Source organism: Passer montanus, unplaced genomic scaffold (genome assembly GCF_014805655.1).
Source record: "Passer montanus isolate IOZ18808 unplaced genomic scaffold, ASM1480565v1 scaffold29, whole genome shotgun sequence".
In the NCBI taxonomy this organism is placed as follows: Eukaryota; Metazoa; Chordata; class Aves; order Passeriformes; family Passeridae; genus Passer; species Passer montanus.
Window position 1 is genome coordinate 5,928,590 of NW_024367596.1, and position 144,179 is coordinate 6,072,768.

A 144,179-nucleotide genomic window follows, 5' to 3' on the forward strand; every position below is an offset into this window, starting at 1 on the left:
TTGTTCAATAAAAAAGAACATCTGACCTTCATGCTGCTAGATCCTTCACTCCCAGCACGGGATGAGCAGGCAGGGCAGTAGGATCCCCTGGAGAACAGCAGGCAGCGGAGGGGTCAGAGGGACACAGCTCCAGGTGTTGCAGAGGGAAGCTTAGAGGGAGCATCCAGGTTCCTCTCCCATTCCTGCAGAGAGCCAGGTAACTCCAGCCAGGGATTGCTCTAATCTCAGCCTCTGGCTCTTCCTCTATTTCTAATAAACCTGTCCCCAAGGACAAGGATATGAACAATTCCCTGGAGAGTCAAGTGTCTTTTAGCCCTGCTTGTTTCTCTTGTGAAAACTCCATCACCAGTGGTGTCACGCCAGGATGGTGCTGGACCACTACAGACTTGGGGGGCCACTGCTCATCTCCCTTGCCCTGGGGAGCAAATACTCAGGAAAATTCAAGATATGGGCACAAAACTGAGCCCTGTCAAAGCCTCTCATGAAAAAAAGGGAAGAATCCCACGCCAGGACACCCTCTATCCTAGGACAGCTCTCTAGTGGTGCCCTTTCTGATCTGCCACGTGCCAGGAGGGCAGCCCAGCCTTTGGCTTTTGCATGTGCCAGTGTAGCCTAGAGTTCAAGGACCTGTTGGGTTGCAATTTCCCATGGAAACAGCTCTATCTGGCTGAAACCTCCAACAAAAGACTTGCAGAGAAATATATTTTATTCAAAGGAGTGTCTTGAGTTTTGTAACTGCCCTGACTTTGGTGGAAGAAGTCTCCTCTCTGAGCTGATGGTGATTTATCTGCTCTATTAAGTCCAGTGACAAAGCCCCGGTGCTTTCAATGGGACCAGAAATTAGACTGTCTGTGAAAAGGCAGGAATGGAGGTTTCACCTCAGTTGCTCTGATTTAAATGCAGGGAAGCTCTTGTGGCTCCTTTTGTGTTATCTCAGCTCTAAAGGAACAGAATGAGGAGCAGAGCTGTGCCATAATTGCCTAGGCTGAAACCAGCAAGCAGCTCAAGGAAAAATATTTTATCATGGAATCCCCAAATATATTTGGGAAACTACTGATTAATTTCCCAAAAGTAACTTAATTTCTTTTTATTTAATTCTAACAAAACCAACAAATAGAAACAATAAAAAAATAACCCACCACCCCCCAACCTTCAAAAAACAAAACAACCAAACAAAATCCTTTGCCACTTCTCACATTAAGAATATACTTACCTGGACATCTTTTTTTCCTCACATTTCCCTCAAGGTACAATTTACCCAACAATAAATACCTACATTTTATCCCCTCTATTTAACAAATAATATTCTATGGTAATTTCACAATCAACAATGCCTCGTGCTAGGAATTCCATTATTAAATCTGATTGAATATGATTAAATATGGCTCATGCTTTCCAAAATGGGTTGCATGATGGATTTAAATGAACTCATTAGTGGCTAATGCAGCAAAGCACTTTCTAAATGCTAATGTTTGGCTGCCTTTGGCTTGTTAATTAATTTGAAGATTGTGTAATTATGAGAGCTTTCGATTAGCATACGTCTCTTCTTTTTATTCCCAAACGACAGTTGTTTGTGTGTAACGATTGGAAATTCAATTATATTTATAATAAAAAGAGGACATCAAACTGCCCAAACAAGCACACTCTGCAGGGGACAGCATCTTTTCCTTTAAAGTCTCCTTTATTACTGTTATTTTCAAAAAGAACATGGGCTCAGCAGCTTTCTCTCAGCACAGAGAAGGGAGAGCACAGTACACGGCCCTGCCAGATAATTACACACCCCTGAAGAGCTGAGCAGGATGTGTGAGGGATGAATATGGCTTGGGAAGAAGCAGGAGCAGAGCCTGGCTCGTTTCCTCTCTCTCTTCCCTCCCCCTCTTCCCTCATTCCTTTTTTCAAATTTATTTGTTTTGTACTTTGCTTTGAAAGGCCAACAACCCTGAAATGAGGCCTGAACAGCCCAGCCAGAGGAGGAGCTGGTCTGTGTGTGCCAGGACAGGCACAGCCCTGGGCTCCTGGTGGATGAGCAGAGCCACAGATTCCAAGGATTCTGCACCAGCTGGAAAACCTGTTCAACTCTGCTGGTATTTTGGGCAGTGAACACATTGGCAGCTCCACTTTAAATAACACCACAAATGGACATAAAGCAGAAATAGCCTCTTAGGCAGATACTGGGCACAAGGATGGGGCTATAAATGTAACAGAAACAGAACTGAGCCAAGTGCTGCAGTCAAGGCTTGTGTCTGTAACAGAGCCATGGGTTAAAGGAGCTGTGGACTCATGAGTCCTACAGGGATAACCCATGTCCAGGACTCCTGGAGCTGTAAGGCCCCTGGGTGGCAGATGAAAAAAAGAGCTGAACCTCCTGGAGACATTTTGAATGACTAAAACATGAAATCAACTCCCTCAAGCATTTCTCCCATGCTTTTCAAAGGCACATCTGACTTCTCCAACAAGTCCCAGGAAACTTGTTTGTCATCAATAGATTTTGCTTCTGCTAAGTATGGGGTTCTCTGCTGTAGTTATCCAGGGCCACCCACAGCTGGATGGAGGAGTGTCACAAGTGTAAAAGCCAGGAAAACAAACCTTGGGATTCATTAGTATGCACAACACAGCCTGAAAGGAGCACTTCTCTGCCAGCAGCTGCAAGAGCAGCAAGGCATTAACATATGGAATAATTAAGCCAAATAAGTAACTACTGCATTTTCTAGTGAAACAGAACAACTTCATTTCCTCATCAACTTTTGTCTCAAAAACATCCAGTGTGCATCACTTAGATAAATCACCTGAGGACTTGTGGTTTTTAAATTGCTATTAACCATGGATGCTCATCCTGTCCCTTCTCTATGGATATATATTATTAAAAAATGAGCAACTAGGCATAATTTAACAGTTAACATCAGAACCTCAACACCCTCACCACATCTTCCTTCAGGGGGAAAAGGCAAGGAATGACTGTGAAGCAAGACCTGTTGGCTGGGCTGAACCACTGCTGCTTCCAAAACCAGAGCCCCTGATCCATTCAGCTGCCAGGGAGCCATGGGATGGGTGTCAGTGAGGACCTGCACTGAAATGCCACCTCCTAAGGCAGCTGGGAAAGGAAATCACTGACTCAGCAGCTGAGTTAAACCAGCAGAAGATGCAGGAATGGAAACAGGCCAGGGAATAATAGGGCTGGTGAAGGGTGCAGGGAGAGGCAACTGACAGGAAAATCAACAGAGCTGCCACCAGTCTCTGGAGGGGAAGGCAGGGAGTGAGGAGGAAAGAACCAGACTCCCAAGCAGCTCCTGCCACCTGCAAAGTGTCTTGGGCTGATGAAAAATAAATGAAACAAAACATTGGCACTGGGAAAAGGTGTAGCACAGTTTAACAGGACAGCACCAAAAATGACAGAAAAGCAGTGGATTTTCATGCAAAACTGCAACCCCTGCCTGAGGTTACACCAAATATAATCAATGTTTAAAGCCAAAGTGACAGAGACAAGGGTTGGGTGTTTTTGTACTGAGTTTCCCAGGCATTTGGCTGCTGAATTTCAGTCAGCAACCCTAGAAATATCTGTAATTCCAAGAGGGAAAAAGCCTTCCACCCTCCTGGGATATGACATTTATGGGTGAGAAAGGCAAAATATAGCATTGCTCATATCCCCCCTCTCTGTTGCTGTTAATGACATTAAATCCTGCACTGATGCTGATGGCCACAGACTGTGCCTCAGGGAGCCAGCACTCCTGCAGGACAAACTGATGCAAGGAAACAACAGGAAGGCCTGGAAGTGCGAAGCAGCCAGCTCCAACATCCAGCTGTGCTTGTGGAAGTTTCTCTGTCCTGCACAGCTGACTCTCCCTGAAATCCTAACCTTCCCCTGCATCCCTCACACACCCACACAGACACCTGCACCTGCTGTAATTCCCTTTGCAAGAGCACTCCATGCATCCTTCAGCTGGAAGGATCATGTTCCCAATGCATCAGCTCTTTTATCTGCCTTTTAATCTCCTTGACTGTGCCTCAGGGAGCCAGCACGGGGAGAGCCATCACTCCTGCAGGACAAACTGATGCAAGGAAACAACAGGAAGGCCTGGAAGTGCGAAGCAGCCAGCTCCAACATCCAGCTGTGCTTGTGGAAGTTTCTCTGTCCTGCACAGCTGACTCTCCCTGAAATCCTAACCTTCCCCTGCATCCCCCACACACCCACACAGACACCTGCACCTGCTGTAATTCCCTTTGCAAGAGCACTCCATGCATCCTTCAGCTGGAAGGATCATGTTCCCAATGCATCAGCTCTTTTATCTGCCTTTGAATCTCCTTTTCTCCACCCTTGAGGCATGCTCCATCCTCCCTTCTGCAGACAGGGAAGGCCTGCACACCATCATTTACTCAGCGGACGTGAATCTGACAGTCTAATCTTAACTTCTTAACAGCTGTGTTTATTTACTTAAGTAGTAAATTGTTTCCTCTAAAGCACAGAGGGTTTGGTTTGAACAGGCACACATCTCTGCAGTTGGGGGAGGTTTGGTACTTGCACATGCTTTCTCTTGAAACTACACATTTTTCTATCACTGAAGGATCTGAATTACAGGCAATCTTGGATCTGAGCTTTGTTCTAATGACTCCTCTGCTGCTGCTTTGTATCGAGGGGAAGGCAGGCTGGAAGTGCAGCAAATTGGCTTGCAGGAAATGGGAAATAATAACACTACTTAAGCTCTGAATCTGCCTGGCTACACTTGCTCCCATTCCAAGGCACTTCTGCACTACCCATTTGCAGTTCAGTTCAGTTCAGATCACACGAGCAATCCAGCAGCACTTTGCCCTTTGCCTGTCTCCACACTTACCCACACAGGATAGCTCTGAACAAGCAGCATCACTGGGGGTCAGAAGAGCTGCCAGGATACTTTAACCAGTCACTCACCCACACCCTGACACTTAAATCCAGCCCTATTAGTCCAGACCAAGCTGGATTTGTGTTTCTGGAAACAACCCTCAATACAAGGTGGGTCCTGCTGGTGAGCAGCTCCTGAGCTCTGCTGGAGCTCCTGCTCACATCAGCCTGTGACTGCTTGGGAACCTGTACAAAGCACTTACAGCTCCTGCCCTGACACTGAGACAAGGAAACAAACCCAAAGTCTCACAGCTTACCGTCAACCAAGCACTGCTGCAGCCATCCCAGCTGGAATTGCAAGTGTTGGAAAAGAGAGGAGAGGCAGGAATCTAATGGGAAAATAGCACATCCTTCCTGCTCAGCAGCAGTGGTAATTTCTTAATGTTAATGAACATGTACCATGATATGTGATCCCGTGCTAATGAAATCTCCTCTTCTGGCATTCACTTCTCCTGGGGGATATGGAAGCAGCTGGAAATACAGCACACACCTACCCTATCACCACTGGGACTGCTGGATCCTTAAAACTCCTCTCTCAAAGAGGGCTGTAAAAGGAGATGCATTTTCTCCACACTCCCCATGGCAGCAGCAGCTGAGCAATGGCCTCTACTTAGCCTGCAGGTGTCTGGGGTTTTCCAGTTCTAAAACATGGTGAGTGTTTAAAGCTTTTTATTCACAATAGATTTGGATGTTGTTGAATCCTTATGACTTTTGTCTATTTAAAAGAAGTTCTCTTTAAGACAGTGGTCAGAAACCAGGAATATGTGGGTCTCCATGAGACAGAAGCAGCCCTGTCAGAAATACATTTTTATCTTATTAAAAAGCATTTACTGCCTGAAAGCATGTTTAATGTAGAGCAGTTAATTTTTTTCTCTCTTCTTTGTAACTATTACCAGCGTCTTAATGTATCACTGGAGCATTTCATGAATTCACTTTTCTGTTTTGTTTCAGTGCAGGCCCTGTTCCCCAGAGGCCCTTCTCCACTCTCACTGTTTCTGGAACATTTCTGTCTGCTTTGGGAGCAGGATCCCAGGTGGAAGCCATGGGGCAGATACAACCTTAGCCTGGTCCTCTGTCCTGTTTTGGGGGAAATTTTGAGTTTAATTCCTAGCTTTGCCATAGACCTGCTGGGCAGCCTTGGACAAAAACCTGTCACTAGCTGAAAACCACAAAGGGGGAACAACACAAAGGTTGCAGAAGGGAAAAAAGCTGTTTATGTAAAACTTCCAAAAACCAGGGGGGTCATTGCTGGGACATCAGCCAAGCAAAATTTATAAATTCCTAGAAATTACTGAGCTACTTCTCAGAGTTATTATAGCAGAACTGCAAAACCAGAGATCATATTTTGTTTTCAGTTTTTCCCTGCCTTGTTTCAGAAACCATATTTCTTATAAACAAGAGTCTTATTTCAGTATTCATTAGATTGTCTGTCAAGGAGAGCAGCTGGTGTTGATGAATTGATTAAGACACTCAGGATGGTTCAGCTTAAGAAAAGACACAACAGATTTCAAAGACATAGAAGGCTGCTGTGAACAATAAACAGTTTTCTTCTCCCCCCACATTCAGGGTGGACAAAAGGCTATGCTTTTAATTGCACAGAAGATTCAGGTTAGAGAGGAAAGTGTTTTACCATTAAGGTTATTGCAGAAAGTTTGGAGAGCAGCCTGGCAGGACCAGGCACGTGCAGCTCCCTGACTGCCAAGGCTCCTTCCACACCTACAACCTCAGACATTTCTCCTCACCTTCCTCATCACTTGGTGACTCCCATTATTTTCAAACAGAAACTCCAAAAGCAAAAGCATTCCCCTTTATTCTGCTCATTTACAAGTCCTCATGGAGAAAGTAGAATAAAATAAAATGGCTGAAGAGCTGGACAGAACTCCTGGAATTCCTATATCCACGTAAAAAGTGATCCAGCTGCAAATGCAAAGAAAGTCACAATGTGCTGGTTTTAAACTAACAGAGCACTATGGGAACAGATTTCTCATCCTTATTGTTTCTTATTGTCCAATTCAGAGGCACAATTTACCTGCAACTAGAAAAGCATTTGATGGAAACACTGAGTTGATTTATCCACCCAGCCAAGCAAGCAGTAATCAGCCAGGAGATAAATAAATAAATGGGTCAACAAGTATTTTGCTTTTAAATGCTCAGGGTAAGAAATCATATACCTAAAGCCCCAAATTGGAGATCAATCACTGTCCAGGCAGCAGCACCAAACTATATCTTTATACAGCTGACATTTCCAAGAATTATTGGAGAATTTCCTGCTTGAACAACACACAGGGCAAAGTTATAATTTGTTCCCTATGAAAACTATATTGAATGATTTTCCCATAGAATTAGCTGCAGGAACTGGATAGAAAAAAAATAGAATAAAATAATAGAATATTTAATTCAGCACACACAGCAAGTTTCACCAATCTGAGCATGAGATGGTAAACAGAATTGCAACTACACAAACTCCTACTTCTGTGTCTTGGGAATTGGCTCCTGGCTTCAAATTACTCAGTGCTAGAAAGCAGTTTGTTCCCATCCACCTAATCAGCACCTGACTTTTCTGCAGTGTTCAAGCAAACTGAAGACAGATGGGCTGTAGCAACAGAAAGGGAAAGGACTGCAAAACTTTCAAGTAACTATTTAAGAAGTAAACTAAGTGCAATTCTTCACTATTGTCCTGTGGTGGGAATTTGCTGCTTTAAAAACAAATCACTTATGAGAAATTAAGGAATATATGTTAAAATTACTGTGGCTCCCAAGTAATATGAATATATGGTTACTGTGTCATTAAAAAAAAAAAGGTCTCTTCTCATATTTATAAATCAGAGAGCTCCAGTGCAGCCCAATTGCAACAGCCAGCAGACAGTGCTCCAAGTGACTTCTGGAACTGTAAATGATGCAGCAGCACAATTCCCTGAGCAAGACAGAGGCTGTGGGGACCCAGTGCAGCTTTGGAGAGCCCCCAGCCATGTCCACAGGACACAACCCCCACCTGTGCCCCTCTGCCTGGCATTTATTAAAGGCAGGCCCCAAACCTTCAGATATTCTTGTCAGCAGAAAACATTTGAAGCAAGGACAAAGGTAAAACTAAAATTAAATTAAACTAAATGGAGCCTGCAGATTCCATGGTTTCCACCAAGGTTGAGACAACACACAAAGAGCAAAAGGTGCCTCAGGCTTGTAGTTTGAGCACTTCAGCACAGTGGCACAGGAAACTTGATCTTTAATAGATGGGGTTTTGATAAGTCAGAATAAAAAGTCCTTCATCCACCAACATCTCTTTTCAGAAGTGCTGCCCTAGGTCTGCTCGCACCGAAGTAATTGGGAATTTCCCAACAGCATCACTGTGAGCTGGGCCCTTTGATTCTCTAATTGGCAAGGCAGAACACTCAGTCTGAGCTGTCGCCAGTCCAGTGAAGTCTTGAAAATGTTCAAGAACATGTAACTCACAAAGCTCAAAATACAGCGTTCTCAAGGTTAAAATCAGGGCACTCAGCATCTAGAACAAGTCAGAAAAACTCTGTGGAAAAAAAAGACAATAGTCTGCAGAAAGTACTCTACCTCTGTCGAGATGTCTTGACATTTTTTTGAAGCCAAAATCTTGACTTAGAAACTGAAGAATTAATCTGGAAGCAGAACCTTTTCATATGACATCTGTTAAGAAAACCTGTCTTTATTAATCCTTCAACCAAGCACCAATTTTCAGTTAGTCAGATAACCATGAAAGCCCCTGCACTGCAGAACTCCTGGGTCAGCTTTCCTTAAGGACAAAATACTAACTGGGGCATCATCACTCTCTACAGAATCATCAATAAATTCCTCCCAAATTATTATTCCATTACAGCTGCCCTGTGCTGACATCAGCAAACCAAAGATATTGCTTTAACTTCCATTAAATCATTTCCCTGTGAGGTAGGGAACACGGATTTTATGAATACCTGAGACCACAAGCTCCTACAGAGTTGTGAGAATCAGGCTCTAACTTCCAAAGGGAAGATTTGGGAAGCAGTAGAATAAAGCACTTACCTGGAATGCTGTCTCCTCTTCACAGGATGGATCTGAACATTCACTACCACGTGAGAGCATCATGTACATAACACAACACTGCTCTGTGGTTCCTGCATTTGCACTAATGAAATATCAGCTCACAGTCTGTCTCAGAACTATGAAACTGCTCCAACATTGCTGCCTCAAAAACCAGGTGATGCAGAAATCCTGCAGGGCACTCAGACTCCAGGTGATGGGAAGGCAAGACTGGTTTTACACTTGTAAAACAGAGTCCTCCTCTGTTTTCAATTCATTACAGGCAATCTTCAACAGCAAGTTTCAAAACATTAGAATCAATTTTGATAGCATTACTGAGAAAGCTACTACTTTTGGATCTAGAGCAAATCAGCAATCTACAAGAAAAAGCAGCAATTTCACCATAAAGTGGTGACACATTGAAAAGAAACTGTCCAGGTTCCCTCACCTGGATTACGACATGACCCACAATTCCAAAGGAATTAAATCATTATATGCATGATGGATGTATGCTATTTCACACGTGAATCTGAATGGTTTCACACATCTGAAATACAGAACCATGTCTGAAATACAGTAACACAACATTGCTCTGCACAGCCAAACTGAGTCGCTCTGTGCCACCAGATCTCCCCAACGTGAGATTCCATCACCAGGGAGGAGCTGCTGCCACGCCTCCAGAATCTTCCACACAGCTGGGCTGCAGCTGCAAGCACCACTGGACTCTGCTTCTGTTCCACAGGTGTACGGGTGAGGGGAAGATGGAGCAAGTAAAACACAAAATAAATCATATCCCCTAAAAGGAACAGCAGGACAGGGTGGCAGGGAGGGTGTCACTATCACAGGATCTACTGTGTGCTCACACAGATCCTGCAGCCACACACTGCATTAGCTCCTGCTGCTGTTTGCACCTTGTCTTATGTGAAAATGTACCAAACCAAACAGTAAAAATAGTATTTCAGTCTGTCACTTCCCCAGCCTAATGATCTGCAAATCTTCCATCCCAAGCATCTAAAATTATTGGTATATAACATTCAGCCAAGGTAATATCAAAATATATTTTATTCTGGACCTCTTTCAGATCTGATTCAAATTACAGTTGTCAAAGCAATACAATGCAAAGGGAAACTGCAACAGAAAATGTGCCTAGAAGGGATATAAGGGCCTTGGGGACAAATCATTGTGATGTAGAACCAAAATACATCATAAAGTGTAATTAACATGGTCCAGGACAGTATAGAACATCTATATCAGTCTTCTTTAGACAATAATCATGAAAACTGAACAATAAAAGTCCTTTAAACAAGTACAAAAAACTGTCATGGGCTGGTTTACACTTTTACAACAGTTGTAGTTTAACTGGATAACTGAAGAAATGATGCAGACATTTTAATCCAGTGCTATAGGTAGGCTCACAGAATTAGACCCAAAGGATTTGTAACTCCAAATGAAACCATTACAACTACAATGTCAATGTCAGGAGAGAGAGAAAATTACTTCTGTATTCTAGAATTACTGTTCTGCACACTGCAGTCTGTTGAGGACAAGATTGCAAAGTACACTGGACTAGCAACAACATGCAGACTGTTTTCTTGTATTTACCCACAAATGTCAAAAAACATTATGAAGTAAAAATGAATGATTATTTAAAAATAAAAAAAAACAAAACAAAAACAAAAACATGCCTCAAGTTATTGTCAAGCTTCAAACTTAAAGGCAGAGAAAGCGAATTATGTACTCAAAACTACTGATCTGAAGCACTATTAACACTAAATCTGCAATCCACTCGAAATGGCAGATTTTCCTGGTTCGTCTGCCTCCCACCAGCCTGACAGTGAAGACAGTCACACTTTCACAGCTCGTGGTATTTCAGAGCTTTCTCTAGAGGGAGAAGTGAGGACTGCTCCATGTCTCTCTCCCTACGGAAAATGTCAGGGATCTTGATGGAGATTTACTGCTGTCTCCCGAAGCCGCATTTGCTGCTAACATGCCACAATGTTGCTTCTGCTTTCTTCAGGCGTCTGGAGAGGGTGGAAGTGATCCCACCGGGGAATGGCTCTGCAGGGCTTTGGGAAGGGAGGAGCTATCCTGCTCTTCAGCCAAAAAGGAACTGGGCTAAATCCAGCAGGCCCTGCCCTGGCAAAACCCCACGGCCAGGGGGGACACGGCTGATTTTATCCGCACCGGGGTTCGGCACGGCGCCGCCAGTGCTCGCCCTGGCAAGGGTGCAGTGACAGAGAGTGGGATTTCTGGGGAAGTAAAGACTGCAAAAATCAGGTCCTGAGGCTCCCCTCTTTGCTGAACACGCAACCTTGTATTTACAGGCTGAACCCCCCAATCTGCAGTGGCAATGAAGCTCCTTTAGTGAATTAAAGGTGTCAGCTGCTGAGGTCGCTCTGTGCCACCACTGCTCTCCCTAAACACAAAGGACATTCCCCATCAGACGCCCCAGCATGAGGTAAGCAGTGTAAGGAAAAAGGAGTGCTTTTTAAAATGAACATCAATTAAAATTGGTAGAAATCTTTGGCCTTTCTCTCAAGATGCATTAAAGTGTCACGAAATCAAGAAACATGCTTCGAAATGCCATGTCGTTCTGACTCTGGTAACTACTACCTCCCCTCCACCCAACCCAGAAAAAGAGGCACTTTTAGTGTTTCATATAAGATTTCCAATCATCTAGTAGACATGCTAAATAACCCTGCACAATGGTAGTCCCAGAATAAACTCAGTTTATCAACATTACAAAGAGTCTAAAAAAGCTTTTATGAAGACCTAGATATTCTCTTAACTACACTAAAAAGTCCACTGGTTGGGAATCTTTACATCAATTTAAAAATGCAGAAAAAGGTGAAGTAAAAATAGAAAAAGACGAACTCTACAGAAACCTGGATCTGGTCATGCAAAAATGACAAACGGGATTCTGAGATGGATGCACAGAAAGACAGCGAACTCAAGAGCAGTTCATTTCTTACCCCATCATTAATTCTGAGCCCAGCTTTTCCCCTTCCTTTTATCCTCTGTTTGGATATTTGCCTGTTACCGTGTTGAGCTGATAAAAACAGGAATGACTCCATCCGTGAGACTGAGCACGCACAAAGTCAGGGCCTTGCTGCCATTTGGCTTCCCCTTTGAAAGGAGCGATTTGGACAGTCTACCCCAGCCTGGAACACGAGGCCTTTGTGCTATAAAAACAGCAATTAACGTCACTGTTCTGTGGTGTTTTTGTCTGGTTTTTGGTTGACAGGGTGGCAGAACCCGGCGTGCGGCGGCTCCGGGCGCGCAGGAGCAGGAGCAGCACTGTGGCATGCGAGGCAGGGCAGCTACGGCTGGAGCTCGGCTTGGGGACACTGGCCTGGGACACCGGCCTGGCCCCGTGGCAGTGGGACACCTCAGCTTGGGGACACTGGCCTAGGACACCGGCCTGGCCCCGTGGCACTGCTGGCCCTGGCCGGGGCTCTGCGCGCGGCGCTCGAGCCCACAGAGCCGGCGTTCCTGACAGCCCTGCCCTGGACACGCTGGAGCCCTGGTGTTCTCTATTTCTGAGTGTGTGATGCTATGCTGAAGCGACTAGAATTGCAACCAAAACAGCTGATGATTGAGAAAGAGGGAAATGGCAATACCCTAAAACGTGGCTGTGTGATTTTTGCAGCTATGTCACAGAATTCCACCACAATTCGGTTTAGATTGGCTGAAAGAATCATCCAATGACTTTTATGAAAATGAATAAACTGTCCATATTAAAATACAAAAGTACTATCAAGAATCACTTCTGACTTTCAGATTTAAATTCAGTGCAATTGACAAATGCATTGCTAAACGAAAAATGCAGCTTAAACATACTCAAAACATTTGTGTCTATTCCTGGGAGCACAGTTTAAAATTATTGCACAGATTTTTTTTTATTTTTATTTTTTTTTCATTAAATGACAGAGGTCAGCCACAGTCATGGACCTCCAGCAATAAAAGCAATATTTCAAGTGCCAGACACTCAATATATTAGGTTTCCTACATATTGTAACTCACAGGGTAATTGCTCTAAACATTTGCAATATGTTCCAAAACCCTAAAAATAGCTGGCACAGAACCACCACAGATAACTGTCTTTATGGATATGACTTGGTGTTGGTTTTAAACACTGTGTATGATAGCAGTATAATCCTGGGGTGTATATAAACCATGTATTATTGTTGACTTGTCTTAACCACTGGCAAATTGCTACCCTACCTTAGCCAAACTCAGACTTGCTTCAAGTCATGTTTATTTCATGGAAATAGCAGAAATTGATGCCCAAAGAACGATGGTTAAAATGTCAAAGCTGCATTATCTCAATTAAATGAATTTATACTTAACTTGGAGCGGGGAAAAAACCCCAAATGAATAAAAAAATAGGTTAGAGACTAACAATCATAAGTCACAAAATTAATTGTGATTGAAATAGTGTTATAAAACCGATAACTTTGCAAAGCTCTGTAATATAAACCATTCCTTAAGTAAAATGTCTGTGACATAAATTTGACAACCTCTCTTTTTATAAATTTACACTCTTGGAATCTTATGCAAGACATGATGCAACCTTTTCAACTACACATACGCATAAACACAACCTCATGCTATCATTTACAAATAAAATCACTATTAGTATACTTTTAATCACATGAGCAGAAAAAGGTTTGCCATATACATCTGTCATTGTAAGAAAAATACTTGATATTGTAAACAGAGTAAAAGACACTATATAGTAGTGATTATTAAAAAAATAGCAGCTTACATCTACCCTATATTTGGAAAAAAATGTAGTCACAAGATACAATAAACTGCAGGACTGGAGCAGCAGGGGAATTAGTGCAAGTATTCATCTTTTAAATAAGCTGAATCACTGCTATTAAAATAAACTTGAAGCAAGTCCTCTGTTTAAGATTTTTTTTTTTTAAATCTAAGGTAGTAAACATTTTGCCTCTTAATGGCAGTGTTATCAAATATATGCCAAAGATTTTATTTTAATAAAGAAAAATTACATGAAATACTTTTAATACTGGAGTTTGGTTACAATTTTACATCTAAGCTCCTACAAATAATGATGGGCAACTCTCAAAGAAGCTGTGGCATGAACCCTTGTCCAGAAAGATCTTAACCTCTTCAACGAAATCCCCCAGCTATACTTTGCTCCTTTTCACTATAGTGCACAATTTAACCATACTTTAGCTATGGTCTTAAAGCAACAGAAGATGCATTTTTCCTCTTTATTTTTTTCTCCTTTTTTTTTTTTGCACCCCTGTTTGTTTTATTTTTTTCCTGTGTTTTTGTGCCCTTCTGTTCTTAAGTTTGGCAGAATTATGTCCCAAATAAGAAATTACTGCATTTCAGCCATGTCACAAGAAAATCAAACATAGCATTATACCCATTTCCATCCTGCTTTGTAGATGAGAAGGACGTGGTATATCACGCTGCAAAGAAGGATTTTTTTCTTTTCTTCTCTCTCCCTAATCCCTTTTCCACCCTCCCTCTGTTCACAAAATTGTGCTCTGGGAGCCACAAAATGTACCAAACATTATCAGGTTCAAACTACCTCTTCAAAGAATGCATCAAAACATGTTTCAAAGAAACACCTTTTTTTTTTTTTCAAGGTGAAAAAATATAAACAAGAAACTAAATCACTCCCTTACTTCATGCATCCGTAAACTTAACCAAAACAAAACAGAAAACCCAATGTTTAAAAGCAAAGGAAAAAAAAAAACTACTGCTGCAGATTTCTGTAAGTCCATTTTCTCTGTACACACAAACTGCTCAACTACTGAGAAGGAAAACAAAAATACCCCACAAATCCACGTGAGAATGGATTTCATGGGGGAAGGGGTAATGAAGGCTGCCATTAGTATCTTCTGATTTTGGTATGTATATGGGTCTGCTCTTGTGTATGGTATATTTCTCTCTCTCTCGCTCTCTTCTGTTTTTCATATCCAAAAACCTTTAAATGTTATTTTGGGGCACAGCAGATTCCAGCACTTGGTGAACAGGATTCACAAGCTGTGACAAAACTCTGTCATCCTCTTCAGGGTGTAATTTTTTTTTTCTTTCTCCTCTTTTTTTTTTTTCTCCTTTTTTTATATACAGTATATGTATATATTTCTTTTACATTTGGCTGTAGTGGACTGGCCATGGTTCGATTGGGACTATAGCAGTACATGGGTCAGGGACAGTCATTTTGGCTATGTACACATTCATAGTCGGTCCATGGCTTCCAACTAAGAGCGCTATTTCCGGAGGTCTAGTACACAAACCTGCAAAGAGAGAGACACACATGCAGCAGCTGCACAGCACCACGTGCTCCCACAGCTCTGGGGAAGTGTCAGAGCAAACCTGCCACGTGGGCTGTGTTAGCTTAAACTTGTATCTGTTAACAATGAGTAAATAATATCAAAATGACCAGGCGAGCCCTTTGTGAACTAAGGGCACTGCTGCCTCCAGAATTACTATCAGAGCAGCAACAACATCTTATGTAAGCTGTTTGCCTGTTATTTAATACTGTGAGGCTGAGCACTGCCTCTATAAATATAAATTTCATTTTATATTTTTACCAACTAGATTCAAGTACATGGACAAGTACTAAAATAGATCAGAAAAAACAGTTAACGGTGTACAAATTCCAGTTTTAGTCTTCCCAAAATCTCCACTAAGTAGTGCTGCTGGGTCTGTCAGATATAGAAATCTATTAGTAAAATATAACCACACACAAGATAACACCAGGTGCAAGCACATTTAAAACAGAGTGGAGGAGAAGGGCTTTTGCTAGCAAACAATATGGAACACATTAAATCCAACATTTTTTAAAATATCAGAAACTAAATGAAAACAAATCTATTCCAACTACAATCAGCCTCTTGGGCCAAATTAATTGGAGGACTGGAAAGGTTACACAGCATGTATAAAAAAGGATAATATAGGGAGAGTTATAATCAATTTCTGCTCAGGATATGCCTTGGGCTTTTGTCCTTTTATGATATTGCCTATACTTACAAGACTGAAATGATATAAAGACCAATCAAAATTAATTCTCTAAAATTTTGGGCTTCTTAAAATCCAGAACTTCCTATTTTGTGATTTGAACTCTAACAAAACAACCTTACTCAGCAAGGAGCACTCAGGAGGGAATTGCTTTGGCACCTGTGTTAAGATGCCACCTGAGACTCTGCACTACTGAGCTGCCAGGATGGCTTTTTGCTGACGTTTGTTAAAGGAAGCTACAGCACTTCAAAACACAATTCCCTTATCAGCCTTATTTTACTTTAATTTTGCTTTTCCTTAGGCTTTCCTCTTCTTTCCTTGCAAGCAAAAGCCCCAGGACTGTGCTCCTTGTGGAGCCCCTGCACATTCCCATCCCACTGCAGCTCTCTGCAGGGCAGTGTCAGAGCAGCCAGGAGCTGATGCTCCAACACCCTGCAGTGAAATGACAGTGGGAGCATTCATGATTAGTTAAACATGATTTTATTCCCTGCTTCTCCTAGGCAAAGTAAGCAGACTGATATTTATATATAGCTGCTGACATTTTTAGGAACTTTTTAATTACAAGCATTTAGAAAGCTGCACTTTGTTTTGCTGTTGAATGCAATGCAGAAGGTATTTCATTCCTGTCATGCACTATAATAATATCACCTACACAGAGCATCTTCCCTCGAAAAGGGCAGAGAAAGAAAACCAAATTTGTTTCCAAACCAGCCACACTGAACACACTGACACAGTAGGCCCCAGAAGGAACAGAAAATATAAATTTGAGATCTCTCCACCTTCTGAGGTTCTTGGATTGGAATAAAGATATTCTCCTTAAAATACCACAGCAGGCTTACAGCTGAAAACTACAGCTGAGCTGGCTGTATTCAATCTTCAGCTAGAGAAGGAAATTTTGTCTCCATTGTTGGTTAAAAGATTTCCAGATGATGTTTGTTATTGGAACATCAACCAAGTCAAGCAACACTTACTGAACCATCTGAAGCACTTGCTCCAACTTTGTCTCCTGCTGCATTCCAGCAAACCTCAAAAATCCCTCCTGTTCCCCGATAACTGTGAACTAGGGCACCTGTCTAAAAAAGGGACAAGGCAAGTAATTAACACAACAAAATCAAAGTGAGCAAGCACAATTTGTACATGTAAAATTTCCTCACTATTTTTAAATGCTAAAATTCTCAGAGGAAAGTGGTCCAGAAGAGAACTGTGGACAGGCTCAGCACCTTGTTAAGGAATGGGACACAACCATTGCATCTGAGCTCCTGTGTTTGATGGGCAAAACTGAGGATGGTCACAACTTCCAATTACTTCCAATTACTAAAATGAGCCTTTCAGAAATTAATACCCAATCCCCAGTACCCAGAGATTGCATCATGCCTGACAACAAGGTCTTCAGACTTTCAAACATAACAAGCCCTTTTTTTCTGCCAGAAATACAAAACAAGTAATAGTGTCCTTTGTGAGAAAGTTTCATAAGAAATACTTTGTCATCATTATCTTCCCTCACTTTACATTCTCTTGTTTCTCAGTGAAATTCAATGAAACAGCCAATCAGATTAGTATGTCTACACCCAGTCATTTTTCACAAAAGTCCCTGTTTTATCAGGAATTTAAAGTTCAGAGTTAACAAAGGCTATTTTTGGATGAAATATGTTCTTGGAGAAACTTTTTTCAATGTGGAGTTTTGTTGGTGAGTTTTTGGTTGGGTCTTTTTGGTTTGTTTTTTGTCCTTTTGGGGTTTTTTTTTGCTAAGACAATGCAAAGACAAGTAATACCTCACCACAGGCAACCATTCAAAGAGAGAAATTAAATGTTAAAAGAAATAATTTCAGAACAAAGAGAAAACCAGTGTGTTAGGAATGACAAAGCTCTTTGTGGCTGAAGTATGATGGATAAACAAAGGTTGGAAGGATGGAAAAGACCAAAACACAAATTTCTCACCACAGACAAGAGCAATACCTGTGTATTCCAGATGTGTACACATTTATCAAAGGAGCCACTGGCCAGGTACCTGCCATCAGGACTGAAAGCTACACTGTACACAGGTTCTTGATGTTTTGTCAGAGTATGAATACAAATTCCTCTGTCTACATCCCATAACCTAACAGTAGAATCAAAGGATGCACTGTCAAGGAAAAAAACCAAAAAAACAGATTAATTACATCTCAATTCAACACATTTTTGTTGCTAATATAAATAGAATATGCTAAAGTATCTTACATGCTTCAAAACACTCTGTGAACTTACATTTATAGAAAGTGAGGTAAAAATAATGTTTAGCGAGCATTTAAAAGCAGGATTAAATGGTACCTTGCTAACATAAGATTGGCATTTGGATTATTTGTTCCTGGTCCTGTAGGACTCCATTTGATAGTATAAATTTCTTTGTTGTGTGCTTGTAAATCATGGACACAACTGTCTTGTTTCATACTCCAGATCTATGATAGAAAGGGAGGAAAACACAAATAAGTTAACACAATATTGTACTAAAATACATTTTATATGTTTTTTCTGTATCATTTCCAAACTGACTGTTATCTTTTAGGCCACTCAAAACATTTGCTATGATTGTTACGTTTCTAGAGTAATTATGCCAAGTTTTATTCCAGGACCTTTCATTCTCTGTGTTCTAAGTCCCCAGAGAGGTGAATTAATAATAAAGGTGCTGTCTGTAGAAATCAAACTGCCTGAGTGAACTGCAAACCCCTTGAAAAGTGCAGAGATGAGAGCAGATGCTGAAATGAGAAGAGCAGTACGTAAATGTTCATGTCTGAGTTGATAAAATATCACGGTCCTATTTTTAAATGAACTTCTTGCTACACAGACTGAGTGAAATAAAGGGATAGTAGAGACATTTTCTGTTTTCATACAAATCCAGAGACATAAATACCACTATGGCATTTTCCTGATGTATTAGTACTTGCATTACCAGATTTCAGTGTTCAGTACTTCACAGAGTTCATTAGAGGACTCCAACTCCTGTATGATCATGCTCAACAAACAAAATAACTTTATTCTATTAAGAGTTTACATGGCTTCTACAGAAGGGATTTGGGAAGGCTTTTATATGGCAGAAATTTTAAAGGGTAGATAACCACCTGAATGCTATTTTTAATAATATCTGTCTCAGTAATGCTTTTAGTTCACTTTTTGTTGGAAAAAGCTACCAGGAGCATGTTTAAGCCCACCCATGTTAAGCTGCAATTGAGGTGCATGTGTAAACAAATGGTGCTTTTCAGAACTGCTGCTTTGCTGAAGAGGAAATTGATTTTCAATGTGCAGACAGAATTGAAATTGTATTTCCAGTTTAATTGATGGGATCAAAATCTAGTTTCTCTTCCCAAAACTAGCACAGATGAAAGAGTCTGTATCAGCCGCCCTAGAGAACGTTAAGTTGTAGATAGGAACTGGCCAAGTAAATAAATCACTAGGCACCTTCCCTGTGCTTCCAAACCTGGTATTTATTCCTCCTGCCATTGAAAAGTAAGTGATCCACAAGTGATGTGCAGACTTAGCCTCCAGCACACGGCTTTTGAACTAATCCTGAACAAAACAGTAACATTCTTTCCAGCCTGGGCTCCATTTGAAACAGCCACCAAGAAGTTAATTGCCTGAATCCCACAAATGCTGACACATTCCCAGTTGTCACCTCTACTCATGGAGAGGTAGCAGCAACAGCAGCTCAAGCTCCAGACTGGAATTCATCACCCTGGAGTTTTAGCTGTTTAAGCATTAAATACCTGGCTTAAGCTGGCTATTTTGACTCCATGCACTGCCAGTGGAGAACAACTGATGCTCTCAGGGGTTTCCTCATCACACTTGACTTAAGACACTTAGGAAAGGATAACTTGCTCTTCAGCAGTGCTAGACAGTGCTGACTGGAGATGTCTAGACATCCAGCTTTAGACTGGAGGCTTAATGCTTAAGTGTTTGTATTTAGATAAGGTGATTTCCCTTGCCAGAGCCTGACCGTGTGCCAGCAGGAGGGATATGTGGCTACTCATTCAGCCATTCCCTGATTAAACAGCAGTGAGCTGCATGGAATTAACTGTCCCAAGGGTTACTAGCAGGACAGTGCTGTCAATGTAAAAAATGTATCCTGAAACTCTACCAAGCACAGTCCAGAAGGTCCCAGCGAACATAAAGCATCTGGACCATGGAAGCAGCACAGGCCTGTCAGGCATGAACAACCTCATTTCTGCTGGTGGCAGGTTTGTAGGATCTCTAGAGTGCCCTGAAGTCACATGTGTAAGCTGCAGTGTCCTCTGCACTCACAAGTTTGCCCCTGTTCTAAAAGAAAGCACATAGCTGAGAATCACTTGGAGGACAAGTGTAGGTGTGATTGAAAACTGCAGAATGACTCCTGATGAACTGGAAAAATCCAGGACAGCACATGGCCTCTGAAGAAACAACATGCCAAAGATTTTGACTAGAAAGAAAGGGAAAGCAGAAGAAAGCCAGGAAAGGAGCAAGTCACCCATTCTTGAATGTGCTACCTGACATGCATTCCAAATTTTTTCTTTTAACCAAAAGCAACCATCAAGTGTGACAGCTTAATGATTAATGACCTGATTCTGTGAACAGCTAAAAGCACCTAATAAATCATGCTCCAAGTCTCAGGCTGGCAGCCTGTAACAAGTCCTCTGGACCAAAGCTTGGCCCTGATTAACACGGATTTCTAGGATTGCCTAACCTTGTTATATTAAAAAAGAATGAATATAGGACAACACAGCAAGTACAGTGATAGTGCTGGAATGTCCAGGCTAATGGAGTGTATTCCAGAGTCTACAAAGATAAGGGCCAGCCCCAGAACTCCCATTACCTTTAGAGTCATGTCATCAGAGCAGGAAGCCAGCAGATTACCAGTTGGATCCCATTTGATTGCATTTACTTCATTCTAAAAGTGAACAAAGAGAGTAAGTTGGAGTCTTCCCTTCCATTACAAAATGATAGCTTACAAAAGATAAAGCTGGACAGCAGTCATGAGTATTTGCCAGGATTTTAACACTTAATTTTTATTCATACATAACAACTCAATAACAACTAACAGCTTTTTACTATCCATTTATCACATTTCCCATGCTATCTTGTACACCACCTGGTGAGGTCTTGAAGTTACCATGCTTCTTCTCCTAAAGCTCACTCCTGCATCCTATTTTTATTCATAGCTTTGCCTTCAATAACAACAGCTTTTCACTATCCATTTATCACACTTCCCATGCTTTCTTGTACACCACCTGGTAAGGTCTTGAAGTTACCATGCTTCTTCTCCTAAAGCTCACTCCTGCATCCTGGCACTGGTAAAACAAGCTGCACGTGGGGGTGAAAATTGCTCTGAACACAAAGATTGTAATTACCATAAGTCCTTAACCACAACTACCTATGTGTGCATCTACTGCCTGTAGCCAATTACACAACTGCTGGGTATTGGTAAGTTTACTGAGCCCCCAATTTCTTGCTAATAAAAATATCTCGGAGCAACCCCCTTTTTGCAGTACTTACTGTGTGACCCTGGAAGGTTTTGATGGGCCTATCTTGTCCTAGTTTACAAACGTGAATACACATGTCTGTACTGCAAGAGGCAAATGTGTTGTTACTCTGCCAATCAACATCTAATGCTGGTGCTAAAAGAAAAAGAAAGGTATTTAAAGCTATAGTACACACTCTGCAAGAATTTGATATACAAATTTAGCATGCAGCACCTTGGAACAAAAGCCAACAGGAAGCAACCATTAACTTTACAGCAGTTCTGAAGATAAATACTATAAACAGCAAGAAATACAGCTCAAACAAGTCTTACACAAAATGGAACAAATTTAATATAAGTCATCATAATATGGAACATATTAGAAATCATATTTACACAGAAGACAGTGCAGCAGGACATCAAGCTGTAGTTAAGTCATCTATAAACAAATCTCAGGATTTGTCAGGAACAGGTTCCCACAACTTCACACATCATCATGCATGAGCTCATCTCCACCAGCAGCTCCTGCTCACGGATGGGTGAGGATTTATTTCCTTTCTTAATTCCAGCATTGCAAGGTGTGGTAACTTGAGTTTGATCATGGGCAACATGTTCCATTTGATCAAGCCAGCTATTTATGGCAGATAGCACAGAGAAAAGTGCTTGGGTAAATGCTGAGTTGATGTTTCTGACTGCTGTCATGGCTCTGGAAATGCAGCACCAGTGGAATAAGGAGTGGGAACAAGACATGTTTCTTAAAGGCCCTTCAATGACACGTCTGCCATCCTCTCCATTCTGTCTTCCAGCTGATTCTGGCAGGATTGCTCAGCATGCAGCCCACAAAGTAATTTGTCTGACCTCCTGCACTCCCACCCCAGCTGGCCAGTGAAAAGCTTTCAGCTGGTGTGTGGTCAAACAACCCAGGGACAGGAGAACAATGGGATACAGGGTGGGATCTCTGCAGCAGCAGGATAAGAAATGCAGTGCTTAGCTGATCAACACTTATCCCTGTGGCCTGCCCACATGATTTGTCTGCCAGCATACTACAGAAAGTCAGGAATACATGGATTATTTATCTCCTATGACTTTGTTGGAACTGCAATAGAACTGTGAGTTATAAAATCAGAACAAATCCATCTTTGTTTACATTCTCAATGTTCCAATACGGGACTGTAAGTAACCAAAGACTACCTGTAAGATTTTACAATTATGCAAATAAGCACCACAAAGATCAGATTTTTAAAATTTATTTACAATTTTGTCTTTTCAGGTGACAAATCTGAATGATGAAATCAAGACTTACCAGAATGAAAAGGAAACTGCTGCTTGGCTTCGCCAGTGTGGGCATCCCAAATAATTGTGGTCTGTGTTAAACAGATAAGTTAACAATAAACTAACTTGTACAAATTGCTGATTTCCCCACAACTACCACCACTCACAAGTATGAGAATACCTACCCTGTTCACCATCACCCAAACCTGCTCTTGATTATACATTTCTAGAGTCTGATCCAGTACTAAAAGAAATAGTAGTAGATGTACAGAAAACAGTAGAAAATTTAAGGTTGCATTAGAAAGATGTTTAGCCACAACATTTTGGGGTCTGGAGAGAAGAAGGAATTTGTGGGTTTATAACAGTTTTATCCCCTTAGTCCTATTTATATTCTCATAATCTACTCCACACACCTATTTTAATTTCAAATGCTTGTATATTCAAATTGTAGTATCAGCTACTCACTTGTTCCTAAGGAGATGTTATTAACAGTTAGTCACATACTGAAAAATTTAAGGGTGTAATTTCATTCTATGTTGTTCTCTGCCAATACTTTCATAACCTTCTGGTTAAAGAAACCTTACATGACAAAATCAGTATCTCATCATCAGTATATTATATGCTAATATCCCTGCCCTACCTCAATGACCAGTGAAAATTTTGACGCCAAATTCAATGGAAGCATGAACTGACCACACAAAATAATTATGGAAAAGGAGCCAAAGGTTGGGTCCTTCTCTCTGCTAAAGCAGAGTATTTTCTAAAGCATAATCTCAGTTTGTCTGAGAAGTTTTATTGACTGAAATAAGGTTTCTATTTCTTCCTTAATTATTTTCCTGCAAATGAAATCTGTACCTCCACAAATATTTAAAAACTGGCATAACCATCACAGATGCCAAAAGAGTAAACACATACTTTCCATGCTTTGAAACATTAAATTTTCCTTCCTTTGTGCCAGCACAAGCATTTATAAAGCTGGCTAATAAAGCAAACCAAGTAAATGCATGCAGGGAAAAAAAACCCAAACAAATAAAGGAGAAAATTTACTACTTTACAGTGACACTGCCAGTTTTAAGTGGTTGTACTGAGGTTGCAACTTGCCACTCTAAGAGAGAACCTGTGCTGACTTCTGCACCTTGAATCAGTTACAGAGGAAAAAATCAACTCTCCTTACTCTTGCTATAGTCTATTTGATTCTCTGAATTCACTTTAAGTACATTTCCCTTCACTCTGTGCCCTTCCTACCACTCATACATAAAACCTCTCACACTAACAGCAGCTCTGAGCTGAAAGACCTTGTAAACCTGACTTTGTTTAGAGATGTGAAATAAAACCCAGATAAACAATAAGCTCTGTGGCATTACACAACTGGCACCTCCCCAGTCACATATATCAACTTCCCTTATGTTCCAGCTCTAATCTTTACAATCATTCTCAGCTTTGACTGATATCAACTCAGCCTCGACCTACCCCTCTAGCAGATTTCTTTTTCCTAAGGCTTTGCTTGAAGTGCTTCACTGAATTTAGATGGTTTAGTTTTACAAAGGTTTAATGTTTCTGGTTTCAATACACTTACTTCCAACTCAGACTAAGCTAAATGGGAAGAGATTCACAGACATTGAAATCTAGGAAATTAAAATATCTCAAACTACTATAAAACCCAAGGGAAAATAGCTAAGCATAACAATATCTTTGTAAGCACATATTTACATCCCAGGCCTTTAGTTTCATTTACTTACTTTGCACAATTTTGCTATTTTGCTTACAGTTAGATTATAAAGGTGAAGGAAAGAATTTTAATTTTACCAAAGATTATCTCACCTTGTCCACTCCTGCACTTAAAATGAAGTTTCCTTTCTTGTTCCATTTTAACGCAAATATAGGACCTTTATGTTGCCCTAAGGTGCTGGCAAGATTACCTGAAAATTTATATTGATATGAATACATTAAAAAATAAAAAAACTATGCCGTGAGCCACAATATAGGAAAATATATCATAAATTAAAAAGTATTTTGCTTACCATCTTTAGTCCATATCCTTGCAAAGCCATCATAAGACCCAGTTGCTAGAAGTGTACCTTCACTCTGCCAGCAAAAAGGTTATTTATTTATTTATTAATTACTGCTTAACTCAATGCACAAAGCAAATTTGAGGTAGGATAGATGTGAATAGGATTTATGATATTTTATTGACTGAAAGTTATTAGAAAGAAGTTCCTGAAGTATAACAGAAGTTACAACGCTGATCAAAACAGAAATATTTCAAGTACTGCCACAGAGGCCAGCGCTGCTGTCACCTAGGATGTGACCACGAGGTGCTGCAGGCAGGCCTTTCCCGGGAGCACTGCCAGGGGCACTTACGTTCCAGTCCAGCGAGGTGACGTCCTTGTTGCTGGGCACGTCCTGCCCCCCTTCCCGGATGCAGTGCCGCAGCACCAGCTGCGTGGAGCCGCTCGTGCTGTTCTCGCTCAGGTTCCAGATCCGCGCGGTCGAATCGCCAGACCTGCGGACACCCGAGGGGACAGAAATCCTGCAGCTCACACACGGCCAGCCCGCTCATTCCATGTGCAAAGGCACATGGATCAGCACGATGGCAGTCTGCAGTGTTGTATAACGTGCAATATACCATATACCAATAATATACAATATGGTAATAATATATGACATTATAACACATGGTATGTCAAAGAATAGATAATATGCATTATACTTATATATAGTTACACAAACCACTATATATAGTTTATATATATATTACATAAAGTCATATTTGCATATAATACATGCACTCATATTTACATTTTATATGTATTACACATACATTTTATACATATATTTATGTACATATACATTTCATATATATTATATATACATACATAGTATGTAATAGATAATATAATGATATATATGATACATACTGCACTATATATGCTATATGATGTGATGTATATCATAGTATATATTGATTATATATGATAATAATTATATTTTTATATATTTTATATTATAATTGTTATAGTCCATTAATGATTATATATTTTAGTTTATTATATATTATTACTATTATATATTTAATGAGTGTATATTAATAAATAAATAATAATACTTTATTATCTATTTTAAAATTCCATTTTAAAGCACTATTCTCTAAAGAACAAATGCTGTGGTATTTGATGTTTGGGGAAGATGTTCCCTGAGCTTTCTGCCCTTCCCATGCATCATCATCATCATCATCAATAATAACAATAATGATAAGGATAATGACAATCTCCATTTAAAAGCACTATATTCTACACAGCACTGTGGTATTTGATGCCTGGGGAAGGTGTTCCCTGCCCACGCAGCAGCAGTGTGCCCCAGCACAGATAGTATTCTCTAAAGAACAAATGCTGTGGCATTTGACGTTTGGGGAAGATGTTCCCTGAGCTGTCTGCCCTTCCCATGCATCATCATCATCAATAATAACAATAATGATAAGGATAATGACAATCTCCATTTAAAAGCACTATATTCTACACAGCACTGTGGTATTTGATGCCTGGGGAAGGTGTTCCCTGCCCACGCAGCAGCAGTGTGCCCCAGCACAGATACACAGACACAGAGAGTGCACATACCCTGAGGCCAGAAGGTCACTGACGGGATTCCAGGCACAGATGAACACCTCGGACTCGTGGCCACGCAGCACCACTGCCTTGTTGGGAGGGATTTCCACATCTCCATCTACCTCCATCATATCCGTGTGATTATCTGCATTATGGGAAACAACAGTACAGAGAGGTGGATTTTAGTATTTTGGGACGTTGTGACTCCTGTATGGTTCATATCCTTCTGCCATGAGTGCAAGAATTCACAATTTATGCGATTCAAAAATTTGACAGAGCTGTCATGCTCTTTTATTTTTTCAGTTCCAATTAATGAAGCACTATAAACAGATGGGGAGTTTCGAAAATGTGAGAAAACTCTTCGCCCCTGTAAACCTTCACATCCAAATGGATTTAAATTTGGAGCTTCAGAATTAGGGCCAAAAGTTAATTTTTTGCTATGCTAAAAAATAAATGCTGTTACAAGTACTCTGTTTTTCAGGCCCAATACTGCATAGTACAATATGTTACTAGTCTAGCTTGTGCTGTAGGAATACATTTATAACACATTCATTTTCAAAAATCTCTTTTCACCAATTGCAGTCAAACAGGTTTTAAACCTACATCCCCAACGCTCCATTTACAAAATGCCTTTAATTAATATAATCACATTTGGTGATAGAGTTAACATAACCAAGCTTTTCCAACTTCATCAGCAATTACCATGGAATTATGGCAGTGTAACTTTCTGCATGGAAGTGAGACTGATACCATATTGTTCTGTAAAACATAGTGGGGGTAATTCAACTGACAAAACAGTTTTCTTGGCATCTACCATCAATCATTTGCTGTTATTAAAACTAAATTCATGATGAGTGCAAATGCAGAATGCAAGGAATGCTGCACAGTTCACCTGCTCCATATTTACTCACTGCGGTTAAAGAAATAATTTCACAGCTATTGCTTAATTTAGCATTAAGGGTTTCTGTCACTGTTTGTGCATGTGAGAAAATAGAAAAGGCTATTAAAACATGAGTATTTTTTCAGAAAGAGCACCACATAAAGCGTTGCTTCAGTCTGAAGTGCTGTACAGCCAGCAGGGGTTGCTGGTAGATCACATTTAACAGGGCTGAGATCTGAGGTCTACCCTTCCTCTATCCAGTTCACAGTTTTCAAGTAAATACTCATTTGAGATTTTTAGATTAAAGCATCAGAGAACCTTATTTGTTTCAGCTAAAGAATGTATTTCTGGCTTTTTATCATACATACTAATGAAAAACCTAGTAAAATCAGGCTATAAAACTTGTACATGGCTCAATATTAATATTCTCTCAAAAATGTCACTTCTTCAGGTGTTTTGACAGAAAGAACTGTAACTCCTACACTTAAACACGTAATTCAGACTTCCAAAAGAGTATTTTCAAAATCACAGTTTAATGCCTGACCCAAACTTTTCCATGCTAAGCCTCATTGTATATATTCCTTTGACCAGTGATGACAAACAGAATCCATTTATTTCACCAATCACAGATAAAATGGTATTTATGAACAAAGCAAACCTGAGAGCAGTTGCACTGAGCAATTTTGAATAGCAAATAGTGAAACCTGATATTGATAACAGAGACAAGGGACACAGGGCTCATCCCAGCAACCCTGACCTCAGTATCACTAGAAAAGCCAGGCACAGCTCTTGGATCCATGGGATTGACAGAACTTTTTGGAAGGTTTGCAGAGCTTCAAAAGCAATACTCAGTTTTAACCAGCCATGGACTGGCAGACTCCTCTCCTCATTCCTTGTACAGGACTCAATTCTTTTTTTTTTTTATGCAAGAGCCGTGTGAAAAACCTTCAGGTGATGCAAAAGAAGTAGCACTGAAAGTGAGACCAGTCAAGGGAATATTGTGAATTAATAAATTCAAAACTTTGACTCCTGCAACCCCAGATATCAAACTGGGGACAACCAAAGGTGAGACACAATCTGTTCAAGTATGACCCGTGATGAAGGAATTCTCTGCAAGCTGAAGGGTTACTCCAAACTCCACATTTTTACCTCATTGTCTACAAGCTCATACAATGATAAAGAACTAGGAAATGCTAACCCAGCGTAAAGCAATTTCTGTCTCAACTTACTTGCTATAGTGTGTGCTCCGTTCTCCTCTCCATTTGCAGTATTTTCTCCATTTTTCGCTGATCCCTGTTGGTTGGTGGTGGCTGCAGCTGCAGCAGCTGCTGCCTGCTGTTGTGCAAGTTTGTCTCTGTAGGCCTGTTGTCTTGTCTGTACCACATCAGGCATCACTGCATCTATCAGTGAGAGAGACTCTATCGGCCTACCATCAAACAAGGTACCATCCTAAATTACAGCACAGGGAGAAAAAAAAAAAGATAACACCAAGTACAAATTAACATTACAGGCAAAAATTCCAAGCAAAACTAAAGAAAACATCTTGATTTAATATAACAAAGCAGTTTACATATGGTGCTGGAAGTGATAGCTCATGATTGCTGTGGTCAGGACTGCAATTTTAGTCTAAAGTTAAGTGGTCACCATAAATATGCAAAAAAAGCCACTGCAGGCCTCTGGGAGAGCCTGTGGAATCAAAAGTTACTTGTTTTGAGTTTGCTGAATTGTCTGCTAAAGCAAAAAATTCTGTAAGCTATCTATGAATATGATTTCAAACATGAGTGGCTGCAGCAAAATCTAATGGTTTGTTTGAAGAGAGAGCTGCAAACATTGCAACTCGGGTCACTGACTTGTGAAGTTATAGTCTTATTAGACTAATACTTTCCATAAACATATTATCTGGGGAGTTGACTAGTTTTCTTCCTTTTTTTAAACTGTGCTGGCATGCTTTCAAACAACAAGGAAGAATTTTATCCTGAAATGGACAAGACCCAGTTAAAAATACCCTTATACATATGCTAGGGCTTTGTAAGGATCTATTTTTAGGGACTAGAAGGATTCCTTGCAATAAATATAGGGTCGTCGTCTTCTATTCCTATCACTTGCTTTATTTTTCTGAGGCTTCCTAAAGGAAAGGATTTGCTTCACTAGGACTGTGAAAACCACACAAACAGCAGACATAAGGGAGACTGGAAAGTGAGCAGAATTAATGGGGGGAAAAAAAAGGTTTCTTCAGTAATCTGACTGACACACAGAAAGGCTTCTCACCTTCCAGGCACAAATGAGAATGGAAATTGAGGGAGAGTATCTGCAGCATCAGGCAGGAAGATACATAGCTTTCTGTACTGCTGGAATAACCATTTAAACATCAAATTTAACAGATCTTGCTCAAGATGAATTAGCCAGCAGAGGCAAAAGGCAAACTGGCATATACCTTCAGCCTTCCTGCCGCAAATTCAAGCCCTCTCTCTCCTTGGAAATCTTGCCTTTGGGCTCACATTACTTCACTGTGATGACACAAGAGCCCAAACAAGAGCTTCACAGTGCTCTCCCACCTCCCTAGTGCCAGTCTACAAACCAAAAGGTGATTGCTGCTCTCCATTATTATCCTATTGCACTGGATGCACTACAACATTAGAGGAGGGTGAAAACTCTGCAGACAATGGACCTTTAAGCAATGAGCCAGAACACCATGCCTGGTGTTGTGTGGCTGCACTGGGCAGAACCCCCACCCAGTTATGTCACTCCACTCTGGTTCCACCACTAGAGTCACGGTGAACACAGCAGTAAGGAAGGAATATGAAGTAAAAGTGAAAAGGATACAAGAAAGTTAAGAAAAAATACTAACATTCAAACTTGGTGCAAGCAAGGACACAGTGCTTCTGCAGGCAAAGCCTCCTTACCTCATTAATACTGACTTCTGCCTCTACATACTGCAGACCTTTCTGGATGATGGAAATCAAAGCAGCTGGTGGCACCAGAGCACCGTTTATATTAGACTGGCTGATATGGCTCTCTATACCAAAGGTAAATGCTGAATGGGAAAACCCTAAAGACAAGGCAAAGACATCAGAATTGATTTACAGACAATGCTACTTGCTGTACCACAGCAGGACCTTCTGTTTAAGACCTGAACAAATTACACAAAGTATGATGCTACAGCATGCTTCTGAACTACCAAATACTTGTCAAAACACCTCCATTCCCTCATAGTTTAAGTATACAAAAAGAGAAAAATGAAGTTCATATAAAACACAACAGTTATTAATTACAGTATCAATGGCAAAACATTTGTGCACAAGTCAGTATAAAATATAAAATTCACTATAGCATTTAAATGTGTTCATATATGCACAACCAAATGTAAGTATTGTATAATATGTAGTATTTAATAAAATATATATATCCAAGACACAAGAGTCACTTGCTATTTTCACTCATTGATTTGACACCCATGAAGGTGAAATGGATATGCATGTGAACAGAATTCAGCTCATAGTGCCATAATTGTACATGCCCTGGCATTTAGAGCTACATCAGCACTGTGCACTGAGTAAGAAGTGGCAAACATGTTATGGTGCAGCAATGGTAGCTACTTGCTATTTATCTGATCACCTTGAAAAAGTGAATTTAAGCTAGAGAAAAACAGTTGTTTCATCAAGTAACTATTGTCATGGCATTTTTTCTTAAACCACTTTTTTTTTGGGGTTTTTTTTTTTTTTCCCCTGTCAGGTCAGCAAGAAGCTGCCTGCAAACTTTCAAATGAAGATAAAGCAATTTTGTAAGTTTGGCTTCTATGACAAAAGCAATCTGCAACTGGAATAAGAGCGTGCAGTAGTTTTCAGTAAATTCAGGCAGAAAAATGAGGTTTTGCTTTCTTTTGACAAGCAGAAACTGTAAAAGTCTGTCATCCACCATTGCTTCTGGTGCTTCTCTCCTCAATTTGGGAAGTCCATGAGCAGTGGACATATGTTGCATCAGTCAAATGAATTTCCAACAAGCCTGAAGCCACCCATCAGCAATCACTAAACAAAAACTACAAATCAATAAAGATGGAAACAGCAAGGTAAAATATGAAATATATTTGTACATTTTCTTATATATCTATATGTATATACATTTAAGCTGATCTCTTAAACTCCAGTATTAAGATAAAACTGTATCTTTGCTTTAATACGCAGACTTTTATGTATTGCTGAGATCATATTCCCTCTTTCCATCTGACAATCATCACTTGCTCATTTACTGGGGCATGCCCTGACTTCCAGTCAGATCTTCCCTTTCTAAATGTAGGTTGTGTTAAGCAATCAATATCACAGTTGTGAGTAAAAGATGATGTTGTCTCTTACAGAGCTTCACGAATAACCACCACCACAAAACTCCCTGAAGCCATATGGCTGCATCTAGAAACCCAAACATGCAACACAAACTCAAACTGCTGATCTGACTGGGCTGGGGAAGCTTTAAAAATAAGGGAGCACTGCTGCATTCGTGTGTTGTGCAGACACAGTGTGAAGGGATATGACAGGAAAAGGGTTTCCTTTCAAGTCTGACAATATTCAAGTGTCTTTTGCTCTTTCTCCTAAGAAGCAGGAGATCCTGGCTACTCAGACAGACAAGATCCTCCAAAAGAAGGTCCTGGAGGGATGGAGGCTTTTGGGAACCTCAAGGGTTATTCCTGTAAAAAATCTGTTCACCTCTATTTAGAATCAAGTGATACAAGTCATAGTCACAGCTGTCACTTCTTCCTTTGAAGCACAGCCACATCTGCCCTCCCACAGTCACGTTCAGGCAAGGAATTCAGCTGCACAAGACCAGCTGGCAGGAGCACCATCACTCCAAAACAACAGGAAAAAACAGCATTTTGCTGATCTTTCTATTTTCTTCTTCAAGGAGCCCTGAAGAAAATGGTGCAAAGTGCCATCATCACCCTGTGGAGAAGTGATCTCCAGGAAAATGCATTTTAGCAACCGAGTGAGTCCTTGGCTGCTTGACTGCCATCTGAAGACTCCAAATGACTAAATCTGATTAAGTTACAGAAGGTAACTTGGCAGGAATTCACTCTCTTGTTGAGAAGAAACACCAAGAAACAGTTCAGACAGAATCCATGCCTACTGGCAAAATAATTAAATGAGCCTGTGTTTGCTAAAGCCAGTTGCAGATCAAGATCAAATAAATTATGCATTGTTTAATAACTAGAATTGTAAAAACTCACCTGACTCTTGCAAGTATCTATATACCAGGAAGTTAACCTCATCACTGCTTATACTCATCTTTATTCCCAGTTAAACCATGAGGTCACAACAAAGGACACAACCCTGCAAATAATAAAAAAAAAGTAGGTCAATTAAATATTTTTAGTACCTAATAGGTATTTCCCAACAAATGCTATATTTATAAAGTAAGTATCTCCCTGGCAGCATAGACAATGGCTTTATTTTATAATGCAAATAAGTCTACTGGAGTCATTAAAAAGTCATTTGTCTCACCACAAAATAAAGGTCAGTAAATTAAATATTAACAACTTGGATTCTCATACGATGCAAGTTGGTATGGACTGAGAAACTCTGCTGTTTAATACTGAGAGAACTAAAAAAGGCCTCTTATTACAGGTTTTTAAAAATAATAAAGTTTCATCCAATCTACATCACTGCTATGGAACACATGTTTTATAACATGGGTCTCTCTCTGGTTAACAAAGACCAAAAACTTGGTTTTACATTGGCATCCAGACAGGTTCTCACTTTTACATTCTTATCTACTCCAATTTTCACGTGTTCCTGCTCCAGTGAAAAGGTGCAGAACAGAATGAGCTACAACACAGTGTCTGTTCAAACAAGCCCAGCTTACCCCACCAAAGACTAGAAAACATCTCAGCCATACTTTTTGGCTTTGCAAAAGGAATTCTTGACATTAGAAACAAACTTTAAACAGTCCATTTTTAGTAACATTTCCCTAGGGTTTCAATCAGTGCTTCAAAAATATTGATGGGATACATATATATTTACACACACACCATTTTTTTTAGAAAGACAAATCATGTATCAGACTATATATACTTTTGATCATACACTTGGAAAATATGAGGCAGCAGCAGTCTTTAAGACATGAAGAGACAGAATACAGTGTTTTTTCTAACTCCGAGTCTCATTTTTGAGAACACTCTCATGATGTCTGAATGTTTGAAAACTCTGACCTTTCCAAGTAAACAAGTGAAAACATCAGCTTTCAGAACATGTTATGAAATAATGTCCACCTCCTGTTCCAATTATCTGTCCAGCACTTTCTATCAGCAAACCTTCCCAGGTTTTTACCCAGCTGACCACCACCACTGCTTTTCCTACATTACTGGAGTCTGAGAAGGCAAAGTGACTTTCCTACTGTTATTTGGCAAAGTTTTACCTGGGATTTGATGTAAAAAAGTACTAGAGAATGACTTTTCCTACAACAGGGCTCCTGCCACATGGCTGCATGGACAGGCCACTTCCCACTGCTGCTCCAGTGGGGAAGTGTTGGATACAAGACCCAATTAAACACCTCAAGAAGAGCAGAGGCTAAAGGATGAACTTGGGTATGAAAATTAATTTATTTGCCTGAAACCACACACAGACGTCCCCAAACCTGCCCCAGGCATGTGGTCACCCAGCTCACAACCATGCTGTGGGGGGAGATGGCTTTAGTCTCTTAAGGAAAAAATATAAAATTGCAGTTCTACTTAAATCCTTTTCAATTCTAAAGGAAAAAGCTGCCCCAGGACAATGACTTCTAGTAAGTGCAACAGGACTGGTACAGGAATGTACATTGATACCAACCCTACCCACCTCTCCACAGCCCCAGACACACCTGGGGAACAAGGCAACATCACTGTCAAACTCCACGATATACTTTGAGGACTTGTTTACTAAGCAGAATGTAAAATAAATGGCAGTTTTAGCCATTTCACGAATTAGCAACCAATTCCACCACATGCAGGATCAAACACTGATTTCATTTAGCTAAGTTTTGTTGCCATACATGGAGCAAATTATCTTTCTTTAAGATTGTTTTTAACAGAAAAATGCTGTAGGAAGAGGAACAATATTTTCCTTCAGAGGAGAAGGTAATTAACTTTAAAGAGACTCATAAAGCAGGTTTTTTTACATTACATACACACACACAAATGGCAGTGTTTGTTTCATGGGTCTGTCACAGAGTCTCAAAATCTTGCTGCATCACCAAAAACGATAGATCAAACCACAGAAATCAGATGAAAGTGCTATTTGTCACACAGAGAGGTCCTGAATTATTTATATAAAGAGGGCTCCCCCCTCAAAGCAGAACTGTGCAGGTGCCACATCAATTCACCTGTTATGTAGCTGGGTAGCTGAAGGAAAAAAAAAAACCAAAACCCAACGTTTTGCTTGTCTGTCAAAAGTGTTCTGCACCCCAGCTGAATCAAAGGAGCCTCATTTTTCCAAGGCTGATTCCGAGTGTTTTGCGCAAGCAGCTCTGGTCCTGCCCAGCCATCAGGAGGTGGCACTGCAGCACCAGCTGTGGCACCTTGGCCACCAGGAAAACACAGAAACAGCCCCAATAAACACAGTTTGCCTGGTGAGAGGCTTGAAACTGGAAAGGGTGCAAAAGGTTCCGGTGTTTTTCCCAAATCCTGCTTTGTGCATGTTTTCAGCGCTCATTTACATTTTCTGAAAGGGATTTTCTCTGTTTCCCCCACCCCAGGCCCCGTGGCTCAGGCATCCCACAGCCAAGTGACACAAGAAATGTCAGAAGAACGAGCAGCAGCAAACCACCTTCCTTCCAACCCAAAGCAAAATGTCATGTTAAAGAGAAATACAGTAGAAGAAGATACAATAATTATTTCCCTTTGACACATTCTGAATTAACAGCAGGCTTACACTGCCCACTCTCACATTGTTTGTGACAATAGACCCATGCATGTACACATGTACCCCACATCCTAAAAAAATTAATTCATCAATGCTGGCTAATTCCCCCCAGATTCACTATTTTCACAAGCAATCAACTACTCATTTTGGACACTTTAATAGATATTAATATTGCTCTTCATTTTATATGCAGAAATTAAATCACTGAAGAGACACATAAAAATGAGACAAAAATAAGTAGTTAACATGTAATTCCTAGCAGTCTTAGATTTGCAGGCTAATTTGCATGCGGACAATTATAATATCTTAAAATATTTGCAGCTTTATGCCCCAAACCCATTCTAAAAATGTGATGAGATCCTTAAGGACCTTTTTCTTCCTTGCCCTTAGAAACATTCCAGGTCTTCCTCAGAACATTCTGAGGAATTACATGGTAAAGTATGATGCACCCACACTGCTGTTTTAGAGCCAATTATGCTTTTAAAGGAAATCTCTCCCACTTGCCTCTACTTTTGTTTTGCACCCTGGAGCAGGCACAGCTCATGTGAAGCAGATTCCTCACTGGTAAAACCAGGATTAAATAAATAAATAAATAAAATACCCCATGACAGGTAAAAAAAGGATGGGTATGAGAGCTTATGAACGATGCTCAAATTGCTCATGGGGCCACACCAGGATCGATATTCCCTGCTCAAAAGAAAGTCCATTTCAGCAGGCCTCTTCCCAGGTTTTATTTCCCTTCCCAGAGGATGGGCCTGTAGTTTTGTAACACTCAAACGCTCAGTTAGAATCAGCACAACATCCAGATATTCCAGGTAATTTTTAAGATTGCTACAGAAAGTCCCTGAAGTCCCAAAATTTATCAGGCATAACACATTTCAGCCATAAAAGCCAACTGTCTATAGAGATGCTAGCCTTGAGATTTACTCAGTAACAGGTCAGAAGCAGACAAGACACACACCTGTGCTTTAGACAAACTGACCCACTCATTCCATGCCAGGAACCACACAAAAATTCATTTAGAAGCTACTTTTTCCAAAGGAAACAAGGCTTCTTATCCCAGAGACAACACCAGCTCTGGCTTTGCTCCCAGCCTGGCAGAAGGGTGTCTGTGTTTCTGTGCCCAAGGCAGATGGGGCAGGTCCCACCCCAGCACCTCTGTCCCTTGAGGACCATTCACACACTTCATACCTGGAGCAAAATTTACAACTAGAATCCATTAAAAAGGAGATTGAATTCCACTCTCACCAACACCAAGTCTAATCAGTGGCCAACGGTGCAAACCTGGCTGTGCTTCTGACAAATCATTTATTCCACTCCACATGTTTGTGCTAGCTTTGTACTCCTTGTCCAGGCTCATGCCAAATGCTGGAGAACAGATGCCACCCGATATGGCTCCTGGCCTAATGGTTTTTTTGGTTGTTTAGGGGTTTTTTCCAGACAAACCTGAACTGGCAGAGAAAGTTTATACATCAGATTATTACTGGGTACCTCTTAATCACCATTTGATAATGTATACTGGAGTTACACTACAATTAGAGTTACTGTATCATCAAATAACAGCCTAAGAAAGTGATATTTCTGCAGTTGTAGCTGGGCTCCAGCATTCCCAATAGGTAGGGTAACAGGAAAACCTGACAGGCTGCTGTGAATACTAAAACATGCCAATCATTAAAACATACCAATCATTAGTTTGATACCAAATATGTTAAAGGGAGCAGCTAATGCTCTGGGGTAGCTGTGATGAATGCTTATTTGTTCAGACATAAACAGACTGCTACATTTATCCATGGAAAACAGAACTCTGGCTACAGAAACAATAAAAGCCCTGCAACAGAAATATTGCCATTAGAGCTTTTATTTTTTCCTCTTTTGCAAGAAATCCAGACAAGTATTTTGCTAGCACATGTGCACATAGACATTTTATCAATTGTTGCTTAAGAGTATTTCTTGGTTTTAATGGCCAGGATGGTTAAAATAAAAAGTGCAAAGGGTGCAGTTTCAGTCCAGCCACTCAGACCAAAATCCTGGATGTGTGAGGTTTTAGCAGGATTTCATTCAGATACCAAAGCCACCACAGGTTACAGAACTGGAGATTTAAACCACAAAACACCACTCCTTGTGGCTGCTGTTCTGCTAAAGCTTTCTCCAAATGCCCTTCCCCAAGACATGGTGGGTCCATCCCCAATGGCTGAGGAAATTCTTAAGTTTACATCCAAAGAAGAGTTCTGCATAGCCCTTTAGAAATGCTTTATAAAGGAAAACTCATAAAATTAACTAGAGGTTCCTTTACATCAAGCATGCAGTCTATGACTCGTGTTGTACATCATTCTGCGTAAGAATTTATTAGATACCAATTTCAATCAAAATGAATATTCTGTCACACTGTAAAAAGAAAAAAAGGTTGACTTTTCTTCAAGTGTACCAGTTGCTCTAAAGACTCCTATTTGCTCTTTCACATCTCCACTTGAGTGATGCCAGCCAATATTATATTGGGCACAGTGCAACTGAGCCCTTAGTGAAGTTTTCCTACTACCTGATGATCTGCAGTTAGGAATTCTAACATTCTGAATGAAAAGAAAAACATTGTTTCAAGTTAAATCCTCAAGTGTTTTCTGTAATATCTCAAAATAGTGCTATCATTTTCTGCATTCTTAGCTGTGCCTCTAAATTGCTATTAGCTAAATGCCCTTTTGTTTAAGACTTAATAATATGTCAGATGTGCACTTGCACAAAAATTATCTGTAATTCTATCTTATGAATCTTCTTACTGATTTCTCATATCATCAGGCTTTGCTAGTTTTCCTTCTAGTAATTTAAACCAAGAGATACTTCTTGTGTTCGTGTTCATTATTTAACTTTATTGGTTTAACCTCAGGAATATAGCTTAATTTCTGAACACTAAAAAAAAATAACTTTTCCTTTCTCATCTGAATTGCCTTCCTTAGCTCAGGCGATAAATATTTGTATTCTGTACTTCAGCTTTAGTGACCTAATTTATGGCAACAGTCTCTGCCTTTCCATGCCAATTTGAGAGTATGAAGAATACAAGATGACAAAGCCAGTCTGAAATCTTCTGAAGAAAAAGAATTACAACCCTGAAAGGGAAGAGAAAGAAAAAATAAACACCAAACAAAACCCACAACAAAACACAAAACCACCCAGAACCTTGGCCAAAAGTAAGTTACTGTCTACTTATCTGAAAAATGCAGCCCAGTCCTGAGTACAGTTACAAAATATGCTGCAGATGAAGCCCATTTGTTGATTTTGCCTAGAGCAAAGTAGTATTTAATTACTGAACTCCAAATCTCCTCCCCAAAGTCCCATGCTGTGTGACCCAGGAGGCTGGAATTCCGGATGTGACAGCACAGACACAGGCGACAGCACATCCAGTGTTGTGTTTCCACAGCTATGGCTACACAGCTGCAAACTTCTGTGCTTTCTGGAGTTGAAAATACTTCTTCCTGGACAGCTATAGGGCATCTGGCAGTGATTCTTGGCAGCCACATTTTGTAAATCCCTAGGCTGACCAAAGATACAGGGATATTTCTGGTATTGACACTTTATTCAACATTTTACGTTCTTAAACCTTTTTTTCTCTCTGTTCTTACAATGCAACACCAAAAGAAATTATGTTTGGGGAAGGTTCTCCTTATTTCCTGTATCAGAATAATAAAGACATATTGTTTATCAGTATTTTAAAGACTTTTCAACTCTCTGGGTGACAATGAAAGTAGATGCAGATGGACTAAAGGATCTCCAGAGGTCCCTTCCAATGCCAATCATTCTGTAACATCTCTTTAAAGGCACAACTCTCCTGCATGACAATTACAACCTTGCTGAAATGGAGCTAGTCCTGATATGTCCTCCTGCAGATGCAAATATGTTCCTTTATAACTTAAAAGCCAAACTCAGCTGCTCAGAACATGCAGTAAAACCTCCAGCACTAAGTCCTGCCTCACTTTTGATTACTTCATGAAAGCCATCCCTCCCTGACTCCCAACAAGATCCTAAGCCCAAACATCTTGTTTAGTGAAAGATTTTTAATCACAGAGCTCACGCTCCTTGATGGAGACAAACTGGGATTAAGTGAAAAAGTCCAGACATAGTCATTCAAATATTAAACCACCACCCTCTTTCAATACTTGAATCAGAACACACAAGGAAATATAGCTAAACATTATGAAATGCTCCAGGATCAATTGTCTAATCCAGACCAAAAGCATTTTTAGAAAAGAAGAACCTGTAGCCTGATGGGATGACCTTCAGGGTTAGACTGTCCTACCCACACACAAGTTGGACAGATGATTATGGCAGCAAAACTGCAAATATGGCATCTTTAAAACTGATTAGAAAGTGATTGGTCCTGACTGATGACCAGAATTAGCAGAATCATCTGAGGGAGCACTGGTGTAGGTTTGGCCAGTGTGGATTACTTCAAGATGACCTGCAAGGTCCAAATTCTAGGCTCTGTCTGCTAAATATATCTCTGTAATGGAGAAGGAAGCACCAGCCAAATGCTTGGCACTCCTCCAGGGAGAGACTTCTGTCCATCTGTCCCTCAGAAAGGGAAAATCACCTTATTAGAGGGGCATCTCAGGAACAGTGGTAACATCAAACAAGCTCTGCAGCTTCCATTCTTAGCCCATTAGAAGGCTGTCCCTTCACACAGTTACAGTCCTTCAGGAATACCTAATTCCAATAAAGACAGACTTCTGCAATCAAACTTTTAGACCCTGTCTCAAGAAGGCTTTGTGAAATTGTTCAATGGCTTTACTAAGTGCTAAAATAGCTGCCTGCTAATGCTGCCTGGATCTAGACACAGAACAGCTGCTGGAATCAAGTCCAAGAAAGGTGAAAACTGGAAAAAGCCTTTTCTGCCACGTTGTTTAAATTCCTCTATATGCCTTTTTGGCATGCACCTGGTTTTAAGCATGCAACTATACGGCTGCTGATCTCCTGTGCCGCATTAAAACCTTTGCAAGAAATTAATTATGGATGAATGTGGGAGCACACCCATTAAACCTCGCTTGGATCAAACTGTGTAAAAAAATTCTGAGAAAATAACAGATTGAGAAGAGCCCTTGAGTCAGTCAAAAATCAAGGGCTTCTGCTGAGACTAAGGAAGGGAGGGGCAAGTCCAAAAGTGATTTTCTATTTGTGAACACCACCACCGAAAATAAACACAGCTCCTGTGGTTCAATCTTTTTGATCAAGAATCTGTAGAAATTAACAACTAAACGGGGTTAAAAATCTCCATACCGTGCTAAGTTTCTGCTCTCACTTGATTTATTCCCATTTTCACTGCTAGAAAATCCACTAAATAACATGGTCTGTAAGTCTGATCAGGACCATTCCATTTTTTCCAATATGTTCTTCCTGATGTTCCCACAATAGATCATTCAGGGCTCTAAGGGACTGTGTCAATTGAATTGAATGATGTGGTCGCCTGCTGGTACATAAATGCAAAAGCAAAGCTGAGGGGGTTTATTTTCAAAACAGGAGACATTGATCCTGTGACAATGTTCCATTACCCTGACTTTATTTCTATTAGAGACAGTGATTACATCTACATCAATTGCTTGAGCTGATGGATACTGGTGCACTAACAGTGACACAGTTTTTCACTAGGCTGCTGCTGGATGCTGATGGCTTACAAAACAAGACTCATTCTCCTGCTAATGCCACTTATTTCTCCATGGAAAACTACTGCAGTTTGGGCAGACTTTTGTAATTAGTCAGTTCTCAGCTGTCTGTGGTTTTTTGGGGGAGTTTTGTGTGCTCTGTAAATCTTACTGTGAAATGGTGATTAGTGATTGTATAGCCTGGCATGGATTCTATTTGTTATGATTAAAATATTTACATTGCTACCTGCTGGTAATAAAACAGCAGATGTAGCTCCCAGAAGCAGCTGTGGGAAGGTATTTCTGCACTCCTCCAACAGCAGCCCTATCTTGACTGGGTTTTTTCCATATGGCTGCATGGGCTCCTCTTCCCTTTTCATGCAGTGTCACCCTTCTGCAGCTTCTGCCCACTGCCCTTGCTATCTTTCCCAAGCTGGTGATCCATCTTCCAGCTTTCATCTCTCGATCTGACATCCGATCTCAAGCCTGTGGCCACACATCTGCCCTGGTTTTCACCTCCTCACCAAGCACTGCCTACACATACTCTGCCCTCCTAATCCCATCTCTCCAGAGCATTCATCTGTGCCTCCTTCAATCACTCCTTTTCCACGTCCTTCTTTCATTACTTTTCCATTACGACACAAGTTGCGAACATTTTGCACAAGTAAATTCTGCTGGTTGAAAGAAAAAAAATCAATTCATCATCAACAACAGTGTTTTCTAGTCCAAATAAACCTTGTTCCCTTTATTTGTCCTTGTTTGTTTAGCCTGGTGCCCTGAGTCATGTCCTGAACAGCCTGCAGGAGAAAGGCCTTTGTCTGACGCACTTCAGTGTATTTACCAGCATGGGTTCCCTCACTCCTGATAAGGAAGTTTTTTAATGTTGCCATAACAACAAGAATTCGAGGTGATTCAGAGTGACACCTGCACAGAGTAACCAAGCACAGCTCTGAGCTCCCAGCACCTGAACAGGTGCAGAACCTGGGAGCAGAGCAGGCCTGAGGAGCCAACCAGCACCTCCTCTCTGCCCCAAGCTGCTGCCACAGCTCAGCACAACTTGGGCACCTCCTTGCTCAAGTCCAGTTCAGACTGCACGTCTAGAATTTTTGCACAACCAGCAGCAAAATAAAAAGACTCCAAATTGTGCTCTGTGGTGTGACTGGGGACTTGCAAGGCTGAGCCTGCAGGGATCCAAGCAGCCCTCGCCCGGCAGTTCTGAGCAGTGAATTCTGCTGGAAACACTCACTGGTGGCCAATTCTGCCTGATGGTGCTGGAATAAGCTTTTTTCCCCCAAAACATTGTATTTTTATGTTTTATTAAGGTTGATATAATTTCTTGGGTAACTACATTAAATTTCTGCAGGTCTTTGGGGACTGGTTCCTCTTCCCTAGTGAACAACCAAATTAAAACTGAAAGCCAAACATGCATCAGTCTGGGCACAGACAGCTCCATGAACATGACCTTGCCTAACAGAGGACCCACTCTCTCATTCACCCTGCCCCTTAGGTCTGAGCTGGAACACTCCTCTCAGCTTTTTAAGCACCTACAAAGTTATTTGGAGAGGTATTATTTTCAGTGTAAGAAGTTGACAGAGCTACTCCATAAATAATACAGACCACATAAATAGACAGGAGAAGCATTTCCTGGAGCAGAAGGATGCTCTGTGTGTGTGTGAGCATCTTTCCTGACCCCTACATTATTTCAGAAAACATCGGGGATTATCAGGCACAGTACAGCTTCAGCAGTGTTGAGGATATAAACATGTGAAAAAGAGAGAGGCAGTAACGAGGTGCTCAGTGCACAGAACAGGTCTTGAAGAGGCTTTGATCCATTCTAAACACAAATAAACCCAGCTTATTTCCCCATAGTTAAGCCTAGGCTTTTATGCGTTTCCCATGAGAAAAGAAGTTTTGGAATTATGTACTCTGGCAGAATCTAATTTGGGAATAAATAATTTTTCTGAAATTCCTTTGTGATGCATAAAAGCTGCCAATTCTTTTCCTGAGGCAGATGTCTTGTTGAACAGTAACAGCTCTGAGTCCCGGGTTTCTGAAAAATTAAGGATGAAACACAAAACCCCTGTGAGGGAATACTATAATGGGGTGAAAACGGAAAGAATCCAACCTAACAACCCCACAGGACACAGAGAAGATCCCTTAGTTACAATTTATTGAAATTTCAAGTCAAGAAAATATGAACTGTTAACAAGGAAAGATAATTTCCAGCTTTAGTGGACATTAATCACAGAATCAGCTGAAGAGCAACTACATCAGAACCTGCTACTTACTGAAGAGGAGACCAGATTTCTTAATCTATTTTTAAATTTGGGATGAAGAAAAAGAAGAGGGTGCCCTTTGGACAGGGAAAACAATTAATTAGTTATACTAACAATGCTGGAGTTTGTTGTGGATTTCTTTAATAAAAAAATCTTAAATATCACTGATATCTTAGGACAAGGTCAGTATTACTCATGAGTTGTGGATTAATGGCATACAGGTAGATTGGTACTTGTGAACATTAATAGCAGAAATACACTGCACTTGAAAGAAGCTTTTCTCCATTTACCCAGATATTAAACATGCTAAAAATCTAAAAATTGGGTATCGAAAATATAGGCTAACATTAATCATATTTAGTATTCAAACTTTTCCACAGCCATGAAACATATCCTAAAGCCTGGAATAAATTAAATGTAAAATGACAAGTTCTTCTAGCCTCAATATGTTCACCTCAGGAGATTTAAAGACGTGTAACTCACAACTGAATGCAGCATTATGCATGAATGGAGTTCTAAAGAAAGCTTAAGAAAGTTTACTCTCAGATTAAAAACTCAACTCTTTGCTTTGCCCAAGCAGTTTCACATCCACCTCTGTTCACTAAAGCAGCCTGAAATGAGCCTGTGGGAATCTTGCAGGTAAACAACCATTACGAGTGCAGGATCTTGAAAAAAGTGGAAACCCCCCGCCACTTTTTGCCAAACCAAAAGTCCCAGATAACGTGTTTCTGCAACTGGTCACATGAATGCAAAACCAGAATATGTGTGAACCTCCAAGAGCCATGTCTACTCCCACACTCCTGCACTATCCCTGCCCTGCTGGTTGCTAATCTGCAAAAAAAGCCTCCTTTCCTCATACCACTACACCAATGCCACCTACAACACCATCCTATTCTTAAATAAAACCAAAAACAACACCAGCATGAAAAAGTGCAAACCACAGCTCTGAGCCTTTAAGAAGCCATCTTAGAAGTACAGCATATTTTTGTTCAGGAATAATCAATGAGGACAAATGACAGAAATCAGTAAACAACATCAGGTGCAAAAGGGCAGTACAAAACTATCTTCACCTAGGGTTTTGTTTAATCATGAAAGACCAATTAGCAGAAAAAAATATTAAATCAGATCTTGCTCATTTTAAACGAGCTAATTAGGAAGGATTTAACACTTACAAATTTATTTCAGAAAAAGGGCCTATGAAGTGGATCAGAAACCAACTGTATTCACTTTGGCACCTCAAATTTTAATTTCAGGTGAACTTTGAAGTTAGGCAGCTAAATTTTCCAGAAGCACCTAGATCACTTAGATGCCATATAGGAATTATTTCTAATGAAGAACAGGATGTGAAGTTCTTGCCTTTTGTGTCTACTTCCTACCAAGACCCATCTCTCAAAAGCGATGAAAGAAATTAAGAAACAAATAATGTCTTACAAACATGATTTGTGGTATTCAAAGAGGCAGAGCTCTTCTTACTTGTTAAACTTAAATAAAATATTAAGGAAGGAATACCCACGATCTCAGCCCTGCTACAGACACTGGGCATGGCCACTGAGGAACAGGAGTGACTGCAGCTGCAGGCAGCCCTGATTCACTGTCCTAGGCAGTGACACAGCATCATCACTGTCCTCATCTTATTTTCCATCTGCAACCGAAAATATCAGCAATGTGCGACCAATGTAAAAATTCCCATTTCTTTTTTCACTGCTCTGTATGTCAGTCTGCAATACTGGCGTGATCTATCATGAAGTAATAGAGGAATAAAAGCAACAGCAACCCCAGCAACATCTCAGAGCTGCCAAGGCAGGAGGGAAGGAAGAGTGTGTTCCTGAGACCGCCTGGAAAAGGTGGCCAGAGGTGGGGTGGGGACCACAGGGGTCGGTCACTAGGGCAGAGCGCTGCTTCACTTTTACAAAATCAAAGACTGGGCATTATTCTTGGGCCACCATTGGGTCATCATGGTCCTTTCAGGGCTCAGGAGGCAGTGAGGTGACAACCAAGGGACGAGAGGGGCAGTGCAGTGACCCCGGTCCAGGCTCACTGTGGGACTGGACACTCAACTCACAACACGAGACCCTGGTGGGCACACAGGCAGCCCTGACAAAAACATCTCAGCCCCAGGAACCCTGCAACAAGGGACAGATTGTTTTCCAAGCCTGCAAGTATCTCTTCCCTTAATTTATACAATTTTCAGTTTCTGCTACAGGAACCACCCTCAATGCAGACATTCCATCTCTGCATCCCTACATCCTACTGTGTACCATACCTCAAATCTAACTGTGGAGGTGTTCATGAGCAAAACCTGGACTGTGCAGGTATTAGTGCTGTGTATTTTGGCAGAGACATCTCCATCTATATTAGCTATACCCAAAGTTCAATAAGAAGTTGTATTGATTTTTCCCTTCAAGCATATATATATTTGATGAAAAACTCACTCGTGCCTCCAAAAGCTGCCTAGACATTAAGATGATCCCCCTTCTGCCTTCAACATCTGCTTTTTTTTTTTCCTCAAAATGAAGCTGTACCAGGGGTCTTTTGACAGAATATTAAGAAGAGCATGTATGCTGAAGTGATGTGCCTATAATACATGGAAGAAGCACACAACACTGTCAGTGCCATCAGCCTCCTTGACCAGATTTTCCATACCCTGCAATATACCTTTTTTTTTTTTTACTGGGAACTGTTCCAATATCTGAATCATCAAGACAAGTCTTTTCTTTCACAGAAAGCCCTGAAAAACAAAAACAAGCTTCTTTCCTTGCCTGTAGAAATTGGAATATTTTGCCTAACTCAAATTATCCCACACTAAGGACAACTTTGAATAAATGCCAAGTTCTGATACTTCATCAGTGCTTAAGTCTAAAGGCATATTTATACTACTGTAAAGGAAAAATTCCCAGAGATGGGATGATTGTGCCTGCCATAACACAGCCCCAGACAGCTCCTACACATTGCAAAGTCACCTGCATCTCTAGAAGTAATTGAATTGTTGATCTTAGAAGATTAAAGCAGCACACCAAATGCTCCTCTTGCTAATTTGGCACTCTACAGAAGGTCTAACTGGTAAAAGGAGCCTGAACACACCTGTAGAAGAATATATAATGACATTCAAAAATACATTTAAAAATAGTTTAAAAGAACACTATTTTGTTTTTCTGTATGGCACACAGCATATAAAAAAGCAGTTTTTGTTTTGTGAAGGAATCATCTTCCCAAGCTGTATGCAAAAACTTGCCTGAGTGCCTAACCCACACATAAAAACCTTAAAATTTAAAGCTGTTGGCTTTGTACAGTAGAAGCAGGAGAGTCTACTGAATAAACTCTTATCAAATGGGCTGAGAGTCACAAGGGATCCAATTAAGATAAAAAGTTCAAACCCAGGACATTTCCTCTTCTTTCTGACTGTTCAGGCCAACGTCAGACATCTGTTCTCACTAATTTTTTAATTAATCCCCTTTGAAGCAAACTATTCAAAACCTGACAATACCTCATCTGTCTGATAAGGACCCCCCTCCAGCAGAAGGTGCTATTCTGAATTAAAATGCTCCTCCACTGATGCAGTTGGAAACACAACCACAGCTTTGTGTAGAAAAACCAGTTTTGCTGAGTCAAGCTAAAGCATTAGCAGAGATGGAAATACACCCTGTCTTGTAACTGCAGGCCACTATTACACAGGCAGCTGCACTGAAATGGTCTGCAGCTTGTCCCACAAGTGACCTCTGCTCTGCTTTCTGCAGAATTAACCAATCACAGTAACTACTTCTGCTAGTTCAGTGTCAAACAAATTAGGTAGGATGGCTTTTCACAAAAAGAAACTCACCATCCTTGGGTACCTTTACTTTGCCTCAAACAGATTCTATGCACATAAAATTCTGCTCGCCCACTTCCAGTAATGGGAGCATTATTTGAAAATAAAGAGATGATAGAGATGAAGTCCATGACTTCTCCAGATGACATTATGCTTTAATAAGTACTGCACAAATTGCTCACAACATTTTGAAAAATTTTCAGTATTTCTCAGACTCCAAAGAGCTCCCACCATCTTTCATTTCTTACAATATTTATAAAGCTATGATGTTTTTGCTTTGCAGAATTGCCATTTAACATTCTTGAGTGATGCTACTCAAACCTTCCCAAAGCCATTCTTCTCCTGTAAATCTGAAAGCCCATTTTCTGCCACTCCAAGACTTAGAAACTCTAAAATAATCCTACATGCATGAGTGGTGTATGCTCGAGGCATTATGGACTTGGAAGACTGGAAATCACACAGTGCGAGTAGTGCCATGCCCAATTATTTTAGATAAACCAAACTAATGCCATGGCAGAAGGGAAAATGGCTTCAGTCTTTATCACAACTTTCAACACCTTTTGCTTCCTTCATTTATCAGTCCAGAAACTTCTCAAGCAAGGACACCCCTCTCTCTCCTCAATATCTCCAACACCTTTTCTATTTCTTAGCTTGACCAGAAAACCCCCCTGAGAAGTTCTTGTGGACCCCACCTTGTTTTTAGAAGGTACACATGGATACAGATTAATCCAGAAGAATATTTAAACATATTCCAGCCTCACTGACTTCAAGTGCTTAAGTGATGTGCTGGAGCAGAGCCAGTACCACACTACCCTGCAAGGCCACAAGGAACACCAGCAATATCCTTCTCTACCTTTGTGGGGGTTTACTTGCAAGGTAAGGTTTGTTAAAACAAATTCCGTCTGTCTTTGAGTGCACTCTAATGACCAAAGACAGCACACATAGAGAGTTTTAAGGGATTGAAAAATTTTAAGGGACTGAAAATTTAAAAAAAGAGGGGGGAGCAGGGGAAAGAAAAGACATCTGCTACACCCACAAGACATTTGTTAAATTATGGTATATATTAAAAATTCTACAGATACGAATGTGGTCTCAGTTATCTCCTGCTGAAAGAACAAATACTCCATTGTGCTCTTGCACAATACTTGAGCATGGCTGCTGATGGCCTGGTGCACAAGGCATTTTCCCTTTCTAAGAATAAGTATAGGTAATCTCATCTCCCCTGTAACTCTAGCCATGGAGAAGAGATAAGAAATATATTTAAGGGAAGTTTCCAAAATCAAAAAAAATTATACAGAAAATAACTGCAAAATCATGACTGCACATCACATTTAAGAAGACACTAATAACAGCACACAGTCTGAATATTCACTCTCTGAACCACACACTTATTTTCCTTTGGGAAGACAAGAATTTAGCACTTGAAAAACACATACTATAATCAAAATACAGTCATTTTACACCCTTTTTAAAGAACTGATACACACCAAGGCAATAGTGACTCCACACTTCAAGAAGACAATACAGTTTTTACAATGTGTTTTGACAAAAGGTCTATTTATTATTATTTCCGTACTGTGAATTGATGTGTTAAATCATAACTCTCAACAAAATGAATATGGATTTACACATGAGACACTAACAGCTCCAAAAGGAGCTGTTAAAGACCACTGAATAAAAGAACACAATGTAAGGATTCAGTGAACTGCAGAAACTTGATACCTAACAAATACTATAAATGCATGTAATACTAAATTGTACCAAACTACAGTCCACTTTTATGACAAAAAAATAGATAAATCATTGAGTGTCCTTACCAGAACTACTCTCTGAAACCCCACAAAATTGTGATGTGGCAGCAGTACAGCCCTTGGTATTACACCACCTGTAACACAAACCATATTATGATAGTTTCTATCAATATTTATTTTAAAGGATGAAAAAAGGATAAAAGCTATTTTTCTACCAGTCTTTTTACTGAAAGAATTAAAACAACATTCAGTTTCCTACTGATAACAATATATGCTTAGTTAAGAAAATAAACAAACAAAAATTAGAGACCTTAAGTATTTACATAGAATTTATTTAAAAAACAAATTACGGTCACAGTTTCAACTCTGTCCTCTTCTCACTCTTTTAGTTGAAAGCAAAACACCACCACAGAACAGCACATTAGCTTCAAAGCAATTTCTGTTCTTTTTGTCTGTCCACATTGACAAAGGGGAACTTTATGAGACTCCAGAAAAAGTTTACAAAGGGGTAAGTATTGATGCAATAGATATTGCAGTGCTAACCAATACAAATAAAATGATTCAATAGGAAGATAAAAACCAGGAAACACAAGGCCATGATCAAACCATTCAGTGTTTTCAGAAGTGACCATTCAGGAGCTGAATTTTACACAAACAAATTATAAAGAGCCAGTTATATGAACAATCCTTAAAATAGTCTCATGAAGTTAATTTCTACAGGTGACTTCAAACTTTAAACATTGTGCACCTGTGCTCAGAATAATTTCTGATCCTGTATTCGTGTATCATGGTGATTCCTACCACCAATATTCATTACAGATTAAATCATTAGAAAGTGATCTTATGTAAACTAAGGGATTAAGGAGAAGATTTGAAAGCAGAAGCAAAGGAACACTGTCTGGGCACCACAAGAAAAGAATCCACATGTCAAAAAAATGCTGTTTGAAGCAGGATGCACTCAATAGTGAAACAGCTAGTTCTGCCCTCTGGAAGAGGATCTGGAAAGGAACAAACAAGCTTCTAAGTACTAAATTCCAGCTACAAAGGCTCACAAAATACATTACAAATAACACTAAAACTTCCAAAGCACCCCCTTAATACTAGGATTAAAACCAAGGAAGGCAACACATGCCTTAAACAGGACTTAGCATTTCAGACTTTCCATCATCCTAAAAGAAACCAGTGACCTCTAAGAAACTCTCTGCTATTTAGTCTGTTGCTAAGCTCAGTAAGACTTGAATTTTTTTTTCCTCTTTTGATTGGGGAGCCACGGGGTATTTTGGTCAGTAATCATTTTCCATGTGTTAATTCCCAAGAGAATAAAGTAAACTTCTCCTCTTTCCGTCCTGAAAAGTCTCCAATAGCCAAATGGACAAAAATCTCCAAAAGCATGATAGCACCACCCTGGACTGGAAAAGTGCCCTGGTCCTCCTTTAACACTGACAGCAGTTCACAAGAACCAAGTGAAAAGGTCCTGCCCCTGCATTAATGCAATTTTAATTCCCTGCTAGGCTGTTATGTAGTGCTTTGATCATTTCTACAAACCTAACTGTATATGCCAACTGCATTGCTAAAATTTGATTTGGAAAAAACAATCAGAAGCAAAGTTTAAAAAGCTCATAAAATTTTAACTCCAAGTGCAAAAGGTCATTAAAAGGGGATGTTGATCCTGCTGGTTGAACAAACAAGAGAGAGCAGTAAGTTTCAACTTTTATGCTTTGAACCTTGTACACTTTATGTTTACATTAAGGATTTTCCATTCATCTGGAACAAACTCTGCTCAAGTAAATAACTGGAATTACCCCCAAAATGAGGCCAAACAAGAGAAAAAACCCAGAGGCCCTACAGGAGAGCAGAGAACCACCACACCCTCAAGAGGAGCTGCTTTAAGAGGAATTCCTTTCCTCTCCACAGCTCCCCACAGAGCACACAGAAAACACAAAACACACTGAACACAGAAATCCACCATTGCATGAACCTCCCTACAAGAGCAGAAACCTGCTCAGCTCCCTCAGCCATGGCATGGAGAGGGCTGAGGGAACAGCAACAATTAAATACATGGCCTAACTTAACAGGGCTTTTAGCAATGACTAAGCAACAAAAGAGATTTTTCAGAGGGATCCTGATAGTCAGCTACTTCTGCAGGCACTTGCAGCTCATAACACCACCATCAGAGATCCCTCTAAATTATTTTTTTATATGTTTCAAATCAATAAATAAGAATAAAAATGTCAGCATGGGCTGCAGAGACATTACTTAAAGACTATATATATTTTTTTAATTTATGTTAGTGATGTGAATAGAATTTGTGGCAAAAACCCCTTCACGTGCAGTGAAAGATGTAGGATAAAAACTTCACATTTAATTATATTTCTACCAGGTGATATGACGAAATGAAGCCCATCTCAGGGTGCTCACCTGTAATCACAGGGCATAATTTCCCTTACTATATATATCTATTCTTCAGCTGTGGACTGCTTCATAGTTAGTTACTATTAGTGATATGATGAAATGAAGCCCATCTCAGGGTGCTTACCTATAATCACAGGGCATAGCTTCCCCTACTATAATATATCTATTCTTCAGCTGTGGACTGCTTCATAGTTACTTAGTATTTTCTTTCTTACAAGATGCCTATCTATGTGTATATCAGAAACCTGAAGAAAATCAAACTGTAAACCTACAGTCTCATTAAAAAAAAAAAGAAAAATTGAACAAGAGAGGTAGGAGTAAAGAAATTTTCCAGCCTCAGGGAGAGGACTAGAACAGAAAACACTGCAAAAATGTGCAGGGCTTGAGAACCCAACATTTTACGTGATGCTAACAGGCAAGCTTAACAACTGTGTCTGTTACTAAAATGCTCACACTCCATAAGAATTTGTGCATCGTGAGCATGAAATCTTCCCCTCTGCAGCTTAAAATATCTATGCACTTAAAAACCATCTGCAAAAATAGACATAACTTCCCCACTGCAAAATTAATTAGAGAGCAGGAATTTCATCTCACTACCACCAATACATGTGATGATGCCACATGTAAACACATCACACTTGCTTTGGCACTGGAGAGCAACAGGAATGGTAAACTTAATAAGATTCTGTGAAAATGTCACTTTCTTGAAGAAGCTGATTAGTATCAGTGAAGGTGGAGGATGGGCACCGAGAAGGCCGTGCTGGATTAACCTGCCACTAGAGCGTGCTCCTCGATCAGCACGGAGCCCATTTACCCACGCCATTGCTGGGGCTTTTTCCACAGCATTTTTTGATTTTTCTTCTCTTGCATTTTTTTAAAATGAAATCCCTACTGCTGTTAGACTGGGACTTAAGTCTCAATTTTTAAATGAAAAAAAAAAGTACAAATAATCAAAAGTATTTTTTCAACAAACAAGTAACTTTTGTTTTTTAAATGACTGACTAGGGTTTTGCTTGTTTTGATTTAACAAATAATCAAAAGTGGTTTTTTTCAACAAACAAACAAGTAACTTTTGTTTTTTAAATGACTGACTAGGGTTTTGCTTGTTTTGATTTTAAACTATATGCAGTTAGCAAAAACAAGACAAAAAATAAACTATGTGGTCATAAAAAATACTGACTGATGTGCATTTTATAAACTGAATGCAGCCCATCAGGGAGAGAGGGATTACCCACTTTTAGGAAGTATTGTTTACTACTGCCTTCCCACTAGACCACCTGTTAATAATATTTGATGTTGTTTTCTTTCTGTATGATGAGTATGACTATAAATGAGATATTTGATCTTCTTGCTACAATTTACTCCCTCTACTGCCTCTATTTCAAAGCCCATCCAACCAACAAATGACACCAGCCTCAAGGCAATGTCCCAAGTGAATGTGCATCTTTGCTGCTCTTCCTTATCCACTGTCATTCCCATAATTCATCCTCTTAACGATTTACGAAGTGCAGAGGATATTTTCAGAGCACATCAATGGGGCTCAAAAAGTCTTACAGCTGACTGACTGCCAAGGGCACATGAAGGAAGCAAGAAGTGTGTACAACTATTTTGAAACAAGATGCTGAAATTCTCATTCTTTCCATCTGACAGATATTCCAATTCTTTGGCCTGACCATAATGCATGTGATTTGGCTTAAAGCATTTACGTTTTGTAAGGATATGCTTATTGAAAAAAAATCAAACACAGAAATCATTTTTACAAAACTGGAAGGCAGAAGTATTTAATTTTTAACGACTGCCTCCAATAGTACTGTTTCATGACTGGTGTTGCAAATACTACAGCCAGTATTTTGCATATTCATTAAAAACGATGTCCGGAGCTTGCAGTTCTTTTTCAAAAAAAAAAAACCAAACCACCCTTCAAAATGTAAGCCACTCAAAAGCACTGTAAAGCTGGTCATCATTCTCATTCCTGAAAATCCTCCATGTTACCATTTTAGAATTTGGTAAATAAATACATTTTTCTTTTTTTTCCCCCCCTTTCTCCCTTGCCACTCTATGCAATCTCTAGCAGCTTTATTTAACGCCATCAACCAATATCACTGTCAGCACTCCGGGAGCAGAAGGCTGCTCTGTACTTTGTGCCTGCCTCTGAATTCATGACCAGAGATTCACCCTCACCACGCAGAGAAAAGGAGCAGCCTTCATCTTCCCATTTACCCCCATTAAGTCAGTGCCATCATGTTCTCCCAGGAGAAAAGTGCAAGAGCTGAAACACCGCAAGCGACAGCAGCCAAGGACACTCAGAAATAAGGTCTGCCCTTGCTGCTCCTGGACTGTGAAAAGGAAAGCTCCAAACTGCAGGGCAGTGACCATGTACTGCTGGAGTCTCCCTTCCTTTTGAACAGATATCAGGTAGCTGGGATGGAGCACATACCTCAGACTGGGCTTTAATTTGCTTGGAAATGCAGGTTATAATAGCGGGACTTGATGCTAAACTGGACCAAAGGCAGGTTGTATCATAACTATGTCATATCTAATTCAAGTCCATATCACTAAAATAGAGAATTGCCAGCATAGATACAAATGTCACCTGGCAGCCACAGGGATTCCCAAGCCTGCAGCTGGAGGAGGAAAGTGTAAAAAAGCTACTGACTGAATAGCCTGATTGCTAGGATGTCATAGGTTTTGCTTTGTTTTATAGTGTTGCAGTAACACCTCACTCCAGGGAACAACAGGTTCTTGGATTTCAGAGATCCAATTCAATTGGTACATGCAGTTATCACATCGATGGCTCCTGCACTCTGCCAGGAGACTTGAGCTCAGGTTTGTAGTGAAAATAAGCAGGCAGCATCAATCTAGTTACCATTTATATATAAATTACAATTAACCCCCCCAAATCTTAGCTTTACAAGTGTCAGCCCAAAAGATTGTGACTGCATCTGTCAGCACTAACAGTAAAATGAAGGGGCCTGACAAAATCTTAAATGTAGCTCTTGTAACAGCTCTCATCTACTCACAGAGAAAATCACCTTGGGACAGATGGACTCAAAGTCCACTGAACAACTCAAACCAGAGGTACGCATGCCCACAGTCCTGCTCTGTGGAAAAGATTTTGACAGGAAAATAAGAGTCAATTTCTCTTCAATTTTGCAAGCATTGCAGCTGTGTATTGCTTTATAATTTAGTTTATTAAAGGCAACAACTGTCAAAACTATACAAACTAATTTGTCGTGCAGCAATTTTACATTATTGGAATCTTGTTATAATCTTGACTAACGCACACGATCGCCTTCTAACCATGCCTATAATTGGGTTCTTGGCTCCACAGGCCTGAAGACAGTAATCCAAAACATCTTCCAATTACGCTGAAAAATATGCATGTTTGTGGGAAGCTACATTACTTAATTTTCAGACTCAATGGGCCTTTAATAATATGAGAGGGGGGGAAAAATGTTTGTGAAAGGACAATTATTTGTAGTGTTACACAGAAAATTGTGTGTTCATGTAGGAAAACACCACCTCAAAACCTATAAACACCAAAGCAGCACAAGGCAAGATACTTATGGAACATAAGAAAAACTAAAGCAAAAGCAGTAAAAAATCCATTCAGATGGAAGACTGTATTCCAAGTCTATACATCCAAACCAAACAAGGATCCCAGCCATTAAAAAGTCCATACTTTAAAACTCACGTATGTATGAGAGTCCCTCATGAACGTCACTTGCTTATTTCCAACACATGAACTGTCTATTGCTCCTGCTCACAACCAGATGTGAAATTCCTTGAATTTATTGGTAGATCAGAAGCAGTTCAAGACACAAGAACCTCACACAGGAACCATTGCTTCACATTTCCAGTGTCTGACAGACACTACCAGGACTGACAGGTAATTTTTAAGATGCCTGAAGTGTTGTGACCTGCTATATTATTTGACAAACACGGCTTACTATTTTTAATACAAAAGGTTAGCAAGTAAATATTACAAGGGCAAGCAGGATTGCCCAGCTGCAGATTTGCTTTTTACTGAGGAGAAAACACTGAAGTTGCCACAGAATCATTTAGGTTGGAAAAGACTTCTGAGATCATCAAATCCAACCTACAACATAACACCATGTCAACACATGAAATACAAGATAATTTTTGCCAATTTTTTAATATTAAAAGGGGTTGGTTTTTTTCTTGCTAGAGAATAACAAGACATCTATAAATCCTGTCAGATTACAGCTGCACCATGTGATGGATTCTCATTATTACATGAGGAGCAACAGGAGTATATTAAATGCTGCCTGCAATAAGCATGTACACAGAGAAAAGATTCCCTGAGTCACAGAGAACAAAAAATAAAAACATGAACTGACACACAAAAAGAGTCAGAAAAATATACAGGGACAAAAACTTCAAAACAACCCCCTGACAGTCACTGACAAACTGACTCTGAAATTACAGAAATCAGAGAACTCAAAGCTGATGTGTCCTGCAGAGTTTAAATTCTGTGTGCCTCATTTGGCCCCACACACAACCCTGAGCACCACAAGTGCATTATGGTGTCAGCTCTGTCCTTTGAGCTGGACAAACACTGCCAGCTGCATTTTATCCATGGACAACAACCTCAAGCACTTCTTGAAATGGCCTGGATCCCAAGTGATGCCTGGAACCAACCTCCCCATCTAAGATCCCCACATCTGTGACTAACTCACAGCAAAGTTATTCACACAAGAGGGATGAGATGCAAAGACAACACACACAAATTCCATAGCTAACACTCAAGGCCCAGATATCACAGCACTGCTCTATGGAGTTCGTGGAATACATTTAAAAATGTTTGGCTGTGACAAAACAGATCTAAAAATATCAGGCATATACAAAGTACAATGAATCTTTCACAGTCTTCCTGTCTTATTATCAATTCAATTAAGAATTCATTAAAAGGACAAGTATCACATATGCTTATTAATTTACGGATGAATGTGAGTACTAGAGAGAAGCCAGGAGACATGGGGAATAGGTAGAAGAGACAAAACCCTATGCTGAAGTTTGTCCCATCAGAGCAAACAAAAACATCACATCTCTTTGGTATAGTAACACACATGCTGTGAGAAGAAATAAGCACTTGAATGCATGTTTTATTCTGATCCCAAAGGATCGAGCTGCCTGTGAGATGCTCCTTCTTATTTTATTCCTCTTCATTTTGTCTCTGAGCTACACACTTTCAATGGAAGCCTAAAAACTGCTCTGTATTCTACTTTACACAGAGGATACATACAGGAGTGATGCTGATCAGGACTCACAAATGCAGGTGACTTGTAGACAATGCATCACTGGCTTTCCTCTTAGGCCTTGCCTCAAGAGGAAGACTTCCCTCAGTGGTTAAAGTGTTATTACTTTGAAATTGCCATCCTCAAAAAGTGGGTTTGAAGAACATACCAACTTTGCTATCAATCTTTTGATTGCAAAGCCTGAATGTTACCGAAGCAAAAGTTTCAGAATTAAACATATATGCAAAGGATACACAGCATAGATGAATAATAGATGCCTATAAATAAGCAGAAAAATAGACTTAAAATATCCACATAACTATTAATTAGTTATTAATATTAGATCACTGGTCTATTTCCTTTCAAATTAGCCACCCACTAGCAAAATGTCAATTGCAAAACAAGAGACTATATTTATAGTACAACCTACTTTGAGTTTTGAGCGACGTGTCAGCCACTGCTCAATTACAATACCCCTATTGTGTGCCTTTCCAAATTAATACCTAACTTTCATTACAGGCAACCATATGTACAAAAGCCACATTGGATTTTAATAGCCTTTATTACATCACGTAAGCTGGTGCAAACATTTTTCCATCTAGAACTGTATGCAAAAGAAAATAAAAAGAAGCAGAGTTAAGTAATACACTGGGGTGAAGCGGGGTGGGACACTGGACACAGTGGTGCTAGGAGGAGTGTTCAGGAGATGGTAATAAGAAATTCCTGCATCAGATTTTATTATTTCCCAGAGAAAGATCAGTTTTGATTGCTGATACCACCTGCAGTGCACTGTGAAGTGCAATACAGCTCAATCTTTAGACTGGATTTAAATGGAAGAGTCACCAACAAAGTGGAAAACCCCCAAACTCTGCTCCCAAAACTTGACTGAACCGGGGACTTTGGAAGAGGAGTGTTCCATTTTTAAAGAATATCACCTATTTCACTGAGTTTTCTTTTAGTTTAGGTTTTGTGATTTGCCCTGAAAACAGTTCTCCTCCCTTTATCTCTCCAGATGCCCGACACTATCTGCAGAAGAGCAGAAAAAAGAGCATCCTGCAGAGGATGCTCAGTGAAGATGGAAAGCTGGCAGGAGAAACCCTGCAAACACACACTGAATTGCCTCAAGCCTTCTGCTGAGAGAGAAGCAGGACTCGTCGTTTTGGGTATGCCTGCCACAGAGAGAAAACAGAAATGGAGACAATTACTTAGAAACAGCTCTTGAAACAAACTTAAGACAAAGGAATACCATCCCATCAACAAGAGGGGACCTGTATTCATGTTTCAGTGGATAATAATCCATTTTTACAGTTGTACAGCAGAATAAGTTGGAATACTCAGAAATGTTGGAAAGACAGACTTGAAGAGAAACACAGAAATCATTGCTGCTCAGCTTTTCTCTTGGTATAAAATCACATCACTTCCCATCAGCTTGCAGGAGCACACTCCTAATAACGCCATTTACAGAACCTCCTTCTACAGATAGCTCTTTGAATCTTAAAAAAAAAAAATCCTCCAAGCCTTAAGATTTACACAAAACCAGGAGGCCTCTATCAGCTGTTTAATTTCTCATATATTTATGCATACCGAAGTACTTGTAGAAAGAAATCAATTGGAGCTGTAACTAATATTGCACGTTGCCAATTCACCTTTAAATCCAAGGGGAGTGAAGAGAATCCCGAGTTATTAAGATCATAATTTGCTGTCTGGAAAGAGGATAGTCTGTGGTTTTCCATTTCCTAAATTTTTTTTTTATCCTAAAATTCACTCTAAAACTGTAACTATAAAAAAAATACAAGGAAAAAAATCCAGAAAAGGAAACAAAATCTGAAAGAAAGAAATAAATACAAAGCTAGCTGGGATCCACAGTCACTTTCATCATATGGGCTATTTTTGTATCCATTGTACACTTTATGTTTTCTAGTAACTGCCACACTTGTAAGCAAAACAGCTGCAAGTCACTCAACAATAAGGTAAGAAAGAAGACATGAATGTGGTTTCATCCATCCCCTGATAGGTTTTTTTCTTTATATATACTAAAATTATTTAAACCTTAAGGAGATAATTTAAAAATGTTCAGGATTAGAGTGGGCTTGACCAACTAAGTAAAAGTCTCTATTATCAGCAAATTTCACTCCAGCAACAGCTGCAGGAATCCACGTGTCTTATAGTTATGAATAAAAACTGGAGCCCACCAATCAATAAGCAGTTTTGCCTCTGCAGCTGTAACACCACAACCACCCTCACAGCACCCCTGTTTTATATAAAACCAGCACCAAGTCAAGACCTAGTTCATATCTTCTGATTTTTCTCCTATTCCAAATCATTTTACTTGCAACACTCATATTAAAACTTGCAAACACTGTCAGCACTGGGAAAACATTATTTTCTTTTTTTTTTTCTCTTTTTTTGTTACACTTACCCTAGGCAAAATTTGCTTTATCAAGGGAAGGATATATGACATCATTTTTTATGATTTCATTTAATTTTTAATAGAAATAGGGATAGAATTTAGAGGTTTGGGTATGTTACGGAGATGAAGACAAGTGGTTTTCTAGTAAGTCATGCCTCATACAGATCACTCAAAAAAATCCACATCAAAATTTTCTTCAAATCACAGAGGAAAAAAAAATCCAGCAAACAATGCACACTTTACCCCTTTTGCTGACAGATGAACACCCTTTTGTAAATAGCACATTTTCAGACTGCTATTATATTGCCCACAGGTTTCATGACACTGCTGAGGGAATGAATTTCCACCAGACAAACCACAGACTCCACAGTCAGCCTAAGGTGGATCTCCTGGTAAGAGAATTCTCCCTCCAACATGCCACAGAAGCTGCCTTTCCGCTGAATTTAACCTAATTAATTGAAATTATTGCCACTGAGTATCCTGTTATATAACCACACAAACAATAAATCCTTTGCCATCGTGCTCTTCACCTGAATTGCAGCTGGGAAAAGAGCAAAATCCAATGACCCTGTGCACCACAGCAAGAAAAGCAGCCAGGGTTATTCCTGAACACAACCCCTGGATGACACGTGGGGTACAGGGTATGGCAGGCAGGCAGAGGCACAAGGATGAGCCAGCACTGTCAACTGATCGTGGACTTGAACTTCAGCTCCTTAACCTGCTAGAAAAGCTACTCAAAATATACTGAAAATGTTATTTTCTGCCTCAGGTCATGCAAACTGGTCTGTCTGTTCAGCATAGCAACACTGGGATGAGAAAAGGCTCACTGTAGATATGCCACCAGATACAGTATTGAAAAACAAATATAGCTCATTTTGTCATGAAAACTGAGAGCACTTCTAAGCAGTTAAAGGTTTGTAGGGCTTTCTAGGCCTGGCATACTTTAGGTTTATACATATATACTATAATTTTAGCAATGCTTTGAAACATTAATAGCAGATCTTTTTTTGTTCCCTTTTCTATTGAGAAGGGAACTGTTTAAGCATTAACTACCCTTGACAATGCAATTAAAACCTGACCCATTTTCTAGACACAAACGATCTGCATTTTTCACAGTACAGTCATATGTAACCAAATTCATCTCTATTTACTCTGTCCCTCAATTCCACTTGTAATTCTGAAATGTGAGAAAAAAAAACAAAAACAAAAGGGTACCAGAAATCAGTGCCTGGGAGGAAAAGGAGCAGGTACTGTGCAGAGGAGGAGTGGCCACCCCCTCAACTGTGATTCCATGACTTATAGAGAGGGAAAAGTCAAACAAGTCTGTGTGCAAAGTTTTTATCACTGTTCTGCACTCTAAAACAGACAGCAAGCAAATTACAAGGCTACAAATCCAGGATTATATAAAACCAAAAAACCTCTGGCAGTCATCTTTACTACTGAGTATAAATCACAAAATGCACTGATAGGACCTTGTAAAATCTCTGATGTGGTTTTATACACACTTGGATAAAATGGAGTGGTACAAAAATATCTACAAAACACACAGGCAATTAAAAAGCAAGGGATTTTACTCATTTCACTTAAAATGTTGCTGTTCTACTTCAGGTACGTCTCTCTTTGCTCAAGGAACGTTCACAACAACTAAAACCAGACATAATGAACATTATTATTACCAACATTTATGTGAATGACTGCATCATCCAAAAGATCTGTTCATAAGCTGGGGCCCCCATTGTGCTAAGGTTGCATAAACAGGTAGGACTTCGTTCCTGTGCTTCTCCTGAAGAGATTGTAATCTCACCAGACAAGGTCAATAAACAACACCAAAGGTCAACAACAAAGTCTCCTGTCCAGGACTTTTGTTGTTTTGTTTTAATATATATTAGACCATCTGCTACTCTCTCTTATGGACCAAGGTCCTCCAGAGAGTCAGTACCACTGCTGCTGCCAGCTCTGTCCTCCTAGTACACCCATCCAAAAATAAAAAAAACCAAAAAAAAAAAAAAAAACCCCAAAAAAATATTCCTCTTCTGTGGGAGACAAAATATGCTGAAGTTTTCAAAGATAAGGGAAGTGCTGAGATGTAACACAGCTTTTCTAGAAATTCCTGAAAGTGCCAGTTATTACTGTCTTAAGATAAATACGATGTTGAATATTGTCATCTTTATCTAAATTCAGTAACTTCTCTGACCAGTGGAATGAAATATTTTTAGCATCGAATGAGGATTAAATGGTAGCCCTTGGTTTATTTTAGAAAAAGAGCTAGATAAAGAGCTATGTAACAAGTCTAACTGTGTCTAGAAAAAAACACCAATATAGAGCTAGCAGTGAGGAATTGGGATTCTCTTATTTTCTAACCATACTCCTAACCAGCCTCCTACAGGCAGGTCCCTGCTCAGCCCCAGTGAGCGCAGCAGAAAACAGGCACCGAGCTACACCAGAGCTGAGCCAGCAGGGAAGTGTTTTGCAGAACAGGCTGAGAGAGGGAAGGTAAAAGCATCACAGGAAAAGGCACTTTTTTCTGTTCTTGGCTCTGGCTGTTGGGCTGAGTTAGGGAATGACTTATTAAACAGCTGAAGCTCTAGAAATTTGCAGCCATTATCCTAGCGTGAGGCAAAACGTTACACAGGCACTTCTGCCTGGCTACGATTCTTTCTTCACTCAGCAAATATTTAGTAGGTTTAAAGTTCCCAAAACAAATTATTTTTTTCCTAGGTGTTACTGAAACAATCCATACAGCTTGCTTAGATTTGACTCAAAGTGATAATGCATTTCCTACAGTGAAGACCACGCTTTACAGATCCTACAATCCTCCTGTACTAAGATAAAATGAGAGAAGGAAAAAGAAGCAAACCCCTACTTCAAAATGCTGCATTTTGGAGGATTTTATGCATTCACACATTACAACAGAAACAATTGTCCCCCTCCCCCTTTTCAGTATATTCCTTTTCATTTAACCCAAGATGTCTGTCATGAAATCCTCCTAGGAATTCATAGCAAGTTAGCGAACACTTTGCTTTTTGACAAATCCTCTGTACTTAAGGAATGCAAGTGTTTCCTTCACCCAATTCTTCAACTAAGCTTCCTAATTATAGCACTCTTACAGGATTTCAACATACACTGGCAGAGGCTCTGTGTATCACACTGAATTTAAAGCTGAGGTAGCCACAAAACTGCTCTTCAAACCCCCTAAAACCATGCACATCGTAAGGCACACGGGCATTTCTCAACCCTGACACAGTGTGCAGTGAGCTGCTTGTGGAATTGAGCCACAGCATCATCTTCCCAATTGTCCAAAGTGCTACTCAGCTGCCATGAACTGTCCAAGGGAGGGCAGTGAATTCACCCACTTCCCAAACAGGCCCTTTCAGCTGACTCAAGGCAATTTTTCAGTTGACCTCTTGGCAATTTTCATGGGTGTAGCCAGAGAGATGCGCGAGGCAAAGCTGGATTTATTTTAAATAAATAATTTCTCTGGCATTAATTAATTTTTCCATGGAAGATTCCTGTGGATATAGCACTGCAAATACACAAGTGCCATGCTGCCAGGGCAAGAAAATAAGGAAGGAAGGGTGTTAGTACGTGACCCAGACCTCTTCCTGGGATGCCCAAGGTCCTTTCCCTACTCCGAGCACTCCAAACCTAAAAACCACCGTGGATTTTTCACCAGATGAGTTACGAGTTACAAAACTATGTGGAACAATTGACTTCACTTAAGCTGCAATGCTTTTTTCTTCAAAAGCAAGCACAGAGGTTCCTAACTTATGAGTCCTGCATAGCTGACATCTTTTTAAGTTGATGTCACTCATCACAGCTGTAACTTGGCACTTCTAGTAACACTCTGCTCAAGATTTGCCTTTCCTGATGTTTCTCCATTCCTGCACTTGCAAAACGTCCCACATCTATCTTGGGGTAACAACAGAACCTCAGGAACCCTAAAAATGAGTATTTTTTCCCATAGGTTTGCTATGTATAGATGCCATGAGTTCTTTTCAGAATGATTTAAAATTTGCGCACATAACGCTCCTTTTTCAAAGCATAAATTTAAAGATTTACGTAACGGATTAAATTGTCTTCCAAATCAGACAAAAATTAGTCCAGGACTTGCGTATGTGCTTCTGAATTTGCTGAACTATAGTGTTTCTGATCATTACACTGTTTTCTCTCAGGATACAGTTTCTGCTCCATGTCCCAGCCCCCATGAACTCCAGACACTTGGACATCAGGACTAAGATATTTCAGAGGATCACATGTAACACTCATTCCTCTTCTAAATATGCCACAATCCACATCCAGCTGTGAACAGACTGAAAAGCAGTCTGATGAAAACAGAGACAGCCCAAGTGCAAGTCAACCTCAATGGGGTAAACCCTGCAAGTGCTTTGACAGTGGCATTTTGAAAGAAAAAAAAAAATCAGTAGTTTCTGTAGTTTGCATTATGATGAAAAGGAAATTCAATTGAAATATTAGCATTTTGAAAGAAAAAAAAAAAAAAATCAGTAGTTTATGTAGTTTGCATTATGATGAAAAGGAAATTCAATTGAAATACATGGACTACCATGAAGACATGTGAATAAAAAAACACAAGCCACCTAAAAAAAAAAAAAAACAAAAAAAAACAACTAACCAACAAAAAAAGCCACAAAACACAATGGCAACAGTTGTTCCTGTGGGCAATGAGGAGGTCAATCTGCTGAGAAATTTCTGTCAGCTTCAGCAAAAAGGATGTTAAAACAAAACTGGATGGATCAGTGGAAGCTACTTTGCTCCACAACAGCCTATTCACCACAGCTCCCAGTATGAGCCAAATGAGCCAAGAACTGGGATGTGCAAGAGTCTGCTCACCAACTGGGGAGGCCTTTCAAACAGGAACCTCATAAATTGCAGCAGCAGAGGAAAAACCTTAATAATAACCGAAATTGAACAGTTCAGCAAAAAAGGATTTTGTTTTTAGAAAAAGTTAAACATAAAAGAAGCCAGGAATTAGGCCAGGGGAAAGGTATGCCAACAATCTATTCTAAGCTGCATTTGCAGTCATAAATTCAAACACATACCAGTTACTTGCTTATCATAAGCAGTATGAAATGTGTACAAGAAAAGGCAGCAATGATCTTGCCTAAAGAGCAGCACATCACCTTGGGATATCAATGGTAGGAAATATTAAGTTGTATTTTATCTTCTATTTACAGCAAAACCCCAGCATCCCTAATGTGGTTTCCACTTGCTATTTACATAATTAAGTCACCTCCTCACAGTTCAGATACCCTTACTTACTACTCAGGTTACTTCCAATTTCCCAGATGGTCAGTCTCCAGAAAACACTATCTGAGCCTCAGCCACTTCTTGGTTAAATCTATTCTCATGGCTTATTAGTAGAATAATTTATCAGCTGTTAAAATAATATTTGTTACAAATTCGTTTTCTATGTAAATCAGGTTCTATGAACTAGGATGGAATTCCAGCCCTTTCAAATTCATTTTAACGTGAAATGCTGACATCAAGTTGTAATTTCGTTTGATTATTTTTTCTGTTTATGTTATTAGCAACCAGTTTTTCTGGCACTCTTTCCTGTTCCAGTTCAATCACTCGGTTGAATTACTTGAACTTCTGCTGAACTGCACCAAAAAAAGGAAAATTAACTAATGCCTCATTTGATCTTGTGACCATAAAACTTGTGTTTTCATTTCCTCTTTAACCTTTGACCATCTATTTTCCCCTTAATTTGTGTGTTATGTACCTGATAGTTTTAAACTTGTTTCTTTTATTCATGGAAAAAGACTCTGCTCTGATGGTTGATCTGCCCTCTGTTCATTTTAACCACCAGTGACTTTATTCTGGATTCTCATCAGTAAGCACACACTCAAAATAACTTCTTCATAGCCCATCATGTATATGTAATTTGGCTTACTGTATGCCCTTTACCAGAAGTACATGGCTGATCTCATAAAAAGTGTCAACTAAGCTAGAAGAAAAAACAAGTTATAAGAGAGTGAAATGGCTGATTTTATAAAAATTCCTTCACCAGTTTCACAGAATCAGCTGAATTGGAAGAGACCCACAAGGGTCATTGAGTCCAACTCCCTTGTCCTGCACGGAACCATTCCCAAGTCACACCACATGCCCAGTTTATTACTTTATTCAAATTCTCTACTTCTCACATTGTTATGATGGACTTGAATTTAACTCATGCCACTTTTTTTAGCTTTTTTTAAAACAGTTGTTAAACACCTGAACACGAGATAAAACATTTTTAAAACACATGTAGACTGCAATAAAATGTGGTCCATCTACAGCCCAAAGAAATTAAGTGAAAGAGGAAGATTTCATGACTATCATTAATGAGGTCAAAGATTCCAGTTATGGCTCACATTTGACATCAATACCCTCCATTTGTGTGAATATTAAATTCATGGATGCCAATCCTACGTACATATGCTCAGTACAGGATTCAAATCCCTTGTCTTGAATAGTTTCTTACATTTGTTCACTAAATTACAGTAAGAATACCACACATGACCTTTATTTACAAATATGGGTGCACTAACCCACTGACTACAGTTTCTGTTTCTAACCAGTGAGTGAACTAAAGACTTGGAAAGCAAATACAGACTTCTAGCCATGCCATCCATGCTGATGGCCACACAGGGTCCTGGTTTTTGAAGCCAGCAGGTCTTGTTTCTCCTGAGTAAACAGAAGTCAGCATCAGCAGTGTCATTCCACACAGCCTCCAGACTTCCTATTGTTGTTGTTGTCCTGCAGCAATATTCATTATCTCCCAGCATCAGCACTGCTGAAACTAAGGGCAGCTTTTACTTTTGTTAACTTGAACTAACATCAACTTTCTGCTGACAAGAAAGAAACCAGGATCAAGGCCTGATGATACAAGTGACACATTGACATGGTATCTTGTGAAATCAGCCTTGCTCTTCTGCAGATGGCAGCACTTGTGCTGGGACACAAAAGAGCCTGTCCTTGGGTTTTCTCTGTAATATCCTACTTCATGTACACCCAAAAGCCAGTTTAATTTTTTAACTATGCAACAAACTTTGTCAATGTTGAGAAGACTGCACTGTATTTCTAATTCTTTCATATAACAGAGCAGAAAAAGGGTAATTTCAGGTTATACAACTTCACCATGGGCATATGGCAGTGAACCCAGAGCACAAACACAAAATCTCCCTCTCCTCTAAAGCAGATGGCATGCTGATCAAGTAAGATATAATCTAATGCTAACTGCACTACTATTATCTATTGAACAAACACCAGTATAAAGCAGCGAAGACAGAAAAAATGTAAGGCAGGAGAGGTAAAGCAGAGGAAGACAACAATGAAAAAAAACAGAGTAAGCCAGCTGTAAGAGAAGACAGCCATTGCAGCAGAAACAGCCTCTTTTCAGGTACATTTAAGATGTAAAACCTAGAAATGGCAGTAGATAAGGAACAGCAATGGCCCTCACCCTGTTTTAGAAGATGTTCATCTAGCTTGAGATACTGGCCCAGTTCCCTTTGCTCTTGCACTGCACTGGGCACCTGCCAGGGGCTAAATATCCCAGCTGCTTAGATAATTACATATTTATGATTTTGCCGAGAATTCTTAGTCAAAGCTTATTTTTGAACTGTAAAATGCTTAGAGAAACAGCAGAGAAAGTTCTCTGACAAATGTGACTTCAAAACAGAGCCAACACTTAAATTTTTTTAAAGGCCGTTCATTTCCGTTGCAGTTGATTCATTCAGTGTTGAACTTTAATGGCAGAAAAAGGAAAGGGATCTTGCTAGTGTGTTTAACTTGCTCTCTGTAAGGAAACAGAAAATTCAAAAACCCTTCCAAAAATGATTCAGAATAGTGTACATAAAATGTTTAATGCTTACAAGTTTGCACCCTGCCACACAATAGAACTTTTCTTTTGTATCACCTTATTAGTAGTATTTCCTCTTCCACACATAAACCACTAGATTAGCCAATTCATGCTGATCCAATAAACAGAACTGATGTGTGAACATTTTGAAATATAATTGTTTAGCCACAAAAATTATCACAGAAAATACATTGCACTTCACCTTCCCTCATTGATAATAGCATCTACTGATTTCAGAAGGAGCAAAACAGTTCAAAATTTCATGTTGTTGGTTATTTTAGACTATTTCAGAACCTTCTAGAAATAATTTTTTTTTCCCTTTTAAGGCTGCACTCCATAAACTGTACAACCAACAGCCTCAACAATAAATTTCATGGGCACTTTTAGGCCCTACTGTTCAAAGTGCTTTCAAGCTTGGTTAGCTTTATGCATGCAAGTACTCCTTATTTATATTGCAAAAGAACTACTCCTACACCAAAAATTACATGTAGGCACATGCATTTGTATTTCATAGAATAAGGGCCTTAGTCTTGTAGAGTTATTTATTTTGAATCAATTATTCTAGGTTCCTGAGGGCATCATCTTTAGTCCTGTCAAGTTTCATAAACTCTGGAAAGCAGGGGTCCCTGTTCTCAGTATGACAACCAACCTTCAGCTCCACCACCTTACAAAGAGCTGCTCATCTGCAGATACTCATTTTGTATACCTCTAGCTGAGAGATGCCATTCAGCTCCTCTTGAAACAAAGCCAATTTTGCAATTCCAGTGCAAAAACCTTGGAGCTAGAGGCACAGACCTCCAGCTGTCCTTGGCAGGTGCCAGCAGAGACAAGGCTTCCACACCAAACTCAACTCTCCAGCTCATATGCCCTTCCTTTGCATGGAATCTTTTTATCTTACTGGCCTGGCAGATCAGTATTTGGATGGGTTTAGCTGCTGGGGAAGCACAGGCTAATAGTTACATCCATTTATTCATTTACCTGTCTTCTAAGGAGTGTGAAAGTCACAGGACTACCTGAAGGCACCACAAAGACATTCAAATTAAAAACAACTTGCTGCAGTCTTGGGGAAATTTTTGCAGACATCTTCCAGTGCCTTCACTTTGGAGTGAGTCACTCATTCTCCCCAGCTCCTCCAAGCCCTACTGCTGTTTCTGAACTAAATCCCCTGTAGGTAATTACACTGAAATGCTGCACCCATGGATTTGCTGGCCCGAGAGACTCAGTGCCTGCAGAGCTGTTCTATCCCATCTCTTACGAGTAGGAACAGTTGACATAACACACAATAGGTGCATTACACCCTCAAAACACAATATAATGTGCTCACCTAGAAGTAGGCAGCACTGAAAAGAATGGATTTAAATCACCTACTTGGTATTCCCCCCAAGACTGTGAGGACATGCCTTAGCTGTTGATGACTCCGCTTGCCTGGGGACTCTGCCTATCCTCAGACCTTACCTATGCCAGCTAGTAATATACAGTAACAACCTCTATTCTCTTCTGCATTAGATCTTTTTAACTGATCATGGTGTTGATCTTTGTCAAATCATCCATGTAAAGCCTGAGAACATGGACATTGTTTTCCAGGATGCCTGTAAGAAGGCCACCACATGGCCCAGCTTGAGTCCTTCACAGCCCTTTCTGGTTACCTCTGCAAAGTTAAACCCATCCCAGCAAGCTGGCATGGGACAGTCACAAACTGGTAGCTTCCACCTTTCTGTAAGCTCCTGGGTTTTGCACAGTCCAGTCTATATTTCTAAATTTAGATATACATCTGTATGAGTGTATAAATACATGCACAGAAAAGCACACTCCTATATTCCCACATTATTTATGTGAACACACAAACCTGCTTCAATGACGTGCAGAGGCAGAAAGGCAAACTGGTTTGCTTCCAAAACTCACAAAAAAGCAAGACACAGTGGAAAATCTTTCTTGGGTAAGCTACAAGTTCCATCACATAACAAGAAAATTTATTTGCTAAAGCCCTTGTTGGAATCCTGATGTCATCTTTTGCTTAGACCAAAGACCCAAGACTTCAGATCTTTATTTCCGACACATTCATTAATTCTTGTGACCACAGATTAAGTACCCAGTTATCAGCCTCTACATGAACCTTCAAAATCCAAGAAAAGTAGCATTAGACACTTACTTTCCTGCAATTACCAGGCCTTTTTCATTAAGCCTTTGCATCTCTCCTTTGACATTGTGAAGAACATTAAATTTGGCTGGAAGAATGGGAAGGAGAACTTACACCCATCACTGAACACAGCCATGCTGTATCACAATATCAATATTTAATTTTCTCAAGAATTGCCAACAACTACAATAATTTTTAAAGAGTAACTAGTATTTTACCCTATTTGGTTTATCAGTTAACATATACATAACATATGTATGTATATCATAAAATAATATGATGCAAAAAATAAGCTTCTTTTAATTACCTTGTAAATAGAAATCTAAGAAAACAACAGAAGAGGATGGAGTATGTGTAAGTTGTTATTTTGGGTGTTTTTACTACTAAGAAATGGAACTGACAATCAGGATTTAAACATGACCAAAAATGCTACAACCATTTCTCAAGGGAATCAGAAATTAATTTCTTATTCAAATATATGTGTTGAACATGGGCAACCATGGTTAAAGCAAGGCCTTTCTGGGGGATATACAAAACCTGCTTTCTTCAGCAACCTCTGGGCCACACTTTGTTTACACACAGCAAAGAGAAAAACATAATAAAACCTCTGAAAGTCTTTTTTACTGTACAGGTTTAGTTACAATTACTTTGGGGATGGTAAAAAAATCTGTCTAGCTTGTCTCTTAAATCTACATTCAAACTATCTCAAAGTTAATCAGAGGTGAGTAATGGTTTAGAAATCTCTTGAATAATAAAGTATAACAACTTACAGCACAAAAACAGCCCTCAAAGACAAGAGTGGGGAGTACTTCACTTCACTGCAAGTAACAGCTGAGTATGTTTTATGATCACTGTAACAACTACCATGCCCTTGAGACTGTGCAATTCTGAATTTCTAATATAATTTGTAGGGGGAAAATTAGGACAAAATGCAGTAACATTTCAAGTACAGTCTCACAGTATTTTAAAATTTTATGAAGTATAAGGACTAGGTTAATATGAAATGAGTCATGCTTTTAAGAGAGGCAGTAATACAGATCAGTATCTTAAATCATAACTAAAATAACACTCAACCACTACAAAATAAAAAGAAAACAGAGCAGCATTTTGCTGGAAAAAGGTCAACAACAACAATGAAGATTTAACAATACTAGAAAAGGCTGAGAAGCACTGCTCATTTCAGGACCAAAAAGTTAAAATACCAGTCTGAGTGACCAGGTAAATACTATTCTTTCTCACTCAACAAATCCATTCCCACCACCTGAAGTTCATCCCAAATTAATATAAACTCCACTCATATAAACTCTGAGCCTAAAAACCAGACTATTAAAGAACATACAGCCTTGGTGCAGATCTTCTGATTTCAGAGGTATATTTGCTTTACTTTGTGACAAATATATTACATTTCACTCCATGATTTCTTTGAGTGTTAACAGAATTGCTCACTACCTCAAAGTGAAGAAGTTACATCCATGCAAACTCTCTTTGAGCATAATTTTTTCTCACAGGGCAAAGACAGTGCAGTTGCAAAGGTATAAGGCTGTAATTGATTTACATATTCTTTAGATCCATTTCCACATGCAAACCAAGGGAAACCAGCTCAGCTCTCAGATCCAAAATTGAGTTTTCAAAGCAAGTGGTTCAAAACATTACCTCTTTAACTTCTGTACTGAGCACAACAAGAGAGAGATGCTTTAAATACAGAATTCACACTGGCACTTTATGCATTTAGTTCCTAAGGCTAATGCTGAAGGTACCACTCTTGTACACCTGAACTGTGACAACATAAGATACCAAAACTGTTAAAAAAGAGGTTGTTTGATCAAAGCTGAAGCAGCAAGTTCCAGTCCTTCCTTTCATGTCTCAGCTCTGCATTCCATCTGCACAGCTATCAGGAAGCACCAGCAAACCATAAGGATAGCCTGAAAATATGAATCTGCAGCAGTCTGTAACACTACCATTCAGAGATGGAATAAGATTGCCCCTTTCTACAGAAGCTAAGATTTTAACTTCACTGGTCCTGTACTGCCAAATGGGCTGAAGTAAAATACACCTGACAATGCAGAGCTGGTTTAGGGTTTTTTTCTGGGAAAAGTTGTTAGTATTGAAACAAACTGCAGAGCACCCAAGTGGGGACAACAGAACATTCAGCTTGGCTACAGCTCACCCCAAACAGGCTCTTCCAAAAGAGGAAGCAACACCAGTTACCAACACGATGAGCTATGTTACTGTCAAGTCACTCTTCTCACTTCAAAATTAACATGCTGCCCCTATTTTCACAGCATAAAACCAAGTACAATTGTAATATTTCTGTCAAACAGCATAATGGTCTAGATGTTCCTTAAAAAATGAAAGTAATCCACTTGAATACTAAAATGTAGTTATTCTAAAAATACTATTTGCAGTGTAAGCCTGCTAATGGCATGTGTGCAGAGAGAAACCATGCCACCTTTATTCAGTTAAAAAGGTACTTACCATTGGCAGTGCATTGATATGCAGAAGTTTTCCTTTCGGGTGCCTCTTGCCACAGAAGGGTGATGCTGGCAGGGAAATAAGGAGACAAAGTAGGAAATGTTAGTATTTATTGTATTGAAACCACAGCTACTGACATCTAAACACTTTGAAAAGCCCCAAACAAAAATCAACATTCCAATGGTATGACTTCCAAAATGGTTACATTGACTGTGAAGCAGTAAAGGAAAAATCTGTTTTCTTAACACATCTTGCACTAAATAACTCAATTTATGTACACAGGTGTGCTCATGAGCCCAGAGTTACCAACTCCAGCAGTGACCTCAATGATTAAAAAACCACCAGCTCACACTAATTGCTAGCAACGCTTGACAACATGTAAATAACAGAAATCTTCATAGTGCAAAATGCAAAAGAAATCTTGTCCACCTTTAAAACCCAAACAAAAACATAATCCAAACAAATCCACACTTTTCTACATTTTAATAATTTTCTTTACACGTCAACAGTAATTTTATGCACCCTACAATAAAATAACTTAAGTGTAAGCACACAGCTTTTGACGTCCAAATATGAGGTAACTCCATCCAGTACAACATTCATTTTTATTCAGCAGTGACAAATGATTTTTGTCCACACTAATATCCCTGAGTGGTTGCCCTCCATACAAATACTTGCCAGACGACTTTTCTTTAGGACATAATCTAATCACCCACTCAAAGTGCAGGAAGGGTGACAGATGGACATGGGTGACTAATGAAGTATTACCAGACTATTTTTAGATTAAATTCTTTACCAAGCATCTGCAACCTGTGGTCAAAAAACTTTTACTATGAGTAAAGAGTAACTACAGTTTGTGGGACTCATGATTAACACGAGGTTCTCACGTGCAATTTTCAAGCTCAAACACCCGGAAATCATTCATTACAGAGCCATTTTTGGACCCACCCAAAAAAAAAATCCACCAAAAAAAAAAAGAGAAAGCAAAATAAAAGTAGCAGTATTTGGGCTTATTTTATTCTTAGAAGATCCCACAAGGCAGGCAATAACATCACCTTCACAGCGCAAGCAAGAGGCACTGCAGAGGATGCTGAGGAATGCAGGAATGCTGGGAATTGAAAAAATTTGCAAACATGCTCTTATTTCCTTGCTTAGTTGTACTTGTGCTGCAGAAAATATGTAAATAGGCTGAGTGAAACTCCACTCCTCAAAAGGTACAGTATCCTATGCAAGGCTACTCAGGAAGTTGTTTTTTTCACAGCCAGAGATGCTGATCAGCTGAGAAGACAACACTTTAACACCACTCTGCAGACCCCATAAAAACATTATTTGCTTATAACAAGAGTTTTCCTTAAAAGCAGAACAAAACAGCAACCAACCACGATTCTTTTGAGAACAATCTAAATCATGATAAAAGCTGTGTGCAGAGAAAGGCAGAGGAGGGCCCTGCTTCTGAGTGTGATGCTTGGTTTGGGTTATTCCATTTGGGAAGGAACATTGCAAACATAAATAAAGGGACGATTGCACAGACATAAACCATTTTCTTCAAGGAAAAAAGGCTTTCTTCAGTACACACTGCCCAAATTGTCTCCTTCCAACACCTCTTTGCCCTTGTGCAATCTCAAGTGCAGTACTTATCATCGAAGCCAGAGAGGGAAACCTTTCCGCCTGATCCATGGAAGAGGCTTCTTGTCCTTTGCTTTACATCTAAACAGGGCAGTGACACGGAAAGAAGCTGGAAGCAAAGACTCAAGAGAGCAGAGAATTAGAAAAGAAAGGGTTCACTGACTTCACTTCATTCCTCCTTCAATGTTAATTGGTTGTAGGCTCCAGTTTTAAATAAGGGCGCTTGAAGCGACGTGTAAACATTTAGAAAACTCTGCAATGTCCTTCTTCAGAATCAATTGCTGAGTACAAATGCCTCATCAGCAGCTTTTCTTCTTTCCAAATTTATCTTACTGGATTTTGGCATGTACCTTGAAACAATGCAGGTGACAGTTACAATTTATTGATTTCAGACTATCTCTCACCTTTATATTCCAACACGTTACGGTGATTTAAACAGGTGCCCAGATGCAGTAACAGCTATTCTACATGACACTTAAAGGGCATCTGGTGGATTATTTTTAAGTTGGTAGGGCACACCTGGGGAATGCACAGCAGCTTGTGGGTTTGGATCCTTCATCTTGGAAGGGCTGGGAACAGCTCACCACTGCCTGTTGACTAATATGTTCAACATAAAGACTGCTCCCCTCAACTTGAAAAGAAAGATGATTTTGATGAGCACAGCGTGTGCTCAGAGCCAGCGCTTGCCAGCCTTGCCCACACCAGTTTTTTCTGCACAAAATGACATAACTGATGCCAATGTCCCTCAGAGATTTGGGGCCAAACACTCGGTACAACACCCAACATCATCTCCCTGTGAAGAGCATCCTACCCTGACGTGGTGTACAGGGACCAGGCCTTAAACCCAGCCTGCATGAGCCAGGCAGTTCCCACCTGCAGGGCTAAAACCAACATGCCAAACCACCTTCATCAAAGCAGCAAATATCCATCCAGGCTGCCTGCACAGATTGGGCTGCTGCTATCAACCCAGCAATAATTGTGTGGTACAAAGGAAACCACAGATAAAAACAACCCTGGCACCAACGCAGTGACAGATCTGGTTATAAACACACAGACCAGACGTGCACTGATGTTAGTCCATACCTGCTTCCAACACAATCAGTTCAAAGCAAGGATTTCTCTAAATGCCACTTGCAGAAATGTTTAACCATTTCCTTCCAGAAATGCTTTTATTGGTGCTACTTTCTCCTTCCCAGACATTACACTGGGTATGTGTTATGGTTAAACCTGTGTTTTCTGCATGAATTTTGAATTGCACTTGTTCCCCATGTGAACTTGTGCTTCTCTCTAATCGTCTTAGGATCACACTGTTTAAACTACTTTCTGAGATTTTGGTGCTATTTGAGTTCTAACAACAAATTTAGTCATTAGATGTTGTGCTTTCCAAATCACAAAAGCCTTCTAAGGACACAGTATCTTTTCTTCTAAATTATCCTTGAGTATCCTGCTTTTTATCTGAATTCAGTATCTGGAAAAAGTGTCCCAATCAAAACAGAATTAAAAATAACTAAATCCTGGATATTCCCCTCAGTAACTAGGCTGCAAAAACCATGAGACAATAACTTTAAAAGCCTAAATTGAAAACTAATCACTCCATTGAATCCTTCCTTTCATTTGGTTAATAGGCACATACAAAGCTAATGGTGATTCTACCACTGCTATGCTTGGAACATAAACAGAGAAAACCAAAGTTATTTCTTTTAATCACAGTTCCACAGTGATGTATGGCAAATTTTTTAAGCAATTCAGCACGTCTACAACAACATCTGCTTTTCAGATCTGACAGAGAGGCTAAAATGAGATAAATACCAACTCAGAAAATTCAGGAGAAACAAATACATACAAGTGTATGTAAGTTGGGGGGTGGGGGGGGGATCAGCACACCACACAAGATGTTGTTAAAAAGAATCATTACTTGAAAGTGCTAGGTAGCAGTAGGGTTGCTAGTGACAAAATAACATGCACAGACTGCTCCTGTACTTCACTCTGGGAGCGCAGCGTGGGCGAGGATGTTTTACAAGAAGCCTCATCAGGGGAAGCATTGAAAGTATGTAAGACCTGCCCAGAGACACATCCACACAAGTTCCTAAACTCTACTTGAAACAGCTCTTCTCTGTCAATTGAGAATTTTTTATTTCCTGATCTTTGTTCTTTTACCTTTATTCCATCAGAAATATAGAAAAACCTGATGTAAGCTGACTTTCCAGATGTTTCAAAGAAGAAATACTTAACTTGTGCATTCATATCGCATTAAAGCTGCACAACTTTCCACACTTCAGGAATACTCTTACATGGAACAAGCACCTGTATGTCCATGGACATATGTGAATCAACTGCTAAAACAAAGGGTATCTGAGGGGATACAGAATAAGCAGACAGCACTATCCTGGAGAAAAGTTCATCCAGACGCAGAAATCACTCACTCCAAACCCACAGAAACAGGATTCACTGTGCAATGAGAAACACAGGACAAGTCAGACCAGAGCAAAAGAATACTGAGGAAATTTAAACACCAATTTCTGTAACAGTCAAAAACTGAGGCAATCACAGAAAATAGCTCATAGCCCACTGAAAGGGAAGGAAGCTGAATTGCTGGAGAGGAAACCAACTCAGCCAGCTCCATTAAAAACCCATAATGCAGCCAGTAATCTTGTCAATACCAATCAGCTGGTAGGAAGGCAAGCAGCACTGCGGCACCATTTCACTTGCAAGCATTTAAATGAATTTCATTAGTAAGTAATCCAATTCACGTAAACTGGAAGTTAGAAGGTCCTAGAGAATGAAGTTAAAGTCAGTCTAGACTGGGAAAGAGTATAAAGAGTTATTACCCAAAGCACTCTTATGCCAAAGGGCCTTAAAACACTCACAAAACCCCAACTCCCACCTGCAGGATGGGGCCCACCTGTGAAAATTCAAGGTAGTTTACAATTTGTGGAGTTTTTCTTCCAAAAATAGTGGACATGATGACTACTGACATATTGATCAAAACAGTAGCATACTGACAAATAATTTTTTCTGTGTTTTTAGTCTAGAACTTAGTTTTAAATTTAAATTCATCACTGGAATATTAATCAGCTAAAACAACTTGCCAAACTGGGTGCTCTCAGCAGACACACTTCAAATAGGAAAAATATTTTTCCTTCTCTGAAAAAAAAAAAAAAACCACACCAAAAATTAATAAAAATTAAAAATTTGATGTGTAACATTTAGGGGCCACTCTGTTATTACAGATTTCAAATACATACCTAAAAAACTGAAAAGCTACAAAAAAAAAATAAACAAAACAAAGAAAAATGTAAAAAATCAGATTTTTTTCCCCTTTCCTTTTCCTCAAAGTAAGAACAGACATATTTCCCATATACTAATTCAGCCTTCTCCAGCTCACTAAATCAACTGAGCTGCACTGGTGAGTGAGAACCCTTCCATTCTCCACTCAGAACTCAGACCCAGTTAACTGAGATGAGCTTCACAGCTGAAGGAAGGCCACAGCTGCTTTTGTCAACATGTGCTTGCAGGGAACTGATAGCTGCAAGGTTAGAAGGATTTTAAAACTGGTCTCCAGTGTGGGTTATGGAAAAAAGCTCAAACTGCTTTCCTGGGAAAATCACCACCTTCTTGCCAGTGCTTGCCTCATCTGTGTTTTTAGACAGATACTGTGTTTCAGAACAATACAGTCTTCTGATTTGGTTTTCACAGTAGCCATGCAGAAGAGCTTATCTAGATTATGGCAAACTTAATTTACTGAGTTTATTAAAATTCTGTCTCATATATGCCATGTTTCAGTGAGGTGGGACACATGTTTTACGCAGACATCGCATTTGGAGCTAGGCTCAAAATGTTGACATAAGGAAATCCCCCAAAATGACAAAAGGACTTGCCAATATTGCTATTATTTTCAACCTCAGTGAGTGTAACCACCATGGGAGCCCTGGCTGGGTTTCCCTCAGTGCTGGTACCACTACCACCACCTTTAGTTCTCTGGGGCACCCAGAAGTCAAATGGGGCATTGTTTCCAAGTAACACTCAGATGTACATTTTTGCCAAGCCAAGCTAAGCACGTTCAGACAATGCAGTGGGGCTTGGTTTCTGCTGCAGGAGGTGTTTGCAGACAGCCTGACGTCAACAGGCTCGAGCTGTCCCGCTGTGGCCACTGACCCTGAACGCTGAGTACGCCCAGCGCGGCTGAAGTGACTCTCCCTGTCTGAGGACACAGGAGGAAGGCTGGTTGCCTTCTGTCTGCCCACTGCAGCAATAATTCCCAGGATACCTGCCCTTGCAGCAAAGGGTCAGGTTTAAAAACAAAGGTATTCCAATGTGTTCTTAGAAATCCACCTTGCTCGTGATACTGGGTGGTAGTTGTAGCATAGAGGCTGAAGAGTTAGGATGCAAGAATTCCTTTAAAATAGCCCTCAAAATTATTAGTCACTTCTAAAACTCAAAAGCACTTAAAAATCCACAGGTATGAAAATATTTTTCTGAAAACTTTAAGTTGTACCAGAGGCCAAAAGCAAAGTTTGTGGTGGAGCTTGGGCTTATACACTCCAGGTGTTCCTGGGATACAGCTCCACTAAAATAAGGTGCTTATAATGTGTTCCAGATTCTTCCTAAAATTATTATTATTTTGTGCAAAGCCAGAGAAAAACATAAGGCTCTCACACTGCCAAAAAAAGCAACACTGAATACCTGAAATCATCAATTAAATGCATCAAGGAATAATTTTTCTTTTTATTTTATTTTTCAAAAATACTGGTCAACAAAAGCTGCTGCACTTCTGCTTACAGTCCCCTCTCATTTCCCCAGAAACTTTCAAAACTGAGTGACACCTGAAGCACAATGTACTCAGGCAATTGTATCTACTTTCCAAACTGCCACTGTGTCTGGGTCATATTTTCACACAAATAACCTACAGATGAAATTCCTCCTGTACAGGTAAACCCTGTGACTAAGTAGCAGACATGTTGCCCAAGACCAAGCAACACCAGGATTTTTTTTCCTTTTTCCAAATCTTCACACCATGCCACCAGTAGACAACACCATCTTTCCTACAACCTTTGGCCTCTGCTCTTTCCATGTCTCCATCACTTCTCTAACAAAGCAATTCTGCAACCTCAAGTGAGGGCTCTGATTCACAATGAGTTAAAACCTACCTGGAGAGGGCTGCCCTTGTTCATGCACTGCTCATCCAGCCATCCCTGCTAAAAGGACAACTTATTCTTACACAGCAGCTACTGAGCTGTGACAAATTGCAGAGCAGGGTAAAGGAAAAAAGCCTGTGCTTCTCATTAGCACAGCAAGCTTTCCTGCCCCTGAGAAGGGAAGCCTCCCCTGCAGCAGGGGCTGAAGTCACAGAAGGCAGAGGGGACAGCACACTCATTCCCAAAGCAGCTGTCTCTTGTCCCCAAGAGCTCAGGTGTGGCTCAAATGAAGGCTTTGGTTTAGTTTTAAGCTCAAGTCCCATCCTAGCCAAGATGTGACTGCTACTGCATGGGGACACCTCAGTCTACCCTCATCTACCCTCTCCCAGCTGTGTTCTCAACACTTCCTTTCCTCTAAAAAAATTAAGTTTTCTTCCACTCAGCTCTTGAAGCATCCCACTGCAGGGTCAGAGGAGGACAGAAGTGGCAGACAGAAAGGAAGAGGGAAAGGGAAGAAATGCAGGAGCAGCACTGCCCTATAGCTCCATCATCAAAATACACGTTTCCAAAGGATGCCAGAGAAAGGGAGCCCAGCACAAAAAGCTCTCAGCAAAACTGGAATGATGTACTAGGGATGAGCCCTACCACAAACAGCACAGACACTAACTGTATAAAACAGGTATCTGTTATTCTGTTGTCTTTTCAAACCGTTTGGATACCAGTGTCTGTCACACTGAACAGCAAAATAGTAACATCAATATTAGACTTGTACACGGAGTAAGAGACACCAAAACCTGTTCCAGAGAATAAGGAGCTTACGGTACAGAGAAACATTGCAAAATATTTACTTTAGCACTACGGTCAAAGAGAACAGCATCTATTAAATAAATGGACTAAAGTCATTAATCAACAGCAGCATATTAAACTAATATAATCATGCCACTTGTTCTTTGTTGGTTTTGCTTTCTTAACAACAGGACTTAAGCATGACCAAGGAAAACATGTATTTGATTCATCAAAGACAACATATTCAAAAGAACGGAGACTTCAGGAAACAAAACCTCAGCAGAGAGGTTTTACAACGATCATCAACTAGGCCATGATTAATTGGTAACAACCTAACAGTGCTCTTATTCAAGCCTGTCCTAAGCAGTAAAGAGGGTTTAGCTGTATGTATGCACTTGAACTAATAAACTATGTACCTCCAGGATAGACCTAGGTGGTATATCCTGAAATTAAAAAAAAAAAAACCCACCTCCTAAAAATACTGTTTTATTAACATTTCCATTATGTTGGTTTTCCTGCTTGTAGGAAAAGGTTTTTCCCTATTGAAAAATGACTGTAAAAAAACCCTAAGCAAACTTATTTTGTTGCCAAAATGAGTGAAGTCAATATTTTTGTTTCACTGGAAGTATTTTCTGTTGATTTCCTACGGTCATTGCAGCTGTACAGCTCAATTTATATCCCTTTGAACTTACGTGTAACACATACAGAGCAACACACAGCAGGTGTTTATCCTACAAACAAGTGAAAGTGGGATTAGATAACCTATTACACCACTTTACAAACAATTTCAAAAGCAGAAAAAAGAATGCCGATGTTAGTTAAGGGATCAGTCTCAAGTACAGCTATGTAACATCACGGACAGGAGAAACAAACAGCAATTTCACAGGAGCAAATGTTATGGGGGAGAGAAGACTTACGTGTGTCTGGTTAAGACTGGGTAGCTGCAAATACATTTTAAATAATCAGGAAAAACTTCCCCATAACAAAATCATGCAGCTGAAGAGAAGTTAAGAAAACCTCTCGGTGCCATGGGGCTTCTGTTATTTTAAACAAGAGCAGTAAGGACTCTGGAAGGAGTAATTCTGCCTAAGGAGAAAGATTAGTGTTTGATCTAACAGGGCTTTTCCCTTTCTTTACTTTTTGATTCTTATCTTGATTGTTTCACACCAGGAATCTGAAACTGGCTGAGCTGTGCATCCTGCAAATCTCGTTCAAACTGGAATAGGCTGGGGATAGGATTTCACCGTTTGGGAATTTCATTTACAGAACTCTGCCTCTGCAGTCACCTACAGAATTCTCGTTCTCTGTACTGCTGTCAGGGCTTCGTGAAATCGCTGGGTTTGGGACTTTTATTTTTTAAGTCAACTCACATTTATCAATGTGATCTACTAGACTGGTCAGAGAAAGTAACAAACTCAAGAGCTCTGTTCTTGGTCTTTGGGAAATCAAACTTCCTTAATTTTTCATCTTGTTAAAACTAGAAAATTTACCCACAGCTTAATATTAAAATATGCCAGGTAGGTACCATCACTGAAGAGATTTTCTCCTGATGTGTTTTTTTGCTGCTCCCATACAGATTCACTAAAGCATCCACACACCAGCCCATTTTCCATTTTTAGAAGGAAAAAAGTGACGAGTGTTTATGAACTTTAAAAAAAAAAAGGCAAAAAGCTACGCCTCTTATTTTCCATTTGAACCTACAGATATTTAGTTATTTTTACTGATGGAGAACAAACAGAAGGCCTGTAAATTTTGCTGCTTTCTTTTGCGATCATGCTAACATACATTGGAAGCAGAGTGACAAATGCTCAGGGGAGGAGTATCAAACACTTGTCAAAAATACTCCACCTAGCAAAAGTATTTCCCCTCAGTGTCAAACACCAAATATTGGGGTCTGGTTCATCTCCAAACAGAACACTGTAGATATTATTTCAGTCACACCTAGTCAAGGGCTTTTCTTCCCTGGTTTTTTGAGGATACTTTTATGCCATGCTTTTCCAAGTCAGTGGCAGAATATAAAAATGGAACAATACAAGGTATTTAGCACTAATAAACACACAGACCCTATACAGCACAGAGTAATAAATGCACAGGACCTGGCAGCCCAATAATGATGCATCTTCCATCACCAACAAGTAATAAAAACCCAAGTTTACAAGGTGCTGCACTTCAGAAGAGACTATTTACTGGATCAGATAAAAACAAGGTTCGATACATATATTTTTTGTTGTATGACACAGTACAGCTGCAAATATTTATCAGACTTTTTCTTGTGTCTTATCTTTCTTATCACTGCCTAAGGAACAAGCAAAACCTTGGAATTATAAAAGCATCTCAAACACTAGCACTTCTGACCCATTTAACATATCCCCTTCCTTTTTTACACCAACTTTACCCAGAAATAAAACCACTTGCCATATTCTCCCAGGAATGCTACTACTGGAGTGATTTTGACACCTTTTCAGAGAAATCTTGTTGACCCTCCAGGACTGGTAACAAGCTGGGTGCTCGCCACCTACACACTGGCACTCCCTCTCCCACAAAAACAAAAAGGATGCAGTTTTGCTAGCAACATCTGCAGACTAAACAAGCTCAGTTTAAGAGCAATTAGCACTCTTTGTTCTTTGGTCAAGTTAAGATCATTTCCATGGGGCATTTTTAGCTAATCCGTTAATTCGGTGATTCAGAAAACTACTGGTTTTATCTTTTTGTTCCTCATATCTTCATGTAAAGCAGTAAAAATCAAACTACATTCATTTACTTTGGCCTGCATATGAAGAGTTAATTTTTATAACTTCATTGTGTAACGACTTCACTGCAAAATTCTTAACTGACTTGAACAACTGCCAGTCCTCAAAACAACACTTGCCAAACATTCTTACCAAATTTCGAATAGAGTGGCTGCATGGACCAGCCAGAGACCATCCATGGGCTCAGAGAGCAGAGATGAGTGTGGATGAAGGAAGGCAGCCACAGGGAAGTGCAAATAATCCATGCCAGAGAAGCAGCACCAGTGTGAAGTGTCAGTAACACATGTATGGAAGTGATCTACAAAGCCTCCCATCACTGCATGGAATTCCTCTGTCCCAGCACAAGCTGCAGAGCCATAAAGGGTAAGATAAGGAAATAACCCTGGATTCCAGCAACGTGGTGCAATGGAACACTGCAGCAGCTTCTCCCTTCTGGTAGTACTTCATACTGCAGGGGCAATCTGATTTCTCATGTAACTCTCCATGTACAAACATGTCACATCTCTCATGTGACACATTTCAGGAAGAGAGGTGTACTTGCAAAAGCAAACATCTGCATTTCTTTTGATTAACAAACCAGAAAGACACTCGTGCTCATCCTTAGTCACCAGCAGACTTGACCTGGTGAAGTCATTTCAGCAGTCCTATCTCAGGCACTCCACCCAAACCCTCCTGAGGCTTTTATTTTTCTCTCTTTTAAATTAACCAATCTCTTGCAAAGAAAAACTGTGGGCACTGCCCAAGATGAGTGGCTGAGTTGCTTATAGCTGGAGAGACCCAAAAGTTGCCAGACCTGAGGTAGGGTGAACTTAAAAATTCTGGTAAAGAAGATAGACACTTCCATCACGTTATTACTGAATATGTTTAGAATTAAGAAACATTAAAATACATATCCCTACAGATACCACACAGTAAATTTTAAACCTTGCTGCTTACTATTTTAAGCAACTAGAGCAAAACACAACCAAATGGTGGTGCCTAAAGAGAACTGGAGGGCAGTGTCTGGGCTGTCTCCTGCCCAGTGCTGCTGCCTCACAGCATGAGGGAAGCAGAACAGAGAATACTACAGAAGCATTTCTGTTTATGCCTTTCAAAAACAGGCAGTTCTTTTCATATTTGCAAAGAATTTATTTTTTTTTTTAAAGGCGAGTAAAAAATGCTTTTGCAATTCTTTAACTGAAATTCTTCGGTGTTTTGATGACAGAGCCTACTGCAGATAAAAAATACTATAGAAGTATCATGTCAAAACTGAGTTTAGATTTTAATTTGAAATTCCATTTAAAATTTTGGCAACCCGCACCAAAATCTGATTGAAGCTACTAGGAAAAATGTCAGATAAATGAAATAATCAAGCAATATTTACAGTTTGAAGAAAACTAAGCAATCAGTGGAACTGCTGGAAATCACAGGCAGTGTTCATGAACTAAAAGTGTTAAGTGGCCAGCTTTTACAGTGGCACAGAAATTATTTTTAATACCACAACTATTTTGCATTCAAGTGGCTTCAGTGCTTTGCATGTGCTCCAGACACTCAAGGATAAGAAATTTATCTGCCAGTTATGAGACTACAAACCCCACTAATTCCAAAATACTGAACAAGAAAATCAGTTCATTTCACTACTGTCAAAAGAGCATTTTTCCCTAATGTGAAATGCAGAAGTTTCCCTCTTTATCCAGTACACTGCAACAGTAAAGCAAGTGAAGATTTTGTGCATTAGATACACACATTCCTCTAAATGCAGTTTGACATAATAAATTAGAAACGTGCTATTTATCAACATGCAACTTCCTAAAAAGTCATAAAAACTTAAATCATTTGTATAAATAAAGGTTATATGCTTTAACAAAAGCGGACCAAAGCAGTAAATCAGCCTGATTAGCAAAACAAATACCATTTCCACTACAACAATTCAATCTTTGTAGCAAATCAAACATTTTAATAGATTGCAGCACAGTTATTTTCTCAACAAAGTTTGATTTCTCTAAATCCAAAGCAAAATTACAATCAATTACTTCAAACAAGGGCTTCACCTGTTGATTAAATTGTTTTCCTTTCGATCTGCCCTGGGCTTAGCAGACATTTATTTTGGTATTAAATAGTCAAAGGTGTAAATTAAAGACTAAAAGACCTCCTTAAAACATCTACAATCAGCCTTGATGTTCACTACTTTCAGAAGAAAAAGATTTCAAATAGGGCAGCGCTGGGCAGTCCCTCTGTCTTTGGATGGAAGTCATTGAAAACAGATCCAAGGAAAACCCTAGCAGGTCCTAACCCACATCCTGAGGTGCTCAGTCCTTCCTTGGAGGTAGAACAGTGAGCACCAAACAAACAAACAAAGGAAATTTAATCATTCAGTCCTAGGTGGGATGGGTTTTATCTGTTTTTTTTAAGTTTAGCTTTACCATTGAATTCAAAACCAGCAAATATATTGAAATAAACCACAAAGTTGTGTCCAGACTACAGTAATTCTTCAGGTAATTACATTGAGAAAGAAAAAATAAGAGGGCAGTTGCCACAGGAAGTCACCTATTTTAATTGTGCCTGCTATTATTTTTGTATTCAATATGCATTCAAAACCAAGCTTTTTTTACACTTCAGCAGTACCACACTTGCTCTTGCTTCTGCAGGGAAGCATTCCCCGCGAGTTCACTGTGGGTATCATAAAATCTCAGCATTGATAATTAACTTGTACATCTCATCCAGAAGTTTCTTGACAGCGCCTCCTCTGTATCCCTTCTGGATCCTTCTGGAACATCAGTGAGAAACACCGAAGACCAGACCAAGAGGGCTGATTTTAACTACAAGCCATGTCAGAAGAATAATAAAGTTGTTCCCATTTGTACAGCAGCAAAGAAGGAATCGATAACATAAAATACATACATTATAAAAGAATAACCCACAGAAACACCTTCCAGATTCAGATTTCACTGTCTTACACACTTCAAAAACATGAAAGGCCCTGAAAGATCAATACAACCCATAAGAATCTAAGGTGCAGAAATCCATAACTCGATTTTTTTTTTAATATGGTAAACTGTACAGTAGCAAACACTGAGATAAATCAAAGAGATCTCCATACAAGAAACAAAACAGGTTATAAATCCAGAATTTATAAACTTCCCATATCCTCAAATAGGGAATGTGGTGCAAAGAATTTATTACAGAACTTGTTTTCTAGTGGGCATTCAGGTATTTCTCATTTCAAATAAAAACTTCTATTAAAGTAACATGATCTCTAAGGATTTATCTCCGGGCTTTCTCCCCCACAATATTGTTAATTTTTAATGAGCTTTCTGAAAATTCCCTTTGCACTGAATCTCACTGGCTGGGGATACCAAAGGACCCTTTGATCAGCAGACACAACTCTTTTGCTAGTTTTGGAGGGATTTTACTCATGGAAACTACAAAAAAATCCTTTTGATCATAGCACCAAAACTCTGGTTTCAGATCACTGCTGGTTTGGAGCCATCGGGGGTTGGTGTTCTGCCGAGTCATTCCTCCCGAGGAGCAGCTGAGCTCAGGCTGGAGTCCCCAGGCACAGAGGGCACAGAAGGGTCTGGGAGCCTGGACTGGCATTTAATTGTCGCCCTGGCTCCATCAGCATCCTGCCTGATTCACTTTGATTCAGTTCAGTGCCTGAGAAATTCCCAAACAAGGCAGAAGGAATCTGCCAAGCCCTGCTGTACGTCCACGCCACAAGGACACTTGCTGGACTGTTTCTAAGAATGGGACACCATTTGGGAGAGCTAAGAAAACAACTCATTAGAGCACCAGGAGAAAATCCTTTTCTCCCAGGACACTGCTGTGCCATGGAATAGAAAATGCTATTAAACAAAAATGATCAACTGCAAACAAACACGAATAATTTGCTGAAGAAAAAAATATCTCACAGCTAAGAGACAATATAAATTACCATATGCAGACAGCTAGGATGCCAAAGGAGCAGGGGCCTCGCTGCCCAAAAAAAAATAAATCAGCAAATGCAGAAAGACTGTTAGTGACTATGTTTTGATTTTAGCAATAGAAATCTAAAATAATCCAAAATTGAGGATGTAATTGCCAAAAGGAAGAAACAAACAACACAGAAAAAGAATAATCAAGACTGGAGAAAACAGATTATCAAAGGCACCTGCTATCACAAGAATAGAAATGAGATCTTCAGAAGCCCTGAAGGACTCCTTGCAGAAAAGAAACAAGAAAAAGCATAAAAACTCCAAGAAAATGATCATTACTGATTTGATCATTTTAGCATACAAACAGAGATGTACCAGGGACGGTAGAGACTGCCAAAGGGAACAAAACCCAAGAAGGTGGGGGTGTATATTCCTCTATGCCACGCCAGACACATTCCCCTTTTTTCCACTGCATCCAAACCCCCGCAACCTGTTGGCTCTGCATTGCTCCCACACTGCCAGACCACAGAGCTCCAGGAAAAATCCAGCATGGGGGAGTGAACACCTCAGTGAGACTAAAGCATCATCTCCTCAAAGATTTCTCTGCCTGCTCTGGCCATGGCCTGGGCCCTGAGACAGCATCACTGCTGCAATTGCTGTCATTTCTGTTATTTCTTCTCTTGCAGCAGCAAACACTCCCCATCCAGACAAAGCAGGAGACTCTCTGTGCTTTTCTGTTCTGATCAGAGATGTTTCTCCATCCCTCACCCTTGGCCCACACACACTACAGAGCACTTCAGGGCCTCTCCAGGAGATTGCACTCCCAGAATACAGGCTGATCAAACACACCAAATGCACAACACACACATTTGACTCCCACATATTAATTATGTACCTTTAAATCCTAATGATTTCTCTAATAATTTTCTTACAGAATTTCCAATTCCCACAAAAGGAAGATCCCCTTTGATGTATGAGTGTTCTTCTGTAGGTAGCAGAGACAGAGTGTAAATATTGCTTTACAACAAACAGAAATTCTATACATTTTTATTCATTTGCAAGATGATAAAAACAAGTGAAAAGTTCTAAGGAGAGAACTTATTTTTGTTCATTCACCCCCTGCATGTACCAGCTCCTTGAGTTCCTGCAGGAGCTCCTTAAGCCTTTGGAGAAACCAGAAGATCCTGCTGGGAAGGGATAGGGAGAGTGCACATTATTTAATAATCAGAAACTGTGTATGAGAGACCTTTCTGGTTTTATTTTTGGTACAACTTATCTGCTGGTAGAAAGACTGTATTTTAACACTGAGAGGAATGTAATGGGAAATTTATTTTAAGAATACAGTTCTAGCAGGTCATAAAGATTGTATCATTATCCTCCTTGGACAGTAATTGGCAATAAGAATACATGCTCTTCTTTTAGTTTTTGTTCATTTGATGAGTTGAAAGAGAAATGCTGTTCATCCAACATGCTGTTTATTTAATATTCAGCTTTCCTGAACTCTTCTTATGCAAAGCACAAATGCTGACGATCAATTATTTCAGTAATCATAATTCAAGCTCAAATTTTACACTCTGTAAACACATTATCATGACCACCACATTATGCATTTGAAAAATTCCAGTTGCAGCAACCCATACAAATGAGCACACTGCATTAGGTTTACAGTAAAATTCTGTTCTGGCTAGACATACAAGGGGTTTTTTCATAACAGTAAAATGAATGAAGCACACATAAATGCTGAGTATTTTTCTATGCAGTGTACAAATGCACACATTCATACACAAACAGTCACGGCACTTGTTTCAAATACTGAATAAAAGTGAAAAATATTTATACTTGTCACTAACAAGAAGTTATTTCAAATACTAGATTTCATGTTCTTAAAATTAAATTATTGGGTACAACAGAGAAGTCAGAGGAGAGCTGCTGTCATTTTTGCAGGAAGATTTCCTATAAACTTCATCAGGTTGACAAGAACTAAGTTTTCCTGAAGCAACCGGTAGCTCTTTGGAAGCAATCTAGAACGCCCTCACACTCAGTGGGTGGCCTAATACATCCTGAAATGTAAGTCTATAATTAAATAAAAATTTGCAAAATTCAGTTTAGACTTCTTATGGGAACGCTTAATGCACATATAATTGGGGTGTAACACACGCTGCATTACATTTCACTGATAAACCCTAACTTTTCAAATCAGCATTTCATGGAAATGCTTAGAAAATAGTTTGACGTTTAATGCTGCAAATAATAGTAAAAAGCTAAGCAGGGAAAAAGTGGGGCTGTTGCTGAAGGAGGTGGATGATTTAGTAGCAACAGATGGGAAATAAGGTTTAGGCTTGTATCAGGGATTATTTGATCTTGACCCATGGGACCAGATGGGCTGTGTCCATGGGTGCAGAGGACCAAGGTGAGACAGCAAGGCCACCACAGTTGTGTCAGAAAACTCATGGAGATGGAGGGGTCCTCAATGGCTACAGAAAGGCAGGTTTTCTGCCACCCTCAAATAAAAAGGGAGAGCAGCAGAGGGTATTACCCCAGTCTGTACCCCACAATATGGACCTATCCATATCTGGGATGTATGACCACCAGATGGGTGGAAACACAGCTGGGCTCCAAGCACAGCAATTAATGGGTCCTTCAGCAACTGAGAGCAGCCCACAAAGTTCTTTAAAAGACTACAGCACCTCTGCTATGAAGCCATGTTGAGAGAGCTGGAGAAGAAAAAGCTTCAGCAAGACCTTAGAGCACCCTCCAGTACCTAAAGGGGACCTCCAAAAAACCCAGAGACTGACTTAGTACAAGGGCACATAGTGACAGGAAAAGGGGGAATGGCTTTAAATGGAGGGCAGATATAGGAAGAAATTGTTTACTGTGAGGGAACACTGGAAGAGGTTTCCCAGGGAAGATATGGGTGCCCCATCCCTGGAATTGTTCCAGGTCAAGTTGGAGTCAGAATGAGACAGTCTTTATTGTCCCTTCCAACACAAACCATTCTCTGGTACCCAGGAGGTCCAGTAACACTTGGGACACTGCAGCCATCTCTCCTGGGACTTGACCTACCCAGTGATTCCACCAGTGACTTAGAGGAAGCCCAGGAATGCACTCCCATCAAGCTTGTAGGTGACCAGGAGGTCCAGTAACACTTGCGACACTGCAGCCATCTCTGGGACCTGACCTATCCAGTGACTCCACCAGTGACTTAGAGGAAGCCCAGGAATGCACTCCCATCAAGCTTGTAGGTAACACCAGTCTGGGGGCAACCAGCAGCTACACCTGAAAGCAGGGCTGGCTTCCAGAGAGACCAGGAACCCTCTGGAATTCTGCAAGGACCAATGCAGGGTGTGGCTCCAGGGAGGGAATCCACCAATCCAGACTGGGACCCACAGCTGAGAAAAACCTGTGTGTGGGTCATGGCCAAGCACCAGCCAGTGGTGGTGTGTGCTCTTGCACATCTTGGGTCCTACAATGGTTTATTCTGTCTATTCAGTGCTGTTGGGATATTTGACTTAGAAACCTTAATAATATGGTTTCAGCAGTTCTTTTGTAAAATAAACCCGGGTAGGAAAAACAATTCTAGCACTTCCATGTCCAGCAGGTACTGCTGGTTGTGGATTTTTTGTTCCCAAAACGTGCACTTTGTCTTCAGAGCCAGTGCACAGCCTTCAGCGAAACAACTTAAAATTGTGATTTCTGCGTCTATAATTAAGCCACAATTGGCACTTTAAGGGGCACATTCTACAGTTCATGCTGCTAAAATAAATACTGTGTGCATGAAAAACTGCCACATGATGAGTGCAATGAGCATCTATGCTTATTTGCCAAAGGAGCTCCTTGAGTTTGAATTTAATTCCAATTCGTTATCAAGCATCTCAAAAGTCAAGCAATTGCAAAGTCCCATAAATGTATGTGACTATTTGACTTTGCATTAATACAGTACTTAACATGCAAAACCAAATTAATTTATTTCCACATGCAAAAACCAGAATAGGTTGGAGAGGCAACGCACACTCACACAGGCTTGGAACTGAGCAAACTGTTACAAATTTACTGGAAAAATTGTATACTGGGCATATGTAATAGGCAATTTGTTAGCACATAATTGCTATTTCTAACCTAAACCAAGGCAACTCTATCCAAGAAGCATGTTCGTATAAACACTGTATTTTATATATATGTATATAGGCACAAACACTCTTAAATATTTTATATAGAAGCACATTTTTGAAACATTAAAAGCAAAGCATGGTGGGGACATAAAGAGCCCAGCTTCATTTCCCCTGAACACCAGGGGAGCTAAACACGTGCACCCACACCATAACCAATGCTACAATGCTACCCCCAAGTTATCCTCTCCCAGGAAAAAGAACAGCAGCTGCACACAGAGAAGGTTGGAGATTTAACTGTGAACATCTAGAGGGGAAAAAAAAAGGGGGCAAGAAACTTTAACATGACTGTTTTCCCAAGCTTGCACAGCAGCCCTACCTTCATCCCATCCCACTTTGCCAATATTCAAATATGTAACATTCACCACACATGGGACATATTTTAATTGTGTGGTGACATATTCTAATGATGTGAGCACAAGGCTTCTAATCAAACCTAGATAAAAATCAGAGTTGTTAAAAGGAATTCTCTTAAAAAATAAGGTTTAAATCACATCCTGAGGTTAAAATTTAATTTGGTAGGGTGATGTTTATAGTGCTCCTAGAATTTTGAAATACCTGCAAAGTTCTTCCCTTTAGCTAAGTATCTGCTTAGTACAGAACTTCTTCCTACAATCAAACTCAATCACCTAACATAAAAAATATGAAAAAATATCATAAACATTCACAAACCAAGGTTAAAAAAAGAGACTTTATGACATGTATCTGAGCAATACTTGGCAGATTCCAGGAATATTCTATGGAAAAAAAACTTGTGTTTATTTTGGAAATCGCCCTCTATTTTCAGGTGATGCCTTTAGTCTTTACATTACAGTAACCACAATCTCATGTAATGATCATTTTGGAAGAAAAAAAAAAAAGATTAGTTAAAGCATATAGTTGGCATATTAGCTGAAAGGCTGACATGCACCACCATTCCATTTCCACTGTTCTTCAAAGAATCCTCTTAACTAAGCCTGCACAATCAGACCATTTACTCTTTAATAACCATAAAGAAAAGCAAGATTGTTTTACTTCTTGAAGCCTCAGTGTACATTCCAGAGCTCCTTATACTTTAAGCAAATGGCAATAAAAACCGAAGGTATTCTTATTTTGAAAGTGTTTCCAGAACCTTAGAGACTGTGACTCTACATCTTCAAAATGCTCAAGTGTATATACAAGATGCACAATGCCACTCATTAAAAACCCACATTTTTACTGATGTACATGCCTCTGTCTTTATATAAACTATAGATTTAACTAGGTTATGTCTAAGTTCAGCAATTCTGTCTGCTTAGCACCAGTAAAACATGGCCTATTCCATCCATCCACCCAACTGAAGTTTTTTGTTATCTCACACTTGAGCTTCTGCTGCCCCTGACAAAGGCAGTCTCACCCCACTCAGAACCACTTAAAATCCTTCTGAAAAGGTGACTGGCTTTTGTCTTGCCATGTCCCTTTGTATTCCTGCACCAGCTTCACCTTCTAATGCCTCAAACATAACACACTTACCAGGCTTCTCTTTTATTAGCCAAGAAGGGCCTTTGCACTTTGCTTATCACTGATTTGGTACCAGAGAGCAACTCCAGCTCCCTCCAAATGGCTAATGATGCACTTGATGTATTTTCTGATGAGCATCAGCATGCTTTCTCACACAGTGCTCATTATGAAAGCTGTTCCTAAATTCACAAGTCTCCTTTCAATCCCTTTTCAAAAGTCTCCCTTTCCATGTCAGCTCAAAAACTGAGTGTTCAATAGCTCCAGGTCAATTTTTCTTCCATGAATATATAATGGCTTTCTGAATTCACATCAACTTTTAGCATTACCATGTCCTGAGGCAAAAAAGTCTGCAGGAATATTCTAGGAAAAAAACCCCCAAACCTGTGTTTATTTTGGATATCACTTTTTAGTTTCATTTGATGCCTTTAGTCTTTGCAGTAGAGCAACAGCAATCACTCCCTAATTACCTTCACCACAGTGCTTGCCAATTTACAAATCTCTCCCATCCCCTCCCTCAGGTGCTAATGGGTTCCTGACACTCAAACTGGAGACCACTCGACTGCCTAATGAAACTCCTCCACCGCCAATTCTGACTGTGGGGATGACCCAACTTGTAGCTCCAAGCAGACATCTCGCTAAGTTTCTAGAAAAGGCTTTAAAATAAATAATTTCAGTTTTTTTCTCATCAGCAGGACAGGCTTCTGGAATTGTTCTGCCCCAAGAACATTAGATGCTGAGTCCAATGTACAAAAGAAAGCTGTCAGCACTACTAATTTCTGCTGCCAGGAAGAGAGAGGTGCTCCATGTCACCCAGACCATGGCAGCAGGAGGGGACAGACAGCGAGGAACACTGAGGAATGTCAAATCCTCCCCCACCGCTGTGCTATTCCATCTCCACGCCTCGTCTCACTGCCGTGAAAAATGAATTGGATTTTCTCTCAAGGGCTGAACTTCACTGAGGATGACGAGGTGGCTGTGACGAACCAGAAAGCTGCAGGGAAGCTGCAGACCTGGCTCCTGTGCACTTCAGCAGCAGCTCTAACACAACTGCTCTTAGAGCCTAATCTGCCTCTGGTCCAATTCCTTATTCTGCAACAGCAGGGAAAAAGTCATCAGTTCCTGCTTTGGGTAGCAAAAGGGAATGGCTGTGTAAGGAGGTTCAATGCACATGCCTCCATTAATTTACTAGATGAGCAACTTCCACATGATACTCGCAGCACAGCAGTAGTGTCCTAATAAATTCATATTTTTCAGTCAGGAAATGCATTTTTGGTACAGATTTGAAGCTGACTGAGACATAAATTAATGAGATTCTCTACCAGTGATTTTATTTCCTTTGAGCATGAACCTATAAGAACTTTGGTAAACACACTGAAAGGTTCTATGGTTTCACTGCTTTATGGTTTAATAATTTTATATCCTTTTCTGAGATGTCTCACATCTGTTTACAGAACTGCTGCCTACTGAGTCACAGATATTTCCAGAGCCCCAGCCACACTAGACCACTGTTATTTTTCAGTCTCCAAAAGAAGCAAGATAATCATTAACTATAGCAGCAGGGAAAATAAAATCCATGCTGCCTCACTAAGTTAACACTGCACATCCAATAAAAATAATCATTTTTAAAATTATAAAATCATTCAAACAATTTTATCTTTGACGTTTCCCATAGTTTCTCTCACTACACTTAGCCATTTTTTCATGTTTCTCTTAACAAGGCTTGCATGAGCTGACCTAGTTTATTTGCACTCCTCCCAAACTGTGAAGTAGAATGTGTTAACATAAACCAAATGGTCCCAGTCACTTTGAAACAAGTTTCTCCTCTGCCAGCTACTCACCCTCTGCCACCTCTGTCTACTGCCTTGACACTTTCCAGCCATTTTTCCCCCCCGGCCTTTGCTGCCACCTCCTTTGTTCTCAAATCCCACCACCCCAAATGCCTGATAATTCCCTGCTTTTTATCCCGAGGGGTGACACCTTCTTCCCCCTGGCAGCCCCAAGCAGAACCGATTGCTCCTCACCTCCAGGGTGGTCCCAGCCACACCAGGTGGTGCTGCCGAGAGCTGCTCAGCAGGCACAGGGACCCTGGCTCTGCTCTTCACCTGGCCACACTCTGCTTCCCAGCCATGGGATAATGCCACTGCTCCCCACCACATCCTGCAGAGCAACTGAACACCCCGGCCCATGGGAGAAAGCCCAGCTTGGATATAGTGCCAAAACCTGGAGGAGAGGTCAATGTGTCACCTATCTATCCCACGGCTAAACCCGGGAGTGAGAACGCCATCCACCGCTCCAGCGGAAGTGTCGCTGCCATCCCTGGCATATGGTATTACTCAGGTTACTATTTTCAGCTTTGCTAAAGCTGTAGCTATGGTAAGGTAACAGCCCAAAAATTTCATAGTATGACATGAGGGGGAGGAAAAAAAGAATTAACAAAGAAGAAACAAGTCACAGTAGTGAGGAAAAGGCCTATAAAACATTTGTACTGTTGTGGCTTTGTTCTGCTGTTTAGAAAAAAAATAAAAACACTAAACAATGTTGAAATAAGCTGCCTGAAGCAAGCTATTTTTGTGTTTCCTCTAGTTTAATGACTCCTCATTTCCTCGCTCCAGAGGCATACCTGTAAGTGCCACAAGCCAGAGAGGAGCAAATAAGCACCTGTGGTAGTTAGGAGCAGAAAATGCAGCAAATGCAGCCTATTAAGTGCAAGCCTGAAGGACAGATTGTGAACTGCCAACAGGGGAACCAATGAGGAAATCATATGGAGATGTGAGAGTCTGCCACTCACATAAAAACTTTCATTTCTTTAAAATTACCTTAACTGCACACTCCTCTGGTAGAAGTTCACATCCAGAAATCATCGTGGAGTTTGTTTCTTTACTAAGCAAACTCCCTCGTACTTATCCTTGAGTTTCATGGAAGTTGTTTCAGATGATGTGGCTCTACAGGAGAGCAGATAAATCCACAAGAGCTTGGAACCACAGCATGCTTAGAACACAAAGGAACTGTATTTAGTGCACATGGCTGTGACTGTAAAATACACCTCTCCCTGCACACTTGTGACCAACACATCAAATCCACAGCACCAGATTGGTCCACCATAGTGGAACTGCCAGGTTAAACTTCAACATGCTTTTTCCTTTCATGACTGAAGGCTGAACAGCTACAGAAGGATACTGGAGAAATACATCTGTTTTCTGTACTGACTACTAGAGACAATTTCCCCTCACACTCTGCACTGTGATAATTTGAAATTCTTACAATGGCAAATACTGTTGCTTGTATTGCAAGGTTTTGGGGTTTTGTTACAGATGTGAACCTTTACCCTTTCTCTCTGCAAACGCACCAAGGACTTTGGCTAAACCAGGTCAAGGGCTGAACACAAAACACCACATGAAACCACCACACGAAACCACCACAAAAGGCAAAAGGATGAGCTGGTACAAAATTATGTTGCCAGATTGGATTTGCACAAAAAAAAGCCCTAAAGGAGCAGCTGTGATGTGGCACACACCCGGTTTGATCAAACACTGCTGCTCCTCCAAAGGCAGGGTATCAGTTGTGCCCTTGCTGATTTCCTGGTAATAAGCACAGTTACAAAAAGCACACTCACCCATTAGCACCAAGATGGAGCTCTGGCCTAAGGCCAGTCTTGCTTAGGTTTTTATGTCGTTTAGGTAACTGAAGTATCTAAATCTCCCCATCAGACTGAAAACAGGACAGAGAATGCAAATAGGATTCTCATTTTCCATTTGGCCACCTACAAAGCAATTGCTGCTGGAAGCATGAACTGTCATGTAGAGATTTGGGGTTCTCAGATACGTGCTCCCTGAAACTGTACAGTTGACTACAGATGTTGCTCAAGACAATGAAAAAATACCAGAATCTCCCGCTGCCACACAGAGCTTATCATTTCCAGGAACACACAGCTCAATGAAATGCAACAGAAAGTCACCACAGGTCAAAAAAACATCCAACCACAAATCCAACACCTGCCCCAAGTCCAACCACACTCTGCTGCACAAGATGTCACAGATGTCACAGGCCAGGAGAACTAATTCAGTCCCCTCCACACAAACACATGACTTTGCTGGACTGAACAGCTCAAAGATTCAGAGTCTCTCCACCTGCTACTCTTTTCTTAATTCATTGGGTAAACTGACACATCCCCTCCCCCTAAGCCATAACTAAAAATTATAATTAACAAGATGATGACATAGGAGGTCTTAATCAGTACTAATTCTTGTGTTCTTGCTTGCTGAGAAAAGGTAAACTTCATTCTGAATTTTTCTCAAATAACTGCATCCATTCAGCACAGCCTCCTGAGATTTTTGCTTTCACTAGTGTTATAAAAAAGCAAGTTTCATAAGTGAAATAATAAAATAAAGAAATAATCTAATGAACAGGAAGCCAAACCTCCATGGCAGCTATACAGGATAACACAAAATCACACTGCAGGCACCAAACCTGCACCAATGTCCATGCATGTTTCCCACTTTTTAAGGGAAGACTACCAAAAATCTCTTGCTTTTGCAGTAAAGTATAACTGGTCACAGGTTCTCTGAAGGATCACAGGTGTGACATGTCTGAAACTAGACAGATAAATGACAAATGGGCTATGATGACTACATGTATCAAATTAAAAGCACCAGAAATGCTCTCACACAAATACGCACACATATTTTAATCTTCAATACATTGAAGCGTGGTACTGCAACTGTCAATACTACATTTAACTGGGTGGAGGCTGCTGTTGAATAATGCAATGCATTAGCTCCCAAACTAGATTACATTTTTTGCCTTAAAATGTAACCATTTTGTCCAGCTCAACAAGGATGAGGACAATGAGAAAGCATCCAAAACATAAATAAAAACTGCTACCCCAACTTACTGTTCCCAGAACATACTCCAAAAATAGACTTGTCTACAAAAGCAACTCTGTCTCTTAGATGATCTAAAATTCGGACAAATGGGCAACTAATCATACATGCTGCCTCTGATGGGGAAGATCATGCTTTAAAAAAAAGTCCACTAGTCCATGCCCAAAGGTGGAACTACAGTGTAGCTTGTATACCCACACTACCCAGTGCCTTCTAGAAATTAATGTGGTGAATTAATTTAGCCAAGTATTCCCGTAGCTCTCAACACTTTTCAATGAAACCATTAAATGTTCTGCTCAGCTGAGTTCACTGTGAGCAAACACAGTGTTGAAAATTTCACATTCCCTTCCCACTTTGAAACCTGTTACTTAAGTAACCAACCTTGACCATTCATTCCAAGTAAAAAAACCCCTCTGAAACTGGCTAAAAACCCCTGAAACTGACACACCCAATGCAATCCAAAAGTAACAAAAAGTAACTTCCTTCAATTGTAGTGTAAAGATAAGGTACCAGTTAAAAAATACTCATATTTAAGTTATTTTAATGATAGCAAAATGTTTCACATACCCTCCAGCAACAACCCCCAAATGATCAATGTGCACACTCTTTACTTCAGTGGCTCCTTGCGCCAGGGCTGTTCCCAAAGCCAATTCAATTCTTCCCATGAGCTGTCTTCCTTTCCCTCCCCATGCTTAAAACACACTCCAGTGGTATTGCTGTCAATCCCTGCCTGACCTGCTGACGAAACCTCAGAAACTTTCTCTTATCAGATCTGTCCACAAGCCACCCAAAGCATGACAAGATTTTCTCCCAGTAAAGGCTGGGATCAAAGCCAATGGCATTGTCAGCATGAACTGGGACACAGAGGAAAGTCAGTGCAAGATGGGACGTCTCAAACCAAGGCACAGCTCGCCATCATGAGCAATAAATGAAAACAGAAGTCCTTTCTCCTCTGGGAGCCATTTATTTTCATAAGACATGAAGCCTGATTTAAAATTGTTCTGAGTCACAGTCAGATCCACACTTCAATGCATGCAAGATGATTAATATCGCTTGAGAACACGGCATTATTCTGAGCTTCAGAAAATACAGCAATGTGAGGAAACTAGACCGGGAGACACCCAACAAAGGGACAGAGCTGGTTAAAGCTCAATTTCTTCCCTGCAACCAGGGTCCTAAGGAGCTTTCCTTACTCCTGTGTGTATCGAAATCCCAGTAAGAGTTTGCTCTCCTGACCCCAGCAGGGTTAGAGATTTAAACCCTCTGAGGCCTTAAATCCAGGCAGCAATGAGAACAGCTCTGTCTACGTGTTCCTAAAATCCTCACCATGGCATCCCTAGAAAGATAATCCTGGTCATGTTTCTAATACAAAGGGGTGCTCTGCTTGACCAGAGCTGCTGCTGAATTCCACATGGAAAAACTGCCTCTGAAAAACACCATTATGAGGACTTCACTTGGGAAGACTGGTGGGAGTCCAGGAATTTTAATTGCACCACACATTATATTTCCGTACTATTTAAATAATTATTTGCATATAATTTATTTCAATTATTTTCATGCCTTTCATAGAAGTCAGGGTGTTTTAATAAAAGGTAAAAATAAATAATATTTCGCACAAAGCAATTTTAGAGGAACCTCACAGTGAATTAATTTCAAGCCAATATAATGAACCACAAAATAAAAATTGCCCCATAAATAATGAAGTCCCTCAATCTTCCCATGCCACCCCATTCCAGCAATCATACTGGTTCACTAAATAATACTGGAATTACTACAGTAATTTCCAGCATTCAAATTAAACAGAATGCAACCATTTCATTTACACACACACATGTCCACAGCACATGAGAGCAGACATCCAGCCTGCAGTCAGAAAGACACCAAGTTTTCAGGTCTGTTTGGACAATATTCAGAATCTTACAAGTTTTCCACCTTAAAACACAGCTTGTACAAATGTATTTAAAAAAAAAAAAAAAGTTCAAGCTGGAATGATTCAGGGTTAAAAAAAAAAGATGTTGCCCTGCTCCTCCTGAGCTGTTCACAGTTGATTTTTGTTATAAAATTTCTAACAATAACCTTAGATAAAATCATCATACTAACATTAGGGTCAGTATGTCAAAATTGGTGGATGCTCCACACCACAAAGAATCCAGTTTGGCATCAGACTTGGATAAAGTTGAATGGATTTGGAGAACTGGTTGCTAAATTGGAAATGGGTGAAGAATGGGATTTTATTGAGGAAAGCCAACACTGGAGAGAGAGGGGACAGGTAACATTACCACCATTAAAACCAATTTTGCTCAGGCAATAAGGAGGGGTTTGGGTGGAAAACAGCACATCATTATTTTATGGGTTATTTTTGTTAAACAAACAAAAACACCCTGAATGCATATTCATGAGATAAGAGATAGGAGGTGGCCAACTGAATAACTCACAAATTTCAGTACATAAATACAGCAGAAAAACATCCAGCAGTCTACCTCAGAGTATTAAAAAAACCCCAAACCAAAATGAAACATAAGTATTTTATTAAACCGGACTGAAATATATCTGATGCAATTTCTAAGTTTCTCCTTATTTCAATGAACTTTGTTGCAATGAAGAGAAATACTGGCATATATTTGTGGAACTACATTTTGTGGCACTTGCACCTTCTATTTTATTCTTGCTCCAGTGGGTAAAACCAGTGATCCTGTGAGAACACACACTTGTCACACAGCAGATTACCTCATTTAGGCCACTAGTGACCAATTCTGAGAGATTCTTGTCTACATGTCCTGCGGAAATAGATTCAAAACATTCTTCAATATACTGGGATTTTGTTTGCTCATGTTTAACAGGCAATAAATTACTCATTTACTTTTGGATTTAAATCTAAACTATGATTCTGCTCCTTAGCAGCTTAGAACTACACTGCACAGAAAATGTTGGTTTTTTTTCATTTTTTCAGAATATTGAGACACACTGACTGTTTTTAAATAAATAAATAACCAATCAAAAAAAGGCCACCAAGGACACCCCAAGTCACACTTCATCATAAGCATTAATGATCTTTCAAGGCCAAATCCTGCAGGTGAGGAGACAAAAACCTTCTAAAAGTTGGGAATCCCCCTAAACTGTCCTAACAACAGAGGGAGCTCCCCACTGCTGGGGTGACACTTGCTCTGCAGATGCAGCTCTCACTTCCACCATCCCAATACACACTCACCACCTAAATAAAAGTGTAATTAATAGCCTGATGCAAGGCTTTTCCTGGTTATGTCTAGTCTCTCCTGCTTTTCAACACACATTAGGAGATACAAATCCTAAAACAGTGAACACTGTTATACAGCTACCTCCTTCGGAAAATACATTTGAAAAAGTCTCCCATCATCCCACTGCCCCTGCTCATTTTATTTGCCTTGCTCCTAGCCCTCACTCCACTGCTCCTCTTCCTAGCTCTGAGATTTATTAACTTGAAAAAACGTGATTTCAGTGTTTCTACTAAGGCAATTCTCAGCAGATGTCTCACATCTCTATTTATACAACTCTAGAACTGGTAATAAACATGATTTTCCTATTGCCACACTACATTTTTTCATGAGACATCATTCCTCGTCTCTGTTTACCAAGAATTACGTCGGCCACAACGAAGTCCTTCTCCCACATTATTACAGCACATAACAAGGGTTTGGAAGGCTGTGTGGAAACTTGTTACTATACATGAAAGAATTCTTAATGGTTAAGGATAGGCATTCTCCTCCCTGTGCCTGTGGAGAGCAGGGCTCCTCAGAGGTGTGCAGGAAGGTGTCTGAGGGGAGGGAGATGCCTGGGAAGGCATCAGGCATAAATAAGCACTCAGCCTTTCAGAGCTTATTCCCACCCAGATCCCAACCACAGTGACTTTCACAGGGCTGTGCCAAAGACATTTGTCCAGGACCAAGAGCGTGGTTCCTAAATGACGTCAGATGTCTGGGCAGTCAGCCAGCTTCCTATGGAAGTGATTTCAATATTGCTGGACTTCAATCTAATTGCATTTATCATATGATTATTTATGTAAGGAGCCAGCAGCTTGTATAGGTAACCTGTATTCTTGAATCTAATAAAATAAAGTGTGTTTTGAAAATACAAAGAAAGAGATAGATTGAGCTAACCAGAAATCATATTAAAGTTTCATGCCTTCCTTTAAAGCCACTTATTTCAGAAAGGAACAGATGTTAGCCAAGACAAATACCATCCTTGCTCAACTGGGACTTGGAAAGCCTGATGCAAAGTACAGTATTTTCTCACCTGCAAATTCACAATTGTTCCATACCTACAATTATACACTGAATGTAAAGTCTTGTCCCCTCTACTCATGCTTCATAGCAGGTTCTTACTGCCCCAAGGCTTTGCATAAAACTTCCTCATTTCAGCCTTTGTGACCTTTCTCTCAATTTTTCTGGAAAACAAAAATCTTCATCCAACCCACCAAAAAACCAAACAAATTTGGAGACAATTATTCCACATTCTGCAATTACCATTTCTCCTCCCAGACAACGTAACATCAGTAATTCCATGCACACTTTCCTCTGTCTCTATCTTTCCTTCTGCACAATTTTTTCACTGAAGTTCAACCTGCACACAACAAGGCACAATTAAACCCCAGAACACTGATGTCCCATAGGCAGTGCCACATCAGGTGCCCATGTCCTGTAAAACACTCATGACCCTAAATCAGTTGGTTGTTAACAGACAGAACAAGGAAGCTGGTGAAGTTCCCACCACGTTAAGGCTGGGCACTGAACTCAGGCACTCACGGAATCTGTGTTCCAAAGGGAAGAGCAAGAACCAGAATTAATGCTACTTCTCCCCTTCCTCTACATTCTCATGGTCCTGGTCTTCTCTTCCAGTCCTCTAAAAGAAAATATGCCTTTGCAACACCCCAGTTCAGATATTTCTAGCAGGGTGTTTCCAAGATCTTTGCTGTCCTTTCTGATCATCCCTCTCAACTAAATAATAGCTCAGAAGTTCAGTGACAAACAACAACAGAAGAACAGCAGAAAAGGCTCCATCCTTCAGCAGTGATTTCAAGATTCACTGTGTCTGAAGGACTGTAATAACCATGAGCAGATTCCCTTTCTGTTCACTGCAAATCTCAAAACCTTTCCATGGAAATCTCCCTTTTTTTCCCCATAAATTAAATTTGGATCATTCTCTAAAAATATAAATAGGAAACATAATATTAAAAAAAACTCAAAACCTACATACACAAAACAAAATTTCCTCTGTGGCATTTTTTTGGACAGGATGTATTTGCAGCAGTGTTAATCACTCATCATTAGGAAGTGTACAGTGCAGGAACCATGTGTGACGTGTTCTGAAATGTTGGAGAAAAGTGTTTGTTAAAAATGTTTTGTCATAATTTGTTAAGTATGTCACAAATGTTAGGTAGCATTGATGTATTTTATTTCCAAGCCTGTTCTGCTATTTTTACACTTTTGCCTGCAAACCAATTAATGGGTTTTTGTCATTTATCGCTTTTTAATACTAAACACACCTTCTCCACAATAAGTGTTTCAGCAGCCTGAACAGTCTATTAGAAATGCAAAAACTAAGGTTGCCTATGTCAGATTTATGTTTTACACAATAGCCCTACCAACAATAAAAAACCCCAAACCAACAAAACAAATCCAAAACAAAACCAAGCCAAAAATATCCCCTGCCGACACAAAGATCATATCTTTGCCAAACTTCAAGCACATGGTCTCAAACAGGAAATAAAGCTTTTCAAGAACAATTTTTAATAGGTAAAAAAAAAACCCCAAACCCAAAAAACAACTGACTAATATTTCTTGTTGCTGTTATCACAAAAGCTGACCTATTCCTGCTAATTTGGCAAGAAAAGGGAGCCTACTCAATACAAACCTTATCACGCAATGTTTTGGCCTACTTATAAAAAATTATTTGTGATCCAATTTCCTCAGCGGAGTTGTTTTTACAAAGCTTTTCCCCACTGCAACCACATTTCCACTGGGACCATGACCAGAAGTGATCACATAAACAACTGAGTTTCTGTGAGGGCCGTGACCCCACTCACAGCTTCCTTTGTCCATCCTGAGCCACTCTGTGATGGAGGCAGAGGGATGGACAACCCCATGCACAGGGGGAAAAAAATAAGCATTTCCATGTTTTGTCAAGGATTTCGTCAAGATTAGGCCCAAAACAAAGTCCCAGACCAAAGCAAACCCCCAGAAAATTAGGTATCAAGATCTGCAATTCCAGACTGGTTTTTGCCTATGGAAAACAGAAGCTGTGACAAGCCTTGTTTTGGAAAATTCTAACACAGAACACCACCTCTGATGGAGCCCATGTTCAGCTGCTGCAGTTATTCTGGTGTTACCACTGTGTGCATGGAGCAGCTCACACATGTATTTATTGTCTGACTCCTCTGGTAAATTAGTGTATGTAATTTCTATGCAGTAGAGCCATCTTTTTTAGTAAGTTGTAATAAATAGAGCTGCACAGCATTCCACAAGACAACAAAAGGATAGCAGATCCAAATTCAGCTCTTTGAAAACAGTTCTTGGCTAAATAAGAAGTTTAAAAAACCACATAATGGATATAGCTTAATCCTCAACCACCTCACAACGGGCACACAAAGGACACTTCACAGGTAAACACAGAACAGCAAGCACTTAAAAATTGTCCAGTTTGGTTTATAATTGATTTTTTAAGCCACATTCTGCTTTTGACTTCAGATATTTTGGGACCAGTTACACAGGGGGAGAAAAGAAAAAAAAAAAAAGTCATTTTTAGCAATTTATAACTACACAGGCACACTCTTTTTAAGAGCAGGCCCAAGGCTGTGTGCACAGATCTAACTCTGCTTTCTCCACACATACATTATGCAATGCAGTGTGATAAATATGTAACCATGGAGGCACACAGTGTGTTGCAAACAGGACACAGAGCTCCTGGGTGACCCAGGAGAAGGCAGGCTACACCACATTCTAGCTGTGATTCCCTCCCCCCATTTCTTTTTCATAATGGTCTGGGCACTTGCTCTGCAGCCTTTTTATACCATCTCCTCTCTAAGGTATGTAAATAATTTAGTCAACAGCAATGCATTATGCAATTTACTTTCAGCCAACAGCACAGCCTTCGTTAGGTGCAATTCATGGGAAGAAGCAGTTAATTATGGTAATTCATCTGCAGACCTAGGTGAGCAATTTCACTGTTATTCTGCTATCCTACTTAATATGCATGTGCTGTATGAGAGCAGTTAAATGGCAACTTTCAAGGCTGACATCCCAAACCCTGATTCCATAACAAGCTTTGAACCTGGGCTTAAGGCAGAGCTACAGTAAACAGGGCTTCTGGGAGGCGAAGGAGTCAATTTACACAAAACAACTTGCAAGCTCAGGGTTTAAGGTAGTCTAGTGAATAGACCTCTACCAGATCCTAGAAATAATTCTATGCTATTGTATTGCACTATTTGTGGAATGGTATGTGATCATATAATTAGAGATCATATAGTACATTCACACAAAGAATACTTTAGGGCTTGCCGGGGAGGGGGGAGGGGACCTCTTTTAAAAAAGAAAATTACATTATCTGGAAATTCAGAGCTAATCTCAACAACTCAGAAATGCTACCAGAGAGCTTTTTCTTCACAAACTTTTCTATAGAAAAAACATTTTTGGTCTGATTTCTGCCTGAGGAAGAAATAGCTCTAAACAAAACCAGCTGAGGCTTTAAGTCATTAAGGTGTTAAAAGCCTAAATTAAATATTTAGGAAAATAGACTGAAATATGTGCAAATATTAAAAAATATAATGATTTCTAAACTGCAGCTCTATGATTGCAATGACAGGGAGGCGAAGACAGCATTTGGTTCAGAAGCAGCACTGAAGTGCTTTGAACAGGTGTAGGAAGAATGCCATGGGTTTGGAGGAGAGGACGAAGGGCAGGTCCCAGGCTGGGTGGCAGCTTCCTGGAGAAGGTCAACCCTGTGTTGAGGGGAAGGCTCCAAGCTCTTCTCCTGTGCACAGGCCACCCCGAGTGTCCTCGCTGTGTCCTGCCCGTGGGGTGACAGCCTCGCCCGGGCACTCCACACCCACCCTCGGCAGCCCTGGGAGGAGAGCCCTTGATCCTGGGGCTCCTCTCCAGGGCTCCTCACCTCCGCCCTTGTGCAGCCCTCTGCAGGCTTCACAATCCGGCTAAATGACCCAGCTTGCGTAACTTCCAAGAGCACACAGCTACCGAAGGGCAGGCTCCTGCCAAACCCCTGCCCTCCCCCGGGAAGCACATCAAATCCTGCAGAAACCACTGGAGCTCCACACGCTCTGGAGAACCAGCGCCCAGCTCGGACAGCTCTGCGTGTGCAGCGCTGGTCTCCAGCTACAAACCAAGCCTGGAAACCTGAAAATCCCTCCTTGATTAAAAGGTTAAAGTTGAAAAAACCAAAAGAGAGTCACTGCTTTAGTGACAGAAGGCACAGAATTTTATCATGAGCATCCCGAAGGTCTCAGTGGAGCACAGGTCCAAGAAGCACAGTCAGACAGACAGTTTTAATTTAACCTTACATGCTTTCCTACAGCCACAGGATGAAAGCGTTAGTGGTCTCTAGTTTGTTTATGACTGACTACATATGCTAGAATGTGCTCTGCCAAAACCCATTGCTAAAACAAAAACCAGCCTTCAAATGGCACAAAACTTCATAAACCAAATAAACAACACATTGCAAATATTTAAGGCTTCCAAGCAAAGGCTACTTCCATAAAGTTCAACATTTAAACTGGCAACAACACATTTCAGACACTGAAACAAATGACTGGCTCAAAAAACCCTGTCATCCTCAGCATTTCAAATGGTTCATTTTTCTGTTACCCTGAAACACTCAGGGCACTCAAATTATAACTGAGCAAATATACATATCCCTTCCTATTTAAAACAAAAAAAAATTGGAAACATTAAATTTAAATCTTTCTGCTTAACCCAGGACTAGAAAACTGTCAGCGCTGAAAATTAGTTTCACAGAGCCTTAATGTGTCTGAAAATGGCTTATTTGCTACACATGACAAGCAAATTCCGAAATAAAGGGAAACCCTTTCCCTCAACATGCACACTAATATTTTTCTTTCCTGAAGGTTGGATTACTTCCAGAGAACCTGAATTGACTTCAATGGAGCAATAATATATTTCTTAGGAAGAACATGCAAACTGCCTGAGATCACAAGAAAATGGTTCAACCAAGAAAGGACTTCACTCAGCTCTTCTAAATATACCAAAGAATCACACTTAAGTGATATTTTTTTAAACAATTAGGGCTTGACTACACCAACAGCTATATCAGCTGATATATAGATATATATTACTCTAAACAGGAATCAGACACTTTCTTCCTGGAGTCATTCCAAAAAAAATGTGAGCGTACTGTAAATTTCCACTTTTAACTTCAACCCATGCTGCCAGTGTGTGTAAATACATCTTTGCAAAGTTCAAGGTATTTATTTAAGTGCTAGCAGGACTTTCTTTTCAAATTAACCAGAGATACCGCTCAAGGTAGATATGGTGAAAATAAGAAAAGTCACCACAGAGAAGTATAATTTATAATAGCAAAACCCAAATGTATACAACTTTGGCTACTACTCCCAAAGTGAAGAGACTCCCTAGAACTACAACACTCCCTAAAATGTCATTTTTTTCAGCAGATGAAAATAAGATAATTTAACAGCGAATGTCTGCTCATCAGTGTCACATGCCCAGTTGTGACAGCCAGGACCAAGATGTGCTTCAGGAGACACCTATACCAACAATGAAAACATTCACCAGAAATCAATCTCCTCAGACCAGGAAAACACCACTGGCTCCCAGCAAAGGGCATAAAAAGAGATTTTCATAAAAGCTTGTAAATTAGTTTATAGTTAAACTTATAAACAAGAATCATTTAGGAAGCTATAAAGGAAGAGTCACCCAAATGAAATTACATGCACATGGCAAAGATTTATGTGTATTTTATGTATGGGCAAACCCAAGCAGTCACAGCCTGTATGGACAGACTGGCTGAGCTATCAGCTGGCCCACTGTGCTCTGAGGAGATTCTGCCTGATAGCAGAGCTGAGATAAGGAGTTCATGGCCCACCCTCATCCAACCACATTCACTCCAATGGCTCAGCCACAGCCTCCACGGTAGCAACGCCAGTGTTTGTGGAGCCAGGCTGTAAACTGGTGCAGCAAAACTACCTGGACTTTAATCCCCTCTCCCCACCAAAACAGCTGTTGGGTTTAACACATCCTTCCAGAGATGATGACTTTAGGACCCATAAATCTGTCTCAGCATGGCAGAGGGCTCAATATACCACATTAGAGGACAGAAACTTTTTTGTGCCTCTACTCCACCAAGAACGAGGTCAAGGGTCCCACCACCCCTTTCCAACCCCCAGTGCTGGGATAAGTGGCTGCTTGAGTAGCTGTTCTCCAAAACCCATTCCTGAAGTGGCTCCAATGAGAAAGTTCTGCCTTTCCTCACTCCCAAAACTCTGCCAGGGTCCAGAAAAAGCACAGGCATCTTAATACTTCATATAAGGTTGCATTTCCACATTACTAAGGACAGAAACACACCTAAATTTATTGACCAAGTAGCCTAGTTTCAATATGTCCTAGCACTACTAGAAAATATTTCCAATGTGAAGGACCACGTTCTGTCCAACAGAAAACTAAGACACAGACAAAACCTATAAATTAAAATGGAGTACTTGCTTAAACTGAAAACTCTGAGTAAGCAGAGACTGAAAAATTAAACAAAAGCCACTTTACACTGCTACCTACACTGCCTTTCACCAGAAGATCTCAGGGCACTGAACTGGTCTGAAAAAGCTCCTGTTAAGTATTAAATCACTGGTGCATGGGTGAATTTGTTAATCCATTTGCGAAGGTCATGCAGTGGCAGAAATAACAGATAATCCTGACACCAGCTTTCTGTCCTAATCATTATGTGGACAGAAAATCTTCAGTGATATAAACAAAAAATAAACACAATTATCTGCCACATACTCATATATTAGGTCAACTCAGAAGAGCAAAATTGTGGGTGTGGGGGATGGAGGTGTGCCTCTGGGAATCCACCACAGAGCTACACAGGCCTGTGGAAATATATGGAGAGAATTTATAACCAGAAAGTAATTCCATAATTCCCTCTATCAAGCAGTTCCTATGAAGGGGCTGCGTAAACAAACTGCAGTCATGCTCAAAAAAAAAACCACCCAAGTCTGAAAACCTTGAGCAGTAACCCACGGAATATATTCCATTGCTGTATTACACCCACATCAGGATGCCAAAATTTGCCATTCATCCTGCATCGAAATTAAAGCAGTATTTTACAGACTGCCTGCAAGCCACCCAAACTGGGGAAGTTTTCTAATACGACAGAGCAGATGGACACACAGCTGACACTGTCGACACACAGTCAAGATTGCTACGAGAATTTCTACCAGCTTGAAAGTTTCTACCACCTTCCGTGCCATTACACATGAAAGCAACTTGGTAATACCTACTGTGGAGCTCTGACAATTCAAGATCATTTTGGTGATGAGTCTTGTAGAGGTATAAGACACACTGCAAGCACCAGTTTCTAAAGAGGAAAAATCAAGACTATATGCTGATTTAAAAAAAAAAAAAAAAAAAGGCAAAACAAACAAAAAAAAACCCCAAACCACAACCACATTTATTCTATAAATCAAAAATACTGGACCAGACAATGAACTACACAGGCATTGTTAAGACGTACTAAAAACAATAACATAATAAAAAAATAAAAATCACTGTAGGCAGGGAGGACTAATCTTTCTGCTCTTCCTTAAGCAAAACTCACAGCAATTTCAATGGAATTCTCCCCCAGATACGGCTGGATGACTACATCCACAGCCTACATGTGCCAAGTCTGCTCCTGCAGCCAGTCTCTACTGCATCCATCTTAGTTACACTACACATATCCTGATTATAGGGATTTATAAACAGCATGAGTAATTTAGAGATGATCCACAAAACTGTGACTTCAATACAAATGAGGTTCACTATACTATTATTGTCTCAAGTGTCACCAGCCTTAAAAGGTAAAGGACTTACACCTGGAAGACTTTCAAGCAAATATCTTTTATTAACTTTCTCAAAAGCACATTCTCCATTCTCTCAGTCCCAAGCACATCCAACTCTGGAGCCAGAACACAAGCCTGCTATCCATAGGTTTTAGTGCAACGAGGTAGGAGAGAGTTTATAATCCATTAAGTCGCCTGTGTTTATTTTCTTATGTTCTGGACAAGAAGACATGAAACAAAAATGGTGTTTAGCTATCAAGCAGGAGAGCGTTTTACCATGCAGTTTGTGGTGTGAACTCTTTAGGGACAAATGGCTCGGCTCCGAAGTCGCAGTTCCACGCAGGACAAAGGCGCCTGTGCGCACGTCCCAGCCCGCAGCCTCAAAGCCCTGTTTGTTCACCCAGAACAATGGGGCATGTGACTTGTCAACACTACCCACAATAAAAACAATAAGATAAGGCTGCCACTGATTTCACCATGACTGACTTTGTTTTCACTAATTTTAAGTCACAATGTCAATAAAAAGTTCTTGCATAAAACCCCTTATTTTGAAAAGCCCAAAGCCAACCCCACCTTGCGCTGAGGTTTTCACTCCAACTTCCTCAGCTTTTCGTGTCTGTACTAAATGCTCACACCAACTCCCTCCAAAGCCTCCCTCTGACTTCATCAAGAGTTGGATCAATGCTATATGCCTAGAGCCAAGATTATTTTTATCGTGTAAGAGCACTGCCAAAATTTGTCCTCTGCATTTCCTGCCCTGTGTGCCCATCCCAACCACCCATGTGCCCGCAGGCAGGCCCCTTGCTCACCTCCTGCTTGCTGCCAGGGGCACACACAGGAAAATGAAACTTCCCCAGCAGGTTCTGCTCCACCACTGACTCAGGCTACATCATCCAAACCCATTCAACCCCTCCAGTTCAAGAGGGCTACCTAGGACTGAGTCCTGCATATGTATTTAACATTTTGAGAAAGAGGAAGAAAGCAGAGAAGATCCAGAGAACAGAAACAAAAAGGCACCAATTTGATGTAAAGGACTGACAAGAGAACAGATGGGGAGAACGCAAAAGTCCAAAATAACAAAAAGGACAGAGAAAGGCCAGGAAAAAAAAACCAAAACACACACACACAGGTGGGGAATGATTAGAAAAACCAAATAAAGCCTTAGGAAGGGGTAAGAATAAAATGGTGAAACTGCCAGTTCACAACACTTATTCGCCTCTTTCCCACTACAGCATGGACAAGGAGCCAGAGCCAAGAGGAAAAGGCAGAGCCACCCTGACACTTGGAAGGGGTTAATTCAGAAATAAAAAAAGCAGCACAATCTTGCACCACTTGTCTTTTTATCACACACGGGGAGGCTTAGGGGGTTATTTTAATTACACAGAACACCAGTAGGCCCAGCAGCATCAGATTAACAAATACAACTAGGCAGCAACAGGCACACGGAAGTACGTTGCAGTTCCAAACTTTCACCATTTACAGGAACATTAACACAAATGAAATCTGACTAACCTGATCTCTGAATGTGTTTTTAAAACTTGTGCATTTCTTTCTTTTCACCTATATGCCTAGAGCCAAGATTATTTTTATCGTGTAAGAGCACTGCCAAAATTTGTCCTCTGCATTTCCTGCCCTGTGTGCCCATCCCAACCACCCATGTGCCCGCAGGCAGGCCCCTTGCTCACCTCCTGCTCGCTGCCAGGGGCACACACAGGAAAATGAAACTTCCCCAGCAGGTTCTGCTCCACCACTGACTCAGGCTACATCATCCAAACCCATTCAACCCCTCCAGTTCAAGAGGGCTACCTAGGACTGAGTCCTGCATATGTATTTAACATTCTGAGAAAGAGGAAGAAAGCAGAGAAGATCCAGAGAACAGAAACAAAAAGGCACCAATTTGATGTAAAGGACTGACAAGAGAACAGATGGGGAGAACGCAAAAGTCCAAAATAACAAAAAGGACAGAGAAAGGCCAGGAAAAAAAACCAAAACACACACACAGGTGGGGAATGATTAGAAAAACCAAATAAAGCCTTAGGAAGGGGTAAGAATAAAATGGTGAAACTGCCAGTTCACAACACTTATTCGCCTCTTTCCCACTACAGCATGGACAAGGAGCCAGAGCCAAGAGGAAAAGGCAGAGCCACCCTGACACTTGGAAGGGGTTAATTCAGAAATAAAAAAAGCAGCACAATCTTGCACCACTTGTCTTTTTATCACACACGGGGAGGCTTGGGGGGTTGTTTTAATTACACAGAACACCAGTAGGCCCAGCAGCATCAGATTAACAAATACAACTAGGCAGCAACAGGCACACGGAAGTACGTTGCAGTTCCAAACTTTCACCATTTACAGGAACATTAACACAAATGAAATCTGACTAACCTGATCTCTGAATGTGTTTTTAAAACCTGTGCATTTCTTTCTTTTCACCTTGAAAAAACTCTGTTCCACAAGCAGGTAGTTACAGGGTTACAGGCCCAGGCCGCAGCTGGGTACGTGGGAGGCACATTTAGCACACAAATGAAATTTCACATATTCTAACACCATCAATGGAGCTTTCTGGAGCTCTGCAGCAGTGTCCAACACACACAACCTCGCTGCTGGCACAACAGACAGATCTCAGCCTACGTAAGGGACGTTCTCCTAGCTGGAGTCTGACACTGCATTTCACATACCCTCCGAGCCTCGCGTATGAAGTCATCCACAACGTCAAAGAGCGAGTCAAAACACATCCAGAGTGTTTTCCCTGGCTACCTATGAAAGTTTCCATCCCTTTATCTTTCATGTATTTTGTTTTAATTCTTCCCACCATTTCTGTCGATGCACAGGATCTCTGGAAGTCCCCAGCACACGGAAGCTGTGAGGATCTCTCCAACATGGGACCTGAGCTGTATTCCAGGCACTGGGACAACACCAGGCTATGGGAAAATTGAATTTGGTGCTTTCACAACCAGCCCACAGAACCACACAAAGAGAGGGTTCATTTTTAAGACAAAAGCAATGCCCGTCTCACCAGAAAATAATACACCTAGGAGGGCTGTGCTGCCCAGGCACCTCAAGGGATGACCCAGTGGTAAAGAGGGCTTTTTGTTTTATTTTTATAGAAGAGACTCTTAAAACTTAATTGCTAATGTATTTAATGTGTACTATATGTACTGTAAGAAAGAATCTTACAAAGGGCCTTGATGAACTAGGATAAGTAAAAAATAACCTTGCACATGTAGACAGCAGAAAAACCAACTAACGTGGATTTTGCCAACAGCAAGATAACATTGATATTTCTAATGTAATCAAAGGCCATTCACAATCTGCCCTGGAAGACATTCACAGAAATACAAAGCATTTTTCTTACAACTCAAACAACTGTGACAAATATTTACTATAAAGGCAAAAGCTGTTAAAAAAAAAAAAAAAGAAAAATAAGTTGGCTTCTATTAATCAGCTACATTTAGATATCCATTCCTGCTATCAGATCAAGCTCACCAAAACTGCTTAGTAGGTTGTTTCATTGTATTTAAGTTTTGTCACAACTCAACATACTGAAGTTTCGTATTGCTGACTTTTTTCATGCCCACAATGATAGATACTTGCAGTCTAAACAAGACACCAGATTGTGAAATTTAGTTGTGCCTTCAAAATAAAATGGAAAATCAGGTACCATGTCAGCATCAAGAAAACATTCATGTTGTTCTGTAAACTTCTATAACCCCCAGCTAATCCATTGCTACACAAGATATGCTTCTAGCACAATTTATTTGATGTCAGCATTAATAGATGGTTTAACCACACCATCCCTCATTTTCCTCCATCCACATTTGCACTAACTTTGCTTTATAAATACAGTAAAAATTATAAAATCTGATAAATTAGAAAATCACAAATATCATCATGGCAAAAAAAAAAATCCATATTTTTACAAAGCACAGCCCAATTAAAATTTATCTCCAAGAGTCTGTATTTAGCAAAATGTGTTTGTGTTGACACACAAGCAGAAATTTCTGCACTAGAGAAGAATGTGAACATCCATACAGAAATTAGTGGTGATTCATTGTTTAGCAGTTGTCTTCCCTTTACAGCACACCGCAGACTGAAGGACACGTTGCCAAACTGAGAGCACCAATACTTCCTTTAACCTAATATAGGACAAATAAATACACTTCAACAGCCTCTAAATCTTGCACGTCCTACTTTTTTGACCCAGATCTCTTGTTATTTCCCCCATAGGTCTATGCAATATCAAAACTATTTTTTCCCCCACAAATTTAGACATAACCTAAAAGAGGAAAAGTTCTCATGCTTACTGTGAGCTAGAGAGACCAGAAAGCAGGGGGGAGGGTCAGACTCACTCATCTCTCTTAAGATCAATGGGTATTTTAAGGTAAGCTCCTCTCTCAACTGCTGAAGTTAATGGCAAAAAAGCTCATTTGTCCAAGAGGACTGTAAGTTAGACCAATATCAATAATAAATGAAAAATAACGACTTTTTTTAAATACCATTTTTACAAAGCAAAATTGTATTTTCAGAAGTCATGCTGACACTCAAGCATGAATCAGTCTGTCCAAAAACCACTAAACAGCTATGAAACTTGTTATTCCACTCCTCGGCCAGCCTGGGCAACTTATTCCAGGAAATCAAACTGTCTCCTCTTTGCCTGGTACTTTTAGGGAACCATCAGGTGACTCAAATCTACCTCATATGTGCTCACCATCCATAACTCCCCACTCAGTTTGCTGGCAATAGGTCACCCATGTGAAGAGCCTGAACTTTTAACATTGTTAATGTCAAATGGATGCAACTTTCAGGATGGGTTCTATTTAGGACTCTAGCCCTTGACAATTTCTGTGGTTTTGGCACTGGGCACAGTATTTAGCACTACATTTTCACAAACAGTAAATATTTGACCCTTAACTCATAACATTGGAGAAATGCTCCAGGAATAGGCAGCACAGAGATCTTTTCTGCAGCTCTCTGGTCACCACCAACAGGCACATAGCTGTGCACAGAGCAAAGTTTCCACTTTCACAGTCCCAATTCATAAAAATCAACCATCAGCCTGACGTCAGTGGGGTATGAGAGCCATCTGCGTGCAGCCAGAGAAGCGACCTAATCATTTCCCAAACCCACAAAGGGTTAAAAGAAGCACCAGCATTACTGCAGGGACAACTGCCCCACTGAAGGGGAAGGGAAGGTCTGCTACTCACACCCCACCAGCTCAAACTTCCAGCAAGGCACCTCCAGCGATCTGAAATGACACTCAGCGTGTCTGCATATGGCACATGGTTGTGGAGAGCGTCTGTAACACACTGACATTGAACAGAGATTGAACAGAGCCCCAGATCATAAAACAAAAAATCCCACACAACTGTTTCCTCTGGATGATTCTGATTTTTTACTGCTAGACATTAGTAGTAAGCAAGATTGCTCCTCTGCAACATGGAGACTTCAGAATTACAACAATAAACACAAGTCAGAGCACACAACATAGCCTTTTACTAATACTGCTCCCAGGAACAGAAACTACACCCTCACGGGAGTTTGCAAAAGCCTGCAAACCACACACAAGAGTTGATTTTTAGAAATGCTAAGCACACACAGAGACTGCCAACTTCACATGCAACTGCGGGGACTCAGCATCTTTGAAAATAAGACTATTAATATCTTACTTTAGAGATGCAGATGCCAGCTTACACTCTTCTTAAAAGGAGTCATGCTTGCACCAAGCACAACTACAGCACAAATTCAGGGACCAGATCCCCACTGCCACCAATCTCCAGCTCCTGGAGGCAAGCAGAGCACAAGGAAGGGCCATGGGTAGGCACTGAACCACACAGCCAGGCTGACACCCAATCTGCCTGCATTACTTATCCTCAAAAAATGGTTTGTTAGGCCAATAGCATACCTAGGGATGCTGCTTCTGACATTCCAGTTATTCCAAAGGACCTCAGTATCTCCACTTAGCACTGAGTTTGGCCACGCACAATTACATTCAAAGTAAAAGAAGACTCTCTGAAAGATATTGCATATAATGGCCAAGACAATTCCATAACACTCCCCCTCATCACTTTGGAGCGTCTTTAAATAAACTCTTCAGAAAGCTACACCAATTCACCAGACTTTCTGATTACTATTTCTACAGGTAAATAAATGCACTCTAAAGTCTTCCCTGCGATCAGCCCATCCAAGAAGCAAGCGAGCAGGTGTGAGCTGCAACACCAGCAATTTCACTCCTTGCCTAGCCAAGGCAGCAAAATCCAACACACCCAGCCAGTGCGTGCATTTTCCCCTACAATTACACAACCTCCACCCTGGAATGACCACTTCTCATCAAAGCAGAATTATTTTTAAGGCTCCTTATCAATATAAAAAGTTAAGTCTAAAGGATGTCACAGAAAGGTAAGTGGTAAGGTACTAAAGACAAATGTTTCAGAGTGTAAGCTGAGTTACAGTTCTGTAGATCCTTCTGAACCAAAGAAACTTTTAACCTGAGCTCAAACAAGGCCACTAAAACTCTAGGGCATTTTGTATAAACAAGTTCAGCCTTGTTTTCACTACGAGAAGAAAGGAAAGGGCCTTCTCATCTTGGACTAGATACCACAAGACAGAACCCTAAGAAGTTTGTCAGTTTTCATACAAATTGGCAATTTCCAGACCAGACTTCCTGGTCCACTCAAGCTATCAACTCTCCCAAAGTGACAGCTATGCTGCCTCATTTTCACTGCTTCTTACCTCCAGTTAGCTAATTCAATTTTGCAAAATTAAAGGAAAGCCGATATATTCCTCTACAATTTCATATCAAAAGACATTCCTTATTCCTCATTTCATTGTCACACTTTATCTCAGAAGAAACCAATTATGAAATGAATAAAGCCATCTCCATCTACTCTGCTCGGGATCACTTGAACCTTTCTCTAGTAAAGTCACTCGTCATTAAGTGACTTTACAGAAATTAAGACCATCTAAATTCATACTTGAGCACTTAAAAAACTGAGCACATTTGGGACAGGGGTAGCTAAATCAATAGCAGAAACATATAAATGGTTTCTTCATCACCTGTTAATTTGAAACTACTACATTAATGCAGCAATGCAACTCAAAAAGAGAGAAAAGCTGTCAATCATAGTTCCTAATGGGAAGCTCCTGACACTCCTTCACCTAACACAAACACTTAAATTTGTATTTAAAAATGAGCATGCAATGAGTATATTCTCAGAGCAGTTACTTTTTGCAGGAGCCAAACATGTATAATTACAGAGTGTGCACACACACACTTTCACTTCTCCCCCAACCTGCAGCTACTTGCATGAGCTGATGTTTAGGGCACTAAATACAGTCATTATTACACCCTGAACTCTGGGTGCAGGCATGTGCAAACACACACCCAGTGAGGATGGTCAGCACACAGAGCAGTATCACACCACTCGATATGAACAACGTGAATTACATGATCAATGAGTCACACCTGGGTACGACACATCTCAGTATCGCGATATTGCAGCATGGACACAACACCCACCTGCAGCACACCCTGTCCTTGCCCTCCTCCCCAAAGCACAGACCAAACCACTTCACCACCCCCTTATCCCAGCTGGGAAGGGGAAGAGCTGGCAGGAGACTTGTGTCTGTCTCTCCTCCGCCTGCCAGCAGTGTCCTCGCCAGCAAGGTGTCAGAATTCACACAGACACCACAATCCTCAGCAGCTGGGGGACCAGGGGGGCAGAGGAGACAGGCAAAGCAAGCAAAACCCAGAGGGGTGACTATCACTTGGGACTCCCAATGAGCAGAGGAATTAGTGATGAAAAAGTGTCACACCCGCCACCACCTCAGCCTTCCCAAGACACTTTACAGTGCTGTTGTACCAAAACAGCATCAGTGTAATGAAAGACTCACATCCCACTGCCCACCACTAATACAAAACACACCCAACTTCTGGGAGCAACTTCACAGACAGCTGCAGAGCTCATTCAGCTGAACGAGACCACTGATGTTCACAAAGCTGTGTGTTTTACAGGACTTCCTGACTTCTGCACGATTACATCCTTGTAGGATGCAGGTCTTTACTGCCACTACAAAACTTCTAACAGCAAACACGTTCTGACTCAAATGTGAAGTCCACGTTCTATTAAATTCCAGATCAAAATGAAGTTAGGCAATGTAACTCAGTTTGCTTTACATTATTCAGATCGGTTCTTCCTAACTTAAAACTATTATCTGAAAACAACATAATCAGCAATTTTGGCCATTTCCCCTAATCCATCCAGAGCCTCTCTATGCTTAGGGCTGTAGCACTTTTTAGCATCAAACTCTTTCATGATGGGAAAACGACTATGAAGTATTGCTGTTGGGTACTTCGTGCTTATACCCTGCCTTACAACTTCAAAGCATTACACAAACATCAATAATTACCATATATAGAGTAAAACTGAAAGAAGTATTCATATTAAAAAAGAAACTCGCAAGAAAAAAACATCTTAACTACCTGTTTGAAGAGGGGGAAAAAAGCTTAAGCAACAGAATCTTCTGTAATTGTTGTATTCTTTATGGTACAAACACGCGTTATGGCTGCGCACATTCAAACAAACAAAAACTATACACTCTTGCAAAGTCTTAAAAATAAATTATAAAGCCCAAAAGCCAAACCCCAACTCCTTTCATACATTTAAATTACATTTCCTTCTCCTTTCCTCAAGGAATGAGAGCTAAGTGTTCTCCAGGTGTTCCCAATAACAGTTTGGGAGGCAGGCCACCACGCTCCCAAGACAGAGTACCAGAAAACACAGTTCTCATGGAGAAAAATCCAACTTCCCCAAATAAAACTTAAGATAGCAACAATGTACCAGCTCAGGTGACTTTAGGTAAATAACACAAAATGTTACCATTCCATTAGACCTTAAACAAAAACAAAGGAAGAAAAAACACTAGAGAAAACGACAGAAAGTTTGTTTCGATCAATTACAGGGCACCACCAGTGTCCTAAGCACCATCAGCAGCCCGTTTTTTTTCAATGGATAAGGGCAAAAACCCCTTCACAGCTCATCCACGAACACAAACCCACTCACTTAAATTTAAGGATACACACTGGAGCCTGCAGCCCAGTCCTCATTTAGAATATATTCCAAAAAACTCGTTAATGCACATGTCCACAGGAAGGCCCCAAACCCAACGTGAGCTTTACACGGACAAGCCTTTGGGTTACTCAGAGCAAGAAGAGGGCACCAAACTGCCCCAAAGCCCAGGAACAACCAAACCCCAACACCAACTTTGCATATGGCGCCCGTGCTGCTAAAGGAGCGCAACTCACAGCACCCAAAGGGTACAGACCATCAACAGCAAAAAACCTTTTTAAAGCACACAACGTGCTCAGACATTTATTTTAGCACAAAAGGACAGCAAAGCAAGTCAGACAAGCCCACTAAACTCTTTTTTTTATGCAACAAAGACCTGTTCCTCCTGATCATGCCTCCCATGCCTTAACAATAAGGAAGGAATATGTTTTGTGATCCCCTCCCCCATAAATCAGTTAGGAATTTGATTTACACAGACAGGAAAACGAGGAAGTCGAGCACACTGGAGAGTAGTAAAAACTTCACCAGCAAACTTCACTTTCCTACACAGCGACCTACAAACCAAACTTTCCTCCAGACTCACGTGTCATCTGCAGCAACCAGCCCCTGCCATAAAGCACAGACAAAGTTTTGCTGTTCTGGGGATAAAGACAAGCGAGGGAGAGACTTTTATTCTGTCAAGCTGCCTTAAAAGGAAATTCGGTGATGAAAGATTAAATTCACCTGGAACAACACGATAATTTTTAACCCTTTCGAGGGTACAACAATAACAAGCCACATATTTCAGGACTTAAATCCTCCACCAAGAAAACAGTGCACACTGCATCAACCGTGCCAGCAAGCCCCCCTAATTGATGCAACGCACAATTCACACCAGGGTTTCGGACAGGGACAAGCCCTGGGAAGGAGAGACGCTGGGAAATGGATAAATAAAAGCTTATTTCATGCCCCGAACCGGGCCCGCTCCCTGCCACCGCGAGGCATTTATTGCATGTTCCGCCCCGAAGTTCGCCGGCGAACTGATCAATAACTTGGCTCTGGGGGGGGACATCGGGAATGGCCCGGGGGTGCGGGTGCATCCCCTCCCCAGGAACATCGGGATGGGGGAGAACTCCGGCGAGTGGGGGAGGGGAAGGGCCTCCCCTCCCCCATCCCGACCCGGCCCTGCCCCCCTTCCCCTCCCCCCCCAAGTAAATATGCGGGAAGAGGGGGAGGGGAAGCCGCTCTTCCACACAAATCGGGCTAAAAATAGGCCTCTCGCCATGGCTCCCGTGTGCCATTCGCTGCCGAGGCCGGTGTCCCCCCCATCCCCCGCTCCATTAAACCTTTCCTTATTTTTTTTTAATTTTAAAAAATGAAGGCGGGTGGGGGAGGGGAAGCCAGCGGCGCGGGGTGGGGGAGGGGAAGGGATAAATATGTGTATATATATGTGTGTCTGTGTGTATATATACATGTATATATACACATATTAATAAAGACGGGGGGGTCACAGAGGCGTCCTGGCCCCATCCCCCTCCCGCCTCCACCGACACAAACAGGGCGGCCGCCCCCCACCCCCATCCCCGGCCCCTGCCCGCCCCCGGGGCTCGGAGCCCCCCGGTTCTTACCTTGCGAGCGGCTGCTCCCCCCTTTCCCAGGGAATGGAGGCACGAGGAATTCACCCTGGATTGTCTCTCCTCCTCCCGTGTGTTTTATACCGCCGCGTGTATATACGCGCACATCCCTGCCTGTGTGAGTGTGTGTGTGTGTACACGCGTATAGTTATCGATTATATATATATATATATACACACACACACATATATATATATATGTATTTTTAAGGTGTCCACACCGAGAGGAGGAGGAGAAAAAAAAAACACCAGGAAAAAAAAACCAACAAAACCACCACACACACACAGGAGGAGGAAGGAAAAAAAATACCCAGCGCGTAGCGCTGTGATATTCAATTATATCCGAGCCAGGGGCCGGGGGAGGGGAGGGTGGGNATATAAAAAAAAGAAAAAAAAAAAAAAAAAGTAATATGTGTGTGTGTGATTGAGATTGAGGAGGGATCGGGGCGGAATGTGGGAGCTGTTACTGGGGGAAGGAGCCAAGCGGCGCGGAGCAGCCGGCGGCCCGCAGACACTCCGGGTGCCCGGCCGCGCCGAAATGGGCGCCGGCGGAGGGAAGGGAAGGGAAGGAAGGGAGGGAAGGAAAGGAGGAAGGGAAGCAGCGGAGCCGGGAGGCGAGGCCAGGCGAGGAGGAGCGGCCCGGCCCGGCCACACGAGTCCAGCGCGGGGGTCGGGGAGGGGGACCCGCTCCCTGAGGGCGGCCCCGCCGCGCCCGGCAGTGCGGGAGGGGAGGGAAGCGAAGGGGAGGCCGCCCGGGCACGGCAGGCCCCAGGCCGCGGAGCTTTTCTAGGAAACACATTAAACTGCGCTGCCAACGGAGCTTATGTAAATGCAGGATGTAACATGGTGGTTTTTGCCTCTCTCCTCGCAGCCCGTCGCGGTTGGCGATGGCACCTGGCACCGGGATCCAGCCCCGCGCGGGCACCCCGCTGCCGCCTCTGCCCTCGCCTTTCATTTAATGAAAATAATCCTCCGCAGCACTAATGCAATGTCCTATCTGGGTGCTGCTCATTTTTACAATTGAAATGCTGTTTGTCATCTACAGGGCCGCATTGTTTGTTTTTGAAAGCGAGCTTTGTTAATCAAAACCACATTCGTCACCGGGCAGCCCTTTCCATCTTAAAATGGTTTTGCAAGAGCATTTCACACTCTTGGGCGATGGTCCAGCACTCTCATGTCCGGACATTGGCACCCGTGCAGAGTCCCAATGACCACAAACCCTGCACGGATGCGATGGCAACATCCGATGTTATCCAGCTCATTCCAAGGCTCTCCACACATCCCAGCCCAGCTCTGGTGCTGCTCAAATAATAGGGCATCCACATCACCACACTCAATTTCAGAACTGGATTTTACTGCAGCTGGCAGTGAATAAAGAGATGGTCATGAATGTAGTGCTTTTTTTTTTTTTTTTTTTTTTTTTTTTTTTGGTGGATAGAACATTGCCGGAGAATTATGCTAGTTCTAAGGCAGCATTTCTGGATTTTACCTTCAGTCTAACACCTGGGATATACCATAGGAAGATTTTTCCTACCTGAGCATCATCACACAAGCAGATGGGATCCGTCAGCTTCACAAAGCCTTAGGTAGGTCTCTGGGTGTAGGATCCTCTCATAGTACTCATTTTCTTCAGGGTCAAACCCATGCATTTTTCCTTCCTTTATGAAGAAAAATATTTAAATGCAGACCAGAGTTATGTATGGAAACCTAAATCTCTCCAGGAAGCATATTTGTAAATCACTTGGTGTCCAACATTTATTTGTGTAATTATTTTGGTGGCCCAAGTGGGCAACTTTCTCTTCTCTCTAATGGTGTTTAGGTTGTCTGCTTTAGGTATGTAAAGAGTCAATAATTTTGAACACTATATCCAGTTTAGCTCCAAAATTTTCTGAAAATCAAGAAATTTAAGAGGGGAAGAAAAAGTGGCAAGGCACTCATTAACACGTTCACGCATTATAATCTTAGATCTGTCCGTGCTTCTAATGGAGTTTGACCTCTTGATACTCTGATTTATTTCCCAGGTGAAAGGAGATAAGCAGTAACAGTGTGTGGAGGAAGGGGAATGGGAATGTGCACATAGCCTAAGGCAAGAGGAAAGGGAATTCTTCTGGGGACTGGGGGACAGCAGGGGCCTAAAGGAGGATATGTGAGAAGTCCATGAGATGGGAATGAGAGGTGTGACGTTCACAAAGCTTGTGTGAGAAACGGGGGAGGGAGAATCCCTGAAGTGCGCCTTGTTTGGCCCTCAGGAACCACAAACACTGTCTTCCCATCCATCTGCTGAGCGGTGACAACGTGCTGAGCTGAAGTCATCTGGCTGAAGGTTTCCTGCTCTGGTGCTCTCCAAATGTTCAGGCGTGGCTCTGGGGTGCCAGGCTCTCTTCTTTAACATGATGATGTGCTCAACTGGTCAGTTTCCCAGGAAATTGACCTGCGGGAAATTGATCCTGCTCTGCAGGATCTACAAAGTGAATTCTGGAGGATTTGTGCTTTGATAGTCGTCCCCCATCTGTTTTGTTCTGGTTTTCCTTTTTCCACGAAGGCGAACACCCCGCAGGACTGCACAAAGGCCTCTCACTCTCGGTGATAAGCTTTAGCCTTTGCAGTTCTCTTGCCCAAATGTGCAGCTGGATTCAGAGCTACAGGGGACAGCTCCAGAGCATAAGGGAAGGAGGCTCTTGCTTTCAGAGGTTTCCAAGAACGGATGTTGGGTAACACGGGGCAGTTGAGCAGGTTGTGGTTTACAGCAGATTGTTCAGTGAGGGAGCTGAGCTGAGGGAGTTGGCTTTGCCTTCTGGGAGAGCCACTTCTAAACAATAACTCTTGTTACATTTCCCAAAGTAGCAAGAAAGATTGGACAAAACCCTAACTTGCAGATGTATAACTGGAGCAGAACTGAGGTCTTGGTTCATCTGTGAATAAAAGCACGCTTCTGAAGTTCTTCAGTGACAGCTGCTCACGGCCAGTGGCTCCATCATCCCAGTGACTGGAAAGTCTTCTCACACCCATATTTTTAAGACACATCCTTAAAATAGTTGAAATGACTTGTAACAGGGAGTGCTCGGCCTACCAAGCACATATAAGCAAATATTTGCAATAATTGGCCCAGTGTTTGCACAGCACCAAGCACACTGCCTGGACTCCATAAATAATAATACTTGGCACTTGCAGAGTGGTTTCCATTTTCAAAGCACTTTAGTCATAACCCTTGACACCTATACGGCCTTTTACATCTTTACAAGAATTAATTAATCCTCACAATGCCCTGCGAGGTAGGTATGCACTGCAATAATAACAATAACAACAATTAATAATTCATGCATTCTACTCAAAAATCACTTCAGGGATTAAAATGCATCTGTAATACTTGGTGTTTATTAACATTTTCCAGCAAATAATAAAACCCATGCTATTGTGTTAAATCTATATAATATCTCTCCATAAATCTTGTGCAGATTGGAGCGAGACTGAAGGCACAGCGAGGCACCAGCACATCAGCAGGAAGCAGATGGCTGGCTCCAGAAAAGTTCAAGCCCAGTCCACACACAACCCAGGTGCCAGAGCGGAGCTCGCCACGCACGGCGGCGCGTAAATAAATAGCAGCGAAGCAGGAAGAACTCTTTGTTCATTTTTAGCTCGTGTTGATGCAGGGGCTCCCCAGCCCGGGCGTGCGTGACCCCATCGTGCACAAACACAGCACCAGGAGGGTGCAGGAGCTCCTGGGTGAGGCAGGCAAGTGACTCAGCACCGCGCCAGCCCCAGGGAGGAGCCTGGACAGCACCAGGCAAACACTTTCCCTCCGCACTTTCCCTCGTAAAAATTACCATAGTGCCTTTGATATGCAGGCAGGCCCCAGTTAAACCTGATATTTAAACCAGCGGGACTTAAACGCTGTTGATTTAAAGAGAAGAACCATCAGGCTCCCACGGGGGAGCTCCGGGCTTGGCAGGGCAGCGGAGGGACCGGGCTCCCCACACGCAGGGATCCCCCACAAAGATGCTTTTGTCACTTTGCATCCCAAAGTGGATTAATGTGAACCACAAGGGCACTTCAGTCCTAATGAGCAGGTACACCCACACCCAGCAATTCCAGCAAGACTTCCTCTGCATCGGAAGCGCTGAACAGTTCGGCCTAGAGGCCTTCATACTCTTAAGACCTTTTTTCCACCCCTTAATTTGAGGGAGATATCAACATTAAGAACAAAATCCCACACCCTTTAAATTATTTGTCATTGTGTTGTGCATACTGAGAAAGGAAACGGAGGTTCACTGGTTTGAAGGCAGTGGTTTTATTCATTTTGAGGCTGCTGACAATGACTCTTTGCTGGAGAGGACATGCTGGAAAAGGGCTTCTTGCTGAACAGGGAGCATCTTCTGCCTCACCTTAGCATAAATTTATTGGTGATTCATCATTTATTGATCATATATGGTAAAAAAATGACTAACACTGGTGATCAACATACCAGTACCACTAGTTTCATCAGTTGCTTTAAGGCATACACACAGATAACCCTGTAGTTCTCCATGAGATCTACAGGGAGATCTCCTGGGACTCCTCCAGGGAGGAGTCAATCCAAAAACAATCATCTCGTTGATACACTCACCAGATCGATTTGGGAGGCTTCTGCTTCCCAGAATAAACAGCAGGAACAGAGGAACAGCATGACCAGGTGAACAGTCCCTCATTCACAGGCAGCTGACGATGAACTGTGTCATCCAAAGCCATGAAGTTGTTCTTTCACAAGTTTCAGGACACGAGTTGTGCTGCTCAGAGAATGTTCAGCTCTCACTCAGTATTCAGGCTCCCTCGTGCTCAGAGCTTCTGCTGGACACGGCTGCTGGCCCCAGGGACAATTTCACATTGCTATTTTCAAAATCTACCACAGGGCCCCAAGAAATAGTACAGATGACCAAGGTCAGGACTGCTGCAGGGTGGGGATGCCTACCAAACAGCCTGGCCTCGCTGTTTTATTGCTGCCGACCTTCCACCCAGAGGCCCATCATTCCCTGAAGGCTGTAAGAGAAACACAGATGTGTGTTGTGAACATGTCACACCAAGGAGAGCTTCCAGATCAGTGCCAGAGGAACAGATTTTTAAGGGAAAGGAAGAGATGCACACTGCCTGAGCTCCTTCAAGCACCTTGCACCAGATTCCTGCACCTTGGCTTCTACTGGGCCACATGGTCCCTTTTTATTTTTGGAGAGGAAAACCAGTGGGTTTGTTGCTGCAGCCCCAGGGCCTTCATGCCCATGGGGCAGAGAATGTCCCTGCCCTCCTGAGCTCCCACTCTGGTTCCTGGCACAAGAGGGAGGGCAAAATAAAAGCCGAATGTCGTCCCTTGCTATCCACAATCCAGCCCCAGGAAGACTGGTGGAGGTTTCACACAGGAAGAGGTGAAAAATGAGTGAACAGCCTGGAAAGGTGCTGGTACAGACCTCACTCTGGGAAGTGACACACACTGACCTCAGCGGGTTTAGTTATTGCAGGTGCAGCGCTGTAGCTTCAGTGTGAACTGGGGCTGTTACATGGGAACAAATTTGTGTTTTGGCTTTACTGATTTATTAAGGATTGGGGTTTTTTTGTTTTGTTTTGGTGGATTTTTTGGGGGGGGGGATTTTGCATATGTAAATATGCACATTTTTTAAGATGGAAAAAAAATGCTACTTCTGAGACAGAAACACTGAAGAGGCCCCTGTTAACGCTGAGGTTATGGCAAAACTCCCTTCACAGCAGGCATGTAACTCAGATGTTAGGTCCTACTGTGGCTGAGCAAATCCAAACTTGTTTTATTTTAACATAGTTACGAAAAAGGGTGTGTCCCAGCTGCTCTGGCATACCTCTGAAGTTTCAAGCAAGACATATCTGGTCCTCGTAGGAGATCAAACAGATTATCTCACAGGCTCAGGATGTGGTTGCAAAAAATTCAGCCTTGTAAGCGTCATAGTGAATCATAATGTAATCTACATTACTTGGTGTAATTACTGCAGAGTAAATAAAGGCACAAGTACAAAAGGTATAATATTTGTTATTTACCTTGATCTCTGTCACATACTGTTTTAATATTTCCTGTGAGTCCAAGAATCCAGCCAACCTGAAGGAGATTTCTCTTTCTTGCCCATACTTAAACCCTGTTTTCTTTCATTATACAAACATTGTTCAGGTTTTTATGTGAGGGGAGGACAGAGCCAGGACTGATTCTCTCCCTAATCAGAGTCCTGGAAGACTCCTCATGTAGCCTTCAACAAGATGTTTGTTATCAGGGCATGAGCTTCTATCTGTAAAAAGAGAGGACTAACACAGATACTAATGGTGATTATATTATTGTTAACACATAATTATCTATCTCACAAGAAATTTGGGAGGGTAAATTAGTGTTTATGAAGCATTTTTAAGATGATAATATTATTTATGTGAGGGCTATACATTATGCCTGGAGGACAGCAGTTGTTGAAAACCACTCTCTAATTAGGTTTTGCTAATGACAGTGTCAAAAAAGTGTAGAAAAAAATATCAATAGGTACACTTGAACTGGTTTTATTTCTTAAACTATTTGCATCAGCTGCTTTCTTGTAGACAGATATGCTATATCCACTTATACCAGATGTTAAACATTGTTTTCCTGCATATTAAGCATAAAATGAATGATGAAGGTGGCAGTGCCAAAGCACACCCTGCACTATGTTATTAGACAACTTGCTCCAGTGATTAAAGCCCTTGAAGTCAATAGAGGTTTTGTAGTTGTTGGGTTGTTTTTGTTTCCCCACCCCGCTGGGCAAGGATTCCATCCTGGATCTCCAGCCTTGTCTTTCACTGCACACCACTGATGTGCTTAACACTCAATTAAAGCACACCCAGGATTTATTCCACTCAATCCCTTAGCAAGGGTGACTGCAGGTACTCAGAGGGAGCTGACAGCAGCATAAGCCAGCCAAAAGGATGACTTCACTGGGCTTGCCAAATTTCCCCTTTTTTCAGTCAATTATCTACATATTATTGAACATCCACTTCTTTCAGTTTTATTCTTGAGGGCTTCTGATAAGGTATCAAACTTCCCCAAGCCAGCTGTAATCTTCACCCCCTCCCTATGACAGTAACTGTGAGTGGCTGCAGTAGATTAAGCAGCACATTCCCACAAAACATTTCCAATACAAGACCAAATTTTATGAGCTGTGCGAGCATCCTGTGCAACATTCCTAGCAGGTACATAAAACACTTTGGGGTATGTGCAAAAAGAAAGATCAGACTGGGTAGAGCACTGCATTTAGGAATAGCTGTCAATATTTCACAGTGCTTGATGTGTGCCATACCGTGAGACCAAAACGCTCACACACACACACAAAAACCAAAAAGAACAAAAAAACCACACACACACAAAAAAAAAAAAAAAAAAAAAAACCCCCAACAACAACAAAACAAAAACAAACAAAAAAAATCCAAACCCCATTCTCACAGTGGAAGAATGAACTGAGAATTATTTCCTCAGCTGAGCCAATATTTCCTACAGCATGGCTTTCTGTGAGTCAGCCTTTTTGTGCCACGGAACTTAAAATAGCAAAAGTGAGATAACAGTAGGCTTGTTGGAAATAGAAATTTTCAAGGGACACAAGCAAACACACAGAAAAAAAAACAACTTTTGGACCTAGAGAGTGATGATGAGCATGGTAGTGATCTGCTGGTAAGAGATTACTGCAAGAATATATCAAATAATCCTAAAAAAAAGTGACTTTTATCTGAGACTGTAAAACATGGAGAATCCCAGGTATGTGGGAAGCACACCACAGGGATTTCAGCCACTCCCCAATCCTCCTGCAGCACTTAGGGCAGAGAGCACAGCTCCCTGAGTTGTCTTTCTCACTCTTTGATAAGCAGGAGTGGTTTCACCCCAACCCCAGCACCTCCTTTAATTTTGCTTACACTGCTGAGAAGCCCTGGGCCAGCAGAGAGGAACCTAAGGCAAATTCCACACTGATTCCACATAGTTCAGGACATGACTCAATATTTCTAGAGGCAGAGTGAAGCAGGGCATGGGCCAGCAATTATGCAGACTTGTTGGCCACATACACATCGCTGGTTCTTCAAGGGCTGTACCTGCCAGAAATGAGTTTAAAGCACAAATGAAATGCATCTCCCTCAAAAACCCATCACCTTCCCTGTTTGCTTACATGATGTGCAGTGCACCCACGTGGAGAGCTCCTACTGGGAGCAAAGATCATGCACCACTGGTAATTCTGCACTGTCAATTAGAAGTGATTAACAGGCAGAAGGGGTGGAGCGCCACTGTGGCCCCACTGCAGCCTTTTATTTTTGGGTACATTTTAATTATCTTAATGAAAATTAAGATTGTTAAAATGTACCAAAAATAAAAAAGGCACCTCCACACACCCCAGGTCTTGGCGTGGTTGGGGTTGTCTCTTTCCTTACTGGCTTAATGAAGTCTCCTCTACAAGTGCCCTGTCCACCTCAGATTTCATCTGCTAGCTCATGGTCCATATGGATAAACTCCCTCCATTCCTCTGTATTTAGGTTCAGTATGTAACATCTGCTAACTTAATTGGCCCTGGGGCGTTTTGCAAAGAAGTGTCCCCACACAGATCCATGGCATTTGTCTTTTATTTTTAATTTCTTCCTATCAAACACAAGTCCTGTTCACAAGGCACCAGGCAGAGGCAGCTGCAGCAGATGTGTAATGTAAGCAAAGCAAGCTGAGGCACAGATACTGCCTGGATTTACACAGCAGGTTATTTTTAAAGCTGAGAGCAAAACCTCCAACTCCTGAGCCTTGTTGGGGGAAGGCTCACTCCATCCAGGCTGTGTCTCAGCACTGAGACCCAGAGTTTCCATGCAAGCACCTTCCTCCCCTTCATCACTCAGGAATTTTTATTTTAAAAAGTCTCCTAGGACATAAAAAACTTTTCATTTCCCACATCCTGTCATTAAGCAGCTGTACTGCAAACAATGAATGATGACAAACCAAAGCAACAGTTTTAACTGGAGCAGGATTACACTTGGCATCACTATTTGTTATGTGGCTTACTGAACAGCAAGACAAATGTGTGCTTCTGCTGCCCTTTCCTGCTGCCAGCTCCATCCCCTATTAATACATAATGGCATGATTGGAGAAAACACCACAGCAGAAATAGCTGCAGGATGAGACCCCAAAAATCAAATGATGTCTGGGCCAGCAAGGGCTGGGAGTCTGCAGTCTTGGACAGGACTTCTGGTTCCTCTGGGCTGAGCTCTCACCTTTGGCACTGACTCAGTGGCTATCTGATGCTTCAGAAGGAAGAAAAAGATTTGGACAAGGCTTCTGGTGCGTGGTGCCCTCATACACACACACACACATACAGACAGGGAGACAGCAGCCCACCAGAGAATTTTAACCAAAATCCTGCTCCCTTGCACTGCATTACTCTTCACTGAGTAAGGTGAAAACATAACCAACCCACGCCTGATTAATTATCAGACAGTACTTGCAGAGGTTTAAGTAATATCACACTTTGCTCGTGCATCCTCCAAAGCCTGGCTGGTAATGATGATACATGGCTGGTAGCAGAAATGCCATTTAGAAACTGGAGGTACAGAAATATCCGCTGAGGAGGCTGCCAGCGTTACACAAATGGATGTGGATGTATAATCACATAATCCTGCACCAGCGTGGCACCTGTGAAACAAGAGGCTCAAATCTCTGCACCCGGCAGGGCACAGAGCTCCCTCCCAAGCAGGAGGGATGGCAGCCCCTGTCCAGGGAGCCCTTCTGAGGGGTCACTCCAGCCTACCCAGGCAGGACCTGCTCATGCCACCCCCTGCCCAGCACAGTCTCAGGCACGCTGGCACCCAGGACCCCTCAGGGGTCACAGCCAGGGGTAGGACAGACCCTGCACATAAAAAGCAACATTGAGCACTGTCTGCTTGGAATCGTTCTTGGGTCCTTCTGGGCCATCTCTCCGTGCAAACACAAGACCCATTCAGCCCAGGTCATATCCGCAGTCGATCAGGAGTCAATGGGATCATTCGTGTCCCAAAAACCCTGCACACACGCAAGTTGTTCCTTTGGCAGTAGCCTGGAGTGACACTCCCAGCCCCTGTCACTGCAGCATTCACACTGTTCCACCTCAGTGAGGTCCACAGCCCTTGGGTAAACATAAATAAAGGCAACATTATGGCCCCATTTCGAGTCCAAGGTTGCAAATGGTATTTCTATTTACTATTGAGCATCTCTTTATTCATCAGATCCATTAGAAAATCCATTAAAGAAGAAATTAGGGATCTAATGACCTGCACAGTCATTCGAACCCAGTGTTTCAGATACAGGCATCAAATATAGTTCAGCGCCTGCATCTCCTCTTGGCTGATGACTCACTGGAGGTGGGAGCAGCGTGATGAGACAGCCTTACTCACCCTCCACACCGGGAACAGGCTGGGAGCACTCACGGCCTGGAGCCATCACAGCTGCCTGGCAGGCAGGAGAGGCCACGGGGCCATGGGCAGACAGGGAGCAGGGTGAGGGCAGAGAGAGCAGGGAGAGCAGTGAGGGCAGAGAGGGCAATAGGGGAGGGAGGGCAGAGAGGGCAATATGGGCAGACAGCTGCCCATTCACAGTCAGACTGCTGGGAACTGGGGTGGCTGGGAAGGAAAGAATGGCGTGGGTGGCTGTGGGATGGTTCTGAGCATGGTTCTGAGTGTGTGTGTCTGTCTGTGTGTGTGGTGTAGAATGGAAATACTTAGAAAACAGGAGTGAACTGCAGCACATCTGCCTCGTAGCTCAGTCTGTCCTGCAGGTGTAGAGGGGACAGTGACTTACCTGTGGCTCTGCAGGGAGTCACCACCCAAGGGCAAGTTGACAACAGCACTTCGCTGTAGCCAGACCTGAGGTTGGAGCAGCAGCTCCCCTTGACCTCCCACAGCAGCTTGGAGCTGGCACGTCCCCAGCTCCTTCATGTTCTGCCATCACAACACTACAGCAAGGACAGCTTTTCCAATAGGACTTTCTATCCCAAGTCTCTGCCTAATAGCTGACACCAGCCAGGTTTCCCAATCTTAAATTTGCAGTGAGCTCCATAAATTGAGTGCCAGTGTTGTATATACAGATCTACACTGGAACTGGGGCTTTGTGCTGCTCCATTTCATTAAACAAGCTGAACAATTCAGCAGCTGGTTTTATGCCTCCAGGCACTTGGGTCATCTCTGACTTTTACTTGTCTCAAAGTTCACGTTTGCAATGACTGGCTTCTCTGGACAATGAGATAAAGTAAATTATAAAATCTTTCCCAATGAAGTGGTTCACACCAGCACAGAGCAGGGAACAGGTAGGGCTGGGATTCCCCTCACATCACATTTTGCCAGCAGTTTTGCCATTTTTGTCCTGCCTTTGCCAGCATCTGAACTGGGGGAGACCTGCACCATCCCCAAAGCTCCACCCTTAGTTCAGTGTGACAGCAGAAGCCAAGCCACACTTCAGCTCTCCCCTTCCAGAAGTATAACAGAGTCCTTTTCTGACTTTCTTGCCTTGGCTGCACAGCAGCAGCATTTGCTTCCCCCACACCCCAGCAAGGAAGGTTTTGCAACCTTGAAATGAACTGAAAAGATCTCGAGCAGGAGCTCAGCTCAGCAGCTTAGAGCTTGTCACACATCACATCCCCATCGCTTTCAGCTGGGTCTGAGACTGTTTTGCAAGTGACTAACGTGGAGCTGCAAAAGATTTAAAGCTTTCTAATAAATGCCATGTCCCCCCTTCACTGCACACAGACACAGACACACACACACTGCATTATTCTAATGCCCTGCTAAGCTTTCTAACTCCTTCTTACATCACACGACATAATCAGCCATTTGGCCCTGAGTCAGTGTTTCCATGAAGCAGAGTCAGTGTAAAAAGCTTTCAAGGCACTGGGATTGTTTTTGCTTCTGTAATGCTTTAAAAATGCTATATCTTGGGACTGAAGACTATTCAGTGAAAACACGGCATTTCTGGACGCCTTTCAGTTCTTGCATCAGAAATGCTGGCGCTGGGAACCAAATTGTTCCCATATTTGAGCTTGGTACCAAAACATCAAGGTTTTGTTTGTGAAGTTTGTAAAAACAAATGACTATAGACTTGAATATATTAATCACGGGGAAACGGAAACAGCTCGAGAGGACTGTCTGGCCTGCTTTGTACTTTACATAAACAGCAGGTCTTTGCTTACCAGTGGCCACATTTTGGGCCAGATGAAAGCAATTAGGATGGTTCACATGTGTGTTCAAGACTCAAGGCAGTATCAGGCCATGGCTGTGTTCCGAAATGCCAGAGCCCATGGGTGCCAGAATTCAGGGAGGTTTAGATTAGATATTAGGAAAAAATTCCTCACAGCAGGCTGCCCAAGGAAGCTGTGAAGTCACCATCCCTGGAAGTGTTAAAAACACATGGAGGTGGCACTTGAGGACTTGCTTTAGTGGTGAACATAGAGGTGGTGCTGAGTTGATGGCTGGACTTCAGGACCTTAGAGGTCCTTTCTGACGTTAACAATTCTATGAATCCCTTTGGGAGTCTTTTGAGGATCCCCTTTGGGATCCCCTTCCAGCTGCTCTATGGGAATTGTATTCCAGCTTCTCAGCAGACATGTCCCAGCACCCTTTCCTTATCCCTAAAGACATTTAGGTGCCATCAAATGTGGCGTGGGGACGGGGTTGACACACTATCCATGTAATTTGACTGCTGATAAATGTATTTCTCATCTCTGCTTATTACATGTTGTTACTCACCACTGCCCTGATTTATTTTGCTTTCCAAGGGGAGGAGTGGTGGAAACGCTGTCAGGCCAGCAGCAAGGACAGCAGCACACAGGCATTTTGGAGTATTTATGTCCATTCTTAGCCATTCCCTTCCTTTTTCTGTTTTTAGAAGCCAGAGTGCAATTTTTGCGCTGGTTGCAAAGATTATGTGACACCAGTTGTAACTGCTGACAGGTTTAAATGTCATCTGAGAAAAGGAGTGGTGAGGAAGGCTGTGGTTTGAATCCTAACAGGGAGCAGGAACTGGTTGGATATTGCTGTTTTGGGGGGATGCTTAGGACAGGACTAGAGGGTCTCTCTGCTCTGAAGTGATGCATGTAGCCAGCAGGAACAGTGTTTTCTGGGAAAATGATGTGTTTGCAACAGAAATCTTCACAAACAGGTCTGCTGTCCTGTGGAAAATAGTAGATTTTTTTTTTCCTAACAAAAAATGCTTCCTTTTTCCTCATGGAGAGAGCTCCCAAGCCCAGCCTCATCCCCAGAGAGGCACCGTGACCAGGAACATCTTGATTCCCATTTGAAAGGGCATCACATGGTGATGTAGGGTGTGTGTGTCTTGGCTCACAAAACTACCCAGCAAGAAAATCTCCCAGTCTGAACTTTTAGCTTTGAATTGAAATGTTTGCCCCCAGATCTTCAAATTTCAACTTTTGAATTAATTTTTTTTTTGGTGGGGGGAGGGGTAGCATTTGGGATGTTTGCTTGTTTTGTTTGTTGGTTTGGTTTTGGTTTAGGTCCAGTAGAAAGGAGAGTTAACAACTTCCCTTTCTCCTTGGGGTAGAGGTGAGGCATGTGTTGTCTCTAAAAACCAAATAATAGCTCCTGAGTTTATCTCAAAGAAACCTCTAAATTTTTTGATGGTTATTATTAAGCGACAAGTTTTATCTGCTCTTACCATCTCAGTACTAAGGGGGAAGTTGAAGAGTTTTCTAAGAACTTCTTAAACTGCCAGGGAAAACCAACATTAGAGATAAACCACAGTATCTTAAAATCAGAAAATAGCTTCTCTCCAGCTGTGTTATCAAGCAGCAGCACAGCCCTGTGAAGTGCATTCATTGTGCAGCGACTGAAGAAAAAAAACTGGGGAAAACAGTGGGAAGCACGAGGTGTATTTTAGGGCACCCACTGATGTGCACAACCTTCATCTGAGAAAGGAAAAAAAGCTCTTAATCCCTCAAATATATTAGGATGTCTCCAGATTATCAGAGTCTAAAATTAGAAGAGATTGAAAAGTTATATATTCCTTTTATTTTAAAGAAATGTCTGCCAGAGTCTGCAGTTCCAGGGGATGAGCAAGGACCAGCCATGGTCCATATTCCTTTTATTTTAAAATGTCTGCCAGAGTCTGCAGAAAAGCACTTGGCTGCTTCCAGGGGATGAGCAAGGACCAGCCATGGTCCCTGTACTCAAGGCAGCTCCATGTGGGTGTGTGTGTGCAGCACAGCAACCCTGATAATATTTTCCCTGATAATTTCCACATATATAGAATTATAGAATCATTTAGGCTGAAAAGACCTCTAAGGACAGAATCACAGATTCATCATGGTTGGAAGAGACCTTGAAGATCATCGTGTCCAACCATCAACCCAGCCCACCACAATCACCCCTAAACCATTCCTCCAAGTGCCACATCCAGAGGCCTCTGAACACTTCCAGAGACACTCCACCACCCCCCTGGGCAATTTACTTCAATGTATGTAAAACCACTTTTTTTGTGAAATTTTTTTTTTCTAATCCCCAGGTTTTCAGCTGGTTTGCTAAACCCCAAGGTTTAGCCTAAAGGTAGAAGGTGGAGGCAAGGACTGTGGCAAAGGCTTTTTGAAAAACACTGGTGTGTATTTGTTTCAGTGTAGTTAGTTTGGAGCTACAGTAGGATAAATGGGCCTAAGACCTAGTTTAGATGTTAAAGGAAATGCATCTGACACTGACTTCAATAGACTAATTCCAGATTTATATTACACTGAGCCTAGAGCCAGTGAATACACAGCACACTGATAATTATAGAGAGCAATATAGAAAAACAAATCACCATATTAAGAGAAACAAATAGATTCTGGAAAAGTGCCATGTTTTTAAACTGGGCCACAGTGACGCGGCCTGGTCGGTGCCTATTAGATCATCCTCATGTCCAGGCATTTGGTTTCTATATCTTAATCATGTTGAGAAGCTCAGGCAGAAGAAAGAAAAAGCAATTATCTTTCCCTTAAGAGAATGGTGTATTTAAATAATAACAATAATAATGATGAAAGGACACTGGGCCAAATAAAAACCACAGCAAAATGAAGGGAAAGGCAGATTCGATCTGACAGGACTTTCTCAGGCTTCCAGAGAGCGTTTTCTCCTGCCCTGCAAACCCCCCTCCCCCAGTCCACACAAAGCCAGAAGTTAAAGGTAAACATCTGTTTCTGCTTGCTAACCTTTCTTTCTTTCCTTAGGAGGCTCTCACTGCTGACAAGGGCACTGCACGTATTTCACTCAGAAGATCAAGCGAGGATAAAGGGAGCGGTTTCCTGCTCCGAAAAGCCGCCCGTGCCAGCTCGGTCATGCTGCTTAAGCACGGCCCTTCGTCATCGCCAGCATGAATGAAAAGCCAAGGCAGCCCTGGGACACACTGAGATCTCTTATAAATCAGGACAGCGAGCTGGCTCCTGGCTCTGACATTACCAAGCCACCATTTTTGACCTGTTTGTCATCGCTTGGTCCTCCAGGCATAGTCTCTGCGAGCCGCAGCGTGGAGAAGGGTTGGGAGCAGCAGGAATTCCCCTGGGAAGCGGCTCTTGCCCTTGGTTCTTGCCCTGCATGCAGCAGCACATCAGCTCCCCATCCCAGCCACGTCCCTCCTGCCTCGCCTGGGGCTCCAGTGCTGCCCCTCTGAGCTGCTCCCCAGGCTGCATCACCCTGTTACGAAATGCCAAGTGACATTTTATTTAGGCTGCTTCAGAGGAGCAGGAAGAAAAGACACAACACAATGCTTTCCAAATGCCCTCAAGCCCTGCTCTTTCCATCCCTATTTTTCATCTCCAGCTGTGGAGCCCCGTAAGTGCCCCTGTCTCTGCCTGGGCACACCCTGAGCCCCCACTCCATGGCCCTCTTTCCCAAGCTGGGGTGCCTGCCTGCCGCCTCCAGCTGACCCGGCACACCCCTCACCCTCTGAAACGTTGGAGGGATGAGATCATCCAGAGCAGCTCTAAGACAAACATCCTGACAGCCCTCACTAACATTTTCCACAGGTTTCTCAGGCTCCATTAGCTCTTGCTAGATTCTATCGCGCAGCAGTCGCCATAATTAATGGCTTGTGTACTTTTGCACATACGGGTTCTTGTAATCCCCCTGCTCCTCTCTAAACAGAGTCAAAATCACCATCCCAAGGCAGCAAACATGGTCAGTCAATCCATAGCTTGGCAATCACTTAGAACCTCTTTGTTTGATAAATTTCCCTCTGTTCTTCCCACCTATATGTATTACTCTAAAAAAACCCCATGGCCACCTCCCTTGTAGGGGGTGAAGCATAAACAGAGGGGCATAAATCAAAGTGGTAACTCAATTGAAAACTTTCATCTCAACAATTTTTCCACAAAGCTTGGGGTCCAAGGAAAATAGACCCAAACTTTCTTGGCTGGATTTAAGCCTTGCCTAGAGCCATGATGAGAGGAAGTGATGGAAGCAAGAGGAGAGGGGCTGCCCTATGGAGGCAGTGCTGAAAGGGAAATAGAAAAATGTAAGCTGTGAATCCTTCCATTCTCCTAGGTGAACACCAGCACCTCTTCCTGCCCTGCAGCAGCATCCAAACAAGCCCCTGGTGCTGAAAAAAGGGTTATCATGGGGGGATGTTAATGGGCACATCAGCAGCACCTACAGAGTCATCATTATGTGGTTCAGGCAGGAATTGCTGACATTTACGGTGGATACCGTGGTGGTTTAAGCAGCATTTGGGTTTAGGAGCCATTACATTATTGTGAAATATGCACACTGTTGGTGGATGCTTAAAGTGCTGCTACGCTGTGGCATAAACTCAGTATTAATTTTGGCTCCGCAGAGGAAATTGAAAATGGTGCCCTTGAAATCATTATGCTGAGCGAAATTCAGCAACAGGGGAAAAGACAGCCTGGAGGGAAATAAGAGAAAATTTACTTCAGGCAGCCAAAGAGATCCCATGGGACTCGCTCAGTCCAGGCTCAGGGATGTGGAGGATGTTGGGGGCAGCCTGGTGGGATGTGGGGGCTCCACACCATTGCTGTGCCTTCCTCAGCCCCAGCTGCCAGAAACCCTGAGAGCCCCCAGGGATGATGTTGTGCCTGTGAAGTGTCATTTGGTCTAATTTTAGCCCTGTTTATGTAACTGCTGTGTGATGGGAAGGTGCCACACTCCTGGAGGGGCTGTGCTGAGGACAAAGCTTGTACCCACACCCTTAGAGCAGGACCTGTGTCTGCCAGGGCCTTCTGCCCCACGCACTGGATGCAGGCAGAACCTGAAAGGATTATACCTGAGCCTTACAGGCTGTATCCTGACAGATTATATAAACACATGTGTGTGTGTGTGTGTGTATATATATATATATATAATCTGTAATATCAATAATGTATATAAAAATAAAGAAACCTACTTCAACTGTCACCCCAAAACATGCCCCCCACTGACTCCACATGTCCTGACCTCTCTGGAAAAAGCTTTGCAGAACCCAAATGACCAGCCCTGGTCTGTAGGCACAAGGGATTCAAAGTCTGTTTGAATGAGCATCAGAAATAAGTGGGGTTTATTGAACTGAGATAAATTCTTGGAACTCATCCACGTAGAAAGGAAATGCTCAGAATTCATCTGAGAGTTGACTCAGATCTGCCCTTTCAACCTCATATCCTGACATTACAACCTGTCTATAAAAAAAAAAAGAAAAAAAAAAGAAATTCTCTACTGGGGCTTCAACATATAGCAGAGCTGAGCTCAGAGAAAGAGGAAACAGAAAACTACAACCCTTGAATAGCTCCATGGGAACCACTGTTGGTGTGTGCTCTCCTCTGGCTCAGGAGAGCACAGCCTGCAGCTGGAGCTGAGGCGAGGACCCGCCTCTACCTGGCCCCTGTGGGACCACACGTCCCAGGCATTTGAGCTGGAGCTGACAGGGCCAGCAGCTGTTCCCACTCCCCCAAAGCCCAAAGTGATGAGCTGCAGGGGTGTCTCCAGCACAGCAGCAGCCCTGGTCCCCTCAGCTCATCCCCCACAGCACACCACAGTGTGATGGAGCCGGGGCAGGGGCTCCCACGCCTGGGGGGACAATCCCCACCAGCTTGTGGAGGAAAGCTGTGAGCAATCAGTGGATTTTCTTGCTCTCTCCCAGGATTTGCAGGAGCGGAGGTCTGGCTTGGTATGGCTCAGATTAGTTTTCATATATATAAAATTCTGCTGGCAACACAGCTGCCCTTTATTTAATGCAGATTGTGTGCACTCCCCAAGTAGAGAAACCATTACCTCACTGACTGGATACGATTTCTCAGCTCCCAGCCTTCAATAAAAATTCTAACACCTGCAAACTTTTTTAACAAATTATGTATATTAGAGCAGAACCCCTTCCCTCCTCCATGTTCTCCTGAACTTGCAGCCATGTGTCTTGAAACCAAATCCTCTCCAAGACATCTGGTCTGTGCTGGTGTGGTTATTACAGGCTCCCCTGTGGTGCTGGTGGCACTGAGCCCATGGACCTGCTCCACAAAGGCCACTGTGTAGCCAGGGCTCCCTCTGCCATGCTGGGAATCCAGTGGATCACTTTCAAGAGTGCCTTTAAAAAAATAAAAATACAAACATTTTTGCATGTAAATGCAAAATGAAAGGATGGACAGCAAAGGGTGAATCCTCAGCTTGTTTCTGCAGGTGTGGATACTGATGTTGGAGGCTGAAACACTTCACAGAAGCTTTTATCACAGATCTGTGCACAGGGCTACCAGGAAAAGTGTCTGGGCTGCAGAGACCAATAGGTAGGGGAGAACAGAGGTCTCCAGCTCACATTCCTGGGTGCAGTCCTCTGAAAAGCTGCTTGCCCCCTCATCCCAGCAGTAAAAGGTGTTCACTTGAGCTCTTGAACAGCTGCTAACTAAGAGCCAGGCATGTTCCCACCAGACCCAGCACCCAGAAGGGCTGAATTCAGGTGTGTGCCAACAGATTTGCTAGAGCAGGGCCCAAGAAAAGGCTCATTCATCTAAAGAAGCCCAAACTTGTTTTCTTTTCCCCCAGATCTTCAGAGCATAATTCCCTTCCCAACAATAACCTGACAGAATGAGAAAAGAGCTGCAACCCCTCACATCTCCCCACATCCTTGTGCAGCAGGAACGCCCACTGTGGAAACTCCTGAGCAGCCTTTGTCCTGGTGACATTTCCAGCCCAGTCACTAGGCCAGAGAGAGGACGGACAAGTTTAATTAAGCATCCAGACTGTCTGGTGTTGCTTTATTATCACCTGAGCCTTCCCACTGCTTCTCAAGTGAGACCTGAGGCACAGAATCCTGAAAACGAATTAACAAGTTTATTTTGGTTGATTGACCCAGACTTTGGAGCCATAGGAGAAAGAACAAGGGCTTGAAGTTCAGCAGAGCTCGGTGCCAAGTATCACTCCTCAGTGACAGCCCAGAGCTCAGCAGGAGATGTTTGACTTTCCCTACCCAACGTCCTGTCACCGGCAGCCTGTGCAAACCATGCAAATGCTGCAATTAGTATCAGAGATAAACCAGATCCATTAGTAGATGGAAGGGGAACTCAATCTGTTTTACAAATGGAAATGAAGTAGCAGCCTCAATTATAGGATTTTTAAAAACATGCAATTTAGCAAAATGTTGATTTCCTTTTCGTTTACTTCGTTCTTTGTCTTTCAGATACTTCAGCTCAAGTAGCAGGCAGTATATTAAACGACCAGATTTTGGCAATGTATTTAATAATCAAGCTCAAATAAGTGCTCTTAGGAAATAATTTTATTTACAGTTCATCTGGGGAAGAATATTAAAGCTTGACGATTTGGCTAAAATTATTATCCTACAGTAACATATTTTGAAGGAAGGCACTTGGGCCATGGATGACTTGTACTAGTGAGTCAGAGCACAGCATTTGACCTTTCCAAAAATTCATCATCTATTTGGGACACAGGGCAAGATTTGTCCTCCAGCTTCCCCCAGCCAGGATGGGCAGTCACCACCACAACAGCTTTAGTACTTCCCTTACTGTGCTGCACCCTGAGCCCAGCAGGGAAGTTCTGGGGTTCCTGGCAAGCAGCTGAATCACTCCTCATCCACCAGATTCCCTCCTCCATACAGTTGCTTTATGCAGAGATATATTTCACCACATATTCTGCAGCAAGGCTGGAGTTTGGGAACACTACATCAAGATATTTCAGCATGTATATGCCTGTATAACAACTTTGTTTTTTAATTGGTCCAGCCCACGTTACTGTTTAAATAATTGAAGGTGCTCAGCATTAAACATATTTTGCCATGCTTTCCCCATGGCACCTTTCCCACTCCAAACTGTTTGGAAGCTGAACAGAGACTAAGCATTAACTAATTAAATTTCTCAAAACAAAGGTTAATTAGTGTGTTTATTTTGGATTATGTATGTATTGAATTATTAAACACTATATGGTACCATAAAAAAAAAAAAAAAGGAAAGAAAGATAGAAAAAGGGCAGGCTGAAAGGAGGAAACATTCCTAAGCCAGCTTCTCTGCCTGCCTTGCAGCAACATTAACCATTTGTTCACAATCCAGCATGTGCTTAAAAAAACACATGGTCTGTCTTTAAGGCTACAAACAAAAGCCCTCCCAATCCAGAAGGAAGGTCCAGCAGCCCTGAACTGTGATTATGGCAGACTCAACCCTTTTAGGACAATGCCTAGGGGAGCAGTACAGATCCCACACTTGGCTCTGTGGTGCTGGACACCTCAGCTGACACACCTGCTCCTCTTCCAGCCCTGTCTGCTGTGCCTGGCACAGCAGCCACTGAGCACCAGAGCTCCCTCCCAGGGCCTTCAAACAGCAGCATTTCTCTCCACCCTCAGAACCACCCCCTTTCCTTTTTGGACCCAAGGTGGAAAGTTTGCAACATGCAGCCCATCTTCCAAACACTTAATTATACAATTATCTGCCTGCAGGCCAAGGTAGTGACTGGAGTCCAAGAGCCAGACCACACTGAAAGAAACAAGCTGGTGAAGATCCACCCTGATTCCAGTTCTCACTCATACAGTGGCCCTATAGCTGAAACATCAATCCCAAAGGATATATGGATAAACCACTGGCAACAAACCAGAGGCAGGAAGATACAGGCTAATACCCATCACATTGTAATTACCTGGCAGTGTGCAAATCACCTACCTGCCCCAAGAGGAGGGCACACAGGGCACTGTTTTCAAAGCACAAAGGAATCTAAAAAGCTTGCTTGCCTTCTCAAGATTATTATGTAAAGCAACACTTCATATATGCCTGGCCTACAGCAACGGGAACAGTGTCAGGTTTATCTACGTGAGCATTTCCACCATGCCCATCATGGTGGGTTTGTGATTCATTCTGTCTGAAGAGTCTTATGACAGCTGATATGAGAACCCTTCTTCATCACCAGAATCAGGCTCTGCCTTTCAGCTCTCAGCTCATTTTCTGTACAAACAGGAGCCCTGAGTCAGTTACAAAATGAATTCCTTCTTTCAAAGCATCCTCCATTGCTGCAGTGAGCAATAACCTGTGTTGCTGCCCAAACAGCAAACAAAAAGTGGACTCACAAGTACTTCTCAGACAAGACGTGATCCCTGATTTGTGCTTACCTAGAAGCTAACCAACACCTATAAAAGTGTGTTCCCTGTTGCCCCATGTAAATACAACATAAAGTTCAATATAATCTTGGAGATGCAGCTTCCCAGGACTCTGTCAGATGAACTCTGCAGGAACTTGGGGCTGGAAAGGACAGTTCATTGAGGATGGGTGTCAGAAGCAAAAATGGGTCAGTTCCTGCTTTATCACTTTGTGATTGCTGGAGCACTATCAGGAGGTGCAATCAGAGCTGCAGCTGACACCTCCAGAGGAGCCTTAAGTGCCTTCAGCTGCTTGTTCTCACCCTGATGTCCTATTCCTATCCTTTGAGGTCAGAATTCCTCCTCAGTCCCGAATCTTTGCTGGATTGCCAGTTATTTGTCATCAGACTTTTTTTTTTCAGATTCATTACCTGATCAGGGGGCCAAAGTGGACAAACTCATTTTACAGCCATTGCTTATGAAGGAATGCAAATAAAATTGCCTCTCTGAGAGTTTTTTCCCCCTCTGCTTAATATTTTTTCAAATGCATTTTTATCAAGGAAATAGTCGTTCTGCAGACTATTAAAGTCACTTTATTGAGGGACCTGATATCAACACCTGCTTCAAAGACAAAACTCCCTTCTTTTTAAATTCAGATATTTTTGTTCTGCTGTAGAAGCGAAAACATATCTTTGAATGACAGATATCTCAGAAATCTGCTTTCATTCCCCTTTCCTCCTTCCCTGACGATCTTGGGTTTCACATTCACACCCTTTGGGAAAATTGCCTGGGAAACTTTTCTGATGATTTGCTGAAGGTCATCTACAGTAAATGTGGTACAAAGTGAACCCAGATCTCAGGCTTTGCAAATGTTCATTATGTAAATTACAGGAGCTGTGAAGATGGAAATGAGGCATACAGATGCTGTTATGCACGAAAAAGCAGAGGGGAAACTTCAGACTTCCCTTCACTACAGAGGCAGTTGCTGTCTGTAGGCACTCTCCTTCCTCCCCATGGTTATTTCCAGCATGAAAAGGCCTCAGGTTCTCTGTGGCTGTTGGTTCAGAAATGACTGGCTCCGTGCTCCTCCATGTAGGTCAAGGACTGGGATAGATCTTTAAATTCACCACACATCTGGGAGAATCACAGGACAAATGCAGCTGCGACCTGGATGGGAGGAAACAAGGAGAGCCCCTGTGCAGGGCATTTATGAATTCCCATCCATGACCTTTATTTCTGGGATTAGTCTTGTTGACTGCCTCAGCCAGGGCTAGTCCTGAGGAGCAGTGTGTCTGTGCTGTGAATTGCAGTGCAGAGACGATCGAGTGGAGGAGATAAAGATTCAGCCCTTGATTTCGTGCATCCTCAGGCACAGTACTTGGAGGCCAGATTTTGAAAGATGTTAGAGATCAAAGGATGAAGAAAGATAACCAGCTTCATTTTCAGCTCTATTCCTGGGCATGTGTTTCCTGAACATTTCAACAGGAAATAAGCATTTTTGTGCTTTTTAAAAAATAATTCTAAATGCCTTTGGGTAGGTGGTTTCATCATGAGGAGCCAACATACATTTAAGTGGCAGATCTTAAATTGCACATTGTTTCAGTTTCCTACTAGGGGAGTGTAAATCCCCTTTTCTTTGATTTCTCCCAGGTTTTGCTCAGGTTTGATGCACAATTCTTCTCTAAAAAATAAATACCATTAAAGACACTCCAAGCCTGATTTCAAGCAGCGACGAGTGCTCAGCCAGTAACGGGAGCTGCTGGTGTTCAGCTCTGCTGAAACTCAGCTGCTGCGTCTCATGTTCAGTTCCCCAAAAATGAAGACATCAAAAACTCAAGACTGCTTTTGGTAATTTTTCCCTAAAAGCTCAGGAGGGAAGCTGTGATGCAGACACACTGATGATGAGGTGGAAGGACAGTGCCCAGCCAGGTGCTCTCCTGTCAAGGGACTGGCACTGTCCAGGGCAGATAGAGTGGGAGAGAAGGGCTGAGCCTTCCCCCACCAACCTCACCACAGATCTGCTGTGACCTGCAGCAAAAAAAGCAAGAAAAAAGGAGAGGAGCAGTAAGACAACACTGGAAGGGAAATTCCAACTCCCTGACCTTGGCACAACCTCACCCTGCATGTTAACAGACAAACAAACAGGGGGGAAAATGATGAAATTGCCTCAAAATGGAAAAAAAAATAAACCCAGAAAAAAAAGATTTGTTGAGTCATCCAACAGTGTTCGAATCAAGATATTTTCTTAGCAACTGTGCTAAAAGACTAAATGTAACACATTCTGGTTTGGCTTTTCCTTCAGCAGCAAGATTTATTTGCATTCACACATGGGGATCTGGTTTACAATAAGGTTCTCTAGCCCTTTCCTTTCTTTCATTGTTTCCATCGTGTACCTTGGATAGAAAATATCCTTTGGTGAAAAACTCCACACCAGACAACCCCAGGGCAGACCATGCCCCCTGTGCCCATCTCTGCTTGGAGAGGGTTTTGTCTGAAGGGCCCTTTTGAGAGGCAGGAAGGTTTTGCCCTTGGCCCCGTGCTGCAGAGCCTCTCTCCCCGAGAGGAGGAACTTGTCCTCCACCAGCCCCAGGTTTCGCAATGCACTCAGGACACATCTTGCACTGGCCTTGATTTATGCAGAACTGTTGGCTAATCTCTTTTATGTAATCACCGATAGCTGTTCCTAAAGGCTAAGTCCCCAAAATGGAAGGAATGAATTAAAGGAGACAGATGTGATTTGGCCGGCTCCATGTTCTGATTGCAGCCTCAGAAATGACCCCGTTAGTTTGTGCCGATTTGAGCAGGGGTTCAACCACACTGCACACCCACCCCAGCAAGAACATTCAGCTTTCTGCCATGCAGCCCAGTTTCATAGCCTGATCCCACTCACACCAAAGCCACTGGAATCACTCCAGGTTTATTCTGCTGAAATGTGATCAAAGTCTGGTCAAAAGTCGCCTGAGTTTTTGTTTACCCCAGATCCCCTTGCTTGGCACTGCTGCAGGCCTTGGGAGCTAAAGGAATGCCATTCCCCCACAGAGCTGGCTGCCTTGGGTCACCCAGAGAGACTCGGGGAAGGCAAAAGTCCTGAAGTCCCTTCTGCACCATCTCCAGGTTGAGAATCACCCTGAGCTCAGTGACCCACTTGGCCCTCGTGGCTGCACATTGCCTGTGTCTGCAGGCACAACGGGATCCTGAAGGATGATATTCCCAGCACGTCTGTGATGCACAGACCTGTCCATCAAACAGGCATTCGGGGGTGGGCAGGGTGTGAACAAGCCTGGTGAGAGACTCAAAATCCTGGAGAGAAGAAGATGCCATGTCTGCTCAGCCATCCCCCTTTCCCTGCTTACAAGTAAAGACGCCTTTTGTTTTAGGGATGGAACCACAGCCTGGCTTGCACACCCTGGTGGGAGACCCTCCTCAAATCCTCCTCTTCAATTTTTCCCCATGGAAAAATATTGCCCAGCAGGGCTGCATTTAGATTCCCTTCCTTCACCAAAGCTGCCCCGCCGTGACTGACTTCAGGGGTAGCTGGAGCAGTCCCACAAGCCTTAAAGAATTATTTCCCAGTTTATGTAAACTGAGCACCAGCTCAGTAAAAACAGGAAAGATTTATGCTTGGCAAACATTTCCAAGGAGCCAATATTTCCACGTTACTTACTCGTGGCTTGTGAATACAAACCTCACACAGCTGGTACCTCCACTAATGATCCCATTACAATATGTATTGAGCTGATACTCTGTGATATCTCATTGAAGTATTCATCCATGTCAGAAAGGATTTGTCCATAAAAACATCTCCTCTCACACCATCATAGGAAGCTGCATTCATTCCTCCTTCCTCTGTCATCTGATGCTGCCTAATCCCACTCACCGACATCAATCACAGGGGGAAAATAAGACAATTAACTGGCAATTAATTAAATTATAAACTGTAAGGAAGAGCAGAATATTTGTAAACCTTAATAGCCTTATTAACATGCACATTACCAGCCAGTTGCACAATCCTACGGCTAAGGGTATCTGTGCACATCTGTGACATCACACAGACTTTAATCAAGGGGCTCACCTCAGAGGGCTGCGTGGTGGGATGAGGAACCTGCCTGGCCAGCCTGCAGCTGGGGTGGTACAGGTGCCTTACACCTCCCTTCCTGCAGAAAGCTGCAGTGAGGACCCACAGAGCACGAGGGGTGCTGCAGCATCC

General features: G+C 41.4%; 1 protein-coding gene across 3 annotated transcripts; it reads right to left on the minus strand.

Moving 5' to 3' along the window:
- Positions 1–9,940: 9,940 nt before the first annotated feature.
- Positions 9,941–118,814, minus strand: TBL1XR1 (TBL1X receptor 1). 3 transcript variants are annotated; one of them, XM_039713499.1, is made up of 17 exons: positions 118,445–118,814; positions 71,006–71,070; positions 48,522–48,589; positions 32,332–32,434; positions 30,020–30,165; positions 28,346–28,565; positions 26,249–26,381; positions 24,996–25,137; positions 24,656–24,719; positions 24,456–24,553; positions 22,666–22,726; positions 21,398–21,519; positions 20,718–20,792; positions 18,206–18,333; positions 17,855–18,020; positions 16,870–16,971; positions 9,941–15,174 (listed from the first exon to the last, which is right to left on the minus strand). In XM_039713499.1, the coding sequence occupies exons 4-17, from the start codon at positions 32,387–32,389 to the stop codon at positions 15,148–15,150; spliced, it is 1,542 nt and encodes a 513-aa protein (XP_039569433.1). In that variant the 5' UTR covers positions 32,390–32,434; positions 48,522–48,589; positions 71,006–71,070; positions 118,445–118,814; the 3' UTR covers positions 9,941–15,147. The 3 variants fall into 3 exon arrangements, with proteins under 3 accessions (XP_039569433.1, XP_039569434.1, XP_039569435.1); XM_039713500.1 differs by lacking the exon at positions 118,445–118,814 and adding an exon at positions 117,421–117,458; XM_039713501.1 differs by lacking the exon at positions 48,522–48,589.
- Between the last annotated feature and the right edge of the window lie 25,365 nt (positions 118,815–144,179).

Bases quoted from the DNA above. Each gene is read 5' to 3' on its own strand.
- TBL1XR1 (XM_039713501.1), bottom strand. From the start codon at position 32,389: ATGAGTATAAGCAGTGATGAGGTTAACTTCCTGGTATATAGATACTTG. The intron at 26,382-28,345 runs GTAAGTTGAGAC...CCCATAATGCAG, and splicing joins CGGAGCACACACTATAGCAA to ATAATCACACGGATATGATG. The intron at 18,334-20,717 runs GTAATGGGAGTT...TTTCTATCATAG, and splicing joins CTGATGACATGACTCTAAAG to ATCTGGAGTATGAAACAAGA.